Source organism: Ranitomeya imitator, chromosome 4 (genome assembly GCF_032444005.1).
Source record: "Ranitomeya imitator isolate aRanImi1 chromosome 4, aRanImi1.pri, whole genome shotgun sequence".
Taxonomy (NCBI): domain Eukaryota; kingdom Metazoa; phylum Chordata; class Amphibia; order Anura; family Dendrobatidae; genus Ranitomeya; species Ranitomeya imitator.
Window position 1 is genome coordinate 452,246,520 of NC_091285.1, and position 144,179 is coordinate 452,390,698.

General features: G+C 42.0%; 3 protein-coding genes across 3 annotated transcripts; 1 reads left to right on the forward strand and 2 right to left on the reverse strand.

Annotated features, from left to right (window-relative positions):
* Positions 1-2,951: 2,951 nt before the first annotated feature.
* On the reverse strand, positions 2,952-104,842 carry LOC138676451 (uncharacterized). The gene is made up of 20 exons (XM_069765760.1): positions 104,750-104,842; positions 60,000-60,073; positions 47,656-50,957; positions 41,313-41,374; positions 40,488-40,645; positions 37,473-37,582; positions 36,605-36,669; positions 36,297-36,442; positions 31,956-32,080; positions 30,626-30,678; positions 29,814-29,965; positions 28,552-28,655; positions 26,600-26,664; positions 22,640-22,785; positions 20,711-20,835; positions 17,472-17,527; positions 14,079-14,215; positions 12,119-12,237; positions 10,202-10,309; positions 2,952-5,844 (listed from the first exon to the last, which is right to left on the reverse strand). Exons 1-20 carry the CDS (start codon positions 104,782-104,784, stop codon positions 5,818-5,820), a joined length of 5,169 nt encoding a protein of 1,722 aa, XP_069621861.1. The 5' UTR covers positions 104,785-104,842; the 3' UTR covers positions 2,952-5,817.
* A 6,695-nt stretch (positions 104,843-111,537) lies between these two features.
* LOC138674189 (uncharacterized) lies at positions 111,538-113,278 on the forward strand. Its single transcript, XM_069762099.1, has 2 exons — positions 111,538-112,454; positions 112,741-113,278. Exons 1-2 carry the CDS (start codon positions 112,035-112,037, stop codon positions 113,260-113,262), a joined length of 942 nt encoding a protein of 313 aa, XP_069618200.1. The 5' UTR covers positions 111,538-112,034; the 3' UTR covers positions 113,263-113,278.
* A 4,790-nt stretch (positions 113,279-118,068) lies between these two features.
* Positions 118,069-119,882, reverse strand: LOC138674190 (uncharacterized). The gene is made up of 2 exons (XM_069762100.1): positions 119,464-119,882; positions 118,069-118,981 (listed from the first exon to the last, which is right to left on the reverse strand). Exons 1-2 carry the CDS (start codon positions 119,809-119,811, stop codon positions 118,181-118,183), a joined length of 1,149 nt encoding a protein of 382 aa, XP_069618201.1. The 5' UTR covers positions 119,812-119,882; the 3' UTR covers positions 118,069-118,180.
* Between the last annotated feature and the right edge of the window lie 24,297 nt (positions 119,883-144,179).

The following is a 144,179-nucleotide window of genomic DNA, read 5'->3' on the forward strand; positions in this document are numbered from 1 at the left end:
GTGTAAAAAATTAAGTGATTTATCCTTCAACTTTATTTTTACTTAAAGATATCTCCGAACACCCTGGGAGTAACTTTCTTATGCTTCTAGTTTTCTTTTTTCTTCACTTTTTTTTCTTTTAAGTTTGTTAAATGATTTATGTCAAATGTCTGAATAATTTTGTCTCCTGTCTATTAATCAAGTTTAGAGGTGTTTAATAAAAAAGTGAAATGTCTTGTGTGTTGCTTCACTGTGTGAACTGAAACTAGCATATGGCAAGTCTACTGTATAAACACAAATGTATATTCCATACGAACATGCTGTCTTGTGTCTTATTATAATTAGGTATTTCATAACTGATAACCTCAAATGTGCATGATGCAATAAACCAATCACACAGGTACTTAATTGTTAACTTTGATTAAGTAAAGTTATCCAAATGTTCTTGTTTATAAAGTAGTATTCCTCTTCCCATCAAAGTTTTTATCCTCTTAATATATTGCAGTCATCATATTATATAGCACTGTGTACTTACAATTGCTCTTTTTACATTTCTACTGAGAAAATTTGTTCTGTTTTCCATTATGTCTATGACATCAAGTGATTTAAAAGCAGTCTAGCTGGATCCTTCTTGGCTCTATGTAGAAACAGGAGGTGAATTTTCTCTGTATTAATCATGAGTCACTGCAAAAGTCCCAGGCAGGGGGGAGGGGAGCAGCTGGGTCAGGAGTTGTAGAGAGAAATGATAAATTCTGGGAATAATCTTCCTGTTTTCATCATAGAGCAGTGCAAAGAAGAATTTGCGGAGTAGAAAGGCAAAATGAGCAATTGTACTACACAGTGCTATATAACTGCAATATATTAAGAGGATGAAAACTTTGATGGAAGGAGTGGCTCTTTAAAATCTATACAACTTGCTATTTTCTACCTAATCATTGATGATTGATTAAATACACCCTCATTCAGCACCAACGTAATGAAATAGGCTAAAATAACACTTTTTTTTTTCTGTTTCATAACCTGCCCCATGTGTTTTTATGTAGAAGCAGCAAATGGCTGAAGTTGCACACAAACCTTTATGCTTTTGCAGTCTCTTTGCTGCCTTTTTTTTCTTCTTTTGTGTTTTCCTACAATTGTCATTCTCCTAGTTCAATGAAAGATTCTAATTTCTTAGCTCTAAAGCTATGGCTCCAAACCAAAGCTGTATTACAAAAAAGTGAAAGTTTTTTTTTTATACCACTAAAGAACCATTGAGATTAGACTTTAGAACCACCTACTTTGAACTTGGCCCACCAAGATAGGAATCACTGAAGTAGTGTTGGTTGTATGAAATGGAATCCTGCAATATAGTTAGCATTTACAAAACTGCAACTACTTTTCTTTCTATAGAGCCAGCACTTCTCTCCAAAAACATAATGACTTGGTTCTTCTTAGAGATGAGCATATTGATCAGCGGAGGATGGAGTCAGGGTACAATTTTCTGAAATCCGTGGTTTTGCACTAATTTAAGCAATCTGTGAGAAGATTCACATTTTGTAGTTAAAAGAATGCCCAGCACCATTTAACCCATTCTGCATATTCGGTGAGCCGGCTAGTGGCATCTGGTCAGGCAGCATGGGCTTCCTTATCATGACCTGCAGCAACCTGATCACATAGCATTTCAGATTGGCTGTGTAACTATCACAGGCAGTATAAAACATAGCAGCCAGACAAAGAACACAATTTTATGCCTGTACGGTGAAGGGATAAGTCAATTGTTGCACCCAAGTATGTGAAAATGCCACAGCATCTTCAGTTTGTACCACCTGTTTGTAAACTGAAATGCATACATCTGCCCCCCTCCAAAAAAAGGGATTATTTTTACACAGCAATATAAGACTTCTTAGGCTACCTAAATTGTATAGACTGTGTGGTATTAAATACACTCTTGGTTACCTCCTGGATATCTTATGTCTCCCCCCTGCCAGATAGGTAGAAGTTATTTGGCCATTAATAAGACTGTTTGAATGGCAAAGATCAAAATTTATGCATGGGTGAGCCCAAAATGGTAACATTTGGGGTCCTTTCTGAACTCAATCTGTTCGAGCATAGACCCCAAACACGGACTTCTCCAGGAGGTTTAGGTTACTGTTTGGGTTTGGCACTCTGAACTCTAATATTGGGTGTCTTCTACGATGTCCTCTTCATGACAGCACGAGAAACACCGGCATTTCTGATCAGTGGGAAGATCATTATCGCCAATCAGTGCTCCAGCAGCTTTGACCAGCAGTAAAAAAAAAAAAAAAAATTGCCTCTGGTCACAGTGGCATTGACTGCAGAGGCAACCCGGCTTCATGGATCATGTCGGCTGATTGACACAGCTGCAACACATGCAGCACCAATCACAGCACATGCATGGAGAGCCTGTTTGTTGGACTGTCCATGCATGTTCTGTGACTGTGACACAGCCGTGACACATGCAGCCGGGGCACTGATCAGCCCATGTGATCCAGGAAGCCAGGTTCCCTCTGCAGCTTATTCAATAACTGCAGTAGTTTGCCGAATAAGAGGGAACGCAAACAAATTCGCTCAACTCTAGCGTTGATTGAGTAGTACTACCATCAGCCTATGCCTTGTGTTGCTAATAACAGAGCAAGTGCAGCTGATAAGTAAATAAAACAAACTGCATGGGTTCCCCTTTATTTTTTAATAACCAGCATGGCAAAACTGCATGCTGTTTTATGATGTTGGTTGTGTGTAAATTAACCTGGGGATTGTCTCATGAACATACCCTTGTATGGCATTGGACAGGTTTTGTGTTCTTTTGGTAAAACCATTCTTCACAAATTGCATCGAGTAATTCTGTCTAGAGTAGACCTGTCTGCAGAGATTTTATATAATGCTACCGAGTAACTATATTGTGAACAGAAAAAATAAATTTGTGAATCTGGCACAAAAAATCCAATGTATAATGAATGAAATGACTGCTCAAGTACATTTTAAAAACTTTTATTAGAATTTTCTATGCACATTCCTGAAACACTAACAATATAACATGCTAACATAGATGTAAAGCCATGCTCACAATTGTGATGGAACTTTCTTTGCAAACCTGGTTAGATTTTTAAAGATAAAACTTTGATGAAACGTGATGGAGTTAATTTAAAGCAGATTGAATCTGTGTTATGAACTCCACACTTGGCTTCTGTAAGGCCGGAGTCGCACTACAGCAAGATACGGCCGAGTCTCGCAGGTTAAAACCCAGCTCTGGCACCAGCACTCTGGAGCGGAGCATGCGGCTCCATGTATTGCTGTGTGGCCGCACGCTCCGCTCCGGAGTGCCGGTGCCAGAGCTTGGTTTTAACCTGCGAGACTGGGCCGTATCTCGCTGTGTGTGATCCCGGCCTTATAAATGGAAGCCACAGAGCACATTTAAAAGGGCTTAAATATATACAATGTATTTAGAGATCTTGTATTTTGTGGACCAAATAGGGCAGCTGCAAACAGCCATATTATTGGTCTTGGTGGGATTTGACAAAACATGAGGTTACACCTGGACCAACGTTGGTTTATGGGCGGCTGTGTGCATATCTGATTTATCTTTTTTCCTCAAACATTCTGTCTGAGGAAAAAAAAATATCACCATCTGTCAGAGTTTGATCAAATATTTGTATCTCGCTTGGCCAGGCAGGTCTAGGGTGGTGGAGATCCTCAACCTGTACTTGGATGCCTGTGCACTGACACAATGGAAAAGATGGGGAAGTTTTGTTCATCTTCTCAGAGTGTGCTCCAATTTCCTCATCCTAGAAAATTGGATCAAACTTAAATCTGAGATCGATTATAGCGTAATTTGCATAATTGACCCGATTCTCACTCCCCAAGCCCTAAATGTTAGAATAGCTGGTCTCTTTGGGAAAAACAGTCTTAAATTGGTATCCCTGAGCATGCAAATCTAGGTTTTACCTTTTAATAGTCAATCCTATTCCATAGACTTCATGTGTAAAGCAGCGCCGTGTACATTTAGTTGGCGGTCCCTGAACGTTCATCCTGTTCTGGCCTATATTTGACATGTTGCTTATGGAGAATATTTCTGTAATACTGCAAGAGCATGCTATGATTTTTCTATCTGATTCAAAAGGTCTCTGACAAAGACTTTTGTATAAAATCTGAGGTACATTAGGCCCTATAGAAGCTGAATATAACAGAAATGCAGCATATACACTAACCCTTACCTTGTTTTACATACATAGAAAAAGATTTTAACAGGGCACATTGTTTGTATTTTATCAGTTTCTTTTATGTGTTACTTACAAAAGGAAAACTATGTATATGGCTATAGTTTGTCTATTCTTTAAATAAAGAATTTATAACAAAGAAAAATATACAATAATAAATATAAATCTTAGCTTACAGGGGCTTCTGCTATATATTTATATTGATCAGTGCCAAGCTACCCTGTAATAAAAATAAAAGAAAACATAGTCTTAGTGTAATCCCCACCTTCTGCCTCTCTGCTCCAGCGCTGCCATTTTGGCTGTCAATGCCGGACAGGAAGTGAGGACACCCTTACCACCGGTCACCTGACCCTGCAACCGGTCAGCAGCAGCAGTCAGGTTACTGGTTTTTAATGTTGGATTTTCAGAAATAATTTTTCATAATCACATCCATCTGACCTTTTAATTAGGTCATCATATAGGATGAGAAATTACAAAACAGAGTCCCTTATATTAGGACAACTTGATGCAATAATTATGCAGCATATACCTTGCTATCAAATAATTATAATGAGAAAAGCACTAATAAATACAAAATGAATTTTTCCTAAAAGGTCCCTGCTATCAAACTGAATGGGACCCTTGGAGAGGTTGCTTGCACAAGAAAGGAGGTGGTGGTGGTGAGGAGGTTGAAGAATAGAAACTCTACTGAAAAATGGATTAAAAAATTCCACACCTAGGGAATGCTGAATTAAAAAAAACACACAATGTGAAAAGGCAATAAAAACAAAACACTGTTTGTAATGCGTTTCATATTTCTCTGTTATTTGACAGCAGAGTTTTTTTTTTCGAATGAATGCTGCATTTTTGTGGCATTTTTCCTGGCATTCTAGTGATCTTTTTTTTTTCTAAGCATTGCGTGTGAAACCACTCCTCTTGCTCTACTATAAAGGTAACTGTGTCTGATAAAGCAGTGATTCGCATTTAGAATTCTTTGGAGCCTGATCAGGGCTTTTTCAGAAGACAACAGCAGATGAACTTGGATCTTCTTCCGTCCAAATAGCAAACCCAATGGCCATTTTGCTATGAGAACAGCCACATTAGCCAACCAACTACTGCCAGATTACACAACAATACTTTATCCTGTGCAATATCCTTGTTCTTTCAGGTAGGATACATAGTAGAAGTTCAAAGTGATTGAAATTCTCTTTAAAGGAGTCTATTACTGTCAAATGGATATGAATCCCTGAGATAAATAATGGTAGACACGTTGGTTAATGCCAATATTCAGTCCCAAACACTTCAGATGAAGATAATTCAATTAAAAAATTGATTGTATGCGCAGTGAATTTTTTTTGTAGATGTAGAAAATGTCCCACAATGTTGCATACACGGTACATGAGATAGATGGCATCATCTAGGCTACAAAGACTTTGCTGTATTTTTCCATGAGAATAATCTTTCATGAAAATCCATTTTTTACAAATAAATGATTGTTGTGTCCTCCAAGGAATTTATGGGAATTGGGTGAAAGTTGTAAAAAGTCCCTATGGCTGTGCATCCTACGGTTTCATTTTTGAGATGATTAATGTGGAAAATCAAAGTCCATATGGCTGTGCATCCTACGGCTTCATTTTTGAGATGATTAATGTGGAAAATCATAGGAGTGAGTCTGGAAAGAATTAAATAAAAATAAAAAAAAACATTCAGAAGCAAGAATAAAAAAATATTATCCATATCTAACTCTGCGCCTGATCTAAAATGTACTATTAATGATACAGTGTACATAGGATAAGCATTAATGATGGCAAAGGATGGGAGGGTCTGCAAGTGACACATTAAATCCACTATAGATCATATACATTACATCACTTTGCTTAAAGGGAACCTGTCACCCCGAAAATCGCGGGTGAGGTAAGCCCACCGGCATCAGGGGCTTATCTACAGCATTCTGTAATGCTGTAGATAAGCCCCCGATGTTACCTGAAAGAGGAGAAAAAGACGTTATATTATACTCACCCAGGGGCGGTCCCGCTGCTGGTCCGGTCAAACGGGTGTCTCTGGTCCGCTCCGGCGCCTCCCATCTTCATTACAAGACGTCCTCTTCTGATCTTCAGCCACGGCTCCGGCGCAGGCGTACTTTGCTCTGCCCTGTTGAGGGCAGAGGATAGTACTGCAGTGCGCAGGCGCCGAAAAGGTCAGAGAGGCCCGGCGCCTGCGCACTACAGTACTTTACTCTGCCCTCAACAGGACAGAGCAAAGTACGCCTGCACCGGAGCCGTGGCTGAAGATCAGAAGAGGACGTCTTGTAATGAAGATGGGAGGCGCCGGAGCAGACCAGAGACGCCCATCTGACCAGACCAGCAGCGGGACCGCCCCTGGGTGAGTATAATATAACGTCGTCTTCTCCTCTTTCAGGTAACATTGGGGGCTTATCTACAGCATTACAGAATGCATTACAGAATGCTGCAGATAAGCCCCTGATGCCGGTGGGCTTACCTCACCCGCGATTTTTGGGGTGACAGGTTCCCTTTAATGTTCAAATCAAACATGCCTGATCCTAGTTTCCCTCAACAGCAGATATTGGGGACAATTAGGATGTCTGATGTACTCAGTAACTCAAGATTGGCACCCAAATCACCAGAATATTCCTGATGTATACTAATCATAGTGTAAAAACAAGATGTGATATAGTATAACTAAATTTAGACTATCTAGCCAAGGTCTTGTGTTATATTACCATGATCAAAAAAGCAATTGGGCACAAGAAAATGCACTAAAATTTATAACTGTACCTCTTATTTTGTTTTCAATTTCCCCTCCCTTCCCCCCACAGAAAGGTATGTTTTATTGCTCTTCCCTATATCTAATTGCTAAAAGCAAGACATGAACTTATGTTTCTAATTATGTTTAAAGAGGTTCTCAAAGAATGTAATAAAACTTCAGGTAAGTCAAGCTGCAGTCTCTTAGTCACTTATCCAGACTGGTTGCAGTCTGAAGAAACAACTCCCGAGATACCGAATAAGCTACAGAGCCGAACAGCTGATCAGCCGTCGCGCTCTATGTATCCGGGTTCCCACTGTAGCTTATTCGGTAAGTGCTATAGCTTGCCGAATAAGCAGGGACCTGATCTAATTCGTTCCTCTCTACTCTAGAGACCTGTGCCTCCATGAGGAGCTGTATAGTAAACAAGAATACCTTTGTGAGCTAAAGTGTGACAGAGCTGACTACACTCAGAGGACCGAGGCTTAAAAAAATCTTTCATGCTCAGTCAGCTTAAAAGATTATTTATTTCTTCGCCTATCAAAGCCATTTTTTGGCAGCTCACTGGAATGTGTGTGATTATGTTTCAGCTCCTCTGTCATTGAAACACAGGTCTCAGTAGCTGCGTTTCATCAAACTGTAATGACATGTGACAAGGGTCGGCTCTCCTTTGATTTGTGCAACGGGCCATTTAATTAATTTCTTAGGCAAGCTCTTTAAGGTGGCAAGCAGCCCCCCTTTGACCTGTAAGTTTGCACACGTGGTATATTACTAGTGATGAGTAAGTGTACTCGTTGCTCGCGTTTTCCCAAGCACACTCGGGTGGTCTCCGAGTATTTGTAACTGCACGGAGATTTAGTTTTCATTGCCTCAGGTGCATGATTTACAGCTGATAGACGGCTTGATTACATGTCGGGATTCCCTAGCAACCAGGCAACCCCCACATGTACTCAGGCTGTCTAGCAGCCGTAAATCATGCAGCAGAGGCAACAAAAACTAAATCTCTAAACACTAACAAATACTCGGAGACCACCCGAGCCATGAATATACTTGCTCATCACTATATATTACCCCTGCTATAGTCTGCTTAACTTATGTAGGTTATAAGCAGGCTATTGATTATGGACAATGCAACTTACTGGCTACCATTCTTAAATTATTTGAAGGAGTGAATTGAAAAGAACTAAATCAGATCCACGAGGATTAGTTCTCAATTATCCCAACTGTCTAAATGTAAATTCCTAAAAGGGTGGAGTCACACTAGCGTATAATACTGGCGAGTGCTATGCGAGAAAACATCGCATAGCACTCAGACCACTGTTAATCTATGTGGAAGCTCACATCACCGTTTTTTTTCTCAAGCGTATTCTACGTACAAGTGAAGTCGCAGCATGCTGCGATTTTACGCGTATATCAGCCAAGTCTCGCCAATGCAAGTCTTTGGGTGCGAGAAAAAAATTGGACGCCATACGGACCATCAGTGTGACTTGCAAGAAATACGCACACATTTTCCTCATTTCAGCCCAATGAACCATTAAATTCATTGGGGAAAAGCAGTGAGAAAGGTAAAGCCATACGTGTATCATATGGATACATAGATGCGAGGAAATCTCATCTTCGCATTGCAAACGCATTACACACGGATGACCATTCGGAGAACATTTGTGTAACTCTCAGCCGAGAGAAACGGACCACTTTTTCATATGTTAAGTGTGACCCCAGCAAAATACGGACTATTGTACACTTGTGTGGACTGTAGCCATGCCTTGTCCTACTGCATTTGATGGCTAAACAAGTGTGACCAAAATATGTGCATTAGGTATACAGGTGCTACACACAAAATTAGAATATCATCAAAAAGTTAATTTATTTCAGTTCTTCAGTACAAAACGTGAATCTAATATACTATATAGAGTACTAATTACAAATAGAGTGATCTATTTCAAGTGTTTATTTCTGTTAATGTGATGATTATAGCTTACAGCCAATGAAAACCCAAAAGTCATTATCTCAGTAAGTTAGAATAATTAATAAAAAACACCTGCAAAGGCTTCATAAGCATTTAAAAAGGCCCCTAGACTATTTCAGTAGGCTCCACAATCTTGGGGAAGACTGCTGACTTGACAGATGTCCAGAAAGAAGTCTTTGGCACACTGCATATGGAGGGTAAGTCACAAAAGTTATGCTAAAGAAGCTGGCTGTTCAGAGTGCTGTATCCAAGCATATTAATGGAAAGTTGAGTGGAAAGAAAAAGGGTGGTAGAAAAAGGCCCACAAGCAACCGGAAAAACTGCAGCCTTGAAAGGATTGTTAGAAAAGGAAGGACGGTGGCTCAGTGGTTAGCACTGCAGCCTTGCAGCGCTGGAATACTGGGTTCAAGTCCCACCTAGGACAACATCTTTGTTTGTATGTTCTCATGTTTGAATGTGTTTCCTCCTAGTACTCCGGTTTCCTGACATACTGATAGGGAATTTAGATTGTGAGCCCCATCGGAGACAGCGATGATAATGTGTGCAAACTGTAAAGTGCTGCAGAATATGTTAGCGCTATATAAAAATAAAGATTATTAAAGGCCATACAAAAATTTGGGAGAGATTGACAAGGAGTGGACTTATGCTGGACTCATTGCTTCAAGAGCCACCACACACAGATATATCCAGGACATGGGCTACAAGTGTCACATTCCTTGTGTCAAGCCACTCGTGACCAATAGACAATGCCAGAAGCGTCTTACCAGGGCCAAGGAGAAAAAGAACTGGACTGTTCCTCAGTGGTCCAAAGTTTTGTTTTTAGATTAAAGTAAATTTTGCATTTAATTTGGAAATCAAAATCTCAGAGTCTGGAAGACGAGTGGAGAGGCATACAGTCCAAGCTGCTTGAGGTCTAGTGTGAAGTTTCCACTCTGCGGACAAGTTTTTTGGAGATGGAAATTTCATTCTACAGCAGGACTTGGCACCTGTCCACACTGCCAAAAGCAGCAATACCTGGTTTTGAAACAACAATATAACTGTGCTTGATCATCAACATTAACAGAAATAAACACTTGATATAGATCACTCTGTAATGACTCTATATAACGAGTTTCACTTTTAATATTGAAGAATTGAAATAAATTTACTTTTTGATGATATTCTAATTTAGTGAGAAGCACCTGTATATCACAAAGACATTTCACCATGGTGTCTATGGGTGGTGAGGCATAACCTATTGATATATGTGCAGTTAAACTTTTTTGAGATATTCACTTAAGTAGAAATATGCTCTTACCCTGTAATTAGTCAAGGCAGATGCAACATTAACACCATGATAACGCTCATAGGGAGGCTTAAGAGAGCAAGCGTTGGAAAGTCTCCGACACAAATCAGTCTTTAAGGCCTGGCAACGAGAAGAAAAATATTTGGTTAACCTTTTGACCAATATTTGAGACTGTTGTCAGAAATCACTAATATATGTGTTAATAAAACACCATTCTACAACCTCTTTCCTTAAAAAAAAATTAAAAAAATTAAAATTAAATTAAAAAGAAATAAATGGAGAGTCAAACTATGTTTTGTAAATGCTATGTAATCAGCGCATTACTGATCATTTCAAGAATAATGAAGCCAGTGCTTGATTATTCTAAGAGGGATTATCATACTCATTTCATGACAGTAAAGGCCATGTGTCCATACATGTGAACTGAATTAGCTACAGAAAATATGAAATGTGACTGCTTGGTCACAATGTAAAATCTGAACCCCTATTATAAATGTATACTATTAGTATTTTATTATATGATAACTGGGCCTTCGGGTCCAAGGATTTCAGTGTGATTGCAACCTCATCACCCTCCAAACTACGCCCTTGATCGATGTGACTAAAAATCCCCCGCCCCTACACTTTTAATGAAAATAAAATATGAGTCAATAACAATCAGATACAAAATTGCATAAGATAAAATTACAAATACAGCTACATAGGTCTCTTCATTATACATGGTGAGATTCTTCAGATGCATATGTAGATTTACATCATTATATAAAAATCATCTTTTTGGCTTCAATTATCTAATGATGAGAATTCATTCAGGTTTTTTTTTAGTTTCTGGCCTCTTTTACCTACATACTTTAAATAGTAACTACACCTTTTTTTTCATAAATCAACACAAGTGAAGATAATAAAAACATTGTAATATCTCTCATGAGAAAAAAAATGCCTTTTGCCCCACTCATAAGCCACTTCACCTGCACTGATCATTCACTCTGAAAACCTGTTTAACTGTCTTCAGTGAGAGGTCAAATTACACCTGCTGCCTATAAAGGTCTATGGAGATAGGCAAGCGGGTGGGAAACATAAAAGACACAAACAGACACTGCTTTCCTCTAATGCAGAGGAAAAAAACTGCTAAAAATACAGAAATAATGATTGTTGCCTCTCAATTTCGAAAGTCACCTGAAAGTGTAGCAACATGTTATTGATTCTTGAAAGCTTGGTTTAGTTTGCCATTGTTGCCTGAGGACAACCCATATTGACATGCCATAAAAGGGCAAATTAACAACATTAAGGGTATGTGCACACATTCAGGTTTTTCGCGATAAAAACGCTATAAAAACTCATTAAAAACGCATACATAATGCATCCTATCATTTAGAATGCATTGCACATGTTTTGTGCACATGATGCATTTTTTTCCGCGAAAAAAACGCATCATGGTTAAAAAAAGCAGCATGTTCATTAATTTTGCAGATTTTCTGCGTTTTTCCCGCTATTCTATGCATTTGGGAAAAAACGCACAAAAAACGCACCAAAAACGCGTCAAAAACGCATGAAAAAACATGAAAAAAACGCATGCGGATTTCTGGCAGAAATGTCCGTTTTTTGTCAGGAAAATTTCTGCAAGAAATCCTGACGTGTGCACATAGCCTAAGGGAATATTCTAGTCTGTAATTTTTAAGCTTTTCTAGCAAATGGTTGTAAAAATTTTTTTTACAAAATGGCAAATTTTATTTTATGCGTTTAGTCATTAATTTAGAGTTATTTACCCTCATTACAAATGTTATACTAAATAGATCATCATGTAAATATGTTGAATCTTATTTCACCACGTTTACATGGTAATATGTGAGTTATCTAAGGGCAGTGCAATATAGAAGAAAGTCACTATACCTAAATTACTTATCAGACACATCTCATATAGATACTCACCAGGACTATGACAAGAGGTATTGCCAATATGAGGAGGATGCACATGACAATAATTGCCACTCCATAACCTGGGACAGAACTTCCAGGAGGTGGATTGGTCGGTGCTACAGGACTTGTATCTGGAATAATTCAAATTATTTGAAACACATCAATCCACGTATGCCCAATTGTACATTTTTTTTTTTTAAATACAAGCTGTACAATTGTGGTTAGCAACATTGCCATTGATAGGTTCATTAAGTGAATTGTAAAAACAGATTTCAGACAGAACCTCCAATGACACCATTAAGTGCAAAGTGACAAAAGGAGATCAGATATGCTCAGTTTGTGCTTTTTCTGTGGAATCCATCTTTTCAAATTGGCACAAGAAGAACCTAGTAGACTACAACGAAGAGTCGAAACACTACATGAATGGCTACTTACTTAAAGGGAACCTGTCACCAGGAAAATGCAGCAAAATCTGCAGGCAGCATGCTATAGGTCAGGGGGAGATGAGTAGATTAAACCACAGTTTATAGTGAATATATTGTCAGAAATCCATATATTAAACATTTAAACCTCTACGCTTTCTGGGATTTTCAGTCCAGTGGACGGTCCTATCTGTGATAGACGGCTACAATTGTATGCACACATATATAAAGAAAGCTGTCAGTCACTGATGGGAGCACACCCTGGACCAAAAATCAAAAATCACAGAAAGAGCTGAGGTTTAAATGATTAAAACATAGATTATATTGAGCCTTTCTTCACAAAGCTATATATCACTCTACTTGGCTCCCCTAACATGGTGCCTTCAGATTGGGCTGCATTTTCATGGTGACAATTTCATTTTCAAGGTGTTATCTAGGACTCTTTCTTTTGTTTCACTATGGCCCTAAAAACTAACAGGCAGCTGCTAGCTACAGTACTTGCCTGTTATACCCGATGAAGGTCTAGAGCAGTCTTGACCGCTCCAGCCAGTGATTCTGCTGCTTCACATCAACCGAGCAGCTCTTCTTCTAGGCTGCTGTTTTGAGGAGGGGTGACTGCCGACATCATGATCATGATCAGCAGAAATCAGCAGTGGGCAGAACCTACCTGTTACTTCTTAGGTCCATATTAATAAAAAAAAATTAAATTGTCCTGGATAACATCTTTAATACTCCTGTCCCACTTTCTATTAAGGGAATTCTTTGAAACTCAATAACTGTATATAAAATATTTCACACTACTTTTCTAGTTTCTTTTACAACTTACATAAAAATAATGAGCTCAAAATTGTTTTAATAGTTCATATTCCTAGGATCTTAATTTCAAATATATTGATTTTTTTAAAAAAAGGAAACTTGAATATTTCAATATGATCTGTACATTAACATAACTACCTTTAAGATTTAGTGGTTACCTACGCTAAAACGCTAAAAACAAAATTTCAAATATTTTATCAGGAGAGTCTAAATAAATAAAGTGAGATTCCCCCTGTAGGATCCTACGTAAGAGCAAGCATTGACTGGCACATTTCTCTTTATTATGTTTCCAACACATCGCAACATTACACAGTCACCCATGAATTTCAATTTGTGCTAAATGACATCCCCATGTCTGCAGCGTAGAAAACTTTGTAGACATGTTAAGAGATTCTGTTGTTCTTCCGGTCACATATTCAGTGTGAAAAAATGTGGTCTAAGTCACTATAATCAAGGATTTCTGGTAAGGTCTACATGGTTTAGGTATTGGACGAGAGTTTTACAAGCAGTAATGTTAATGGTATACAAAGACTTCTGTGCAGTACAAAAATATATGGTAAATAAGGATATATTTAAAGTAAGGATTCAGGCTCTTCTCAGGACAAAAGTGGACTCTTACTCATATGACAAAGGTGTAAATTACCTTTGGGGTGTAAAATGTACATCTATGTAGACCTAAATCAGTAATACTAAAACCATTCTACAATATATCTGTGGATATGTCAGTTACTCACACAGAGACTGAGGGTCCAGATAGAGATTCAGCCCTGCGAGGTTGTCTTTTTTGTTAACTATTGCTTGAGTCACTTGAGAATAGGATGTAGCTCCAGAAGGAAACGTAGTTTCTACTGTGCTGATCACTGATCCCTGTCTGTAAAAGAGAAAATAAACATTGTACATTTTTACGCATTGCTCGGCCATGTAGAAGTGAACAAGAAAAACCTATAGAAAGATGCATTTTAAAAGTAAACCAATGACTGCGCTTAACAAAAACATGACCACATCTGCATCAAGAAGAATGGTATTAGTATGAATACAGATTGTGAGCCTTCGTGGGCAGGGTCCGCTCTCCTACTGTACCAGTCGTGACTTGTATTGTTTAAGATTATTGTACCTGTTTTTATTATGTATACCCCTCCTCACATGTAAAGCGCCATGGAATAAATGGCACAATAATAATAATAATAATAATAATAATAATAATACAGCCATTTTGGTTTATATAAGACTATAGATCTTTCTAGATGTAGAATACATAGTACAATAACGTGAAATGTGAAAAGTATTGACTGGCGAGGTCAAATTGTTCAGACTCCACCAATCGCTAAAATAGAGGGGCAGAAGACACAGACAAATGCGTACTCTTCTCTGAGACTGAAGATGGGCTCAATAGAAAGTTTATCAGTCCCTCTTCAGCTAAGAGATTGTATTCAGAGGAGCATGTCTGCCTCTTAACCCCTTGACGACCAGAGGTATTTTTATTTTTGCATTTTCATTTTTTGCTCCCCTTCTTTCCAGAGCCACAACTTTTTTTTATTTCTTGGTCAAAATGGCCATTTAAGGGCTTTTTTTAGCGGAAAGAGTTGTACTTCTGAACAACACCATTAGTTTTACCATATCGTGTACTCGAAAACGGGAAAAAAATTTGAAATGCAGTGAAATTGCAAAGAAAGTACAATCCCACAGTTGTTTTTTTTTTTCTCACCATCTTCACTAAATGCTAAATCTAACCTGCTATTATGATTCTCCAGGTCATTAGGAGTTCATAGACACCAAACCTGTCGAGGTTCTTTTTTCACTTAAGTGGTGAAAATAATTTCAAAGTTTGTTAAAAAAAAATTGCACCATTTTCCGATAACGTCTCAATTGTTCATGATCTTGGGTTGGGTGAGGGGCTTATTTCTTGGGTGCCGATCTGACGTTGTTAAAGGGACACTGTCACCTGAATTTGGAGGGAACAATCTTCAGCCATGGAGGCGGGGTTTTTGGGTTTTTGATTCACCCTTTCCTTACCCGCTGGCTGCATGCTGGCTGCAATATTGGATTGAAGTTCATTCTCTGTCCTCCGTAGTACATGCCTGCACAAGGTAATCTTGCCTTGCACAGGCGTGTACTATGGAGGACAGAGAATGAACTTCAATCTAATATTGCAGCCAGCATGCAGCCAGCGGGTAAGGAAAGGGTGAATCAAAAACCCAAAAACCCCGCCTCCATGGCTGAAGATTGTTCCCTCCAAATTCAGGTGACAGTGTCCCTTTAATGATACCATTTTGGTATAGATGCAATCTTTTGATCGCCTGTTATTGCATTTTAATGCAATGTTGCTGCGGCCAAAAAATGTAATTCTGGTGTTTTTAATTTTTTTTCATTATGCCATTTTGCGATTAGGTTAATCCTTTTTTTATTGATGGATCGGGCGATTCTGAACGAGACTATACCAAATACGTCTATGTTTTTTTTTTCATTGTTTAACTTTGATTGGGGCAAAAGGGGGGTGATTTGAACTTTTTAAATTTTTTTTTTTTTTACTTTTTGCATGCTTCAATAGTCTCAGGGAGACTAGAAGCTACACTTGTCCGATCGGCTCTGTTACATACAGGCGATGATCAGATCGCCTGTATGTAGCAGAATTGCTGACTTGATATCAGCGCTCATAGCAATCCGGCAGTGACAACCAAAGAGGTCTGCAGGAGACCTCTGGTTGTCATGCCAACCCATTAGTTACCCGTGATCACGTGACAGGCATCACCGATGGACGGATTTCCGGCGCGATTGCCGGAAGAGCATGTTAAATGATGCTGACAGTTTCACAGCGGCATTTAATGTGTTAATAACTGTGGGTGGATCGTGATTTCACCTGCGGCTGTTCCGGGCACATGTCAAATATTCAAAACAGCTGACATGTGTCAGGAAATATGTGCTCACCACCGGAGCCCACATCAAAGGGAGGGAGTCCGACATCGGGCCTACATTTAAGCCCGATGTCGGAAAGGGGTTAAGAATAAAAGTGATTGTCTTAGTCTCAGCACCAAAAACTTCTAAAGAGAAAAACTTCTCATAAGCCGTTGTAACATATGAAAAGTGATATGAAAATGTAAGCACCCCTATGATTAAATGGAGACTTTTGGAAATAAGTTTGTGATTGATTCATAACAATTAATAAATATGAAAATTGTTTATTTTATTTTTTTTGTAACATGTACATGAGTGGCAGGGGTAACGTGATTTACAACATTTCTTGTAAACATTATATTTGTACCATACTTAATGGGTTTGGGGGATTTAGGAGGAGGATAAAATATGAAATGTGGTTATTTTTATTTATTTATTTTTTTTGTACAAAATATGATATGTATAAGTGCTTGTAAAATAAACAAATTATTAGATAAAAACCCTCATGGTTACCGCCTTTCCATATCTTCTTAAACCATCAGTTCTTTTACTCTAAAATAAATCTCAAGGAGAACACTTAACTACATGTGGTAGTCTAGTTCCCTTGCACTTAGCCAGAATTTATGACATGTAGTCTCAAAATTGCTAACAATCTATGAAGAGAGATGAGCGAGTGTACTCGTTGCTCGGGTTTTCCCGAGGACGCACGGGTGACTTCCGAGTATTTGTTATTGCTCGGAGATATAGTTTTTATCCCCTCAGTTGCATGATTTACAGCTTCCAGATACACTGAATACATGTGGGAATTCCCTAACAAACAGGCATTCCTCATATGTATTCAGCGTATGTGTAAGCCGTAAATCATGTAACTGAGGTGATAAAAACTATATCTCCGAGCAATAACAAATACTCAGAGGTCACCCGAGCGTGCTCGGGAAAACCAGTACTCGCTCATCACCATCTACGAACATTTGTAGTGGTTTTCTTAGGAGCTGTCTTTTACTGACATTCAAAAAACTTTATTGATTTTAATTAGAGAGCTAAATTAAAGAAAATGCTCATTTATAACAATTGATAAACCATGTAAGAGAAATAATTCATCATAAATGTGCCCCACTGCTGACTAGCTAATACAGTAACAGGAACAACAGTAGGCAGTAACAATAAATAACAGTTGACTAAACCTATAAGTGATTGGACCAAAGTATGAATTGTTCACTGCTGCAGGTACTTACTGAAATGATTGCACAAATATCTGTTTCACGTTGAAATCCTTTAAAATACCATTGAGCTGAAACAAAATTATTAAGGTGCAAAATTAGAAGAAATATATTATTGTTTTAAAAGTCGTCTTGCTTGCCTTACAATATAGAGAAAAATAATTTTCCCAACCTTATAAATAGAACAACTTTTTGATAAAGTTCTAACTTTAATGATTTCTCTCTGCTTTTTGACAGTTATGTTCATACCTAGAGATTGTTGCCTACCACAGCATCTAATTGGTGACTGGATCCTTTAGGCTGTGTGCACACGTTGCAGATTTGTTGCGTTTTTGTTGCCTTTTTTTTCTGCTATGATTTGTGACAAAACCTAATGCCAGCAAAGTGAATGAGAAACTTGAAGTGTCATGCACACGTTGAGTATTTTTGACTTGCTTTCTAGCAAGATTGCAAATTTATACTAAATAAAAACGATTTTAAAATTTAAAGTATAAGAATGAGATTGTCTGTGTTATCTTGGTTGCTTTGATGCATAATATGTATAGTCTTGGATAATGGGTGTCTATGCTGATGGTTTGTATTACTGTTGGCATGTAGCTTATTTTTAAGAAAAAAATGATAGGTTGTGTGTACACCATGTTTTATAAAGGCTGGCGTGCCCCTAAGTTTTAACTACATTAATACTTTTCAGGAAAATGCCAGCAGTGTTGTTCCTGAAGTTTTTTCTTTGCATCCTTTTTCCTGTTTGTTGAGATAATCTTATACAGTGCCTTGCGAAAGTATTCGGCCCCCTGGAACTTTTCAACCTTTTCCCACACATCATGCTTCAAATATAAAGATACCAAATGTAAACTTTCGGTGAAGAATCAACAAAAAGTGGAACACAATTTTGAAGTTGAACAAAATTTATTGGTTATTTTAAATTTTTGGGGAAATTCAAAAACTGAAAAATGGGGTGTGCAATATTATTCGGCCCCTTTACTTTCAGTGCAGCAAACTCACTGTGGATCTTTAATGATCCAATGTTGTCCTAAATGCCTAATGATGATAAATATAATCCACCTGTGTGTAATCAAGTCTCCGTATAAATGCACCTGCTCTGTGATAGTCTCAGGGTTCTGTTTGAAGCACAAAGAGCATCATGAAGACCAAGGAACACAATAGGCAGGTCCGTGATACTGTTGTGGAGAAGTTTAAAGCCGGATTTGGATAAAAAATGATTTCCAAAACTTTAAACATCCCAAGGAGCACTGTGCAAGCGATCATATTGAAATGGAAGGAGTATTATATCACTGCAAATCTACCAAGACCTGGATGTCCCTCTAAACTTTCATCTCAAACAAGGAGAAGACTGATCAGAGATGCAGCCAAGAGGCCCATGATCACTCTGGATGAACTGCAGAGATTTACAGCTGAGGTGGGACAGTCTGTCCATAGGACAACAATCAGTCGTACACTGTACAAATCTGGCCTTTATGGAAGAGTGGCAAGAAGAAAGCCATTTCTCAAAGATATCCATAAAGAGTGTTGTTTAAAGTTTGCAACAAGCCACCTGGGAGACACACCAAACATGTGGAAGAAGGTGCTTTGGTCAGATGAAACCAAAATCAAACTTTTTGGCAACAATGCCAAACGATATGTTTGGCGTAAAGGCAACACAGCTCATCACCCTGAATCCACCATCCCCACTGTCAAACATGGTGGTGGCAGCATCATGGTTTGGGCCTGCTTTTCTTCAGCAGGGACAGGGAAAATGGTTAAAATTGATGGGAAGATGGATGGAGCCAAATACAGGGCCATTCTTGAAGAAAACCTGTTGGAGTCTGCAAAAGACCTGAGACTGGAATGGAAATTTGTTCTCCAATAAGACAATGATCCCAAACATAAAGCAAAATCTACAATGGGATGGTTCACAAATAAACGTATCCAGGTGTTAGAATGGCCAAGTCAAAGTCCAGAACTAATTACAATCGAGCATCTGTGGAAAGAGCTGAAAACTGCTGTCCAAAAACGATCTCCATCAAACCTCACTGAGCTCGAGCTGTTTGCCAAGGAAGAATGGGCAAGAATTTCAGTCTCTCGATGTACAAAACTGATAGACACATACCCCAAGTGACTTGCAGATGTAATCGCAGCAAAAGGTGGTGCAACAAAGTATTAAGTTAAAGGGGACGAATAATATTGCACGCCCCACTTTTCAGTTTTTGAATATCCACAAAAATGTAAAATAAGCAATTAATTTCATTCAACTTCACAATTGTGTTCCACTGGTTGTTGATTCTTCACCAAAAATTTACATTTGGTATCTTTATGTTGGAAGCATGATATGTGGGAAAAGGTTGAAAAGTTCCAGGGAGCTGAATAATCGAATACTTTCGCAAGGCACTGTATATATATATATATATATATATATATATATATATATATATATATATATATATATATATATATATATATATAGATAGATAGATAGATAGATATATATGTATCTATATATCTATATATATATATATTGCCTAAAATATAAAGGAAATGTGTAATATTTAACTTTAGGCCTTTGAGAGATCATTTCATCTTCAACTTGCTTAACTGTTTGCAATAACAGTACTTATGAAAACCCAAACTTTTACATGCCACTGTATTTCTTCATACTATGTGTGTTATCAAGGGACAGAGGGAATTTCCAGTTACCAAGCCTATGACATTGAATATTCATGATGCTATATCCATTGTCACTACAGTCTTAGTGAGCTATGATTATCTGTAAAATTTGTTGAGTACTGATGTACTCATTGTGATGTCAGTCACATGAGAGGGGAAGTCACATGGTCTAGGGCTCCAAGGTCAGGAGGTTGTCAGTGTATGGAGAGGAACACTCCAGAGAAGTGTTTTGTGTCTGTTTATGCCTGAACTGTGGGTCTTGCTAACCATGAGTGGGCTGATCCCCATTAATGCAAAGACTGTATCTAGTGCTACCGTTTTGCTGTTTTGCCCAGAGTGCCATGTTTATTTTGTCCGTAAACTTGGTTTATGCCATGTCTAATAAACCAAGTACATCTTTAAACCCACAGTGTTCCCGTGGCTATCTCCATGTACAGCCAAGTGAGCCAATCTACCACAAAAAAATAATAATCAAAATATATATATGCCTTTATTATATCACCTTGTAAATAGAGAAAATAATTGAACTTTAAGTTCTCCACTATTACCTCACTGTAAGAGTTTTACAACTACTAAACAATCTGTCATCTTACCCCTTGTGTAATATTGTTCGCCAGTTCTATGAATCTTTTACTATTTCTGTCTTTTAAGTCTGCACCATAATCTTGATTGATGAACCTCGGCTTTAGCGTAAATAAATCAACAACCGGTGTAATGTCTGGAAATTAAAAATAAAAACAAAACACAATTAACTCTCATGCTATCAGACACAATGTTGAAAGGAAACAAAATGAGAAGGTCAAGACACTGCTGATATTTTTGGGTTTAAATTTCATTCAATCAAACCTAAAGTACATATGGTTTAGGTAAAATAAAGACATTTGCACAGTCCTTAACAATGGACAAAATCATAGGTCGAGCAACAGATCAAACGATCATTAGTAAAAAAAAACTGTGATCAATTAAAAAAAGTAGATAAAACTGCATGTCACGATTCCTTGCATAAAAAGATCCAAATTTTATTCCGTATTGATTTGAAAAACAGCATACCGTAGTATTGTATACACTCCATAGAATGCATATGGCACGTTTCTGGAGTGTTGCCACCCTTAGTCACAGTTCACTATGACCCAATGGAATACTTCAATAACAAAGCATCAAAAAACAGTAATGAGGTTGTTCCGACCATCTTGGAGAACTAACCATAAAACGTAATCATCGAGTATTTGCACCTGAAGAAAGAGAAGTATCTGCACAAGCCAACATCAGCATAACATCTGTTAGTTCTCGAAGATATTTCAAGCCACCTCTCTGCCGAGATCCTTCAATACTGTTTGCAAGTGAACTTAGAAGAATTGATGCGGTCACACCAAATATTGATTTGATGTAGATATTTATTTTGATATACCGTGGAAATAAAAATTCTACACACCACTGTTAAACTTTGGGTAGACTTTTTTTATGTCCATAAATTATGTGATGTTAAAAATGAAAAAAAGTTCTGAAAAGTTCGGAAATAGTGCTTCTTGATATGATTTTTTTAACATAACAAAAACCTGGCATTTTAACAGGAGTATACAGACTTTTTATATTCCCTGTCTAATTCTTATACACACTACAAACATTGAAATATGCTGCCACACACACCAGACTCCATACAGACCGCATGCAGCGCTGCCACGTAAAGGACTTGCCCATTTTGTATATGTGAATGGCATCTGCCCTAACAAGAAAAGTTACATAACTTACAATAAGATGCTTGTATGTCACTGATGTGTGATGCGGGTTGGGGAACTATGCTAATAATAGTGGCACGCTGTTTAACTCGGAGGCCACATGATGCATCAGGGGAGCATTTAAACAACACCAGTGTAAGCTCAGACAAAAATTATTTGCTAGCGCAGATTCTTGACATGCCGGTGTATGTTTCAGTAGGAACTGCTGATGGACTGGTTTTATCACATTATGCTCTACCCATTCAGAAATGAAAGGCGTTGTTCAGCTCTGGGCAGCAAGTCTGTAGTCACTCTATGAGTGCGTATTCTCCGTTGCCAGTGATTTGCATACCTCTTGCCACATTATGAATAGACTTGTCCTTCCTCGCTCATTACACTTGCATTGAGCGAAGCCACATACAGCTAGTCGGCACATGGCCACATGTATTTAAAGGGACTCTGTCACCTGAATTTGGAGGGAACAATCTTCAGCCATAGGGGCGGGGTTTTTGGGTGTTTGATTCACCCTTTCCTTACCCGCTGGCTGCATGCTGGCTGCAATATTGGATTGAAGTTCATTCTCTGTCCTCCATAGTACATGCCTGGACAAGGCAATCTTGACAACCCCATTAAGTACCGTGTAGGCTAAAAAAAACTCTTTAAGGAATGACTGAAGACTTGGTTGAATGAATCTTCCTGTCGTATAAACAGCTACTGTTAGAATGTAACAGCTACTGAGCTTTCCCTGCCAACAAATTCAGGCTAAATAAGTCAGAGTGAAGACAATCATCTTTCGCATTGACCTACCATTCACAGACAAACTTGATATGCGGATAATATTGATTAGACCAGTATTATTTATAAGAGACGTTAGCAATAAAGAACTGTCCACATTCGTTGTGTAGTTAAGTATGTAGTTGATATCCATAGCTGCTAGTCCATCAGAAGAATTCCTAAAGGAAGAAATTATGGAAAATGAAAAGGAATAAGTACAGTTTTATGATGTGTGTACTCATTTGCTTGCTTAAAGGGAAGGTGTGGCAATTTTTTTTCCATTAAAAATTATTGTTATATAAACAATTATTTTTAATACAAAATTAATTTTTTTAACGTTAATATCTTTTTGATTATTAATTATTTTTTCAGCCACTGGGCGCCGCCATTTTGCTTTGCAGGAGTGTAAGAGTCCCAGCACGACACTTACACTCTGCAAATACGGCAGCCCTGGGCATAGGAGTCAGCGGTCGGCATCCGACCCTATACCTAGCATTGAGCTGCTCCCTGCTGTGATCTGGCCATGCTCCCTGAGCCGTCCACATCACAGCAGAGGCAGGAGATCGGCACCATCTTTCTGGAGTATCTGTGAGCTCCACTTGAGAGCTGCGCTGTTGGAGGGGCAGCTCCATCTGTCTCCCCCTTCACACTGTCAGCAGCGGCAATTCACTGTCCTCTTCTATGCTGCAGGTGAGCTGGCTTTAATCTCTAGCATCGCTAGAGAGGGTGAAGGAGTGCTGAGGTAACAGAGGGGGGAGGGAGAGAATCTCTGTGCTGCTCCCGCCCTGCCTCTCACTGCAGCTCCTCATCAGGACATCAGACCGTGTATCTATTACTATACTGTGTGATACTGTGCTGAGCCGTGTATCTAATCCTCTCCTATGTGATACTGACTGCTGAGCCGTGTATCTAATCCTATCCTGTGTGATACTGTGCTGAGCCATGTATCTAATCCTATACTGTGTGATACTGTCTGCAGAGCCATGTATCTAATCCTCTCCTATGCACTCCTCTCCCCCCTGCATGTCTTTCCCCATTGCACACACAGCTCAGTGCGTGCAATAACAGGAGCTGCGGGGGTTATGCTGTATTATGGCATTATGTGTGATCTATATGACGGTATTATATGTGATCTGTATGGTGGTATTATGTTTGATCAGTATTGTGGAATGACGTAAAAGCTATAAGATGGTATTATATGAGAACTATATTGTGGAATTATGTGTGATCTATGTGGCAGTATTATGTGAGAATTATATGGTGGTATTGCGTGTGATCTATATGGCGGTATTATGTGAGACGTATGTGGCGGTATTATGTGTGATCTATATGGTGGTATGTGAGTACACTATGGCGGCATTATGTGTGATCTATATGGTGGTAGTATGGGAGAACTATTTGACTGTATATTGTGTGATCTATTTGACGGTATTATGTGTGATCTATACGGCAGCATTATGTGAGAACACTATGGCGGTATTGTGTGATCTATATGTCGATATTATGTGAGAACACTATGGCGTTGTTATTTGCGATCTATATGATGGTATGTGAGAACTATAGGACAGTGTTATGTATGGCGGTATTATGTGTGATCTGTATGGCAGTATTATCTTCATAAAGGGGACCCTTTTCTAGGGTTGTTCTGGTTCAGCAGCTGTACACAGGTCTGGGGTAATAGAGGGGACAGCATGACCTCCAGTTAGCTGCAGTCAGGGGAAGGCTGGTGAGGCAGCTGAAGAGAGGGGTCTCATTTTTATCATTACAATATGGCTACATTTCCCCCCAGCCTGCTTCACAGCATCACCCCAGACTGCGCCTGTCACCTCGCTTTCATACATCGCCAGGACAGGAGGGGAATGGGGTCTTTGCATGCAAAGTCTGGATCAGAACAGACCAAATCTGCAGAAATGTTTCCTGGATTTCTGTGGAGCAGACGGTCCATCCATGTGTACAAAAAACAGCGTCCATGTCCAATCCCTGGCTACTCAGTGCACCGAACAGGGTGCCCCCCATAGACCAGCACACTGCTCTCCTGAAGTACTCTGTGCTGCTGTCACCCTTCTCCCTCCACCATATATCTCCCAGAATCCTTGCTGCCTGCCATCCTCGATGACTGTCTACTTGTCAGTATAACTTTGCAATCACCAACAAAATGGGTGCTCACTGGGTTCCTGAATATCATCCGCTCTTATCCCATAACAAACACCCAGAAGTGGAGGAGAGGAGACATCACAACCATGTCAGCAGACTCCGTCCATAATTACTGCAGTGCAGTAATGTGAGCTAGTTGTACACTAGGTTTTTGTCCAATTTCAGTAGCTGCTCCCCCTAGTGTTTAAAAGTGGAAAAGCCAAACTTTTTCAAATTATTTTTCATATTTTACTAAATTATAAACAAATGATAACATTTTTTTAAGAAAATGTAAACATTATTTACATTTTTTCAATTGCTGTAAAAAAATTTTTTTGATGGCACCTTCCCTTTAAATGAGTTGCCAAAACTCATTATTACTGTATGTGCCAAAATTCTATGGGTCATTATATGTCAAATGGAAGAAAACTTGAAAGACTTCATGGAAAAAACAAAACACAATCTAGAATATTAACAATTATTACAAACAATTATGAGAAATTTGATTAGATTAACTTAACCCCAAGGCAGCCAACTTCTGTTTTTTTTCCTCCCCTTCTTCAAAACACCATAACTTATTTTTTTAACTTTTCTGTCCACATAGACGTATGAGAGCTTTTTTTTGCAGAATAAGTTGTATTTTTGAATGACAACACTCATTTTACCACATAATGTACTGGAAAACGGGAAAAAAATTCCAAGTAGGGTGAATTGGTGAAACAGATGGAAATCGGTCTACTTTGAAGCCCGGTAACAGGCTGGGTTTCAAGGGAGCACAGATGTCTTCAACAGGCTCCTGGCTGTCATAGTAACTCATTGGTCACCAACAATCACGTCAGCGGTGCACCGATGGGCGCATAGAATAATGTACCCCAAGCCGGGGTGCTGTTAATACCCCTGATAGAGTTTGTCAGCGCCATTTAACAGGCTAACAATCACTTTTTTAAGCTTTTAGTTAAGCACAAATGGATGTTTTCATTTGGGACAAGAACTTCTTATTCCTGTTTGAGATGCTAATTAGTAACACCAACGTGGACCAAAAGTTAAAGAGCTTGTCCACTACTTTTTCATTGATGACCTATCTTTAGGACAGGTCATCAAAGTCTGATCGATCAGAGTCCGACACCCTCTCTGATCAGCTGTTCTCGGTGTCATCGGTGGAGGTTGAAGGCAGGAAGTGGTCGGTCTTCAGGTAATGGCTGTGGCAGGGTACTGAACATTCACCTCCTATTCAAATCAATAGGGGGCAAATGTGCAGCACCCAGCCGTGGCTACTACTAGAAGATGGAGCAGCTCTGCAATTGAGCACTTCCAGCCTTCAGCCATCGCCAACACCACGAACATTTGATCAGCGGTGGTGCCTGGTGTCAGACCACGACCGATCAGACATTTGATGACCTACCCAAGGATAGATCATCATTTAAAAAGTATTGGACAACGTCTTTAAGTCTTTAGGTGTCAATACCTTGATTGCTAATATCTCTGCAATGGAGAGGTGAAATAAAAAATGTTTTGTTCCGCTCCGCAGCCACTTTTATATCGTTGGTCCAGTTCAACATGAAAAATTTTGTGAAAAGTCCTCTTTAACAAAAAATTAACCTTGCTGGAACAATACCATGTCGTGGGAAAGATGAGAGGGCGAACCACTGTAGATGTTGATACTAAATTATGTATTGCCTTTGGGGATAGTCATGAACAAGGTGCTTTTCATGGATATTTTGGCAATCTTTTAATCGTAGCCCCCTGTATTTATACTGATGTAATATATGGATCACTAGTCTCTATGGCGAGTAATCTAAAATGCATTTTTAAGTCTGTTCATTAATATTTTATACAGTTTTTGCCATATGAAGGTCATACCTGAAAGACACTGATGGTGGATCTTGTAAACTGTTACCATAGAATTTTTTTAATTCTGGTGTTAGCTGAAAATAAAGTGGAAATAATATATCAGAAGCCTTTATTATAGCTTTGGTCTTCAGATAATAATAATAATAATAATCTTTATTTATATAGCGCCAACATATTCCGCAGTGCTTTACAGTTTAAGGCTATGTTCACACTTTGCAGATTCCACTGCGGATTTTTCCGCAACAGAATTCCAAAATCCGCAGTGAAAACCGCAGCGCGTTTTCACTGCGGATTTATCGCGGTTTTTACTGCGTTTTCTTCTGCGGATTTTCAACTGCAGTTTTCTATTGGAGCAGCTGAAAATCCGCAGAAAAGAAGTGACATGCTGCGGAATGTAATCCGCAGCGTTTCCGCGCGGATTTTTCTGCAGCATGTGCACAGCGTTTTTTGTTTCCCATAGGTTTACATTGAAATGTAAACTCATGGGAAACTGCTGCGGATCCGCAGCGGTCAAATCCGCTGCGGATCCGCAGCAAAATCCGCAAAGTGTGAATATAGCCTAACAGTATCAAACACAACAGACATAAGTAACAACATTAACAATACAATAATTAAAGCGAAATAAGATGACCCTGCTCGTGAGAGCTTACAATCTACAATCAGGTGGGGGAGATACAAAGCACAGGTGTGTATTTACAATGATGTATTTACAATGATGGTCCAGCCATCTTCAGAAGGTGGGAGATAGATGGGGATAGTGAATGGGCTACACACACACACAAACATAAAATGACTTTGATTAGTGACCGTGGTAGGCCGCTCTGAACAATAGTGTTTTGAACAAGCGCCTAAAACTATGCAAATTTTGGATGGTCCTAATATCTTGGGGTAGAGCATTCCAGAGGATTGGTGCAGCACGGGAGAAGTTTTGGAGTTGGGAGTGGGAGGTACGGATAAGTGCAGAGGTTAGTTGAAAGTCATTTGCAGAGTGCAGCGGTCGGTTAGGCCGATAGACCGAAATGAGGAGGAGATGTAAGGGGGTGCCGCACTGTGGAGAGCTTTGTGGGTGAGAACAAGTACTTTGAATTATATCCTGTAATGAATGGGCAGACAGTGTAATGACTGGCGAAGAGCGGAGGCGTCCGAGTAACGATTGGCCAGATGGATGACCCTGGCTGCTGCATTAAGGATGGACTGGAGAGGGGAAAGTCGCGTGAGGGGGAGGCCAATTAATAGAGCATTACAGTAGTCCAGGTGGGAGTGGATCAGGGCGACAGTGAGGGTTTTTGTTGTTTTCCATGGTGAGAAAAGGGCAGATTCTAGAGATGGTCTTTAGGTGTAAGCGGCACGAGCGGGAAAAAGATTGTATATGGGATGTGAAGGAGAGATCGGAGTCAAACATAACACCCAGACAGCGCGCCTGCTGCCGGGGTGTTATTATGGTGCCACCCACGGAGAGGGAAATGTCAGATTTAGGGAGGTTAGTAGACTGTGGGAGCAGAAGAAGTTCAGTTTTGGAGAGATAAGTAAAGTAAGCTGTAAACTAACTAAAACTGGCTGTGCATACCTACACAAAACAAATAAAAATATTTTGAAGGGTAGGCTTACACATGTATTTCTGCTATCGACGTCCCTTAGCAGAAAACTCAATGCAGATATTATTGCAAAAATGATGCAGGTAAGCCACCCTAACATCTGCAGCATAAATTGCATTGCTGCAGACTTCAATTATGCATCTCTGGTCAATTAATGCTGTAAATATATTTTACAGCTTGCATATTCTAGTACTATAAAGCCTAGAAGATATTCTGTCCCCAAAATCCAGATGTAAAATCTGCAATGTTTTCCCTATACGGGAAAATACCCTGGGAAACCCCATAAATGGCATGAATAATGAATGACACACTGTATTTTTTTTATCCTAATTAGAAACTATATATACTGTGGTGTACCGTACGTACCAAATCCAGCACTGTGTTTTGGAATCCAATGGCGTCAGAAGATGAAGCATTAGACAGATTTGAAGTATAGTCCTGCATGAGATTGGAACTCACTTGAACGCCAACTGCAAGTGTAATAAAAACAATACAATGGCATTATAGAATTCTTGATTCTAAGGCTACGTTCCCACCATGAGCTTTTGGTGCATTTTTGAAGCTACGCATTGTCGCTGCATCGAAAATGCAGCGTTTTACAGTTTTAGCAAAATGGATGGATTTATAGAAATCTCATGCACACCATGCTTTTATTTTACTTAGTATAAAATGACCAGACGTGTGTGTTTCTAATCCACAGCTTGTCAATATCTCTTGTGAGTACGCTGGGTTTTCTGTGAAATTTTTTCCCATAGACTGGTATTGGATGCAGAAAATCAACAGGTAAAAAAACGTGTGTGTGTTTTTAGCGTTTTCACAGCGGAAACGCATAAAAAATGATTGTATTCTGCACCTAAGTATAGCAATAAAATGTTGTCGAAGACCAGGAAAAATCAAAAACAAAGTAGCTTTATTTAAAACAAGACATACCAAAAAGAGACAAAAACAGCGATAAAAAAACCCGAACACATAAAAAAGCAATGAAAAACCGCAAGGAACCTAGTTTAAAAAGTAGGTGCAGAAATTCTGCAACGTCAAAACTCCATAAAAGCTCATTGCGGGAGCGTAGCATTATAGAAAGCTATATCCAATAAAATAGTATCATCTCTAAAGCAAAGTAACATAAATATAAGCATTTCTTAGCCTTGTCATTGTTGGCTGACCTACCGTATTTTGCAGATTATATGACACACATCAAATTCCGGGGATAAAAATGGGATTTTTTCTTTAATAAAATGATGGTGCGTCTAATAGTCTGCTTTTACTGTAGCTTACTAGGGGGAAGGGGTTGCCTTGGAGCGGGGTCCCAGGAGGCAGGGTTGCTGCTGCACCCCCCTCTATGGCAGCCACCTCCCCTATGTAAGCTACTTTTGGATTATAACACGCACCCCCATTTTCCCCTTACATTTTGGGGAAAAAAAGTGGGTCTTATAATCCGAAGAAAACAATACATTAATTTACAGGGGTTATCTTCTTTTTTGTGTATGGGGCTAAGAAGTAACAGGCAGGTACAGTAGTTGAATGTTCTGCATGGGGACGAGTTCTATCGGCTCGGCCACCGATTCCCCAAGAGGAATCTAAGTGATATTTGAATGCGTGCTGATTGGTTATATTCTTCCTTGTTTTACCTTTAGGATCCAGTAGAAAGAGATCCAGATTGAGGTTCCTTTTCGTGAATGTTCCTACATTAGCTTCCATCTTGTTGATCACAGTTGTTTTGTTTATCGCATCACTTGGAAAATATAGATAGACGGAGACCATACGACTCAGAGGGTCATTTCTGCGAATTATATATGTCAACGACAGATGGGTATGAGTGACAGCGTTAATAGTAGGGAAATAGAAAACATAGAAACCACTGGAAAATGAAAATGAAAGGTTGTGCCACATGGGCTGATTATGTGCCGTGGCATTTACAGCATTCAGCGTTTGTCACAAGTCTTATTATTACAGGACTAGATAGTCATGGCACTTAGCGATACACACCGTGGGTTATGGATAATATGATTCATATAATATGATCCTTCTATCCATGTTCTCCTAGCCCATATGTCTGAGTCCAGGCAAACATGACAAGCAATACCGGACCCTGCATCTGTCGTGCCATGGAGAGGGGGCACCTACAAGCCATCCTGGATTGGTCAATGTATTTCGTTATACGGCAGCTACAGTAATCATATTGTGAAGCAGCAAACTTATAGATGCAATAACCGTGATGACGATGTGGATGGCTGTGGATTCACTATCATGCGTTTCATAGCCGTTGCGTGGTCTGCCTCATTAACTCATATGCCACTTTTCCTGGGCATGATCAGACAGGTACCGCTCGTGAGTATGCACATAGCAAAAATGTGTATGAAATGAGATAGTATTCTGCGGGAAAATATTGCAGAACATCATCATTACTCTAGAAACAATATATGGAAAAACAGCTACTTACGTGAAGCCTGTTACTATTGGTTCTACCTGCTGCTCCCCAAATATGTCTTTAAACTAGAAAGAAAAGATTAAAAAACAAGATTAAACGAACAATTAAACAGTGGAATTGGGCCCATGATGTTTGGAGGATAGATGAGGGAAGTCTAGAGTTCACTTAGGGTATATTCACACCTCTTTTGGAAAAATCCCAAAGAAATAAATGGGGGTAATTGCTGTGGGGTTAATCTACCATTTTATCCATGCGGAATCCAGTAACTGACCTGCCACTTTTTTTTTGCAGCATAGATACAAAATTTGCGCTCTTTGAAGAGCAGATTTCCCATTGAAATTCATGGGAGACGCATGGTAAGTGGATTTTACACAGATTTCGGTGCAGAATACACATCAAAATCTATGTGAAAACATTGGGTGAACATGCCCCTAGGATAGATTCACACAACTCTCTTGTTGCTGAATGCTCAGTGATAATAATCACCCCAAATATAAACTAACGCGTCTATAGGCTTCAATGGACACAAAAGGTGGCATAATTTTTTCTGCACATTGCTATTTCCTAATCGTTAGCAGAGATAGGGGAGAGGAGCTCAGGATTTCCCTCTTTTATTACTTTTATAACCCATGTAAATGTATCTGTGTTACATATTCATATATATCCTTAATAAAGCAAAAGTATTCTAGCTCCACTTTACCTCTTTTAGAGGAACATGTCTTTTTCAACCAAAGCTGTCTATCATTAAAATTTCCAATAATTTATTCCTTCAGAAAAGTGCATCTGATCCCTAATAGCTAGACATAGTTATTCTGCACATTTATCATTCAAACATTGAGCATTAAATGGAATCTGTCATCATCAGGTGTTTGCTATGTAATCTGAAGACAGCAGAAGATAGAGGCTGAAATACAAATTTCGGCGATATGTTACTTATTAGGCTTTGTGCTGCTGTTACTTACAATGAAGGCTTTATCACCTGGAGATTATAACTGTCCGGACTACAGTTCAGGCTACTGCTAGACTGACCACGCCCCCCTCCTCTGATAAGCAGCTCACTGTCAATAGACAATGTACATAGAGCATTGTGGTGTGGGCGGAGTTAGCTCCATCTGAAAACTCTGATTTAGTTATAACTGCTCCACTCAGTAAACTAAGTGACACATCCTTGGAATCAGGGTCTTTGTTTCCTACATTATGCTGCTGTCAGATGAGGTAGCAAACACCTGGTGACAGATTCCCTTTAAGTAAACAAAATGTCTGCAAACCTAGATTTTTCTTGATTTTAATAATTCTATGAGATGAGAATTAAACATTTCTGCAACATATTAGCGAAACTTACAGAATCTTCGATTGCTTTGCTGTATTGTTGAAAGGTAGCACTGGATTTCGTTGATAGGTCGAGTGATTGAGGTACATCTAGTATTCTTAGAGGAGGGCTGATGGTGTTAAGTGTGGGTGATTTTCCTATAAAAGAGTATGTCAAATACAGTTTATATAGTTTATGCAAAATTACATATAAGACATGCTGCAAATTTAATAACTTAAAAAAAATGGTAAAATGATGGCAAGTATATATTCAAATGCTTGTCCAAGACTTAAGGTACCGTCACATTTAGCGACGCTGCAGCGATATAGACAACGATGCCGCAGTGGCGTAGGAAGGGGGGTGCGGGCCGCCCCGGGCGGCACAATGTGGGGGCGGTTATCAGCACGGCTGCGCGCACTCATTCTCTGCTCCTTCCTCCCAGCATTGTGAGGACTGGAGCAGAGCGCTGGCAGTGCGCGTGGCCGTGCAGAGTTGCTGGCTGCAGTGTAGCAGGGGCACACAGTCACACACGCTGTGACTCACCCCCGCACCTGCAGTCAGCAGCAGAAGCTCCGATCCAACCGCTCCAGCAGCGTCACAGCTCTCACACTGTGAAGAGCCATGGAGGGGCGGGGCTAAATGTCGGGGGCGGAGCCACGGACAAGCAGGAAGAAGAGGCAGAAGGAAATATGAAAATCAGAGCGGGAGACAGAAAAGATGTGAGAACAGAGACAGAAAACAACAGAGAGGCAAGACACAGGTGAGAAGTATATATGTATATATATATATATATATATATATTACATCATTGTCTAAGGGTCACACTTCCGTCTTTCTGTCTGTCCTTCTGTCTTTCTTTCTTTCACGGATATTCATTGGTCGCGGCCTCTGTCTGTCGTCGCTGATTGGTCTCGGCAGCTGCCTGTCATGGCTGCCGCGACCAATCAGCGACGGGCACAGTCCGATTAGTCCCTCCGCTGCAGTCAGTGCCCGGCGCCTGCTCTATACTCCCCACAATCAGCGCCCGCTCCATAATCCCCTCCAGTCACCACTCACACAGGGTTAATAGCAGCGGTAACGGGCCGCGGTGTAACGCACTCCGTTACCGCTGCTATTAACCCTGTGTGTCCCCAACTATTTACTATTGATGCTGCCTATGCAGCATCAATAGTAAAAATATGTCATGTTAAAAATAATAAAAAAATGAAAAAACCTGCTAAACTCACCCTCCATCGCCTTTCCTGCTCCTCGCAACGCTCCAGTGCCCGCTCCATGCAAGCGGCAGCTTCCGGTGCCAAGGATGGTATGTGAGAAGGACCTGCCATGACGTCACGGTCATGTGACCGCAACGTCATCACAGGTCCTGCGCTCATACCAACCCTGGGACTGGAAGCTGCCTCGTGCGATACAGGGCCAGAATTCATCGGAGGGTGAGTATATGTTTATTTTTTATTTTAAGTCTGTATACTACGTGGCTCTGTGCTGTATACTCCATCACTGAGCAATATACTACGTGGCTGGGCAATATACTACGTGACTGGGCAATATACTACGTGGCTGGGCAATATACTACGTGGCTGGGCAATATACTACGTGGCTGGGCAATATACTACGTGGCTGGGCAATATGCTACGTGGGCTGTGCAATATACTACATGGCTGTGTTATATACTACGTGGCTGTGTTATATACTACGTGGCTGTGCTATACGCTATGTGGGCTGTGCTATATACTGCGTGGGCTGTGTTATACACTACGTGGCTGTGCTATATGCTACGTGGGCTGTGTTATATGCTATGTGGCTATGCTATATTTCTCTGCTGTATCTGCATCATGAATCATGCTTTGTGTTAAAGGGGGGGCCCACTGAGACTCTTTCGCCCGGGGCCCTCTAAAACCGCGGCCGGCGCTGCAGCTGTTTAACGCTATTGACGTGCGGGCCCGCGCCCGTACGTCAATAGTTAACAACAGCCACCAGCCATTTGGAGGCTGGCAGCTGAAGTCGGCCGCAGCGCACACGTCGACGGCTTCTGACGTCATTGTCAGTCGCCGGCGAGTGCACGCTTCAGCTGCGTGGAGAGAGCAGGAGCGCGGTCAGGTAAGCAGAACTTGTTTTTTTTTTTGCAGACCCTATCATGTGTGTTGCCCTATTTTTGGTAACCTTTGTGTGTATTGAGCCGAGGGGGGGGGGGGGGAGCCAAACTCGGGAGCAGCCCCGGGCGGCAAAAGCTCTAGCTACGCCCCTGCGATGCCGATCACTGCAGCGTCACTGCTTAGGTCGTTGTGTGGTCGCTGGAGAGCTGTCACACAGACAGCTCTCCAGCGACCAACGATGCCGAAGTCCCCGGGTAACCAGGGTAAACATCGGGTTACTAAGCGCAGGGCCGCGCTTAGTAACCCGATGTTTACCCTGGTTACCATTGTAAAAGTTAAAAAAAACAAACACATACTTACATTCCGGTGTCTGTGACACCGCTGTGCTCTGCTTTATGGCCGGCCGGCGCTGACACAGTGCAGGGAAGCTGATGCCGGGGGACAGACACCGGAATGTAAGTATGTACTGTTTGTTTTTTTTAACTTTTACAATGGTAACCAGGGTAAACATCGGGTTACTAAGCGCGGCCCTGCGCTTAGTAACCCGATATTTACCCTGGTTACCAGTTAACACATCGCTGGATCGGAGTCACACACGCCGATTCAGCGATGACAGCGGGTGATCAGCGAGCAAAAAAAAAGGTCCTGATCATTCCCAGCGACCAACGATCTCCCAGCAGGGGCCTGATCGTTGGTCGCTGTCACACATAACGATTTCGTTAACGATATCGTTGCTACGTCACAAAAAGCAACGATATCGTTAACGAGATCGTTATGTGTGAATGTACCTTTACACATTGAAGACATATCTGTAGTGTAGATCATCAATCTCAAATCATTCAACCCCCACTGATCAACTGTTTGCTGAAGACGTACACAGTGTACAGAGCAGAACCCTACTGTTTAGTGGCAATTCTCAAGTACCGCAGCTCAGCTCCTTTTTAAATGAATAGGCGCTGAGCTTCAGTACTGAGAATGGCCACTAGGCAGTTTCTAGAGCCACATACTGTTATAGAGCTCATGCAAGTTGTCCTATAACAGCTCTGAATTCTCTCTATTGTTTAACATAAATCTTTTATAACTTGCTATATAACTATCTTTCAGTGTTAAAGTTAACCTACCTGTTATGACCTGGTGGTCAGGACAATAATGGACCTGGTGGTTAAGAGCACACGGAATGATCTGATAGTTACTGATAATTAAGGACGAGCTCTGGGACGTGGGAACTCTGCTAACCGCAATCCCTAATCCTATCAAACACACTAGAAATAGCCGTGGATTGCGCCTAACGCTCCCTATGCAACTCGGCACAGCCTAAGGAACTAGCTAGCCCTGAAGATAGGAAAATAAAGCCTACCTTGCCTCAGAGAAATTCCCCAAAGGAAAACGCAGCCCCCCACATATAATGACTGTGAGTAAGATGAAAATACAAACACAGAGATGAAATAGATTTAGCAAAGTGAGGCCCGACTAACTGAACAGACCGAGGATAGGAAAGGTTACTTTGCGGTCAGCACAAAAACCTACAAAAAGACCACGCAGAGGGCGCAAAAAGACCCTCCACACCGACTCACGGTGCGGAGGCGCTCCCTCTGCGTCCCAGAGCTTCCAGCAAGCAAGACAACAAAAAATAGCAAGCTGGACAAAAAAATAGCAAACCAAAGAAATACAAGCTGGAACTTAGCTTCTGCAGGGAAACAGGTCACAAGAACGATCCAGGAGTGAACTAGACCAATACTGGAACATTGACAGGTGGCTGGGAGCAAAGATCTAAGTGGAGTTAAATAGAGCAGCCCACTAACGAATTAACCTCGTCACCTGTGGAAGGAAACTCAGAAACACCCACCAGAGGAAGTCCATGGACAGAACCAGCCGAAGTACCATTCATGACCACAGGAGGGAGCCCGACAACAGAATTCACAACACCTACCCTAAAAATTATAGACTGTTCATGTCTTTGTCAGTGGGCAAACTTACAAAATCAGCAAGGGATCAAATACTTATTTCCCCCACTGTATGTACATGCACTTTATATGTAGTTTTGCTAATGTTATATAATTATGATCACTCTGCCTATATCTATATGGCACTTGCACCTTGTTATTGCTTGAGTAAGGTTCACGCATTTGAAGCGAAACGTTGCCACCATGGGTTAAATCTACCACTCTTTTTTGTCACATATCTTGGAGTGCTGTCTTCCGTTTTTGCTGCTTACAGTTTATAAAGATCTATAAAAGTTATCAGGAGCTCTATACAGTTGGCTGGGGAAAAATCATTTTACCTTGAATGGTAAGTGTACTGGGTACAATGGTGAATTCGGCATTCTTCCTGTTTGATATAAAGTTACCGAGAGCTGCATCCACATCAAATAAAAGAGGAGTAATAATAGGAAATACCACACTATAAAGAGTCCATCCGCTGTTGTTCCTGAAACGTAGATATAAAACAGGGTCCTTAAAGCCGTGAAAATGCAAGTGGAGTATCTCTAATACTTAATGATGCTGATTAATATGAATTTTTATGACTTAATTTGTCTATAAAGTTGATGACACTCAGTCCTTGAACTAAGCAATGCCTGACATTACTTACGTGAAGGTGACAGATGCATTTTCTGATGTTGTAATATTTGGTAGCAATAATAAGGTATTATTGACCTGGAAAGTAAAAAATAAAATGCAAAATAAATAGAAAGTCCTCATTAGTATGGAATTTTCTGAATAATTCACTAAGAAATATTGTGATGAACACTTGAAGAGAATCTAGCGAGGGTTGCGGCTTATAGTCTTGAAGGTAAAACATTATAGCACTTTTTAAACTTGAGCCATAGACATTGACAATGGGTGCATCTCAGGGTTAATAAGACCTACACGTTTCAACTCCATGCCTTACTCATGGTCTACTATGGTAAACGGATTTTGTTCAGATTTTTTTTCTCAAAATTGGGATGCTTCCAATTTCGCCTATTAAAAGTCTGTCAGAAGGATTTTGACCCCAAAACTGTCATCACCAGCTGCAATCTCCAAAAGGATTGATGTGTCATTTGCTAGAAATGTAGCTGAACGCCACCTGATTGTGCCACATGCTGATTAAGTCAATGCAATCAAGAATTTGGAGATGCTGCAGTTTAAAGAGAAGTTATTCACATCTTATTCCTGCCAATATGCTTGACGGCCATCTCCATGGACAGAGAATGTCATCTAAAAGTCCTATCCACGGCAACGTCAATTACACCAGAGCAGAAATACTGGTCTGACAGCATTAGTTGTCTCTATAGTGTCTCTACCTACTTGGTTGATTAGGTGTAATTCACACATGATGTGAGCAGGCATTGGGAGTACAAAACGTTTGACAGGTTCCCTTTAAACAAGGTCAGATATTCTGCATTATTAATCACAATAATGGTTATCAGTCACATGAATATAGGTAATTTAAACTTATACCAAGAAACTGAACATACCCAATTGTTTGCCTGGGTTTTCAGAATATTTTGGGATGATTGATTATATGGAATCATAATGAGGAAACTGATTGAAACATCGAGTGGCGCTAGGTTACTCAGGTTAGCGCCTGTAAAACAAAAAGAGAATTATTGTAAAGATAGAAATCTTATAAATTTCCTTCATTTTGCTAAGATTCTAGCTGTCAGTTGACAAGATCAGGTTAGAAAATTAGGATCAGATTTGAAAGCAATGACCTACAATGCTACAATGTTAAAATAAAAAATAGGCTATAGTACAGACTTTACAAAGATTCCCTCTATAATTTGTAAAGCGCTGCGGAATATGTTGGCGCTATATAAATAAAATTATTATTATTATTATTATTAAGATTCATACCTTGCTGAAGTATACATTTGGGTCCAGAGATATTCGGACAGTAAGCGAATCTTCATGATTTGAGCTCTATTTTTTATTTAAAATGAAACAACTAAGATGCAACTAGAGTGCAAATCATTTTCAGGTTTAAAGGAGTTGAACAAAAATATCCTGTGAAACATTTAGCCATTTTACTACAAAGCCTCCTCGTTTCAGGAGCTTAAAAAAATTGGGCAAATTAACTTTACCATAAAAAAAGTTCATTTTTAATACTTTGTAGAGAATCCTTTGCAGGCAGTGACTTCCTGAAGTCTGGAAACTATGGACCACCATGGTCACCTGAAGTCTGGAAACTATGGACTACCATGGTCAACAAACGCTGGGCTTCCTTCTTTGTGATGCTTTGCCAGTCCTGTATTGCAGCTGACTTAAATTGTTGCTTCTTTGTGGGTCTTTCTGCCTTAAGTTTTGTCTTAAACATGTGAAATGCATGCTCAATGGAGGATGAGATCTGGTGATTGACTTGGCAGTTTCAGAATATTCCACTTCTTTGTCTTAAAGAAAACTCCTGGGTTGCTTTGACAGTACGTTTGGGTCATTGTCCATCTGTACTGTGAAGCACCACCCAAATAATCTTGCTGCATTTGGTTGACTGTGAGAAGAAAGTATAACTCTTTACACTCCAGAATTTATCCTGCTGCATTCTTCAGTCATGTCATCAATAAACACTAATGACTCAGCACCATTGGAAGCCATGCATGTCCATGCCATCACACTGCCTCCACCATGGTTTACAGAGAATGTGTTGTGTTCCAAACCTTCTCCAGATTTTCTTCTTCCCATCATGCTGGCAAAGGTTGATCTTACTTTCATCTATTCAAATAACACTTTTCCAAAATGGGCTGACTTCTTTAGATGTTGTTTTGGCAAAATCTAATCTGGCCTTTCTATTTTTATGCTGATTAATGGTTGCACCTTGTGCATCTCTGTTGACTCCTTTTGGAGTTCCCAACCTCACCAGTGTTGATTTGGCCACTCCTAAAATTTCTGCTATCTCTATGATGTATTTCTTTTTTTCAGTCTAATAACAGTCTGATTATCTTCCATTGAGAGGTTCTTTGACCGCATATTGTGGGTTCACAGCAACAGCTCCCAAATGCAAATGCCAGATCTGGGATCAGCTTCTGGCCTTATACCTGTTTAATTGATGATGGATTAACAAGAGATAATTGTTCTATTGCTTTTGGTCCTTTTAAAAAGAGGCCGATAAATATTAAAGAGCGGTAATTCCTAAACCTTTCCTCCAATTAGGATGTGAATACCCTCAAACTAAAGCTGAGGGTCTGCACTTTAAACCAATATGGTTATAAAACTCTTCAATATCTTAAATATATTTTGGTGAACAGCTGAAATGTCAAAACTTCTGTCACTTTCCAAATATTTCTGGACCTTGCTGTATATTTCAAAGTGTAAGAACAACAAAACCACTGAATAGAACTCACTCATTCTCAGGATCAACCTAGGACATAGTTCACCGGACGGCATGCCTATTTTAAGTTATAAGAATGTAGTTGTTTTGATTTACTTGTTAAGCGGATAAACGGCATGTCAACTGCTTGATTCAGTGGCATCTTTCTGTGTTTTTTTCAGTGGCAATACTTGTTATACAGAAACTACCCCAGCACTAAATAGAGGGAGACATGACTTTGGGAGGGGTGGCCCTGTAACTCCTGCAAGATTGTTTGTATAGCTGTGTAGACTTTAAGCAAGAGTGATTCTACTTTAACAGGAAGAAGCACATTATGTTTGTGCCTGGTGTCTTACTGTGCGGAGGTGGAGTTTATATAGAGGGTGTAACTCTATCTTCTCTCTCTCTCCCCTTTCTCTCACTGGTAAAACTGGGGGAAACATCAATTTTATCATGGTTATAAAGAGTTAATGTTAGCTTTAAGTCCAAGGGAAGCACAATCCTTCCATCATGGTTTCCTAGAGGTTTTCTCCACAGGGTTTTTTGGCTCTCCTGAGCTCTATAAGATGACTCTTTGTGAGCCTGAGGTTTGCCAAGTCGGATCCCCTTAATGCTTTTACTGGGGCATTAATTTATTAGCTTAGTAAAGTGAAATAAGTGCTTAATTTATTTTAAAAAATGGCTAAAAGTGTCATATGGCTTGGAATTTATAACCCGCCCCAGCTTTGCGGTTTAGGAGTCAGGTGGAAGTTGCAGACAAGTTGAGGTGGAGTCATTTTAACTAATAGAGAATGTAAAACCTCATGGGGGTTAACAGCATCCAGGACATTGCAATTGTAACGTCAATTGGGGCAGGGCACAGAGGTTATGGCTATAGATTGAGGATAATAGGGTCATTGGTGCCCTGAAAGTTTTCCCTATTATGGCTGTCTGTCCTGGTGCTGTATGTCAGACAGCTGGAGATATCTCAGTACTTGTGAATCCCAATGTACTAGCATTACACCTGACTTCTACTGTGATTGTTTTAATACTGTGATTAAAATAAAGCTGTGGCCATTTTCACAACCAAAAAAATGTGTTTTGTGTATTTATTCCAGTGTCTAGGTTTACTGTAGTTATGGTTGTTTTTAGATGGAGTGAGGGCCCATCCCATATCCAAAAGTCATGTATATATTGCAGTTTGTCTTACCATTTGAGTTGATGCTTTCACTTTTGAGTTGTAAATCCCCGACAAAATTATCGCTCTGGAGGCTGCTGACCAGGGCCCGTACAGTATTGTCAGAAGAGGGAACAGGTACTGTAGAATTTGCAAATTCAAGCTCAGTTGTAGCAATCACAGATCCTTGACTGTAAAAGCAAGTTACCAACAATGAAGACATCTCAAAGCTATTGGTGCCAACTTTTTGCACTTTCTTTCTGCTCCATAGTGTATCTGAGCCAACCATTATTGGTGCAGATAAATGTGGCGCGGCATGTTACAATATCTTTGATTGATGAGCTCTTTTACAATAAATATCCACTATTCAAACTATAGTTGCCCAAATACATTAGATATTTTCCTAGCAAATCCCTTGAAACTATATTAAACTGTATATCCACATTTATTATTTTTTTTACATCCGCTATTTTTATTACTTATGACTGTCTCCAGAATAAAAACTATGTAACTGATTTGCGCCAAACTAAAAAAAGATTGCTTGCCTTTTAAAAAAATTTGTCACAATGGAAGTTATTTCTGTCAGAAACCAGTATCTACATCTGCTTACAGATATGTGGTGAAATGTATACCACAAAAATGTACAAGCTTTGGGGATCACCTTCAAGACCACTCATACTTTTCATGTCACTTTCCAAAATACTCAAGTGCCAAGAAAAATTGCAACATTTTTTGCATATCCATCATTTGCTACTTTTTTTGTACAGTTTATGCCAAAAACTGTACAACAGTGTAATATTAAAAAAAAAATCTATAAGATATTTTAATAAATAAAAGGGTTAAAAATGGTTTACTTACCTTAACGCTATGACAGTCACAGACTTAAAATTACTAAATTTTTCTTGGTAAACTCTTGTCAGCTGAAATAAAGATTATATAAAAAAATTATGCTATATTTTCATTCTACTATGGCAAGCAAAAGAAAGGCCAATTATATTCATTAAGTAGAGTAGTTAAGCAAATAATTAACCACTTAAAAAGATTCCCCAGCCTATAAGTTGTTGGCATTTTGCTAGACTATGATAGGTGGTGGTCTCACCTCTGGAAATACCAACAATCCAGCGAATGGAAGGGATACTGTGCTGCCTTTCCTCTGCACTTTGCCCCCTTATCACCATGAATTGGAGCTTCATTCAAGTAAATCAAGCCATCTGGAGCACCCTATACAACCAGGGGCGTAACTACGTTGGGAGAATTTTGAAAGGGAAATACTACTGCGCTATAATCCCTTTTTCCCAACATCGGTCTTTGGTCCTAGAGTTTGGACTCTCACTGAACATAAATTGATAGTAGGTCTTAGAAATATGCCATCACATAAGAAAATACTTAAATGGGGGTGTCCACCATTAGGAAAACCCTTTATTAATAGCTTTACTGAACAACATAAAGAAAAAAACATTTCATACTTACCTCCCAAACATACGCTGTTCCTGAAACGTTGGCACTGTGTCTCCCAGTGGTCACATGGCATTGGTATGTCACATGACTTCTGTAGCCATTCACTGGCACTTGATAAATTACAGCCATTGATATTCCATCAGAGTAAACTTCTACTCTGATGGAATACTGAAATACAGCAAACAGTCAACGGTCATTGATTGGCAGCAGATATCACTTCAAATGACATAACTGCTGTAAGGGACAGCGCCAACATGACAGGACCGTTCTGGGAGGTAAGTAAGTGTATATGTTTTATGTTGGGTAGAGAAGCTATTGAGGGGGTTTTCCAGTAGTTGATAACCTATTTAAATATTTTCTTGAAAACTGGGTGGGTTTAGCTTGAGGAATGTGGCCAACTGTAGCCTATTAGATTCACTATAATATACAACAACGTGGCATAATTTAGAACAGTAATTTACTCCAGCTCATAACCAGGATAGATTTCTAATTCTGGCTCCCTGACAACCTAAATGTCTGGAGGTGTGTGTAACTTAATGGATTTGGTGCATCCTAATCCATCAGGCTTTGATTAATTTTTCCATAGGAAACACCAGTCTAGATGGATACCCATTTTATCTTAAATGTGAAAAAACAATAAGTGAGTTAAAGTATATCACTTTATTCCATACATGCTAAAACCACTGAACACAGATCCTCAAAAATCTGACACGTTTCAGAAGTAAACTTTTTTATTTATATCTATGAATAAGGAAGTTTACTTGAGAAAAACGGTTTATGTTTGATGACCCATGTTCAGGTGGTGCTCATAGCAATCTGGCATTGACAGCCATAGAGGTCTCCAGGAGACCTCTGGTTGTCATGCCAACCCATCGGTGACCCGCAATCACGTGATGGGGTCACCGATGGCCGGATTTCCAGCGCGATTGCCAGAAATGCATGTTTAATGCCGCTGTCAGCGTTTGACAGCGGCATTTAACGGGTTCCGGGCACATGTCAGCTGTTTGAAACAGTTGACAAATGGCAGGAAAGATGTGGGCTCACCGCCGAACACCCAATGTCGGAAAGGGGTTAATATAGTGTAGTCATCATATTATGCTGCACTGTGTACTTACAATTGCTCATTTTGCCCTTTACCCAATTAATTCTTCTGTTTTCCATTAGGTCTATGACATCACGTGATTAAAAATAGATGAGCTGAATCCTTCTAAGCTCTCTGCAGAAACAGGAAGTCTCTTTTCCCTGAATGAATAATCACTGTAAACGTCCCCGTCAGGGGGAAGAGCGGAGCAGCTAGGTCAGGAGTTGAAGAGGAGGATGAATCAGGCAGGAAAAAGAGACCTCCTGTTTCTACATAGAGCTTAGAAGGATTCAGCTAGTCTGTTTTTAATTACATAATGTCATAGACCTAATAGAAAAATGAAGGATTAATTGGGTAAAAAAGGCAAAATGACAAATTGTCCGTACACACTGCTATATAATATGATGACTGCAACTTATTAAGAGGATAAAAGGTTTGATGGGAGGAGGAGTGCTTCTTTAACACAACCGGAAATAACAATGTGTACATGCTGCATCCCCAGATATTGGCTACCGCTTCACCACACATTCCCTTTTTTCTCAGCCTGCCCTGCAGCCAGCCTACTCATTACTTCTGCACATGGTGCTGCTGATACAGAAATCTCACTGCTCTATTTCAGGAAATGTTTTCCGCTTCCTTGTTCAAATGTAGGAGGAAATAGCTAAAATGAGCCCCCAATCTCTATAATAATTTAGCCAAGAACCCTCTAACATATTTATTTGCAGAGTGTAAGCAGTGTCAATGAAGTAAAATGTCAGCCCTTAGCTGCAAACCACTGAGTGATGTTAATGAGAGATGGCGTTATCTAGGCAATTTCTTCAATACAGCCCACTAACATGCAAACATTTTGTGTTCTATGGTGTTTAGGACTTAAAGGGAACCTGTCTCCAGTTTTGGCCGATATAAAATACGGTCACCGCCTTTCAAGGCTGATATACAGCATTCTATAATGCTGTATATCTGCCCCCATCCCAACTTTGGTCTCGTATCGACCAAAACTGCTGACAGGTACACTTTAAAGTGAACAGAGCAACTTGGAAAACACCATTTAATGGCCCACAGCAAAAAAAAAAATGAACTAGCATAGTATTTAACCCCTTTAACCCCCAAGGCTGTTTGAACCTTCATGACCAGGCCAAATTTTACAATTCTGACCACTGTCACTTTATGTGGTAATAACTCTGGAACGCTTCAATGGATCCCACTGATTCTGAGATTGTTCATATTGTAATTTATGACAGTGGTGAAATTTATTTGATATGTCTTACATTTATTTTTGGGACAAAAATGAAAATTTCACAAAAATTTTGCAATTTTCCAACTTTTCATTTTTATGCCCTTAAAGTGAACCTGTCAGCAGGATTGTGCTCAGTAACCTACAAACAATGTCAGGTTGGCTGACAAAATCCGTCTTGTGATTATTATTTACTCTATACTGTATTTGCAGTTTTCAGTTAATGATATGCTCGTGTTTTAGAGCCGGTCTGTGGGGAGGTCTTTTTGTGGTGTTCTGCTTAAATATTGATTCTTGTGGCTTATGATGACAGGTCCTTGATCTTTCAGTGACCTGTCCTCATTTTAAATACTACATATCTTATTGTTAAATTAAAAAAAATTACAAAACATATTATATGACAAAAACAAATTAAAATATGGGTATTGTAGATCGTATATGCTGCTGCGCAGGCACGGCCGCCGGTGCCATTTTGATTAAGGTTTTTTTCCCCTCAAGAAATGTGTATGACAAAAGTTGATGAAAATATGGATATGATAGATTGTATCATACTACAGCGCAGGTGCCACCCCCGGCGCCTACATGACCAATGTATTTTTTTTTCAAACAATAAGATATGCAGTGTGTAAAATAGGGGGCAGGTCACTAAGGGAGCTGTGACCTGTCATAAACCATAAGGACAAATATCTAAACAGAGCACAACGTAAAGCCCCCCACAGGCCCTCCCAGGAGCAATAGATTCTCATTAACTGAAAACTGCAAACAACAATTAAACAACAACCACAAGATGGATTTCATCAACCAAGATATCATTTTAATCAGTATAACAGCACCAATCAGACACTGTCTGTAGGTTACTAAGCACAATCATGCTGACAGGTTCACTTTAAATCAGAGAGTTATATCAGATAAAATAGTTAATAAATAACATTTCCCACATGCCAACTTTACATCAGCACAATTTCTCAAGCATATTTTTTTTACAAAACTATTTTTTTAGGGACCATATCGCATTTGAAGTGACTTTGAGCTTATATGACAGAAAATACCCAAGTGTGATACCATTCTAAAAACTGCACCCTTCAAGGTGCTCAAACCACATTCAAGAAATGCATTGATCCTTCAGGTGCTTCACAGGAATTTTTGGAATGAACATTTAATTTTTTGTCACAAAAATGCTACTTTAGACCCAATTTTTTATTTTTGCAAGGGTAACAGGAAAAAAAATAGACCCAAAAATTTGCTGTGCAATTTCTCATGAGCATGTCCATACTCCGTTTGTGGGGGAAAACCACTGTTTGGGTGCACAGCAGGTCTCAGAAGGGAAGGAGTGCCATTTGACTTTTTGAATGCAAAAATTGCTGAAATAATTAGCGGACGCCATGTCCATGTTTTGAGAGCCCCTGATGTGCCTAAACAGTGGAAAATTCCCACAAGTGACACCATTTTGGAAACTAGACCCCACAGGGAACTTATGTAGATTTGTGTTGAGCACTTTAGAAACTTCTATGAAGCACCTTGGAGTTTAAAGTTGAGCCGTGAAACTAAAAAAAATCACATTTTTCCCACAAAATGTTTTTTAGCCCCAAATTTTGCATTCTAACAAGGGTAACAGGAGAAATTGCACCATACAATTTGCTGTGTAATTTCTCCTGAGCATGCCGATACCCCATATGTGGGGGACATCTACTGTTTGGGCAACAGCAGGGATTGGAAGGGAAGGAGCACCATTTAACTTTTTGAATGCAAAATATGCTGGAATAATTAGGAGATGCTATGTTTTTTTTGGAAAGCGCCTGATATCCCTAAATAGTGGAAACCCCCCACAAGTGGCAACAATTTCGAAACTAGACCCCAGATGTGTGGTGAGCACTTTGAACCCCCAGATGCTTCACAGAAGTTTATAATATTGAGCTGCGAAAATAAAAAAAAATCACAAAAAAAGTTTTTTAGCCACAAATTTTGTATTTTCACAAGGGTAACAGGAGAAATTGCACCATAAAACTTGTTGTGCAATTTCTCCTGAGCACGTTGATACTTTATACGTGGGGGAACTACTGTATAAGCACACAGCAGGACTTGAAAAAGAAGGAGCAGCATTTGACTTTTTGAATCCAAAATTAGCTGGAATATTTAATAATACCATGTCGCATTTGGAGAGCCCCTGATGTGCCTAAACAGTGGAAACCCTCCACAAGTGACACCATTTTGGAAACTAGACACCCTCTATGAACTTATTTAGATGTGTGGTGAGCTGTCTAGTGCCCGGTGACCCGGATGTCGTCATGATGACATTGTGTCACTATGGTAGCAATAGCCCACGATGACATCGATGCAAGAAAAGAGGGGCTTTCTTCCCACTGCCTGCTCACTAAATAATGCAATCACAGAGATTGCAGCATTTAGGGGGTTAAAGTGCTGGAAGTGGTGTGGACACTGCTCCTAGCACTGAGAGAATCAGCTGACACCCAGCGGCATTCACGTGCGCACAGCCTTTGTGCACGCAAAATCGCAAGTATGTATATATATGTCCAAGGTCATTAAGTACCAGGTGCCCTGGATGTATGGATACACCAAAGGTCATAAATTGGAGGACTTTATTAGTGGGGATGAGCAAATATACACCTCTGGAAAAATAAAAGTGAAATATAAATTGTTGAAAAAAGGTCAATTTTTTTTTAAAAAAACAGTGCTTTTAGACCTCAAATAATGCAAAGAAAACAAGTTCATAATCATATGGAAACAACAATACTAATGTTTTAACTCAAGAAGAGTTCAGAAATCAATATTTTGTGGAATAACCGTGATTTTTAATCACAGCTTTCACGTATCTTGGCATGCTTTCCACCAGTCTCTCACATTGCTTCTGGGGCAAAAATTTAAGCAGTTCTTCTTTGTTTGGTGGCTTGTGACTATCCATCATCCTCTTGTTTACATTCCAGAGGTTTTCAATGGGGTTGAGGTCTGGAGATTGGACTACCCATGACAAGGTTTTGATGTGGTGGTCTCTTAATTTTTTCCGGAGTTGTATTTGCGTGGAATTGAATTCTATTTGAATAATGCAAAAAAATCTGCATTTGCCAAAATACATGTTTTTTTTTAATTTGCTTCAGAGTGAATTAAGCAAAATGACGGCTGGCAGGCATTTTTCTAAACCATAAAGTGCCATCAAAGGTAAAAAAAAATGCTTATAATCACCTTACTGCTCACTCTCCAGCCCCATTCCCAATCTGTTCCTCCGCACATCCTCTTATCAATGCAGCAGAGCGCTGAATCTCTGGGACGCATTTGAATTATTCTATTTCTTTTCAAAGTCATGTAAAGCTCATTGGAAGTGGTATTATTTGACTTTAGTGTTATTTGTGGGGAAAAATTTTACTAGAAATCTTGTGTCTAAAATGGTTAACAAATTATTTAAGCGTTCTTACCTGATTCTCAATATTAGACGTGAAATTAATATATACTTCTGATGATTTGTTCTTTAAATCTTCAGTAAAGTTTTTATTAACAATCTTAAACTCAAGTGGAACAACAGCAGTAGGTATGGCGGTGGTTGCTTGTGAGATTGCTTTGCTGGTTGAGCTGGATATAGTTGTTAAATTGTTGTCTTCTTTTGTACCTTGTGATGAAATACTAGTAACTAACGATGTCATTGTGGTAGTGGATGGTAATATAATCATTCCTGAAGTTGTGTTGGTGGATGTTAATGTAACTGGCGATGATGTTGATGAGGAGTTAACTGTTGAATCTGACATGTTACTAGTAGTTGGATGAGATGTTGTAATGTTGGATGTTGCTGCTGATGTAATTTGAGGTGAAGATGTGTTGGTGGATGTTAATGTAACTGGTGATGATGTTGATGAGGAGTTAACTGTTGAATATGAAATGTTACTAGTAGTTGGATGAGATGTTGTAATGTTGGATGTTGCTGCTGATGTAATTTGAGGTGAAGATGTGTTGGTGGATGTTAATGTAACTGGTGATGATGTTGATGTGGAGTTAACTGTTGAATATGAAATGTTACTAGTAGTTGGATGAGATGTTGTAATGTTGGATGTTGCTGCTGATGTAATTTGAGGTGAAGATGTGTTGGTGGATGTTAATGTAACTGGTGATGATGTTGATGAGGAGTTAACTGTTGAATCTGAAATGTTACTAGTAGTTGGATGAGATGTTGTAATGTTGGATGCTGCTGCTGATGTAACTTGAAGTGAAGTTGTGTTGGTGGATGTTAATGTACCTGGTGATGATGTTGATGAGGAGTTAACTGTTGAATATGAAATGTTACTAGTAGTTGGATGAGATGTTGTAATGTTGGATGCTGCTGCTGATGTAACTTGAAGTGAACTTGTGTTGGTGGATGTTAATGTAACTGGTGATGATGTTGATGAGGAGTTAACTGTTGAATCTGACATGTTACTAGTAGTTGGATGAGATGTAATGTTGGATGTTGCTGCTGATGTAATTTGAGGTGAGGATGTGTTGGTGGATGTTAATGTAACTGGTGATGATGTTGATGAGGAGTTAACTGTTGAATATGAAATGTTACTGGTAGTTGGATGAGATGTTGTAATGTTGGATGCCGCTGCTGATGTAACTTGAAGTGAAGTTGTGTTGGTGGATGTTAATGTACCTGGTGATGATGTTGATGAGGAGTTAACTGTTGAATATGAAATGTTACTAGTAGTTGGATGAGATGTTGTAATGTTGGATGCTGCTGCTGATGTAACTTGAAGTGAACTTGTGTTGGTGGATGTTAATGTAACTGGTGATGATGTTGATGAGGAGTTAACTGTTGAATATGACATGTTACTAGTAGTTGGATGAGATGTAATGTTGGATGTTGCTGCTGATGTAATTTGAGGTGAGGATGTGTTGGTGGATGTTAATGTAACTGGTGATGATGTTGTTGAGGAGTTAACTGTTGAATATGAAATGTTACTAGTAGTTGAATGAGATGTTGTAATGTTGGATGCCGCTGCTGATGTAACTTGAAGTGAAGTTGTGTTGGTGGATGTTATTGTACCTGGTGATGATGTTGATGAGGAGTTAACTGTTGAATATGAAATGTTACTAGTAGTTGGATGAGATGTTGTAATGTTGGATGCTGCTGCTGATGTAACTTGAAGTGAAGTTGTGTTGGTGGATGTTAATGTAACTGGTGATGATGTTGATGAGGAGTTAACTGTTGAATCTGAAATGTTACTAGCTGCTGATGTAACTTGAGGTGATGCTGATGAGTTGGTAGATTGTGTTGCTTGTGAAGTGAATAATGTTGAACTTGATAATGTTGAAGTATTGGAGGATAATGAAGTTGACAGAGATGTTGTAATGTTAGATGTTGTTGCTGATGTAATGTCGGATGATGCTGACGTGTTGGAAGACTGCATGTCTTTTGTAGTTAAATGAGTTGAACTTGTTGATAATGATGCATTAGAGGGTGATGACGTTTGCAGAGATGTGATATTTGATGTTGTTGATGTCATTTGTGATGATGTTGACATGTTTGTAGATTGCAGGGCTTGTGTTGTTAATAGAGAATTAATTGATAATGTTGAAGTGTTGGAGGGTGTTGAAGTTGGCAGAAATGTTGTAATGTTGGATGTTGTTACTGATGTAACTTGGGATGATGTTGATGAGTTGGCAGATTGTGTTGCTTGTGAAGTGAATAACGTTGAACCTGATGATGCTGAAGCATTGGAGGGTGTTGAAGTTAACTGAGAGGTTGTAATGTTAGATGTTGGTGCTGAGGTAAAATGGGATGATGTTGACATGTTGGAAGACTGCATTGCTTGTGGTGTTATTGGAGTTGAATTTGTTGATAACGTTGAAGTATTAGAGGATAATAAAGTTGATAGAGATGTTGTAATGTTTGATGTTGTTTGTGATGTATCTTGAGATGATGCTGATATGTTGGGAGATTGCATTGTTTGTGATGTTAATGGAGTAGAACTTGATGATAATGTTGAAGTATTTAAGGGTGATATAGCTGGTAGAATGGTTGTACTGTTGGATGTTATTGCTAATGTACTTTGGGATGATGCTGATGTGTTGGATGTTTGCATAGTATGTGATGTTGATAATGTTGAACTTTCTGATAATGTTGAAGTGTTGGAGGTTGACAGATATGTTGTAATATTGGATGTTTGTGATGTTACCTGGGATGATGTAGATGTATTGGAAGTGTGCATTGTTTGTGTTGTTGATAGTGCTAAACTTGTTGATAATGTTGAAGTATTTGATGATGATGAAGTTGGCATAAGTGTTGTGATATTGGAGGATGTTGCTGTAGCTTGAGACAGTGATGACTCATTGGAAGGTTGTGTTGCTTTTGATGTAGATATAGCTGAACTTGTTGATAGAGTTAAATTATTGGAGGGTAATGAGGCTGGCGGTGGTGTTGTAATATTGGATGTTGTTAATAAACCTGGTGATGATGTTGAGGAAATTGAGAGTTCAACTGCGTGTGATGAAGTTGATGTTACTGTTAATGAAGTTTCATTTGTTGAAGGAATTGCATATAGCATTGCTGTTGTTTTATCTAGAGCTGTTGTATTATTGAGAACTATGGTTGAAGTAGAAGTGTTATAGGAATTTGAGGTTGATAGTGAAGTATTGTTGCCAGAAGCTGTTATGGCTGACGTTGAAGTATTCATAATAGTAGAGGTTCTTGAAGTCACATCAATTCCGGATAGTGTTGTGGTGCTAGTAATTTGTTGAGTTGTTTCTACTGTAAGTGTAATAAATATAAAAGTTATAGCATTACATTTAAAAAACATACAAAGCATTAACAATGGTTGACTAAATAATTACTTCAAAATGTACACGGTTTTAAGGCAATTGAAAAATGTGTTATGTAACATAGCCCAGGGTAAACTGAATGGACTTTGTTAAAACGTAAAATATAGCTATCATTCAAAGTGAGTTGGCAGAAGGGCATTTTGTAATATAGTAGTATGTCATAATGGCATTGTAAAAAAATAAATAAAATGCTCATTAACAAACTGAATTCAGCAGTAGTGAAAACCTGGAAATGCCTGTCTAAAGCTATGTAGGATCTATGCTGCTCTATGTTAATCTAAACAGTTTTGAAAAAAAAAATATGAATCTTGGCCTGCGTCTTTCCTTTAACCCCTTAACGCCGCAGCCCTTTTTAGTTTTTTCGTTTTTGTTTTTTGCTCCCTTTCTTCCCAGAGCAATAACTTTTTTATTTTTCCCTCAGTATGGCCATGAGAGGGCTTGTTTTTTGTGGGATCAGTTGTATTCTTGAACGATACAATTGGTTTTACCATATTCTGTACTTGAAAATGGGAAGAAAATTCCAAGTGCGGTGAAATTTCAAAATAAGTGCAATTCCACAACAGTTTTTTGGATTTTAATTTTAACATGTTCACCAAATACTAAAACTGACATGCCATTATAATTCTTCAGGTCATTATGAGTTCGTAGACATCAAACATGTCTAGATTGTTTTTTATTTAAATGGTGAAAAAAAAATCCAAAGATTGTTTAAAAAAAAATTGCGTAATTTTCAGAGACTCCTGGTGTCTCCAATTATCATGATCTGGGGCTGGGTGAGGGCTTATTTTTTGTGTGCCGAGCTAATGATACCATTTTGGTGTGGATATGATATTTTGATTGCCCGTTATTGCATTTTAATGCAATGTTGTGGCAACCAAAAAAACGTAATTCTGGCACTTTGACATTTGTTTTCATTACGCCGTTTACCAATCAGTTTAATTCTTTTTATAGCTTGATAGATCTGGCAATTCGGAACGCGGCAATACCAAATATATGCATATATGTTTTTAATTGTTTTATTTTGAATGGAGCGAATGGGTGGTGATTTGAACTTTTATATATTTTTTATTTTTTTTATATTTTTAAAAACATTTGTTTTTGACTTTTTGCATGTTAACGGGTTAACATCCACTGGTGGGGCTGTTAGGGGCACGTGTCAGCTGTTCAAAACAGCTGACATGTGCCCGGAAAGATGTGGGCTCATTACCAGAGTCCAAATCAAAGTACGGCACATGTCGTCAAGGGTTAATCACTAACTGAAATGAAAGGAAATGTGTCATCAGAAGATTATCTACTGTTTAACTAAGTTTCCTTGTGTTTAATATATGTTATTAAAAAATGTTGGTAATCATTTTTTCATATCGAGATCTATATTAAAAAATAGAAATTGTGCAATTTTTACACTGCACTACCATAATCGCCACAGAGGCTAACGAATTCCACCCGGAACATCATTCCAATGAGAATCTCCAATCCGGTCCACAGACAATCCCGGATCCTCCATACCACCAGAAAACCCACAAGCCACTTAAAGTGCAAGGTAAGTACAGATCTAAAAAGATATAATATGTATTAAAATTCAGACCTCTGTGGCAATTATGTGTGGACTGGATATGGCAAAGATGGAAAATAATGTATTTTTTAGTAACTTTTATATTAAGATTATTATAGTTTGTATGATTTATACCCACATATAATATATTTTTTTATATATATAGATTTTTTTATTCTGTATTTATGCCCACATATGTATTTTCTCACATATGCATATATGTATGCATATATATATATGCATGTGTGTGTATGTGTATATATGTATGTATGTATTTTCAGAAGAGTTTTTTCATTTTATACTGACCCATCTAGTTTATTATTGTTGAAGGAATGATGTATTGATGGATTAATTTGATGGATTTATAAATATGTATAGTATATTTTTTTATTTACATGCACATATGTATTTTGTATATATTTATAATTAACATCATGTGGATTATATATTGTCATTGCATTAATTTAAAGTATATATTATATTATATTCAAGTGAGGTATGAGTTAATGTTGGGATATATTAGCATAAATGCAATTATTATATCGGTGAGATCTCCAGAAACATATGCAGTATAAAATATTATGTTTCGCCATGTAGCATAGTGACCCACAATGTCATGGATTTTTTCTATGTAGTATAGTTACCCATATCTTCATGCATGCCTCCTATACTGCACTCCGGGTGGTGCGCATGCTCGGTCTGTGATCCGGAGTCTGTGCAGACCACGTCCCCGTGTCCTTGGAAATGTTGGGTACTTGGCCCCGTACATCCGGTCACGTGGGGCGGGTGCTCAGACTTCCGGGTCGTCCTGACCGCACATGCGCCGGCAATACTGGGGGCGACAGAGATAGGAGGATGCACAGTATAAAAATATCCTTCGGACCTACATAATTACCCCCTGATGAAGGAAATTGTCCGAAACGTGTGTCGGGGTGCGTTATCACAGGACAAGGCGACCCGTAAAGGTATATACATATAATCATCTTGAGTCCTTTTTAGCACTTATCAAATTTTGTTTGATTCAAGCACATGGTTTGCGTGTTCAAAGCTCTCTCAGCACATTTGCACTTTAACCCCTTCACCCCAAAGCCTGTTTTCACCTAAGTGACAGGGCCAATTTTTACAATTCTGACCATTGTCACTTTATGAGGTTATAACTCTGAAACGCTTCAACGGATCCTGGTGATTCTGACACTGTTTTCTCGTGACATATTGTACTTCATGATAGTGGTAAAACTTCTTCGATATGACTTGCATTTATTTGTGAAAAAAACAAAAATTTGTCGGAAATTATGAAAATTTAGCAATTTTCAAACTCTTAGTTTTTATGCCCTTAAATTAGAGAGTTATATCACATAATATAGTTAATAAACAACATTTCCCACATGTCTGCTTTACATCAGCACAATTTTGGAAACATAATTTTTTTTTGTTAGGACGTTATAAGGGTTAAAAGTTGACCAGCGATTTCTCATTTTTGCAACAAAATTTGCAAAACCATTTTTTTACGGACCACCTCACACTTGAAGTGACTTTGAGGGGTCTATATGACAGAAAATGCCCAAAAGTGACACCATTCTAAAAACTGCACCCCTCAAGGTACTCAAAACCACATTCAAAAAGTTTATTAACCCTTCAGGTGCTTCACAGGAATTTCTTGAATGTTTAAAAAAATTGAACATTTAACTTTTTTTTCACAAAATTTTTACTTCAGGTCCAATTTGTTTCATTTTACCAAGGGTAACAGGAGAAATTGGACCACAAAAGTCGTTGTACAATTTGTCCTGAGTACGCCGATACCCCATATGTGGGGGTAAACCACTGTTTGGCCACATGGCAGAGCTCGGAAGGGAAGGAGCGCTATTTGACTTTTCAATGCAAGATTTGCTGGAATTGAGATCGGAGCCCATGTCACGATTGGAGAGCCCCTGATGTGCCTAAACAGTGGAAACCCCCACAGGTGACACCATTTTGGAAAGTAGACCCCCTAAGGAACTAATCTAGATGTGTGGTGAGCACTTTGAACCTCCAAGTGCTTCACAGAAGTTTATAATGTAGAGCCATAAAAAAATTTTTTTATTAATTTTCACAAAAAATGATCTTTTTGCCCCAAATTTTTTATTTTCCCAAGGGTAAAACGATAAATTGGACCGCAAAAGTTGTTGTGCAATTTGTCCTGAGTACGTTGATACTTCATATATGGGGATAAACCACTGTTTGAGCGCATGGCAGAGCTCGGAAGGGAAGGAGTGCCATTTGACTTTTCAATGCAAAATTGGCTGGAATTGAGATCGGACACCATGTCGCATTTGGAGAGCCCCTGACGTGCCTTAACAGTGGAAACCCCCCACAAGTGACCCCATTTTGGAAAGAAGACGCCCTAAGGAACTTATCTAGATGTGTGGTGAGCACTTTTAACCCCCAATTGTTTCACTAAAGTTTAGAATGTAGCATTGTGAAAATTAAAAAATAATTTTTTCTTTCCACAAAATGATGTTTTAGCCCGCAATTTTTTTTTTCCCAAGGGTAACAGGAGAAATTGGACCACAAATGTTATTGTCCAATTTGTCCTGAGTACGCTGATACCCCACATGTGGGGGGGGAACCACCGTTTGAGTGCATGGCAGAGCTCGGAAGGGAAGGAGCACCGTTTGAAATGCAGACTTAGATGGAATGGACTGCAGGTGTCATGTTGCATTTGCAGAGCCCCTGATGTACCTAAACAGTAGAAACCCACCACAAGTGACCCCATATTGGAAACTAGACCCCCCAAGGAACTTATCTAGATGTGTTGTGAGAGCTTTGAACCAACAAGTGTTTCACTACAGTTTATAACGCAGAGCCGTGAAAATAAAAAATATTTTTTTTTCCACGAAAATGATATTTTATCCCCTATGTTTTTATTTTCCCAAGGGTAACAGGACAAATTGGACCCCAAAAGTTGTTGTCCAACTTGTCCTGAGAACGCTGATACCCCATATGTTGGGGGGAACCACTGTTTGGGTGCACGGCAGAGCTCGGAAGGGAAGGAGTGCCATTTGAAATGCAGACTTAGATGGATTGGTCTGCAGGCGTCATGTTGCATTTGCAGAGCCCCTGATGTACCTAAACAGTAGAACCCCCCCACAAGTGACCCCATATTGGAAACTAGACCCCCAAAGGAACTTATCTAGATGTGCTGTGAGAGCTTTGAACCAACAAGTGTTTCACTACAGTTTATAACGCAGAGCCGTGAAAATAAAAAATATTTTTTTTTCGACGAAAATGATATTTTATCCCCTATGTTTTTATTTTCCCAAGGGTAACAGGACAAATTGGACCCCAAAAGTTGTTGTCCAACTTGTCCTGAGAACGCTGATACCCCATATGTTGGGGGGAACCACTGTTTGGGCACACAGGAGAACTCGGAAGGGAAGGAGCCCTGTTTTACTTTTTCAAAGCAGAATTGGCTGGAATTGAGATCGGACGCCATGTCGCGTTTGGAGAGCCCCTGATGTGCCTAAACAGTGGAAACCCCCAATTATAACTGAAACCCTAACCCCAACCCTAACCCTAACCCTAACCCTAACCCTAGCCCTAACCCTAGCCCTAACCCTAGCCCTAACCATAGCCCTAGCCCTAACCCTAACCCTAGCCCTAATTCTAGCCCTAGCCCTAACCCTAGCCCTAACCCTAGCACTAATGGGAAAATGGAAATAAATACATTTTTTTACATTTTATTATTTTTCCCTAACTAAGGGGGTGATGAAGGGGGGGTTTGATTTACTTTTATAGCGCTTTTTTGGCGGATTTTTATGATTGGCAGCTGTCACACACTAAAAGACGCTTTTTATTGCAAAAAATAGTTTTTGCATCACCACATTTTGAGAGCTATAATTTATCCATATTTTGGCCCACAGAGTCATATGAGGTCTTGTTTTTTGCGGGACGAGTTGACGTTTTTATTGGTAACATTGTCGGGCAGATGACATTTTTTGATCGCTTTTTATTCCGATTTTTGGGAGGCAGAATGAACAAAAACCAGCTATTCATGAATTTCTTTTGGGGGAGGCGTTTATACCGTTCCACGTGTGGTAAAATGGATTAAGCAGTTTTATTCTTCGGGTCAGTACGATTACAGCGATACCTCATTTATGTAATTTTTTTATGTTTTGGCGCTTTTACACAATAAAAACTATTTTATATAAAAAAATAATTGTTTTTGCATCGCATTATTCTGAGAGCTATAACTTTTTTATTTTTCTGCTGATGATGCTGTATGGCAGCTTTTTTTTTGCGGGACAAGATGACGTTTTCAGCGGTACCATGGTTATTTATATCCGTCGTTTTGATCGCGTGTTATTCCACTTTTGTTCGCCTGTATGATAATAAAGCGTTGTTTTTTTGCCTTGTTTTTTTTTTTTTTTTTTTGCGGTGTTCACTGAAGGGGTTAACTAGTGGGATAGTTTTATAGAGCGGGTCGTTACGGACGCGGCGATACCAAATATGTGTACATTTATTGTTTTTTTTTTTTTTACATAAATAAATGGATTTATTGGGAAATGTTTTTTTTTTTTTATTTGGGGATTTTTTTTTATTTTTTTTTACACATTCTATTTTTTTTTTTTTTTTACTTTCTAACATTGTCCCAGGGTGGGACATCCCTGTATTAGATCAGATCGTTGATCTGACACTGTGCATAGCACACTGTCAGATCAACGATCTGACAGGCAGCTTAGCTGGCTTTCCAGCGCCTGCTCTCAGCAGGCGCCGGCTAGCCAGGTCACTTCATGACCCGGAAGGAGTCCGGCGGCCATCTTGGATCCGGGGACTCCTTCCGGGTCACCGGAGCAACGCGATCTCATTGCGTTGCTCCGGTGGGAGAGCGCAGGGAGCCCCCGTCCCTGCGCGATCCCTCTCTATGCCGCTGTCTCTACTGACAGCGGCATCAGAGGGGTTAAATGCCCGCGATCGGCGATAGCGCCGATCGTGGGCATTGCTGCGGGGTGTCAGCTGTCGTATACAGCTGACACCCGCACCCGATCACCGCGGCGCTCAGCGCGAGACCGCGGTGATCGGTGCGCCGTACTAGTACTGCTGCTGGCACTAATGCAGTGCCGGCAGCGCAGTACTAGTACGGCGCGTGTCGCGAAGGGGTTAATAATTCTGGAGTGGATATATGCAATTTGATTTTTTTAGTACATTGCATCTTATATGATTAACTTTGGAGTGGATAAATGCAAAGTTTATGCACTGCACACTTTAGCCTTTGACATTTTTTATACAAGGGTTATATTGATTTACACCTTGTTTTTTATCTAGTAAGGGACTTATTATTTGGTATTGGGTCCGCCAGTATAATGTTATGATATGTCCTGTGATGCATACTGAGTTATTTGTTTTATATGATATTGTTTTATTGTTTTTAATTGTTGCCACAAGGATCACACAATAAAGGCATATTTTGATATAAATCCTGGACTGGGTTGTTTCCTGGCTGTCCATAGATTGGTTGATTGGGTTCTTTACTCTCCCATTGATGCGGTGAAGTAGTCCTGTGCCCTTAATAGAGAAACACCCCCAAAACATACTGTTTCCACCTCCTTGCTAGACAGTGGGAGCGGTGTTCTTTGGGTCATAGGCAGCATTTCTCTTCCTCCAAACACGGCAAGTTGAGTTAATGCCAAAGAGCTCAATTTTTGTCTCATCTGACCACAACACCTTCTCCCAATCACTCACAGAATTGTCCAGGTGTTCATTGGCAAACTTCAGATGGACCTGCACTTGAGCAGGGGGACCTTTACGGCATAATGTGCTACCAATGGTTTTCTTGGTGACTGTGGTCCCAGCTGCCTTGAGATCATTAACAAGTTCCCTCCGTGTAGTTTTAGGCTGATCTCTCACGTTCCTCATGATCAAGGACACCCCATGAGGTGAGATTTTGCATGGTGCCTCAGATCAATGTCGATTGACAGTCATTTTGTATTTCTTCCATTTTCTTACTATTGCACCAACAGTTGTCTCCTTCTCACCCAGCATCTTACTTATGGTTTTGTAGCCCATTCCAGCTTTGTGCAGGTCTATGGTCTTGTCCCTGACATCCTTATAAAGCTCTTTTGTCTTGCCCGTGTTCTAGAGGTTAGAGCCTGACTGATTAATTGAGTCTGTGGACAGGTGTCTTTTATAAAGGTGACTATGTAAGACAGCTGTCTTTAATGCAGGTAATAAGTTGATTAGGATCATCTAACTGGTCTGTAGGAGCCAGAACTCTTAATGGTTGGTAGGGGATCAAATACTTATTTCTCACTGCAAAATGCAAATACATTTATATAATTTATACGATGCGATTTTCTGGATTTTTATTTTGATATTCTACCTCTCAATGTTAAAATAAATCTACCCTTAAAATTATAGACTGTTCATTATGGTAAATGTAATAGGGTTAATACAGTATATTATGGCACAGCAATACAACTAAATACAATATCATGGGAATCACTCTCAGTACTAAGCCCGTCCCCTTGGTAAGCTCTATAAACACCTCTGGCGGGGGTCACCAATATTTTCCACTAGGCCACATGTCCTAAATATGCCCATCTCTGTTCCCTGAAGCACGGCCCCAGCCCACACCCTGTACTGTATGTCTATACTGTAATAACGGCACACAGGAACAGTTTTCTGCATCTGCCAGATTGTCTTCGAAACCTGGTTTGGATCTAGTCATGAACTTCTACTGGCTCCACTTACGGATCTTCTACTGGCACTAATCACAGACTTCTACTGGCACTGGTCACAAGCTTCTATTGGGGCTGGTCATGGACTTCTACTGGCGCTGGTTACAGACTTCTACTGGCATGGGGCGTGGATCTGACCAGTGTCTGACCGCTCTCGGCTGATTCTGTGACGATGGTGGCTGTAAGCCCACCTAGCAGACACACAACCTGTCCTGGAGCCAACTCCCTCTTCTCGGCCCAGCCAGGCCTTTTATATTTAGCAATTGTGACACAAGGTGTAACATGAACTGGTGTCATCTTCAAACTCTTCCTCTGTCAACATAGGTTACCAATATTAGATTCCAACTACTGTAATTCTTTATTTTCACTTTCCCCTTTGACCAGCAGTTGGTGGTGTTCGCTTGCAATTACTCAGCTAGGCATCAACTTCAATTGTACTTTTTTTCTATTGTCCACTTCCTTATAATAGCACCAACGTATTCTGCAGCACTTTACAATTAAATGGGGACATGCACATGCAGCAAAGACATTGCAGAGTAACAGATAGTGCATCAGTTACAGCACGAGTGAGGGCCTTGCTCACAAGCTTACACTCTATAGTGAAATGGGGGTGGGGGGAAATTTTCTTGCCGATTGTATTGAATACTTTAGGTAAACAGCATTTTTCAGATTCTAGCTTTTGATGTTTGGGCTAGATTTAACTCACCAGTCATGAACAGGAGCAGAAGATATATTCTCCACAAATTCATTGCTGAAGATATAATGTTACCTTGGAAGTGCCTAGAAAGAAACAAAAAACACATGGCAGGTGTCAGCTTTGTTATACATTTCGCATCTTCCTCTATCAACATCGAGATGAGATAGAACTGATTGCTTCTGATCAACCCATTAGAAGCTGCTGTCAATGGCTTACAAGAGCACATGAGTGGTCACATCCTGAGGGTTAATTTACATGCTCATCATCCCTTTTTCATGGTTTTGCGGTTTTGCGGCAAACCCCTATCAGCCCTGTAGCTGGGCTTCATGGGAGATTGTTCATTTCATAATATACTGCAATGCATAAGTGTTATAGATTATATAGTACAAGCAAAAATGTAGCAATCTTAAATATTGAAATCACCCCTCTTTTCCCATTATAAAAAATAAAGGATTTTTGGGATTTCTGTGTCGGCAAAAGTATGATATGCCAAAATATAAAATTATTTCACCCATAAAGTAAAGCCATAGAAAAGCAATGTCAGATAACAAATAAATCAAACCAATAGATACTAAAACTTGCCCTGCGGAAAACAAGCAGCTACATTGGAGGACAACCATACGTTAAAAACGTTTTGAAATTTTGAATTTTTTTTAAAGAAATACAATTTTTACAAAGCAGTATACTTTTTGTATACTAGATTATTTTTACTGCAGTGACCTCTGTGAAAATAAAAACCCTAAAAATAATGGCGGAATTGCACATTTTTTTACCATTTTACCCCACATAGAATTTTTTCACTGTATTTCAGTACTTTGTATGGTAAAAAGAAGTTATAGCTCTTTGAAGAAGGGGAGTTAAAAATGGAAGCACAAATAGAAAAATTGGTTGTGACAGGCATAAATTAAAGGGGCTGTCCAAGATCAAAATAATGGTTTTCTTTTCTTAGGAACAGCTAAACTTTTGTCCATAGGATATGTCTAGACTTATAAGTTAGCAACATACTTTAAAAAGAATGAGCCGAAATACCAGTCAGTCATAGCTGATTTTTAAAAAAATTTTTTTAAATAACTTTGCTACTTTTATATTTTATTTCCTGTTTTTTTATAATATGCTAAATATGTTGCTGTCTTGTACAGAGATCATCAAAACTGACAGCCTTTGTCTCCATGTGGGTTCACAATCTCAATCACGTACACATTCAGGGCTGGACTGAGACTGAGAATCAGCAATGGCATTTGAGAGCCCACTGCTTGTGCAGCTAAAGCACAATTCCACCATTTTTCTTTCAGCGCTGGAGTGGTGCTACTAATCTAAGGTCTCATACCATAGTATTATACTTAACTATTATAAGCAAACTTGTGTGTTTGTGAAACGTACGTTGGGGTTGACCGGTGCTCCCGTGTTGCTACAACAATGGGTAAATGTTAATTTGATATTATTGTGAAATTGCATTCATGTATCTTGCATCAGTGCCCCCTCCAGCGGTTCTTTTTGATCGCTGTCATTGTCTGCAGAGTGTGCATTGTGCAAACACATGCAGGTTATACTTTATTAGCAACTTACCACTGAACCGCTCTCTGCTGCTTCTCAGTGGGGGATTGCCATCCTCTGTGTCCCATAGTGGATTAATGATAAAGCAGTCAGTGACTGTTTGTGTGGCTTGTTTACCCTTGTCCTTTTACATTTGGTTCTGCACTGGTCTCTATCACGTCTGGGTGATGGTCATTTTTTTCTCCTCATCATTCAACATCTATTTTGTAATTACTCCAAACAGGTTTTAAGTAGTGGACTGTCTCTCCTCCTTTTTTCTCTTCACTATTATATAATTAGTAACTGCGACGCAGGTGTCACCTGACCTTGTGTCGTCGTGAAACTCTTGCTCTAGGAACATAGGATACCACTATTAGATTCCTACTACTGTAATTCTTTCTTTACTGTCACTTTCACCTTTGACTAGCAGATGGCAGTGTTTGCTTGCAATTACTCACCTAGGCATCAACTTCAATTGATGCTCTTCTTCTTTCCTGTCCATTTCCTTACATTTGCACCCAGAGAGCACACAGACCATTATTGTGCCAGTGCACATGGCTGATTTTCCACACAAACCTGTATGAAAAATCCTAACTTGCATTATTCTGTTCCGATCTACAGATCAAAACACACATTGGTTAGAACTGCATTTTGTGGATGAGACTGCTGTCTGAACCAATGCGCTGTCTAATGCATATGGAGGCATTTTGAAAGCAGGACTCTAGATCAGAGTGATCAGAATTAATTTGCATTTACACTGAAAGATTTTTGTGACCAAGCTCATTTCACAATGATCTTTCAGTGTAAACTTGCTGCCGAATGTGGATCACTTATTGAAGAGCAAGATGCCCATTCAAAATTAACTTTTTTTGCAGCTCAAAAGATCATCATTCTCTACCGGAACTCTACCGCCAAGAACAATGGCCACCTATGTATATTGATCAATCTATTACAGATCACTCGGTTCGCATTGTTTACCATGGTTGGCCGACTGATAGTCAGGGGAGAGGTCGATCTTGCTTGTCTAGATTTGGACTGTCAATCGCATTGTCCACAATAAGGAGGCAATAAAGGGGTTAACCTCCCCTGTCTTGAGCAATTATATTTTATTATCACAGAACTGTAGGGACAGCCTTTGATTGTCTCACTTCAAGTGTGAAGTATGTCCCGACAAAAAATGCCCTCTACTCACCCACAAGAATGTGGGAGGGCTGGGAGTCCATATTCCTTGTAGACAAAAAGCAAACGTTCACTCTGTCAGCACCATTATCATGGCCCCGTCGGCGCATAAGCCTGAATCCCGTTTTGCAGGATGGGTTCAGAAGTAATCCCCGACAGGACCAAGGAACAGGTGACAAGACGTAATATCAAAGCACCCTTACATTGGTTTGGTGGAAACATTGCTACGGATATTTCTCTACAGTGTCCCATGAGCCAGTTTTCACTTGATGCAACTCTACGTGTTGGTTGTGCTACTGTAACCAGTTTGTGTGACCTAAACGTGCTACCATGACCTGCGGCATCTCTGGACTTGTCTCCTATCAAGCACATCTGGTCACTGCCAGCAGATCTTGATGATTTGTGTACACAACTGCATTCAGCTTGGCAGAACATTCCTAAAGGTACCGTCACACTTAGCGACGCTGCAGCGATACCGACAACGATCCGGATCGCTGCAGCGTCGCTGTTTGGTCGCTGGAGAGCTGTCACACAGACAGCTCTCCAGCGACCAACAATCCCGAGGTCCCCGGTAACCAGGGTAAACATCGGGTAACTAAGCGCAGGGCCGCGCTTAGTAACCCGATGTTTACCCTGGTTACCAGCGTAAAAAAACAAACAGTACATACTTACATTCAGCTGTCTGTCCCTTGCCGTCTGGTTCCTGCACTGACTGCTGGCCGTAAAGTGAAAGTGAAAGCACAGCACAGCGGTGAGTCACACAGCGGTGACTCACCGCTGTGGCTGTGCTCTGCTTTCACTTTACGGCCAGCAGTCAGTGCAGGAACCAGACGGCAAGGGACAGACAGCTGAATGTAAGTATGTACTGTTTGTTTTTTTACGCTGGTAACCAGGGTAAACATCGGCTTACTAAGCGCGGCCCTGCGCTTAGTTACCCGATGTTTACCCTGGTTACCAGTGAAGACATCGCTGAATCGGTGTCACACACGCCGATTCAGCGATGTCTACGGGGAGTCCAGCGACGAAATAAAGTTCTGGACTTTCTTCCCCGACCAGCGATCTCCCAGCAGGGGCCTGATCGCTGCTGCCTGTCACACTGGACGATATCGCTAGCGAGGACGCTGCAACGTCACGGATCGCTAGCGATATCGTCTAGTGTGACAGTACCTTAAGACAACCATTAATAACCTCACTGATAAAAGCCAAGGTATGCAAGTGTGTATATAGGTGCACGTGGCGCTCATACCTGATTCTGAATAAATCAATATGTTTTGAAAATGTTTTTTCTATTTTCCTTCCTTTCCCTGTTTGTGTTGAAATTTCAGTGTTGTGAAGTGTATGGAATCCAAGAAGTATCGTTTCTCCTTGTGGAGAGTGACATGTTAAGCACGTCGAGATGAGGAGACTTAAAGCCGCAATGCTCCTCTGGGAAATATGCAAATTGTCTCTTCAGAGAGGAAGAGGACTAGAACTCTACTGCCACCTATATATAAATACGGGACAATTACTTTAAGTTCTGCTAACAATATAAAATGTATGAGGGAATCCTGTCATAAGGGACAATCAGAATACTTCCAATCATCTATACCATAAGGAGTAAGCTGCCATCTTAAGTGTCTGGCACTAACTTGGCTGATTCTCCTCTGCTGAATGTTTATGGAGAGGGCTGGTAAAAAGCCATCTTTTCTGTATGGTCTGGTCTATAGACCTGATTTATCTTTAGTCATGGGTGCAGCCTCCATTTTCTAATTAGTAAGTGGTGGGTGCAACCTCTATTTGCTAATATTAACAAGCCCCTAACCCTTACTAGACAACTAAGGGTAAGTAGTTGGCATCACTTCCTTTTCCTTATAGTTTGGTGCTGTGTGATGACTTCATTCACCTTTTTTTTTAACCTTTTTCTTCACAGTTTATTTACTTTGGATTATATCTATGTTTGACTTTTGTAACAATTATTATTGGGTAATTATTAATAAGCTTTGGCATCTTACTATTTTAATTGTTGACTTTGCTTGTGATCTACTAATAGGTAAATCTAATACTTACAATTCTTTTCTTATTCTTCTGGCTATCTCTGCAGCATTTGACATTTGGCATCACTAACTCCTCACTGTACTCTGCTTTATTGGTGTAAAAAAAGATAATATTAGCGTCAGTCTAGTATCTACATGGTTAACGTTGTGCAAAAAGTACATTGTATCTCTTCCTGGTTTGAGCTGGATTTTAATTTGTGGACAAGGAAGTTGTAAAACCTATCTTCAGAAGAGTGCTAGACCTCCCTTTCTTGTTCTACATGCTGTATGGAAAGCTGCACCTTATCCGTGCACTTACTCCATGGGTGAGCTGGTTTTTCTCCCTGATTAAGTAACTTTGCACAAATGACTGTAAAATCTTTGAACTTGTATTGCAGGAATGGCAGGAACAAATGTCAAAGGGCCCAGGGGGTTCATGGAGTACAGAGAGTGTCATTCCTGACACCTAGGCCTGTTTAGTACAAGCATAGATTTAGTTACCAATTTGGGTAGTCCCCATTTCCTGTAATAAGTGAGGTGCAAGAAAATGAACTATTTATTATTGAATGTGTTTGCACCCTTATTAGCTTACTGTCCAGTTACATCGATTTACCTATTGAAAATGTAAACCATCCTAGAAACTTGAGCCTGGGACAAGGATTATAAAAAGACTAAACAACTGAAAGGCAGTCACATGTTGTTATTATTATTATTATTATTATTATCATTATTATTACTATTATTATTATTTATTATTATAGCACCATTTATTCCATGGCCCTTTACATGTGAGGAGGGGTATACATAATAAAAACAAGTACAATAATCTTAAACAATACAAGTCACAACTGGTTCAGGAGGAGAGAGGACCCTGCCCGCGAGGGCTCACAATCTACAAGGGATGGGTGAGGATACAGTAGGTGAGGGTAGAGCTGGGCGTGCACCGGTTTGGTGGATCTGTGGTTACGGCAGGTTATAGGCTTGCCGGAAGAGGTGGGTCTTCAGGTTCTTTTTGAAGGTTTCGATGTTAGGCGAGAGTCTGATATGTTGAGTCTCAGCCAGGTCTGAGTGTGTCCCATCATTCTCCTACCCTCAGGGAACAGAAGAGTTGCTATAAGTTAGGGCTCATGCAGACGTCTGTGGAATTCGGTCTCATCTCAGACCGCAATGCATGGACTGGCCATGTTTCTACTGACCCAAGCATGACAGCTTCATATATTTCAATGAAATATAAAAATATACTTCATAGACTACTACTACTACTGCAAAATACCAATTATTATTCACTGTCTCTAAAATCATGTTATCTCTTATACCTAAACTTCTTGTTTCAACCCTCCTCTACTCAACTTAATTCCGATATTTCCATTTCTCCTAGGCAGTATGCCCACTGTCTTGGGATTATATTTGACTCAAGACCGTCCTTTACTCCCTATATCCAATCACTCACTCATTCATGTCTCTTACACGTCAAAAAATATATCCAGAATCTGACCTTTTCTTATCTTTGAAACAACAAAAACATTTTAATGTTGCTCTGTTTCTCCTAGCCTTGACTACATGTCACTAATCAGTCTACCTTTCACCAAACTCTCCCCTCTCCAATGTATCCAAAATGCAGAAGCCAGTCTCTTTATTCTCTCCATGTATTACAATGATGCCTCCACCTTGTTCCAGTCATTGCAGTGGTTGCCTATCCACTACAGAATGCAACATAAACTTATCACACCAACCCACAAAGCTTTCCACAGTTCTGCACCTTCTCACAGTTGTGTTTACCATGCTATTCATGGTCTCCTTTCTGAGAATGTTCTAAGATTAATATTTTTCATAGTGTGAACCTACCACTACCATCTCCAAGACTTATCATGCTGCACCAGTTCTCTGGAATGCACTATCCCAAACAGTCCGCATAATTCTGAGTGTGCAGAATTATAAACATGCATTTAAAACACATTATTTTAAGCTGGTGTGGCACCCCTAGGGGTATTTGCCACAAAAATAGTTACTGACAGTAAGTACAAATACTAAAATAGCAAGACTGCACTACCACCTCCGGCCAGAAGGGGGAGCTCCAGAGACTCCCCTTGATCCATTCTGGTCTGAGAGAAGAAATGGCAGTTGGGCCAAGGAGCTGATAGTGAGAGGTCATACAATTGAATCTCTAACAGCCCTGTGACTGTTACCAGGCCTAAATCACCGGCCTGAGGAGAAGAGGGATAGAGAAAAAAGGACATTGTGAGAACCGGGTAGCATTAATCACTACCCAGAACAGGCACAAAGACGGATACCGGATCCGTGGCTGTATTCATTATATATAATACAGCAACCGGAAAAACGTGAGGTGATATCAGCTTCACTAGGGCCGGACGCAGCAACAGACACAGAGTTCAGCGGTACTCCCGGAGGGGGTAAGCCGATAAAAGGACTCGGGTTGCCCGTCGAACCAGGACCCGGAGGGGACAGATTGGGCCGGCAGCCAGTTCACATACAGCAGCAGGGCCACACAGAAATTGCGCACAATAAGAGGCGAAGACCCCGGCAGGGTCAAAGTAACTCAGAGTTCCCATACAGACTCCGGTGACAGGACTGGTTGTAAAACCTTTTATGTTAAAGTAAACTGGTTAAACGTTTCAGTGCCTCAGTCTTTCATTTGGACAATAGCCATCTATCCAGGATCGGGATCGTCACCGCTGGGAGAACCTGCTGCTGATCAAGTAAGTGCCTGTCCCCACATGATACCCCTTACACTGTGCATTGCCTGAGGCCACAGCACCGGGTCAAGCCACCCGTGACATCCCCCTCAAGAGACAGACTCCATTGGTCCGGTGCTGGGTATCCCGGTCTCCTGGGCGTCACACTGGCATGTCACACCACCACACTAATCTAACATTTCTCAGTTTACTATTCTCCAGTAACGTAACTACGAGAATGGGGGACAGAGGGGGCCCCACTGGGAGCCCCTGCCACTTTTTTGATGAGGCATAACCCAGCACAGGAGGAGAGCATGCAAAATGCCTGCTCCCTGCCTGCTGAAGATACTGCACTCTGGAAGCACAGTGACCAGTTGCAGAGTCTCCCTCCTGCAGTGTAAAGTGCAGGCTTTACTGACCTGAGGAGCTTATGCCAGGTTGCAGTTTTGTGCATGCTGGGATTGGCTCAGGCACGCTGGGTCCTAGTTCCCACCTTGCATTTCACTCAGACACTTCCTGGTCCTGCCTCACTGCCTGCAAACTTCATTGGTAAGTGGGAATGAAATTTATTAGATTCATTCAATTTAGGCATGTCATGGTCACAGCGGGGTGAATGTGAGAGGATGGGGTATTGTGGGGGAGGGGGGCAGGCCACTGAGGGGTGAATATGAGAATGGGGTATTGTGGGGGATGAGGGACAGGGCACAGAGGGGTGAATGTATGAGGATGGAGTTTTGTGAGGGCTGAGATGGGTGAGGGGCAACAATGCACTGGGGGCTGATAATTATACTGTTCTGTTATAGCCACTCTATTACATGTAATTGTTGCTGTCTGAGGGGATTAAAATGGGGAGATCGGGGGCTTTTGATACTTACCAGCTGGGTCTTTTATGAGTATCAGTATAACAAGCCCCAATAAAGTAACCATGAGCTTTATCACATTTAAAGGGAATCTCTCCCCCGGTACGTATATGACCTATTAATATGGGTATACAGGTAATAGAAATGTTACAGTAGTCCTACTTGTCTGCCACATACAGGTCCTTCTCAAAAAATTAGCATATAGTGTTAAATTTCATTATTTACCATAATGTAATGATTACAATTAAACTTTCATATATTATAGATTCATTATCCACCAACTGAAATTTGTCAGGTCTTTTATTGTTTTAATACTGATGATTTTGGCATACAACTCCTGATAACCCAAAAAACCTGTCTCAATAAATTAGCATATCAAGAAAAGGTTCTCTAAACGACCTATTACCCTAATCTTCTGAATCAACTAATTAACTCTAAACACATGCAAAAGATACCTGAGGCTTTTATAAACTCCCTGCCTGGTTCATTACTCAAAACCCCCATCATGGGTAAGACTAGCGACCTGACAGATGTCAAGAAGGCCATCATTGACACCCTCAAGCAAGAGGGTAAGAAAGAAATTTCTCAACAAATAGGCTGTTCCCAGAGTGCTGTATCAAGGCACCTCAATGGTAAGTCTGTTGGAAGGAAACAATGTGGCAGAAAACGCTGTACAACGAGAAGAGGAGACCGGACCCTGAGGAAGATTGTGGAGAAGGACCGATTCCAGACCTTGGGGAACCTGAGGAAGCAGTGGACTGAGTCTGGTGTGGAAACATCCAGAGCCACCGTGCACAGGCGTGTGCAGGAAATGGGCTACAGGTGCCGCATTCCCCAGGTAAAGCCACTTTTGAACCATAAACAGCGGCAGAGGCGCCTGACCTGGGCTACAGATAAGCAGCACTGGACTGTTGCTAAGTGGTCCCAAGTACTTTTTTCTGATGAAAGCAAATTTTGCATGTCATTCGGAAATCAAGGTGCCAGAGTCTGGAGGAAGACTGGGGAGAAGGAAATGCCAAAATGCCTGAAGTCCAGTGTCAAGTACCCACAGTCAGTGATGGTGTGGGGTGCCATGTCAGCTGCTGGTGTTGGTCCACTGTGTTTCATCAAGGGCAGGGTCAATGCAGCTAGCTATCAGGAGATTTTGGAGCACTTCATGCTTCCATCGGCTGAAATGCTTTATGGAGATGAAGATTTCATTTTTCAGCACGACCTGGCACCTGCTCACAGTGCCAAAACCACTGGTAAAAGGTTTACTGACCATGGTATTACTGTGCTCAATTGGCCTGCCAACTCTCCTGACCTGAACCCCATAGAGAATCTGTGGGATATTGTGAAGAGAAAGTTGAGAGACGCAAGACCCAACACTCTGGATGAGCTTAAGGCCGCTATTGAAGCATCCTGGGCCTCCATAACATCTCAGCAGTGTCACAGGCTGATTGCCTCCATGCCACGCCGCATTGAAGCAGTCATTTCTGCCAAAGGATTCCCGACCAAGTATTGAGTGCATAACTGAACATTATTATTTGTTGGTTTTTTTGTTTGTTATTAAAAAACACTTTTATTTGATTGGATGGGTGAAATATGCTAATTTATTGAGACAGGTTTTTTGGGTTATCAGGAGTTGTATGCCAAAATCATCAGTATTGAAACAATAAAAGACCTGACAAATTTCAGGTGGTGGATAATGTATCTATAATATATGAAAGTTTAATTGTAATCATTACATTATGGTAAATAATGAAATTTAACACTATATGCTAATTTTTTGAGAAGGACCTGTATTAATGGTCTTGTTGCTGAGAAATGTTATATTCTGTCTTTATGTTAATGATTTCTTCCAGGCTTCAGTTGTGCAGTGCGTGGAAGAAATCCCTGCCTCCTCTCCTTATTGTAATACTTACTCCCTCCTATCAGCCTCAGTTATGGCCCCGAAATCCGGCGCCTGCACCCTGCACTACCTCAGGAATACATACCTCATTCTCCCTTCTATGGACACTAAGTCCCGAGTATGAAAGGTGTAAATTATTTTGTTTTATTAGTGTACCAGGCTAAAATGATTGCCTTCGTCAATTTACGCGTCCACCGCGTTTTGGCGATGCTTTCATCAGGGACGTGCCAAAGTCAAAAGTGAGGAGGTTAAAAAGAAAACTGGGACCAATAGGATGAGAGAAGAGATAAAGCCCGGCTAGTAATGTGTGAAAGACCTGTGGCAAAGGATGTGGAAATTACCTAAGTAAAACATATACAGCGTGGGACCGGAAACTGACGGCCCATGCTAATAGTAAAGCAAACATCCCCACGTTTTTTGAGCGCATGATGAAGACAGGAGGCAGGGATTTCTTACAGCACCACAAGCTCCGAAGCCTGGAAGAAATCATTAGCATAAGGAAAGAATATAACATTTCTCAGCAACAAGAACGTTAATATAAGGCAGACAGGTAGGACCAGTATAACATTTTTAGCACGTGTATGCCCATAATAATAGGTCATATACTTACGGGGGTGACTGATTCCCTTTAAAGCACCACTCCAGCATTTTTTTATTTCACCGCTAGAGCAGCGCCTTAAAATCCAATACCTCTACTGACTGTCTGATACTCACCTTCTGGAGTTTTCATCTGTTTTCGCCTCCGATAGGCTCCATCTCCTGCAAATTGTGACCTGTCCTCTGCTCCAGTGTTTCATGGAGCGGCACAGAGGTCTCTAATCAATGTAAGTCTATGAGAGCCTCTTTCTGGCTTCGTTCTCACCTCTTTCTGTTTTTCCTAGGCTTACATGGAGCGCTTGTGACGTAGCTTCTAACTTCTGGCCAGGCAGAAACTGTGCTCACAAGTTTGAGCCGTGGAACTGAGCAGTGCCAAAAAGCGGTGAATACACCGAAGGATGAGTATATGACTGGGGCAGGGGACTTGCGCTTAAAGCACCACTCAGTCAGTGAGAAACACCCCCCCACCGCTGGAGTGGTGCTTTAATAATAAGCAATTTATTAAGTGTAAAGTTAATTATGGCTTGGAATCAATGCCTGCAGTCACTTTATGTGACTGCAGACTGCCAATTCATTACAGGGAGTGCCTGCTGCATGAACACCCAATATCACTGGCATTATCAGGCTGTCATGGACCCCATGTTTGCTATGTGCATGTGTTCACTAGAAAGGCTTGGTTTCTCTCAATAGAAGAGAATCCAAAAGAGTCGTCACATGACTGCCTGCTTGAATCTGTGATACTCGGGCCATTGTTATTGTGCACTGGGGGGGGGGACTCAGGGGACATTATTAAATGTTAAGTGGGCACTTAAGCATTATTGTTATAGTTTCACTCATAGTATTGTGACCATCAAAACTGCATATGGGGTATTATTACTTTTTAGGGACAAAATGTGGAGGGCACTAGCACAGGAGGGCATTAATATTTTTTTTTTGGGGGGGAATTTTACTATCTAGAGAGCACAGTGGTTGCATTATAACTATGTAAGGGGCACAGTGGTGGCATTACTTTGTGGGGTAGTAAGAGGAGCAGAATGAGTAGTTTGCACAGGTTGGGAATAGATGGGGATGATGCAGGAAATGTGAGAAGTCAGATGTGTCTTTGTTGTAATCTCTGCAGACGAGACCTGGCTGAAGAAGTTGTCATGTCGGTCTGGGCCAGATGGAAAAGACGGGAAAAGTGAATGACTCCATAAGAAAGAACATCAGCTGCAAGTCACCATCTATAACTGTACTGTGATCTCTTATATAGTCTGCAGGACTGTTCTCCATATAGTAATATCAGTGTGCGTTTTTGTATATAGATTTATTTCCAATCACAGAGCGGTCATCTGCTGATATTCCCCTACGCTCACAATTAGGGTGCACAATGTAGCTGTACTCAGGATTACCTGGTTAGGGGCTCACTCAGGTTTTTCGCCCCCCCCCCCCCCAAGCTGAAACCCCTAGCAACACCTCCGCCCCTCCCACCATTTTTTTATAATCTGTCTTTTCTGTCTGTATGCAGAAGCATCTGAACAAATGCAAATAACAGCTGGTAACTAGTGATGAGCAAGTATGCTCACCACTACTCGGTACTCACCCGAGCATCTCACTGCTCGAGATGCTTGGAGCTTGCCGAGTATTTCCGGGGTTGCTTGGGTCCCCGCAATGCATTTTTGGCACTCTTTGGAGAGCCATTGAACATGCAGGGATTGTCTGCCATACACTGTAATGCCGCAGCCATGTTGGTTGCGACATTACAGTGATTGGCTGGCCGCAGAGCATCATCAGGTCTATATCAGACCTGGAACCGCCATGCTCTTCACAGTCTACTCCGGAATCAGGCAGTGTAGGGAGAGTTGCTGCTCCACTAGGGATAGATTTGCTTGTGTCTAGTTAGTGTAGGTATACCACAATATATTAGACACATATCTATCTCAACGAACAGTCCTTCTGAGGACTAATCCAGCTGCATAGATATCAGTGCTAGGCAGGCAGGCAGTGTATGTGGCAGACTGCAGTGCATATAGCAAGAGGGTCCATTTAAGTTCTGTCTGCTGCTGCTTTGACAGGTATTTCTAGGCATAGCCCAGAAAGAGGGTCCATTCCAGTTCTGTCTGCTGCTTTGACAGATATTTCTAGACATAGCCCCAGGTATCAGGGGCAAGAAATATTTTTTGGGGGATCTTAATCCTGATTATTTGCTTAAAAAGCAATCCAGAGAACACAGTTTTTCTGCTCCATTTGCCTGTTGGCACTGCAGAATACAGCCAGATCCTTTCCATATTACAGCGCTAAAAATCCATCTATTTAAAACTGTGGTTTGTCAGTCACACGGATCGCATATAATTGCGCTCAAAATTCTGCCATTTCTGGCCTCCATTTAAATTTTGTTGCAGTGAGTTAGCGAAGTTATTGACACCAGTTTGCTGGTAAAAATAGTTACCTGTAGGTCAGCTATTTAAATCTATGGTTTGTCCGTCACATGGATCACATTATGTGATCCATGTGACGGACAAATGACAGTTTTAAATCGCTGGCCTGTAGGTAACTATTTTTACCAACAAACTGGTGTCAGTAACTTTGCTAACATACTGCAACAAAATTTAAATGGAGGCCAGAAATGGCAGACTTTTGAGCACAATTATATGTGATTCACATATAATTGTGCTTAAAAGTCTGCCATTTCTGGCCTCCATTTAAATTTTGTTGCAGTATGTTAGCAAAGTTATTGACACCAGTTTGTTGGTAAAAAGAGTTACCTGCAGGCCAGCGATTTAAAACTGTGGTTTGTCCATCACATGCATCACATATAAGTTCACTCCAAATTCAGCCATTTGTAGTGAAAGTGGAAAATATTGTTCTCCATTTAAAATGGGCAAGGCATGTGGCAATGGATGGGAAAGTGGACATGATGGTGATGGTGCATGCAGAGACCATGGGCAAGCTGAAATTGTGCCACAATAGTGTCAAAAGGTTGTTGGTTGGATAGCGGATAATGATTCCAGTCACTTTGTCGCCACCACCCTATCTTCCACACTGTCAAGTCTCAGTAGCCATGAGTCTGGACCGCATATTCCACACCCTGATCCTCCTTTCTCGTACAATGCTGATCCCACACTTGGACTCTCTGAAGAGCTGTTCACTTTTCCATTCATAGATTCGGGCCTCATGCCCGATCCACTTGATGCGGGGCAAGAGGAGATCGCATGTAGCGATACCCAAATATTTGAGCAGCCATGGTCACACGAAAATGACGGTGGGAAAGTGTCACAAGAGGTGGATGATGATGAGACACAATTGCCAAAAGTGAGGAGGACCAGGATGTAGAATTGAAAGACAAGGTGGTGGATGATATAATAACTGACCCAACCTGGCAGGAGGACATCCAGAGCGAGAACAGCAGCACACAGGGGAAGGGAGGCGCAGCACCCAAAAAGGCAAGAAGAAAAAGTGTGGTCACCGCAGACAGAAGGCTGGCAACCATTTCAGGTAACACTAACATGACGGAAGATGCCAGTATAACTGTTAGGTCTTCCCGAGTCTGGTTGTTTTTTAAAGAATCTGCCGATAAGCCCATGAGCCCAAAAAGACCATTTGCACCACCTGCCAGGGCAGCGTCAGCAGGGGAAGCAAAACTACCAGCCTGACCACCACCAGCATGATCAGGCACATGGCAGCAAAGCACTCGACTTTGTGGGCCGAATCCCAGGGTCCAGGAACAGTGTCTGCGAGTAACACCATTGCTTCTTCCGCTGTTGTGCGTGCAAGGCAATCCCCTGTCCATGGTGCATACGAAGATGCCCCCTGCCCTGCACCTCTCAACTAGCACCATAAGCAAGCACATCCACGTCCTTGTCCCAGCGCAGTGTTCAGTTGTCCATACACCAGTCCTTGGAACACAAGCACAAATATGCAGCCAATGCCCCACAAGCCACACTACTAAATTCACACATTTCGCGACTGCTTGCATTCGAAATGTTGCCTTTTAGGCTCATGGAGATGGAAGTTTTCCACAACCTGATGCTGGTGGCTGTACCTCGGTACTCGGTCTCCAGCTGTCACTATTTTTCCCGGTATGCCGTCCCCGCATTACACAAGCACATATCTCACAACATTAGCCATGCCCTCAACAATGCAGTTACTGGGAAATTCCACCTAACCACCGACATGTGGACCAGTGCTTGTGGGCAGGGACGGTGTTGTGAATTCTGTGGCAGAGCTCCCTCCTGTGGTCACAAGTGGTACTTCGGCTGATTCTCTCTGTGAGCTTCCGTTGGTGGAGGAAAGTGGTACTGCGGCTTCTGAGTTTCCTTCCTCAGGTGATGTGGTGAAGTCGTTAGGTGCTGCTCTATTTAACTCCACCTAGTGCTTTGATCCTGGCCTCCAGTCAATGTTCTAGTATTGGACCTGTTTCCTCCTGGATCGTTCCTGTGGCCTGCTGCTCTGCATAGCTAAGTTCCGCTTTGCTATTTTGTTTGCTGCTTTTTTCTGTCCAGCTTGTCTATTTGTTTTTTCCTGCTTGCTGGAAGCTCTGGGACGCAGAGGGTGTACCTCCGTGCCGTTAGTTCGGTACGGAGGGTCTTTTTGCCCCCTTTGCGTGGTTTTTGTAGGGTTTTGTGTTGACCGCAAAGTTACCTTTCCTATCCTCGCTCTGTTCAGAAAGTCGGCCTCACTTTGCTAAATCTATTTCATCTCTACGTTTGTCTTTTCATCTTAACTCACAGTCATTATATGTGGGGGCTGCCTTTTCCTTTGGGGTACTTCTCTGAGGCAAGGTAGGCTTATTTTCTATCTTCAGGCTAGCTAGTTTCTCAGGCTGTGCCGAGTTGCATAGGGAGCGTTAGGCGCAATCCACGGCTGCCTCTAGTGTGGTTGGTGAGGATTATGGATTGCGGTCAGCAGAGTTCCCACATCTCAGAGCTCATTCTATGTTTTTGGGTTATTGTCAGGTCACTGTCTGTGCTCTGACCTCTATGTCCATTGTGGTACTGAATTACCTTATCATAACAGTGTGTTTTGCCTTTTTTTTTCCCCTAGACATTTGGGTGGTTCAGGACACAGGTGTAGCGATGGACATTAAAGGTCTGTCTTCATGTGTGGATCAGCTCACGGCAAGAGTACAAAATATTCAAGACTTTGTGGTTCAGAATTCTATGTTAGAACCAAGAATTCCTATTCCTGATTTGTTTTTTGGAGATAGAACTAAATTTCTGAGTTTCAAAAATAATTGTAAACTATTTCTGGCCTTGAAACCTCGCTCCTCTGGTGACCCAGTTCAACAAGTTAGGATCATTATTTCTTTTTTACGTGGCGACCCTCAGGACTGGGCATTTTCTCTTGCGTCAGGAGATCCTGCATTAAGTAATATCGATGCGTTTTTCCTGGCGCTCGGATTGTTGTACGATGAGCCTAATTCAGTGGATCAGGCAGAGAAGAATTTGCTGGCTCTGTGTCAGGGTCAGGATGAGATAGAGGTATATTGTCAGAAATTTAGAAAGTGGTCCGTACGCACTCAGTGGAATGAAGGTGCGCTCGCAGCTATTTTCAGAAAAGGTCTCTCTGAAGCCCTTAAGGATGTCATGGTGGGATTTCCTATGCCTGCTGGTCTGAATGAGTCTATGTCTTTGGCTATTCAGATCGGTCGACGCTTGCGTGAGCGTAAATCTGTGCACCATTTGGCGGTATTACCTGAGCCTAAACCTGAGCCTATGCAGTGCGATAGGACTTTGACCAGAGTTGAACGGCAAGAACACAGACGTCTGAATGGGCTGTGTTTCTACTGTGGTGATTCCACTCATGTTATCTCTGATTGTCCTAAGCGCACTATGCGGTTCGCTAGGTCTGCCACCATTGGTACGGTACAGTCAAAATTTCTTTGATCTGCTCTTTGTCATCGTATTCTGTCATGGCATTTGTGGATTCAGGCGCTGCCCTAAATTTGATGGACTTGGAGTATGCTAGGCGTTGTGGGTTTTTCTTGGAGCCTTTGCAGTGTCCTATTCCATTGAGAGGAATTGATGCTACACCTTTGGCCAAGAATAAGCCTCAGTACTGGACCCAGCTGACCATGTGCATGGCTCCTGCACATCAGGAGGTTATTCGCTTTCTGGTGTTGCATAATCTGCATGATGTGGTCGTGTTGGGGTTGCCATGGCTACAAGTCCATAATCCAGTATTGGATTGGAAATCCATGTCTGTGTCTAGCTGGGGTTGTCAGGGGGTACATGGTGATGTCCCATTTCTGACTATTTCGTCATCCACCCCTTCTGAGGTTCCAGAGTTCTTGTCTGATTACCGGGATGTATTTGATGAGCCCAAGTCCGATACCCTACCTCCGCATAGGGATTGTGATTGTGCTATCGATTTGATTCCTGGTAGTAAATTCCCAAAAGGTCGACTGTTTAATTTATCTGTGCCTGAGCACGCCGCTATGCGGAGTTATGTGAAGGAGTCCTTGGAGAAGGGGCATATTCGCCCGTCATCGTCGCCATTAGGAGCAGGGTTCTTTTTTGTAGCCAAGAAGGATGGTTCACTGAGACCTTGTATAGATTACCGCCTTCTTAATAAGATCACGGTTAAATTTCAGTACCCCTTTCCTTTGTTTGCTCGGATTAAGGGGGCTAGTTGGTTCACCAAGATAAATCTTCGTGGTGCGTATAATCTTGTGCGTATTAAGCGAGGCGATGAATGGAAAACTGCATTTAATACGCCCGAGGGCCATTTTGAGTATCTAGTAATGCCATTCGGACTTGCCAATGCTCCATCAGTGTTTCAGTCCGTTATGCATGACATCTTCCGAGAGTACCTGGATAAATTCCTGATTGTGTACTTGGATGACATTTTGATCTTCTCGGATGATTGGGAGTCTCATGTGAAGCAGGTCAGAACGGTGTTTCAGGTCCTGCGTGCTAATTCTTTGTTTGTGAAGGGATCAAAGTGTCTCTTTGGTGTTCAGAAGGTTTTATTTTTGGGGTTCATCTTTTCCCCTTCTACTATCGAGATGGACCCTGTTAAGGTCCAAGCCATCCATGATTGGACTCAGCCGACATCTCTGAAAAGTCTGCAAAAGTTCCTGGGCTTTGCTAATTTTTATCGTCGCTTCATCTGCAATTTTTCTAGTATTGCTAAACCATTGACCGATTTGACCAAGAAGGGTGCTGATGTGGTCAATTGGTCTTCTGCTGCTGTGGAAGCTTTTCAAGAGTTGAAGCGTCATTTTTCTTCTGCCCCTGTGTTGTGTCAACCAGATGTTTCGCTTCCGTTCCAGGTCGAGGTTGATGCTTCTGAGATTGGAGCAGGGGCTGTTTTGTCGCAGAGAAGTTCTGATTGCTCGGTGATGAAACCATGCGCCTTCTTTTCCAGGAAGTTTTCGCCTGCTGAGCGAAATTATGATGTGGGCAATCGAGAGTTGCTGGCCATGAAGTGGGCATTCGAGGAGTGGCGTCATTGGCTTGAAGGAGCTAAGCATCGCGTGGTGGTCTTGACTGATCATAAGAACTTGACTTATCTCGAGTCCGCCAAGCGGTTGAATCCTAGACAGGCTTGTTGGTCGTTGTTTTTTGCCCGTTTTGACTTTGTGATTTCGTACCTTCCGGGCTCTAAAAATGTGAAGGCGGATGCTCTGTCTAGGAGTTTTGTGCCCGACTCTCCGGGTTTATCTGAGCCGGCAGGTATCCTCAAAGAGGGAGTAATTGTGTCTACCATCTCCCCTGATTTGCGGCGGGTGCTGCAAAAATTTCAGGCTAATAAACCTGATCGTTGCCCAGCGGAGAAACGGTTTGTCCCTGATAGGTGGACGAATAAAGTTATCTCTGAGGTTCATTGTTCGGTGTTGGCTGGTCATCCTGGAATCTTTGGTACCAGAGAGTTAGTGGCTAGATCCTTTTGGTGGCCATCTCTGTCGCGGGATGTGCGTACTTTTGTGCAGTCCTGTGGGATTTGTGCTCGGGCTAAGCCCTGCTGTTCTCGTGCCAGTGGGTTGCATTTGCCCTTGCCGGTCCCGAAGAGGCCTTGGACACATATCTCTATGGATTTTATTTCAGATCTTCCCATCTCTCAAAAGATGTCAGTCATTTGGGTGGTCTGTGATCGCTTCTCTAAGATGGTCCATTTGGTACCCTTGTCTAAATTACCTTCCTCCTCTGATTTGGTGCCATTGCTCTTCCAGCATGTGGTTCGTTTACATGGCATTCCAGAGAATATCGTTTCTGACAGAGGTTCCCAGTTTGTTTCGAGGTTTTGGCGAGCCTTTTGTGGTAGGATGGGCATTGACTTGTCTTTTTCCTCGGCTTTCCATCCTCAGACTAATGGCCAGACCGAACGAACCAATCAGACCTTGGAAACATATCTGAGATGCTTTGTTTCTGCTGATCAGGATGACTGGGTGTCCTTTTTGCCTTTGGCTGAGTTCGCCCTTAATAATCGGGCCAGCTCGGCTACCTTGGTTTCGCCGTTTTTCTGCAACTCTGGGTTCCATCCTCGTTTCTCTTCAGGACAGGTTGAGTCTTCGGACTGTCCTGGTGTGGATACTGTGGTGGACAGGTTGCAGCAGATTTGGACTCATGTAGTGGACAATTTGACCTTGTCCCAGGAGAAGGCTCAACGTTTCGCTAATCGCAGACGCTGTGTGGGTCCCCGACTTCGTGTTGGGGATCTGGTTTGGTTATCTTCTCGTCATATTCCTATGAAGGTTTCCTCTCCTAAGTTTAAACCTCGTTTCATTGGTCCGTATAGGATTTCTGAGGTTCTTAATCCTGTGTCTTTTCGTCTGACCCTTCCAGATTCTTTTTCCATACATAACGTATTCCATAGGTCATTGTTGCGGAGATACGTGGCACCTATGGTTCCATCTGTTGACCCTCCTGCCCCGGTTTTGGTGGAGGGGGAGTTGGAGTATATTGTGGAGAAGATTTTGGATTCTCGTGTTTCAAGACGGAAACTCCAGTATCTGGTTAAGTGGAAGGGTTATGCTCAGGAAGATAATTCCTGGGTCTTTGCCTCTGATGTCCATGCTCCCGATCTTGTTCGTGCCTTTCATATGGCTCATCCTGGTCGGCCTGGGGGCTCTGGTGAGGGTTCGGTGACCCCTCCTCAAGGGGGGGTACTGTTGTGAATTCTGTGGCAGAGCTCCCTCCTGTGGTCACAAGTGGTACTTCGGCTGATTCTCTCTGTGAGCTTCCGTTGGTGGAGGAAAGTGGTACTGCGGCTTCTGAGTTTCCTTCCTCAGGTGATGTGGTGAAGTCGTTAGGTGCTGCTCTATTTAACTCCACCTAGTGCTTTGATCCTGGCCTCCAGTCAATGTTCTAGTATTGGACCTGTTTCCTCCTGGATCATTCCTGTGGCCTGCTGCTCTGCATAGCTAAGTTCCGCTTTGCTATTTTGTTTGCTGCTTTTTTCTGTCCAGCTTGTCTATTTGTTTTTTTCTGCTTGCTGGAAGCTCTGGGACGCAGAGGGTGTACCTCCGTGCCGTTAGTTCGGTACGGAGGGTCTTTTTGCCCCCTTTGCGTGGTTTTTGTAGGGTTTTGTGTTGACCGCAAAGTTACCTTTCCTATCCTCGCTCTGTTCAGAAAGTCGGGCCTCACTTTGCTAAATCTATTTCATCTCTACGTTTGTCTTTTCATCTTAACTCACAGTCATTATATGTGGGGGCTGCCTTTTCCTTTGGGGTACTTCTCTGAGGCAAGGTAGGCTTATTTTCTATCTTCAGGCTAGCTAGTTTCTCAGGCTGTGCCGAGTTGCATAGGGAGCGTTAGGCGCAATCCACGGCTGCCTCTAGTGTGGTTGGTGAGGATTAGGGATTGCGGTCAGCAGAGTTCCCACGTCTCAGAGCTCGTTCTATGTTTTTGGGTTATTGTCAGGTCACTGTATGTGGTCTGACCTCTATGTCCATTGTGGTACTGAATTACCTTATCATAACAGGACGGCATATCTTGCTGACGGCACTCTTGGTTAACATAGTGGAAGCCGGGACCCAGTCGGACCTTGGGATGGAACACGCCAAGGATTGCGGACCCTAGGTCAATCAGGGTTGCCCCCACAGTCTACAGCTCCTGCACCTCCTCCTCTTCAGGCTCAATCTCCGAAATGACCACATCAGTTGGAAGCTGGAAGCACTGCAGTACTGCCTCAGCCAAGTGGCAACAGGCTGTGCTAAAGCTAATATGCTTAGATGACAAACCGCACAATGCTGAAGAGTTGTGGACAGCTCTGAAAGAGCAGGCAGATCTGAGGCTGACACCGCTGAACCTACAGCTAGGCATGGTTGTGTGTGACAATGGCTGGAACCTGGTGATGGCTCTGAGGAGACCTCACACATGCACCATGCCTGGCCCATGTGCTTTATCTCATGGTTCTGTGGTTTCTCAAAACCTATCCAGAGCTGCGCGTTCTGCTTGTCAAAGTACGACGCCTGTATGCCAATTTTATAAAGTCAGCTACAGCTTCCGCCGCCCTTGCCATGCTTCAGCAGCGTTTGCAGCTTCCAGCTCACCGACTGGTGTGTGATGTCCCCACGCATTGGAACTCTACACTGCAAATGTTGGAAAGGATTTGTGAGCCGAAGAGGGCAGTTGTTGACTGCCAGCATCAACAAAGCCTTCTGTATTCAGTTCAGACTCCACACACAAGACCTCAGGAGTGGACATGGATGTCAGAGATATGTACCATCCTCCAAACCTTTGAGATGTCCACCAAGATTGTGATTGGCGATGATGCCATAATTAGCGTCATCATCCCGCTTCTCTGTGGTCTCTGTTGGTGGGGACTGAAATTCACAAACCGAGGTCATCCTGCATTTCCACTTATGAATTGATAGCATGAGCTTTACCGGTTGGACCCACAGGCTTTTACTTATGTTTTAATTGTTGTAATTGTGTGCCAATAAAGTTTTTTTTCTACATTATCTATTGAATTTTAGTGTGCATATCATACAGTAGTGCGTTCTCTTTCTGGTCCATGCATCCTATTTTTTGACTACTGGATATAGCAAGAAGGAACATAAACCAGCTCACCCGTGATTCAGCAACCAAACCTCGGGAGCACGGACCCGCTGTGTCCAGGCGTGCAAGATCCAAAAAAAGAAAGAAATGTCCAGCTTCACCGAGTCCGTAAAAAAGCGATTTCTTTATTAACAAACTTTAAACATGGAGGATACAGACTTCAGCACAACCATATGGTTATAGCACCTAACAAAATATGTCATACTGTTGTAGTCATGTACAGCGCCATGGAATCAATGGTGCTATATAAATAAATAATAATAATAATAGTGTACTCTATTCCTAAAATTGTCAAAGAATTAAAGTAATCAGAAAGGTTCCATTTCTTAACCAAATGTTTGTATATGGATTATATAATTACCGATGAATTTGAACTAAGCAAACTAGTGGTATGGGCTCAACCTAGACATAAGGAGCTTTGTGACTGTTCTTTATTATTATTATTAATATTTATTTATCTATCACCATTAATTCCATGGCATTTTACATGTGAAAAGAGGTTACATACAGGGTTATAGATATCCTTAACAGTAAACAAATTTACAATGACAGACTGGTACAGAGCGGAGAGTTCTCTTTTGTATTGTGTAATAAAGATTACTTGTTTTATTTAATTGTATCCTTAGACATAACTTAGTGTCCTGACAATGGTTTGTGCTCATTTATTCCTCCTTGGTAGTGCTGATGTGACTATATGACTCATGGCTCTATTACAATGAGTGATATTACTGTTTACACTACTCTACAAATATTATTAGACATTATAGATTTTGTTTCCATGTCTTTTGTTCTGTTACAGCTTGTGTAGTGAGATTACCATTTACCAGAAGCTATGCTAAGCTTCTATTACAATATACACAAGAGACAGATACAATAGATTTGTACAGAAGGAAGCAATACAAAAATATATCATGAATACCACCTACCCTCTACACACATGAATTTGGTGGGATTGTAAAGGGGCACTCCGCTACTGACATTCGCTCGTCTATTGACCTATCACAATAGCCTGACAATGAGCTAAGCGCACCTCACAGCCAGTTCACACATCCACATCACACTTCTTGCTGCCACCACTCTCTGTTTTGTGGGGGCAGCGAGATGTCTGGCCTGGGAAACCAGTCTACATTAGGGCAATTATCTTTTCTATTTTTAGCACTGCTTTGCTAGTGAAGAAAATGAACAGATAAAGTTTGCTCTTCCTGAAACCACTGTCTCCCTGGTAATTTAATTTTCTACTCACAAAAAAAAACCTGAAAGGTCTCCAGAGATATAGGATTTTTATTGACCTAATCCATAATACCAAGATCCATGAAATATAACCACCATGTTTAATGCAATTTAAGGCATCATGAGATGCACAGATTAGTAAATCTGAAAGTACTAGTAATGCGTTTTTAAGTTCTGTACATTAAAGAAGCACTTCCATTAATATTTTTTTTCATTAAATTTGTGTATATGTGTATGTTGTATAGCGGGAATGTGTTAATACTCACCTACCGCTCGCTGCTTTATCAGGGTTCCAGGACCATGTTACTCCTCTTCTCAGTGACATCACAGCAATTCAGACGCACCGGCCTTCTCAAGTCTACTGTACTCTCTATGTGTGATCTGGAAGTCTATTTACAAATGTAAAGGGAACCTGTCACCCCCTAAATCGAGGGTGAGCAAAGCCCACCAGCATCAGGGGCTTATCTACAGCATTCTGGAATGCTGTAGATAAGCCCCCGATGTATCCTAAAAGATAAGAAAAATAGGTTACATTATACTCACCCCGGGGCGGTCCCGGTCCTGTCTGATGGGTGTCGCGGTCCGGTCTAGCGCCTCCCATCTTCATGAGATGATGTCCTCTTCTGGTCTTCACGCTGCGGCTGCGGCGCAGGTGTACTTTGTCTGCCCTGTTGAGGGCAGAGCAAAGTACTGTAGTGCGCAGGCTCCGGGCCTCTCTGACCTTTCCCGGCATGGTGGCTCAGTGGTTGCAGCGCTGGAGTCCTGGGTTCATATCCAACCAAGTACAACATCTGCAAAGAGTTTGTGTGTTCTCTCCGTGTTTGCGTGGGTTTCCTCTAGGTTCTCTGGTTTCCTCCCACATTCCAAAGACATACTGATAGGGAATTTAGATTGTGAGCCCCACCGGGGATGGCGATGATAATGTGTGCAAACTGTAAAGCGCTGCGGATGATGTTAGCGCTTTATAAAAATAAAAATTATTATTATTATCTTTTGTTTTGTTTAAAATACCTTTGTTCTCGGGAGTCACGTAAATTCCAGTTAATATTCGACATTGACGTGTTTCAGTTGAATGCGCACCCTTAACCAAGATCATGATTAAGGGTGAGTAGTCACCTGAAACGCGCTGATGTTGCATATCATGTAACTTGCATCTCTGATTCTGTTTCATCCTCTACTGAGCACTTTTGGTGAATTAACCCCTTAGTGACAGAGCCAATTTGGTACTTAATGACCGAGCCAATTTTTGCAATTCTGACCACTGTCACTTTATGAGGTTATAACTCTGGAACGCTTCAACGGATCCCGCTGATTCTGAGATTGTTTTTTCATGACATATTGTACTTCATGTTAGTGGTAACATTTCTTCGATATTACTTGCGATTATTTATGAAAAAAACGGAAATATGGCGAAAATTTTTAAAATTTTGCAATTTTCAAACTTTGTATTTTTATGCCCTTAAATCAGAGAGATATGTCACGAAAAATAGTTAATAAATAACATTTCCCACATGTCTACTTTACATCAGCACAATTTTGGAAACAAAATTTTTTTTTGTTAGGGAGTTATAAGGGTTAAATATTGACCAGCAATTTCTCATTTTTACAACACCATTTTTTTTAGGGACCACATCACATTTGAAGTCATTTTGAGGGGTCTATATGATAGAAAATACCCAAGTGTGACACCATTCTAAAAACTACACCCCTCAAAGTTCTCAAAACCACATTCAAGAAGTTTATTAACCCTTTACGTGCTTCACAGGAACTGAAACAATGTGGAAGGAAAAAATGAACATTTAACTTTTTTTTGCAAACATCTTAATTCAGAACCATTTTTTTTATTTTCACATGTGTAAAAACAGAAATGTAACCATAAATTTTGTTATGCAATTTCTCCTGAATACGCCAATACCCCATATGTGGGGGTAAACCACTTTTTGGACGCACCGCAGAACTTAGAAGTGAAGGAGCGCCGTTTGACTTTTTCAATGCAGAATTGGCTGGAATTGAGATGGGACGCCATGTCACGTTTAGAGAGCCCCTGATGTGCCTAAACAGTGCAAACCCCTCAAGTGACACCATTTTGGAAACTAGACCCCTTAAGGAACTTATCTAGATGTGTGGTGAGCACTTTGAACCCCCAAGTGCTTCACAGAAGTTTATAACGTAGAGCCGTGAAAATAAAAAATCGCTTTTGTTTACACAAAAATGATCTTTTCGCCCACAAATTCTTATTTTCACAAGGGTAACAGGAGAAATTAGACCACTAAAGTTGTTGTGCAATTTCTCCTGAGTACGTCGATACCCCATATGTGAGGGTAAACCACTGTTTGGGTGCACCGCAGAGCTTGGAAGTGAAGGAGCGCCGTTTTACTTTTTCAATGTAGAATTGGCTGGAATTGAGATTGGACGCCATGTCGTGTTTGGAGAGCCCCTGATGTGCCTAAACAGTGGAAACCCCCCACAAGTGACACCATTTTGGAAACTAGACCCCTTAAGGAACTTATCTAGATGTGTAGCGAGCACTTTGAACCCCCATGTGCTTCACAGAAGTTTATAACGTAGAGCCGTGAAAAAAAAAATCGCATTTTTTCTACAAATATGATCTTTTTGCCCACAAATTTTTATTTTCACAAGGGTAACAGGAGAAATTAGACCACTAAAGTTGTTGTGCAATTTCTCATGAGTACGTCGATACCCAATATGTGGGGGTAAACCACTGTTTGGGTGCACCGCAGAGCTTGGAAGAGAAAGAGTGCCGTTTTACTATTTCAATGTAGAATTGGCTGGAATTAAGATCGGACACCATGTTGCCTTTGGAGAGCCCCTGATGTGCCTAAACAGTAGAAATCCCCCACAAGTGACCCCATTTTGGAAACTAGACCCCCCATGGAACTTATCTAGATGTGTGGTGAGAACTTTGAATGCCCAAGTGCTTCACAGAAGTTTATAATGCAGAGTCGTGAAAATAAAAAATATTTTTTTTTTCCACAAAAAAGATTTTTTAGCCCCCAAGTTTTTATTTTCACAAGGGTAACAAGAAAAATTAGACCCCAAAAGTTGTTGTCCAATTTGTCCTGAGTATGCTGGTACCCCATATGTGGGGGTAAACCACTGTTTAGGCGCACGGCAGAGCTCGGAAGGGAAGGAGCGCCGTTTTGGAATGCAGACTTTGATAGAATGGTCTGTGGGCGTTATGTTGCGTTTGCAGAGCCCCTGATGTACCTAAACAGTAGTAACCCCCCACAAGTGACCCTGTTTTGGAAACTAGACCCCCCAAGGAACTTATATAGATGTGTGGTGAGAACTTTGAATGCCCAAGTGCTTCACAGAAGTTTATAATGCAGAGTCATAAAAAAATATATATATATATTTTTCCACAAAAAAGATTTTGTAGCCCCCAAGTTTTTATTTTCACAAGGGTAACAAGAGAAATTGGACCCCAGAAGTTGTTGTCCAATTTATCCCGAGTACGCTGATGCCCCATATGTGGGGGTAACCCACTGTTTGGGCGCACGGCAGAGCTCAGAAGGGAGGGAGCACCATTTAACTTTTTGAGCGCAAAATTGGCTGTCGTGTTTGGAGACCCCCTGATGTACCTAAACAGTGGAAACCCCCCAATTCTAGCTCCAACCCAACTCCAACACACCCCTAACCCTAATCCCAACCTGATCCATAATCCTAATCACTAACCCTAACGATAATCACAACCCTTACCCCAAAACAACCCTAATGTCAACCCTAACCATAACCCTAATCAAAACCCTAAATCCAACACACCCCTAATCCTAATCTCAACCCTAACCTCAAACCTAAGGCTAATCCCAATACACCCCTAATCACAACCCTAACCTTAACCCTAATCCCAAACCTAACCCTAATCCCAAACGTAACCCTAATGCCAACCCTAACCCTAATACCAACCCTAATCCAAACCCTAACCCTAATCCCAACTCTAACCCTAACTTTAGCCACAACCCTAGCCCTAACTTTAGCCCCAACCCTAACCCTAGCCCTAAAGCTACTTTCACACTTGCGTCGTTTGGCATCCGTCGCAATCCGTAGTTTTGGACAAGAAATGGATCCTGCAAATGTACCCGCAGGATGCGTTTTTTGCCCATAGACTTGTATTGCCGACGGATCGTGACGGATGGCCACACGTCGCGTCCGTCGTGCACTGGATCAGTTGTGTTTTGGCGGACCGTCGGCACAAAAAAAGTCCAATGAAACGTTTTTTTTGTACGTCGCATCCGCCATTTCTGACCGTGCATGCGTTGCTGTAACTCCGCCCCCTCCTCCCCAGGACATAGATTGGGCAGCGGCTGCGTTGAAAAACTACATCCGCTGCCCACGTTGTGCACAATTTTCACAACGTGCGTCGGTATTTCGGGCCGACGCATTGCGACGGCCCCGTACCGACGTAAGTGGGAAAGAAGCCTAACCCTAAATTTAGCCCCAACCCTAACCCTAAATTTAGCCCTAGCCCTAACCTTAGCCCTAACCCTAGCCCTAACCCTACCCCTAACCCTAGCCCTAGCCCTACCCCTAACCCTACCCCTAACCCTACCCCTAGCCCTAACCCTACTCCTAACTCTAGCCCTAACCCTAGCCCTAATCCTAGCCCTACCCCTACCCCTAACCCTAGCCCTAACCCTACCCCTACCCCTAACCCTAACCCTACCCCTAATTTTAGCCCCAACTGCTGTTCTCCTGCCGGCCAGCAGATGGAGACATTTTCTTTTCCCCGGCAGCCAGGAGGAGCAGCAGGAGGACCCAGGGACACAGGTGAGTATGCTAGGGTCCCCGAATCCCCCTATTTCTCTGTCCTCTGATGTGCGATCACATCAGAGGACAGAGAATTACACTTTACTTTTTTTTTTTTTTTTTTGCGGTGGCCGGTAAACAGTTAATTACCGGCGATCGCAAAACAGGGGTCGGTAAAACCGACCCCGATCATTTTCTTTGGGGTCTCGGCTTCCCCCGGCAGCCGAGACCCCAAAGATTCTCCCGGTGCTGGCCGGCGGGCGCACTGCGCATGCGCCCGCCATTTTGAAGATGGCGGCGCCCACCGGGAGGCACGAGGAGCATCGGGGGAGATAGGTGAGTATTGGGGGGCCACCTGGGACCCCTTTTCTCTGTCCTCTGATGTGCGATCACATCGGAGGACAGAGAAATTAAAAAGAGATCGCGTTTTTTTTTTTTTTGCGAACGCCGGTAAACAGTTAATTACAGGCGATCGCAAATGCGGGGTCGGTTAAAAACCCCCCGAATCATGTTCTCTGGGGTCTCGGCTACCCCCGGCAGCCGAGACCCCGGAGAAAATCCGACTCTGGGGGGCGCTATTCACTTTTTCCACAGCGCCGTTAATTAACGGCGCTGTGGATTAAGTACCCTTAGCGGCCGCCGTTAAAAGGCGTATCGGCGGTCGCTAAGGGGTTAAATAAAAAAGTTTGTTTACAAGTCCATTGAGCTTGATGTTCTTCTGTATATGGGATTGCCCTATGCTCTGGTGCAGCATTATCTGTGCTCTGAACACCAAAGGATGTCTTCTACGGTGAGATGGACTTATATTTCTTCATGGCAGTGCATTGTCCTGTATAAACAGGACCTGTGCTGCTGAGAAAAATGGCAGCCTACTTGCACAGAATGATCTATTACTGATCGCTCTTCGCGCACCTGAAGCTGGGTCTGTCTGTGTAAATAGGACAGTGCAAATTGCACTGTTCAATTTCTCGACCTTAGTACCCCAAGAATGGCTTATAGAAATGTCATGCTGCTATATAAGACCAGAAGGTCTCAATCACTTCCTCATGGATTTCAACTATCTCCTGTGGCAGTCACTGAGCAGGGGAGCAGATCGTCCATTTAAAATAGGTTCCATTTCCATGACAATATGTAAGGCCTTGTACACAGAGCATGTTTGGGGGTTTGACGTTTTTTTTAAGCCTAAACTTTAACAAAGAATGTTGGGCTACTTTCGAAACGCGTCGCTTTTTTTTATCACTATTTTGAATGAACTTTTACCATTCAATACAGAATAAGTGATGCTTTTACCAGGAGATGGAATACCATCTTCAATATTTTTTCTCCATATAGAAAAAACTTTTACTTTTCTGTTACGTTTCAAACCAAGTTCATTGTTTAACAAATGCAAAAGTTGGCTGAAACCATGCTTTGTTCATTCAGTATAATTTTACTGCAATATTTGCATGTGTTTCAAGGCAGATGTAAACTAGGAATCACTCATGTCTCCTCGCTTTTTCTGGCATTTTTTTATTAGCTTGTGAAAAGTGTGTTTTTTTTTCCTTTAAATTTAGAAATTTAAAATTGATGTACAGTACAGACCAAAAGTTTGGACACACCTTCTCATTTAAAATTTTTTCTGTATTTTCATGACTATGAAAATTGTAAATTCACACTGAAGGCATCAAAACTATGAATTAACACATGTGGAATTATATACTTAACAAAAAAGTGTGAAACAACTGAAAATGTCTTATATTCCAGGTTCTTCGAAGTAGCCACCTCTTGCTTTGATGACTGCTTTGCACACTCTTGGCATTCTCTTGATGAACTTCAAGAGGTAGTCACCGGAAATGGTCCTCCAACATTCTTGAAGGAGTTCCCAGAGATGCTTAGCACTTGTTGGCCCTTTTGCCTTCACTCTGCGGTCCAGCTCACACCAAACCATCAGGTCAACTGGCGTAGCACCCCATCACGCTCCTTCTTGGTCAAATAGCCCTTACACAGCCTGGAGGTGTGTTTGGGGTCATTGTCCTGTTGAAAAATAAATGATGGTCCAACTAAACGTAAACCGGATGGAATAGCATGCGGCTGCAAGATGCTGTGGTAGCGATGCTGGTTCAGTATGCCTTCAATTTTGAATAAATCCCCAACAGTCTCACCAGCAAAACACCCCCACACCATCACACCTCCTCCTCCATGCTTCACGGTGGGAACCAGGCATGTAGAGTCCATCCGTTCACCTTTCTGCATCGCACAAAGACACGGTGGTTGGAACCAAAAATCTCAAATTTGGACTCATCAGACCAAAGCACAGATTTCCACTGGTCTATCGTCCATTCCTTGTGTTCTTTAGCCCAAACAAGTCTCTTCTGCTTGTTGCCTGTCCTTAGCAGTGGTTTCCTAACAGCTATTTTACCATGAAGGCCTGCTGCACAAAGTCTCCTCTTAACAGTTGTTGTAGAGATGTGTCTGCTGCTAGAACTCTGTGTGGCATTGACCTGGTCTCTAATCTGAGCTGCTGTTAACCTGCGATTTCTGAGGCTGGTGAATCGGATGAACTTTTCCTCAGAAGCAGAGGTGACTCTTGGTCTTCCTTTCCTGGGGCGGTCCTCACGTGAGCCAGGTTCTTTGTAGCGCTTGATGGTTTTTGCAGCTGAACTTGGGGACACTTTCAAAGTTTTCCCAATTTTTTGGACAGACTGACCTTCATTTCTTAAAGTAATGATGGCCACTCGTTTTTCTTTACTTAGCTGCTTTTTTCTTGCCATAATACAAATTCTAACAGTCTATTCAGAAGGACTATCAGCTGTGTATCCACCAGACTTCTGCTCAACACAACTGATGGTCCCAACACCATTTATAAGGCAAGAAATCCCACTTATTAAACCTGACAGCACACCTGTGAAGTGAAAACCATTCCCGGTGACTACCTCTTAAAGCTCATCAAGAAAATGCCAAGAGTGTGCAAAGCAGTCATCAAAGCAAAAGCTGGCTACTTTGAAGAACCTAAAAATAAGACATATTTTCAGTTGTTTCACACTTTTTTGTTGAGTATATAGTTCCACATGTGCTAATTCATAGTTTTGATGCCTTCAGTGTGAATTTACAATTTTCATAGTCATGAAAATACAGAAAATCTTTAAATGAGAAGGTGTGTCCAAACTTTTGGTCTGTACTGTATGTTTTGTATGCTTCTTTATTAACTTATAGCAAGAATTTTGTCTCTCCAGAAAAAGTACAGTTTTTCTTAAAAATGCTATGTGTAAAACGACCCTAAGGCTAGGGTCACACCACTGTACTTCTCTATTCTGAGAGAATTGGGTCAATTGAGCTAATTACACACTGATTAAACTTTGATCAGATTGTGATCAGAGTGTGAGCCGATTTTCTCAGATGAGGAAAAATGGAAAAATTATTTCTCCATCTTTTGCATTGTGTCATTTGGTGAAAATCAGACTGTACTCAGATGTCATCTGAATGCAGTCTGATTTTTTTCCATGGACTCATTGACTTGCATGGCTGAGTGTGATCAAAATATCAGATGCAAATTGAGTGATGCTTTTCCTTAGACCATGTCCGACGAAAAAAATCGGACATGTGCACGTCCCCATATGACATTGGTCCAAGTGCAGTTCAATGTTTTTCGGATTGCACTAAGGCCAAAAATACGGTTATCTTCCTGAGTCCCAAAAGGTATGTGTATATGTTTGTATTACAAACTATGAAATCCACACTTACAGTTATAGCACAACTTGATTTGCTGCAGAATAATAAAAAATCATTCACTGCTTCCCTGCTGTAAGGTTAAATTCCCACAATGAGTTCTTGATGCTGCGTATGTTCAAAATCAAAATGCATAATCTCACTGTTCCAACAAAGTGGATGGGATTTATAGAAATCTCATGCCCACTGTGATTTTTTTTTTTTTTAAATCTGCAGATTTTATCCATAGAATTATATTAGATGCGGAGAATCGCCAGGTAAAACACTGTATAGGATAAAAAATAAAGTAGCTTAGTTTCAACCACGACTTACCAAATAGAGACAAAAAATGCAACATTTACAACCCATGTACAAAAACATACTCAAAAACAAAATGGAAGAAAACCTCAGTAACATATTTTACAAAACAGATGCAGAAATGCTGGAAATAATGTGCAGCATCAACAACTCAGCAATTAATCACCAGAGGAATTTCTCCTGTATATGTCTGTCCATGCTCTTATTGTCCACTAGATGGTGGCCCGATTCTAATGCATCGGGTATTCTAGAATATGTATTTATGTATGTATATAGCGGCCACATAGTATATAGCACAGGCCACGTAGTATATAGGAGCCATGTAGTATATAGCAGACAAATACTATGTGGCCTGTGCTATATACTATGTGGCTGCTATATACATACATACATATTGTAGAATACCCGATGCGTTAATACAGGCCACGCAATATATAACAGTGGTCACGCAGTATATAACACAGCCACGTACTATATAACAGCCCACGCAGTATATAACACAGGTGACGTAGTATATAACACAGGCCACGCAGTATATAACATTGGCCACATAATATACAGCACAGCCCACGCAGTATATAGCAGCCACGCAGTATATAACACTGACCACGCAGTATATAGCAGCCACGTAGTATATAACACTGCCCATGCAGTATATAACAGTGGCTACGTAATATATAGCACAGCCCACGCAGTATAGAACACAGCCCACATAGTATATAACACTGCCTATGTAGTATATAGCAGCCACGCGGTATCTAACACAGCCCACGTAGTATACAGCAGTGTGGGCACCATATCCCTGTTAAAAAAAATACTTAAAATAAAAAATAGTTATATACTCACCCCCTGGGATCCACCGAAGCTCCGGCGATACGCGCGCGGCTGCCGCCATCTTCCGTTCCCAGGATGCATTGCAGTTTCATGGCAGAGTAATGCAGGTTTTCCAGGACATAAGCTTCACCATTCATGACCATTTGCGAGACCGCTAAGTCTTCTGGTTAATTTCGCAATGCATCGCCGGGAACGGAAGATGGCGGCCGGCGCGAGTGCATCGTCGGACGATGGAGGGTGAGAATAGCAGGTTTTTTTGTTTTTTTATTATTTTTAACATTAGATCTTTTTACTATTGATGCCGCATACGGAGCATCAATAGTAAAAAGTTGGGGACACACAGGGTTAATAGCAGCGGTTACGGAGTGCGTTACCAGTCGCATAACGCGGTCCGTTACCGCCGGCATTAACCCTGTGTGAGCGGTGACTGGAGGGGAGTATGCGGGCGCCTGGCACTGACTGCGGGGAGTAAGGAGCGGCCATTTTCTTCTGGACTGTGTCCGTCGCTGATTAGTCGTGGCTGTTTTGCCGCGACCAATCAGCGACTTGGATTTCCATGACAGACAGAGGCCGCGACCAATGAATATCCGTGACAGAAAGAAGGAAAGACAGAAAGATGGAAGTGACCCTTAGACAATTATATAGTAGATAGACATTTCCTTTTTACAGCCTAGTATAAAAAACACATAATAGAGCCACTATATAGGTGTGAGCTCTGTATTGCATCTATGTAACCTATGTATACTGTATATACAGAGACATACAGGCCCTGATTATTTAAAGCGATTACTAGTGTAAATAGCTTTGAAAAGTCACAGAACTTTTGGGCTGTTTTGTGTTTTCACCCAGCTCCACCAAAATGTGTAGAATGAATGAGCGACAAGGGCTTACCCAAGTCTTTGAAGGGAGTTAGTTTTGTGGTGTGGCGCACAGGAGGCTTACGCCACTTGTCAGACGCTCCTGATTAATCAAAAGGCATGAACCTCTTTATGAATCAGTAGCATTTGACTTCGGTACACCCCCTCATCAGGGCTGACGTGTGTAACGTGGCACAGAATGGTAGCCGCAGGAGAGGAACTTGCCCTGACACGTTACATGAAAGTGTGTGTCCTGGCTGGGTGTGTGGATTTGTGCTGTGAGGGCATTACGCCCCTGCAGGCTGCTTGTAGCCAGAGTTGTGGGCTCACCAGGACCAGATGTTTCATGGTTCAATGAGGGAGACCACCATCTATATATATAATTGTCTAAGGGGTACTTCCGTCTGTCTGTCTGTTTGTCTGTCTGTAACAGAAATCCCGCGTCGCAGATCGGTTGCGGCCGCCAGGCCAGGCGAGACCGCTAAGTCACCTGGGTAATTTCGCAATGCATCGCTGGAAATGGAAGCTGGCAGCAGCCGCGTGCGCATCGGGGCAGCTTCGCTGGACTCCAGAGGGTGAGCATATAACTATTTTCTATTTTAATTATTTTTTTAACAGGGATATGGTGCCCACACTGCTATATACTGTGTGGGCTGTGTTATATACTGTGTGGGCTGTATTATATATTGTGTGGGCTGGGTTATATACTGCATGGGCTGTGCTATATATTACATGGGCTGTGTTATATACTGCGTGGCTGCTATATACTACGTGGGCAGTGTTATATACTACGTGGGCAGTGTTATATACTGCGTTGGCAGGGTTATATATATTGCGTGGGCTGTTATATACTGCGTGGCCACTGTTATATACTGCGTGGCCTGTATTATATACTGCGTGGCCTGTGTTCTATACTGCGTGGCCTGTGTTATATACTGCCTGGGCTGTGTTATATACTGCGTGCCCACTGTTAAATACTGCATGGCCTGTATTATATACTGCGTGGCCTGTGTTATATATTGCGTGGCCTGTATTATATACTGCGTGGCCTGTGTTATATATTGTGTGGCCTGTGTTATATACTGCATGGGCTGTGTTATATACTGCATGGGCTGTTATATACTGCGTGGGCTGTGCTATATATTACGTGGGCTGTGTTATATACTACGTGGCTGTGTTATATACTGCGTGTCTGCTATATACTACATGGCTCCTATATACTACGTGGCCTGTGCTATATACTATGTGGCTGCTATATACATACATACATACATATTCTAGAATACCCAATGCATTAGAATCGGGCCACCCTCTAGTTCACAAATAAACACTTTACTGAATAGTAACTTAGTATGGGTTATATACAATATGAAGCATTTTTCCACATAGTATTCTTCATCTGTAATATATTCCATATTTGCCACCACCCAGCTTTAAAGCTGCAGCCTGAATTCACAAGTCTCCTTTACTTGCTCAACGGGTCCGCTTCCTATTTCTTCCACTATTGGCGCCCTGGATCTCCGGCTCGGGACCCTTCACTAGTCCCAGTCTCTCAGTCCTGCTAGGGCCCATTACCTTTTGCGTTGCAAACGCAAAGTCTCGTGGTTGGTGTCCTCTCCTAGGACCCGTATATGGAAGGCTACTCTGTCTTGTTTGTCACTTTTTCTAAGAATCACTCTATCCCTCCTTCTTCGGTTGCCTCTCACTCAGGATCATCCTTTAATACAGCACTGCTCACTTCACACTCCAAAACCTATCTCCCTTCCCAGCAGGAAACAGTCACTCGCCCTACTCACCAGCCCTTCACACTATGGGCTAGTCCCAAACATTAACTCTAGACTTACCCTACAGTCAACTATCTACATTCTACACTATGCCTTACAGTACATATCTTATAACACTATACCTTACACTATGTATTACATTACGACACACTTTACAGGAACACATACTTCATATGATACAATATATATAAAATGTGCAAGTCATTATTCACATTACAATACAACACATAATGTGATTGGTGTCTTCAGGGGTAGAAAAACAACACCACAGTCCATCACCTTTACACGTGAACCACGCCAGTCATGATGAATTGGGACCAAAATTTGTTTTTGCAGGATTTCAAGCATATCCAAAGTTAAGTGTTGTATTCTTAATTGGACTTATGGTTTGTATTGCTTCTAAAGGTGCAGCAGTGATTGGAAGTTTCAAATTATCAACTAATTCTAAAGGTTCCCATACTTTTGCCATTCATAGATATGGGATATTGGATTGTTTTCCTCATTTAAAAAAATATTATTATATTTGACTCCTTTGTTTGATATGGCTTTCTTTATCTACTTTTAGGACTGGTGTGAAAATCTGATGTAGTTTACTATCAAACATCTCTGTATGTCTCAGGACATACAGATTCTGTTTTTCAACAAACAAAGGTTGCAGATTTTACAGAGGATCTGCATTTAATCAGCACCAAAACGTGTGCCAAAATCCTAGTGTTATATGTAGATTTGACACAGATTTCAACCTAAGCTTTGCAAAGAGTGGCATTCAGGGCTCACTCATGAGAGCATATAACACGTCCGAATGCTATTCAATGTTTTGTCAGATAGTACTCAACCCAATATTATACCATGGGGCAGTGCAGCTCTGCATTTTTTTCCGTCATGCCGATTTGGCATGAGAAAACAATTGCAGCATGCTGCGAGTGGCTCCACAAATCGCATCACGAGCACCGGTATAAGTCTATGGGTGCATGTAAATTATCCGACTGCACTTGGATGTCACCCAAGTGCAGTCCAATTTATGTGGACTGACGAAGCTGTCTTGAACAGCGATACGCGTTGGGCTCTCCCTCCGTTGCCCTTCACTTGCTGGCTGCCCAGTTCTTGCTATATTGTCTCTATATTTTGTGAGCCTTCTGTCTGGATCACCTTCTAGCTGCCGCAGCATGTTCCCCTCTTTTGTTCAGGACGGGTGACAGCCGTGCTCCTTCTTCCTATTTGGGGTAATTATTTGGCCGTATTTGCTTGTGCCCTACTCATTACATACCAGGAGGACTATTTGCTGTGGGTAAGCTGCAGCATGACAGGGTTTTGCTATTGACAGATATATCTTTTGCTGATCAGGACAGGGCGGCTTTGCCAGTAATTATTTATATGTGTATACTATTTGATTATCTGCCATATTTGATGCATGTTTTCCACTACTATATGGAAGTATTGTGTATTGGGCAGTGTTGGGCACACGTACATGGAGGGAGTTTTGTGTGTATGGTTTTAATTGTTTTTATATGTTACCAATAAAGCTTGTTTGACTTATTATAACTTTTGGTGGTGTGCATACATTATAGTGGCTTTTCTATTCTTGTTTATTATCTGCTCTGCATATTAGCCATTGTTTTGCACCCCCAATATATAATAATAATAATAATAATAATAATAATTTTATTTATATAGCGCCAACATATTCCGCAGCGCTTTACAAATTATAGAGGGGACTTGTACAGACAATAGACATTACAGCATAACAGAAATACAGTTCAAAACAGATACCAGGAGGAGTGAGGGCCCTGCTCGCAAGCTTACAAACTATGGGGAAAAGGGGAGACACGAGAGGTGGATGGTAACAATTGCTTTAGTTATTCGGACCAGCTATAGTGTAAGGCTCAGGTGTTCATGTAAAGCTGCATGAACCAGTTACCTGCCTAAGTATGTAGCAGTACAGACACAGAGGGCTAATACTGCATAAAGTGTATGAGAACATGATGCGAGGAACCTTTTTTTTTTTTTTTTTTATTATAAATAGGCCACACAGGGATCGTTAGGTTAATGCATTGAGGCGGTAGGCCAGTCTGAACAAATGAGTTTTTAGGGCACGCTTAAAACTGTGGGGATTGGGGATTAATCGTATTAACCTAGGTAGTGCATTCCAAAGAATCGGCGCAGCACGTGTAAAGTCTTGGAGACGGGAGTGGGAGGTTCTGATTATTGAGGATGCTAACCTGAGGTCATTAGCGGAGCGGAGGGCACGGGTAGGGTGGTAGACTGATACCAGGGAGGAGATGTAGGGTGGTGCTGAGCCATGGAGTGCTTTGTGGATGAGGGTAGTAGTTTTGTACTGGATTCTGGAGTGGATGGGTAGCCAGTGTAATGACTGGCACAGGGTAGAGGCATCGGTGTAACGGTTGGTGAGGAATATGATCCTGGCTGCAGCATTCAGGACAGATTGGAGCGGGGAGAGTTTTGCAAGAGGGAGACCGATTAGTAGAGAGTTACAATAGTCCAGACGAGAATGAATAAGTGAAACAATATATATATTTATTTATTTGATATCATTGTGGTGCGCCAACTAATTTTTCTATGATGCCCAATTTATGTGGATGCAGACAATGGAGAAGATGAAGAAATTAAACTCTCTGCCTTCCTTACACCCATGATATGATTCTCTCAGCCAATAGAATTGGATCACAGTGAACTGACACTCCGATCAGAATTTGAGCTGAGTGTCATTAGCATTCTCAATCCGATTCTCTTGGAACTCGTGTGAACAAGCTCTTAAGGTGACAATTCACAGCATGAATTGAATTAAATTTCCACATTCTCTCCCCCCCCCCCAGTTTAAAGATGAGTTAATGCCATCTCTTCAACTTTCCTTCTATGTGATATGGTGCAGATTTTTTGAACTTGCAAATCTAAACTGAAAATCAAATTTATAGCCTACATGCATGCTTTGTTGTGCATGAGCCCCCAGACAAGGTTCACACTGAGCATAGGCAAAGGAGCAATCAGACGTTGCGGTCTTCTGGCTCCACACTGTTGCGGTATCTCCCCGACAGTGTATTTAACAGTTTAAGGAGTGTATATCCTCAGAATAAATTGACATGCTGTCCATGTTCGAGTGCATCTTAAAGATTTGCACTACTCTGGTCCAGCATCCAATCCAGTGATCAATGACAATGACAATACGATCTCCTTCCCTGAAGAAGGAGATCGTATCTCCGAAACGCGTAGGACTAGATTTGGCCCTAAGCTCTTCCTGTAGCCGGTCACGTGATCCCTCACGTGACTGTGACGTCACACTAGGTCCTGCTACTCAGTTGACCTAACGGCTTAGTCAAGCAGCGTGGACAAAGTCCAGTATATGCAGGCAGATTCTGCCACCGGCCGGGGCAGTGCCTGCAGTCCGGACTACTAGGATAACTCGTGGATTAGACCTCACTTCATCCTTTTTCCTGACGCCGCAAGTGGAAGGACTATATTGGAAGACGTCGCATGACTCTGGGAAGCAGTGTATGCGCAGCTATCATCGGACATCGGCTGTACCTTATTTCCTCTGGGTGACTGGAGCTCCATACACTGAAGATAGCTATATTCCCTTTGGACTGCCCCCTAAGGTAGTTATATTTCATCTTCCTACTCTCTTTACTTGTTTTTCAGTAGCAGGTAAATCGGTTTTTTGTACCGATAAGGCATAACTTGTTATCCTGTATTTATTTTAGTATTACTGTTAGTTTTTAATGGCTCTCTAAGTGGATTTTTCCAGCGCAAACAGTGCCTTTTTTACTAGATTATTTATTTAGTTTACGGAGGGGTGGTACCGTTTTTCTGTTTGCTGCAGGTGCATTTTAGTGGGAGCGCTACAGGTTTTTCCTTTGTGTATTAAGGTTAATAATATTTCAAAATTTTCAGTTTTACTCAGTTGATCCATGAACACATCGAACATCAAAAGATACTATTTTGTATGACTTCCATGATTTTTTAGAACAGCACCAAGTCTTCTATTCATGGAATGAACAAGTTGGTGACATATTGCAACATCTTTTTCCATTCTTCAAGAACAACCTTTTCTAGATCCTGAAAGCTGGATGGAGAATACTTCTCACCTTTTCTCTTCAGAATACCACATAGGCGTTCGATTGGGCTCAGATGAGGAGACATACTTGGCCACTGAATCACTTTCAACCTGTTCTTCTGCAGAAATGCAACAGGGGCCTTAGATGTTTGTTTTGGATTATTGTCATGTTGGAAAGGTGCATGTCTACCATGTGCATGAAGTCATGATAGCGTCTTCTCTTTGAATATAGAGCAGTACATCTGTGAATTCATGATACCCTCAATAAAATGTAGCTCCCCTAAACCAACAGCGCTCATGCAGCCCCACATAAGCATACTTCCACCACCATGTTTTGCTGTAGGCACCATACATTTTTCCAAATTATTTTTTCTAATATATATATATATATATACTCAAATTCCGCATTTGCTTGACAGTTTTTTACCTGGGGCAAAGGTTCAGATTAGTACTCTAGCCTTGTATTAAAATACCTTTCATAAATAATTCTAGTCACACATATAAACAGGTTTTTTAACTTTGTCGCAACATTTCTGCAATGAATCTGCTACATCTAAAAATACTGTAACTCCATCCAGTGCAGAGTGCTATAAGAGGATTGTTTTTCCACTTTAAAGGGTATCTTCTTTTCCTTGTGTGTTTTGTACTGGATAAATGAAAAATGACTTTCCTGTCCCAAAAGATTCTGGAAGTGTTTTCCATTAGAGGCTATGAAAAGTTCTGCCCATACTATGTTCAGTAACAATTCCTGGAATACCATAGCTTTGATATTCCAAACATTGGGGCAGATTTACTAAACTTGTCTTATGTCTAGGCATTGTTATATCGGACTAGACAGTCTAGGTGTGTGTCAATTTTATCACAGTGGTTAGTGCTGTAAGGTACACTTTGCAAACATTTTGACTGTCTAATCGAAGTTTCAACATCTATTAGTTTGGCCAGAAAATTGTGGCAATATTTTGGCACATTGTTTTTTGCACTCAGTGTAAGTTTCTAAAATACCTAATAAATTTGCAAGGCATGTCAGCATTTTGGTGAACTTAGCAGAGCATCTCTCCCCCATTCATTTTCTATATTTTTTGAGGGGAGATGATAGTTCCTGTGTTACATCACTTGTACACCAAAGCATGTACACTGATTTTGCTGGAAAGCGAAGGTCTTTAAATTAATCAGCAAAATAGTCATATGTTTCTGTGAATAAGGATATGCGCACACAACCTCTTTTTCAAGCAGACTTCTCCTGGAACACAACTCAAAGAAAGCTAAAAAAAACACCATTACGAATGGACATACGCATTGTTATGTCAAACTGACTTGCTTTGCATATGTTCTGTCTTTTTTAACTGCTTCAGACTTCGAAAGCCGTTTAGCAGTTAAAAGAAGTGACCTGACCATTCAAGCTGACTTTGTATGAAATAAATAGCTAAAACATACACAAAAAGCAACATCAAAGAAGACTCCACATTTTCCTGAACCATTTTCTTCAAAAACATTGTAGGTACGCTGTTTCAGTACAGTGCAAGGAATTAAGAACTGTCTTGCTAAATTTTGGACACATATCTGGAACATGGTTTGGTAGCTGATAGTTGTATGTTGTCAAGGAGCTACTGATAAACTCCTTTTAGGATAGAGACTTCACACTCAGTAGGTCTTATTAAGGGAGAATGAAAGACTATTGGGTATGTTTAGTGGCAACTGATCAAACTGCAAACCCTTTTCCCTTTGGGGCTCACAATATGGATTCCCTATCAGTATGTCTTTGGAATGTGGAGGAAACCGGAGAACTCGGAGGAAACCCTCGCAAACACGGGGAGAACTTGGATGTTTGTTGTTTAAAATGGTTTTCTGGTGTAAAACACCTTGAAATTATGTAAACAATTGTTTGGAAGTTTCCAAAAATGTTCCCAAACATTTTGCAACTTTTGGCATATTTTTGTTCGACAATCCCAACCAGCTAAATCAAAGTTGACAAAGCTTAGACGCAGCAAAATCCAGCCCAAAATTTCTTTAAAAGGTTTGCCAATAATTACACAAATTAATTTGTCAATTACACAAGAAATGTACATGAGCCTCTGAGTGGAGTAACATTTCTGCCAGAGGCGCACAACGCCAGATGAGAGATGCGCCTAACTCCTTAAAAGACATGCGTTTCCCAATGAATTAGTCTCCTCTTATTGCAGAAGTGCCTACTTTGAGACTAACAAACAAAATGCCACTCTTAATGAATGATGTCCTCTGAGTAGTAGCGTATTGGAAGAAAAGACTTACAATAAGCAGAAGATTCCTGTGTAATGACCAAGCACAAATGACAGCAATAATCGCAAAACACAAAAATCCCATCTATCTAATCCTGTCTGATTTTTTGTATTTGTTTAAGGCTTTTCCGCTTTCATGCACCATTAACAAGAGACTTTCTGTCGTGAAGAAGTTCTATAAGCAGAACTACTAGGATCTGTTCTAAAAGGAAGGTATATTTCTATTGTACAGCAATTAAACCTTCTTTCTTGAAGAGCTTGAAAGCAATGGTGATTACCAGCCTAGATTATAGATGTAATGAGGTTTATCTTCCAGTAAGGTCCTGGGATCGCCATTAATATTTAACAAATTGGAGAATATTATTGATAACTTTATGTAAAGAAGCTGTATAATTAAATGCTGCGCATTTCCTCCTATTTTAATTGTTACACATGGGGGAGTATTTACCAAGATTAAGGCTTTATTCTACTCTGTTTCACCACTGAAAAAAAGACACGTTTTACATTTGAGTGTAAATAGTTTTGTGTTTAAGTTCTATTTTTTTCCTGATACTAGGTCCTGGAATAAACTTGCTTGAGACCAAAGTAATGTATGCTGGAATTTTCATATTTTTCACCTATGTACTAGCTCGTTGACTTTAATGTGTAATTGTTCAGTGGGACCACTGTCCGATCTATGCTTGGACAACACTCTCATGTGAGAATTGTTCCTCTAAATATTTAAGTCGTAATTCAAAGCGATGCGCTTGGTATTTCTGAAAACTTGAGCATGTTCCAAAATTTCTCTCCTTGCTTGAGACACAATGTGATTTGTATTTTATTCCAAAATAACCACAGAAGAACAGATCTCAAGAAGGTGATGAGATGGGGTATTGTTCTCCCTAATGTTTTGACATTTATAATAAACGTATAAAAGGAAAGACTTTTTTAAGACTAGACATCATCTCAATTCTTCACATTTAATATGTCTCGCAAGTTTCTAGCTACTTGGACCTACACTGATGCCTGAAATGTTGTTACTGATGACCCAGCCCTGAGTCATGAAACCTCATTTACTTGGATAGTTTGGGAGCAGTAAAAAGGGTCCTTCATTCCAAGCTGAGATTGGGTCCCAGCAATCAGACCTTTACATTCACACACTGATGGCACATTTTAAAACTCCATTTATTATTTTCTTAAGAAACACTATTTTTTTTAGCTGTGTGAAGGAACATAACACTCGTGAGTTTTCTTTTCATATTGGAAAGCAACTAGTAATAGTCACTGGTTCATACTAATAGATTCTTTCACTACTTTTCAACAACTATTTTATAGCCAGAATCCAACCAAATGTATAGCTCTGACATTGTGGAACTAATACCACTCCTCAGTTTAGGAGTCTTCATCCATGGACATATTAGCAATTAATTAAAATCTGGCAACAGACATTATCATTTCTGCACCCTCATCTGTTCATACCAGCAAGTCATTAGATATCTTACAATTTGCTTACATTTAAAAAAAAATTAAATTAGAATTACCACATGACACAGATTTCCATCTGCTGTGTATATAAAATAAAATACAACCAGCATCTTTCACGTACAAATTGGAAGCAAAGCGACTAAAAACCTTCCATTACAGGGTAATACAATATTTCCTGTGTCACCCAGACCCTTAATTATGAAAAGAGAGCCCTAAACATATAGATAACTCTTTGCGAAAAATATTCCTTAGGGCACATTCAATTGTTCATTTTTGTGTACGAATAATATCCATGCTCTTCACAGATAGAACTCGTACCTAGTATAGTCTGTGGAGCTAGCCACATTTCTGATTTTTATGTGGACTGAGTAGTTTGTGCAAAATTGTGGAGACATGCCTGATATTGATCCCAAATTCAACAATGCAAGACATGAAAAAGAATTAGACAGCATTCTAATGCCATCCGTGGGCTGTTCGTTGTTCGTGGACTGCTAAATAGGAGTAAATAGATAAACTTTTTTTCTCATTTAATACAACTCATTGGCTTACATTCAGTTGAAAATATGACAGAAAAATATTAAGAGTCTTCAGTGGTTGATACCTTTTAATGGCTAACTGAAAAGATGGTGACAAATTGTGAGCTTTCTAGACTACACAGGTCTCTTCATCAGGCAAAGACTAATGCAAAATCTGAAGTCACATATTTACACACAACAGAGCACAGGAATAATGAAAGAGACAAGATAAGTGACGTGAAGCAGATTGTTACCACCTTTTCAGTCAGCCATTAAAAGGTATAAAGGCACTGCTCCTAATAGCCAGATTCCTACTCCACACTGATGAGGGGCAAAAACCCTGAAACAGCTGTCTGTGGATGGATACCATGCTTGGCATAGGTGGCTTTCCTTCATAAGATGCTGCCCTTCCCGTGGTTGTTCCTTCCCGGGGAAAGGCCTGGCTATTCACTGCTTGCGTCGAGAAACACGTGATGGTGTCTCCGCAGCTTCTTTACTTGCATTAAAAGGTATAAACCACTGAGGACTCTCAATTCTAAATATTTTTCTATCTGCTGGCTAACACGGTACATATCTATCTTTCCTGTAGGAAAAAATGATGAAACTCTGAACAAATTCACTAGAACTAGTGCCGTTTTTCTCAGCTGTGAAAAAACGGATTTCTGAATGAGCCCTTACTCTTATTTTTGCAGTTATCCTTATGAAAATGTGTGAGATACCATAAGTTACTTTACAGAACCATCAGCCACTTAAAACCACTTGTAGTGTTCATTCCAAAAACATAAACTAATCTGAAATCTCAACTTATAACATGAGAACCAAGAATTCAAACAGAAGCCGTCATGGTCTAATCTATAATGAAGCATGTCTTGAACATTTAAATATACATTACATATAATGGCCTCTAACAGAACAGGTCTAATATAGTTTAACACTACTGTAATGTACTAATTGAAAGACTGTGGTATTAAGAAAATAAATATATCACAAAGTACATATCGTACTTATGGACATAAATATACCATTACCTACAGTCATAAATGTAAAAAAAAGAAGAAAAAAACTAAATTCTAAAAAACAAAAATGGGTAATAATAAATTATAATATTATAGTATATTATGTTATTTTTTACAAACTTATGCTTTAAGTTCCACATTCTGCATCATTATGTTTTTTTTATATTTCAAGGGTTTACACATTACAGATTCATAAAATACTGTTAATTAATATCTTACCTTTGATTTTGGCTGATAGCCTCTCTGTCTACCATGTCCCTCTCTGTAGTCCACTGAAATGTGTTCCTGTGTGTAGAAGGCTCTTGTACTGTAAGACCGCAAGTTTCCAAATGTATACTAAACAGGTGTATCAAGTATCTGAAATGGCTCAAAGCAGGTGTGGCTCAGTGATAACTAATCCCACTCCTAAAGTCTACATAACTGTCTGCTGAGAAAAGTTTCTTGGTGTCACTGATTCTCTTTGTGTTTGTTCTGTAGGGAGAATAGTTTATTGAAATCAATCCAAAGTAAACTTTGTGTAAAGTTGTAAATGTATCTGGAGTGAAATGTCTATACATATAAATTACTTTTCCTTCTATTAACTTAATCTTGTATTACATCAAAACGTATTAGTAATGACTTGCAATAAGTGGGGCTGGATTATCTTTACCAATTAATTATTTATGGTTATTATCTTTACCAATCTTTTTAAAAGTAAGGTTGCTTAAGAGCAAGGATTACTATATTTCGATATACCTTTATAGAGTCTTGGTGCCCTACCTTGTACTGACAATGGCTAGTAACGCATTTAAAGACGTTGGAATAAACTGTTCTGTTCTGTACTATAGACTAATCACTCAGGATGTTCCTATGACTAAGGGCGCCGTGGTGCGCCAGAAACGCGTCAGGCAGAGAGGGTCTCTCTCTCTCTCTTTTTTTAAAACTGTTTTTTTAATATGTTCTAATAATTTTTGGATATTTTACTTACACTGGATGGACGTGCTGGAAATTCCCTTTCTTTTCTTCTACTCAGGATGTATAGTTCACCATTAGAGGTAGAAAGCAACAATTTGAATTGATTAAAAATGGCGACCAATTTCTCTGTTGTTTGATTATGTGATGTTTTCTTTATATCAATTTGGTGATAAAGGTCTGCTTTTTACAGTCTCCTTTGCACAGTTGATGTTGAGATTTGTCTGCTAATTAATAATTGTACATAATTTATGAGGGCACTAATCTGAAGTGCTGTCAATTTGGATTTTCTGGGGCTAATAACTCTGATGAACTTATACTCTGCAGCAAAGCTAATTCTTGGGCTTCCTTTCCTAAGACAGTCTTCATAAGAGACAGTCGGGCTTCCTTTCCTAAGACAGACTTCATAAGAGCCAGTTTCATCATTGTGATTGATGGTTTTCATGAGTACTAGTGATGAGAGAACATGCTCGGAGAACATCTTATCCAAGCACACTCAGGTGTTATCTGAGCATCTGGGAGTGCTTGTATATTATGGTTGAGTCCCTGTGGCTGCATAATTTGCAGCTGTTGGACAGCCTGAACACATGTGGGGATTGCTTCTTTGTTAGAGAATCCCCACATGTGTTCAGACTGTCTATCAGTCACAAATTATGCAGCTGTGGAGACTCGAACATAATATGTGAGCACTCTCATATGCTCAGATAAGACATTATCTGAGCACGTTTGCTCATTACTAATGATTACACTTGAGAATACTTTCAAGGTTCTAGCAAATTTCCAGATTATGTGACCTTCATGTCTTAAAGTAATGGTGGACTGTCATTTCCTTTTACTCAGTTGGTTGGTTCTTGCCATATTCTGGCTTAGAACAGTTGTTGAATAGGGCTCAGCACTCTATGGAACTGTATAACTCACCTGATGGTCCCAATCATTTTCTGAAAGTTTGTGATTCAATAAATTATATCTTGACAAGGCTTACTTGTTCATTGAAAGTCATTTCAGGTGACTAACTAACGAAGCTGAATTAGAGAATGCCAAGCATGTAAAAAGCTGTTATCAGAGTAAAAGGGGGGTACTTTGAGGGTGTTACGTGTTACGGAACCACTCAGCACCCAGAATATGTTGTGCAGTTATATGCATGTATAATAGGTTCCATGTGAGATGCATGTCTCTAATGCATCAGCCCACGGGCTGCGCCCCTGGGCAGAGGGGGCACGATATTCCCCTTTTGTCCGCCCCCACCTTTGTAATTCCCACAGTAAATATCGGCAGGCTCCGGCCACCTGCGGCTATTGTACTGTATGTCTGGCCTCCCGCTTTTCTATTGGCCTGCCCTCTGTATCTGTGTGATATATTCTGTGTCCTGTGAGTAAAGTGTTGTCAGACTGGAAATACGTGGAGAAGCAGTGATCTTTTATATACGCCCATGTAACCAGGCAATTCCAGCCAGCGTCCTTCATTCAGACTCCAGCCAAAGCAGAGTGGACCTCCTGAAACACGGGGTGGTACTGAAAGAGGTACCCCAGCTTGGTAGACCCTGTTACAGGGGGAATCTAAGGTTTAACACGTATTCTGGTTTGTTTCACAAGAGTTTTGTAACTCCTTGCTTCCATATGTGTTCATTTGTGGTTTTGTTGCCTTCAGTCTGAATTTACAATGTGCACATTCCAATAAGAACAAGGAAAATCATTCCATAAAAAGGCTTGTCCAGACTTTCAATCAGTAAAGTACGTCAATGAATGTACAAAATAAAGGGATGCTACACAGATATCATATATGTGGCATCTATTTATAACAGATCCAGTGCAGTTATTAACATAGGGAACTGTATTTAGCCTTGTATATATTTTTTAAATTATTTCTATATAAAAATGGATGTTAAAAACAAACATTTCATTGCCACACAATTACAGACAAAAAACCCATCTACCTATGGCCAAACATTTCTGTTGTCCAGGACATAACATACAATAAGAAAATTGTCATATTAAAAGGCAACTTCAAATCACAAAAACACTGAATGGTCTGAAAATACAAATTTAAGACAGTCTTCGATATGTTCCATACAGGACTAAATCTGTCACAAAGATTTATGATACTACAAAATCTGAGACAATGAGGGCATCAGATTACTGATCTTACATGGATATTGGGACAATAAAACTTATCACTAATCTAAGATACCGTAATTAAGGATTCACTCTCAGAGCTCAGTTTGTTTGTTTTTTTAAATGTCCATTTATTATGTAAACCCTGCCTCTCTTTATGTGTATGTATTTGTGTTTCTTCAGAAACTTTGTCATACAATGTCTGATGAAGAGTCCTATGTAGTCTCGCTCGAAACCTTGCTTTGTAACATCACTTATTGCATTGTTATTAGCCATTAAAAGATATCGTTAATGCAAGATCATTATTTTGTATGGCCCAGCAGTTCAGTGTACTTTTTCACATAGTTATTTTTCAATATTTATAAAACCATATATCATTTCCTTTACACTTTACGAATACCTGCAACATTGTGTTGGTATACCACTTAAAATCCCACCACAATATATTTAAGTTTGTGAGTGTAACATGAAAAAATGTGGAAAAGTTCACTGGTTATAAATACTTTTTCAAGGCACTGTAGTATCTGTAGTTCTATGTTACTTCATGGAGGAAATGATAGCCGGATACAGTAGAAGTTCTAAGAAATAACCTGTCTAACATGTCCTATATAAATAACATTGTACTTGGGGCCTGTAAAGAAGGTGAGGCAAAGACTTCATCAAAATTTTCTTAAAAACAATAAAAAAAATTTCTAGATCGTGGGGAACAGAAACTTGGTAGTTTCATTTTAATAATAAATCAGATAAGCTAGGTAGCTTTTGTAGCTGATGTACTCCTATACTCATAAAGGCTTTTCGCAAAGTACAAAGCCAGAAAAAATTATAATGAAGGTAATACAGCAATCCTCTTCAGGTGTTCGCTTCCTCTTCTCCTTCCTTAGGAGGCTGAGGGGACTGCCTCCATGCTTCCCGGAGCCTGATTCCCAGTAAGTGACCCAGCTTCAGGTAGTGTCGAAGACCCCAACATGTAGAAATGGGCGACACCCCCCTCTATCACCTGCACCATCGGCTGCTCCTGCATAGGAGGTGGGGAACCCCAAGGACAGTATGATCTCTTGGGGGTGGTAGAACCAGTCTCGAGCCCCCTCAAGGAGCCTCTCCCAGGCCCATTCATTTAGCAAGAAGGGTTCATCCTACTCCTTTGCTTCTTTGATCAGACCCACCGCATACGAGTGATGTTGCCCCTACACTTTGAGGTTCTAGCTGTCTGATTTTGCATTCTTCGAGGCAAGTGATCCATCTCTACTGCCCACTGATTGAACAAGATGTGTTGACAAGTCCCAAAAAGAGATGAGCGAACCTTTTAAGGTTCAGTTCGATTTACCTAATGTCTAGATGTTCGCTGAACATGTTGATGGTCTACACTTTCAGGGGACAATTGGATGCACTTATCTGTGAGAACACCACTGGCAGCATTGAAGATACATTCTGAGAGAATGCTGGCTGCCGGGCATGACAAAACTTCCAAAAACGTGACAGGCAAGCTCAGGCCACTCTTCCATTATTGAAGACCAAAATGTAAAAGAGTACAAATTCCCCTCATGGCATTGATATTGAGCTCCAGATACTCCTGCACAACATGTCAGACTTGTATTCTTATGCTGGTGCACGGGCTGGTCTAAAAAATGTGTAAAATGACTCACAGAAATTGGTTACGCCACTTACACTGCTGCTCTAATGTTTTTGCGATGACACCTTGATGTTTCCGGGGTTGGTCATCAAAAACTACAAAGCACACTGTGTGCCGCACTGCTGTCTTGTGGAAAACCACTCTTAACCCCATTAATGACCAGAGGTATTTTTGGTTTTGCATTTTCATTTTCTGCTCCCCTTCTTCCCAGAGCCATAACTTTTTAATTTTTTAATCAAAATGGCTTGTTTTGAGGGCTTGTTTTTTGCGGGATGAGTTGTACTTTTTAACGACACCATTGGTTTTACCATGTCATGTACTCAAAAACAGGAAAAAAATTTCCAAGTGCGGGAAAAGTGCAGCCCCACAGTTGTTGTTTTTTTTTACCATGTTCTGTAAATGCTAAAACTGACCTTCCATTATGATTCTCCAGGTCATTACGAGTTCACAGATATCAAACATATATAGGTTCTTTTTCAATCAAGTGGTGAAAAAAATGCTAAATTTTGTCAAAAAACAAACAAAAAAAGTGCCATTTTCCGGTACCTGTAGCATCTCCATTTTTCATGATCTTATTTTATATTGATAGATCGGGCGATTCTGAATGCGGCGATACCAAATATGTGCATGATTGCTTTTTTTTATTGTTTTATTTTGAATGGTGCAAAAAGGGGGTAATTTGAACTTTTATATATATTGGAATCACTGATGGGCAGGATTTCTGGAAGAGCAAGTTAAATGCCACTGTCAGAGTTTTACTGCAGCATTTAATAGGTTAACAGTCGCGGGTGGAGCGCGATTCCACCCACGGCAGTTAGAGGCACATGTCAGCTGTTCAAAAGCGATTTTGAAACTATACAGAAGGCTGCAGGGGTCCTTCATTTGTGCCAACTCCAAAAGTGTGATTTGCACCACGTCTGTACTGTGTTGGCCCAGGCTATGCAAAATGACATATTGCACCAGAGCTCGTCGCTACTGCCACAGTCACTGCAACATGTGCAAAATGGAACACTGCAAATCAAACGGATAACTGGTAGGCCGAAAGACCTCTGTAGTGATGCAAGTTGATTACCTACCAGGTGCGATTGTCAGAAGTGAGCACACAGCAACCGTGCTTTCTGCAGCAGTGCATCCAGGCCGAGATAGTGGCAGAGAACTTGCTGTACCATTAAGTTGAGGATGTGAGCCATGCAAGGCATGTGAGTGAGGTTGCCCCAGCATAGGGCCGCCACCAGGTTTTCACCTGGATGGCTGTCCACAACTCTTGAGCTGTGTGACTGCAATGTCCAAGGCATATTAATTTTAACACTGCCCAATTGCAGTGAGTCATGGCTGCGCAGTACAGAGATCAGGGAGATTCTATCTGCACTGATAGAATGCGTGTCTGATTAAGGAAAAGTTGAGGGCACAGGTGTAGGCCCTAAAAGAGGTGGAAGAGCCAGAAGCAGTGGAGAAAGTGTTAGGGTACCGTCACACAGTGCAATTTTGATCGCTACGACGGCACGATTTGTGACGTTACATCGTCGCTTAATTATCGCTCCAACATCGTAGACTGCGGTCACACTTCACTATGCACGGCGCTGGAGCGATAATTTCATGACGTATTTGCGATGTAGAAGTCGTATGGGACAGTCGTACGGTCGTGTCACACAAGACGATTCAGAGCAAATTTTGCATAATCTATGCGTGACGTTGTTCACTAGGGGCGTGTTGTGCTGCTAGCTAGTGTGCTGATAGGCCAAAGGTTCTGTGCACACAATTGGTTGGAAAATTTGTCACCTGAGCGCTATTGTTCCCAATGCCACCTCACTGCTTTCAAAATTTCCTTTCTTCACTTCGTACTTGGACACTTGGTGGACCTGGACATCGGATTTTTGTACTTCTCAGAATATACCACGCTTTGCACCGCAGCTTCGAGGTATGTAAACCGCTTGGGCGTGGTGGATGTAACGCTGTATGGTCGGCATGAGTGCTTCGTTCCGCCGCTGAAGCGTAGCGGATGGTACGCTGTTGTGACTGGAGGGCTACAGCGTGGCAGATGGTACGCTGTATGGTCGGCAGGAGCACTTCGTTCCGCCGCTGAAGCGAAGCGGATGGTACGCTGTTGTGACTGGAGGGCTACAGCGTGGCAGATGGTACGCTGTATGGTCGGCAGGAGCACTTCATAGTACGCTGTTGTGACTGGTGGGCTAGAGCATGGCAAATGGAACAATGTGTGGTCAGCATGAGCGCTTTGTGCGGCTGCTTGTATGTATGTGGTGGTTCCCTGATTTGGGTTATGGTGGGCTAGAGTATGGCAAATGGAACAATGTGTGGTCAGCATGAGCGCTTTGTGCAGCTGCTTGTATGTATGTGGTGGTTCGCTGTTGTGGGTTATGGTGGGCTAGAGCATGGCAAATGGAACAATGTGTGGTCAGCAAGAGCGCTTTGTGCGGCTGCTTGTATGTATGTGGTGGTTCGCTGTTTTGGGTTATGGTGGCCTAGGGCGTGGCAGGTGGAACAATGTATGTTCGGCATGAGTGCTTTGTGCAACTGCTGTAGTGAAGCGGGTGGTACGCTGTTGTGGGTTATGGTGGCCTAGGGCGTGGCAGATGGAACAATGTATGGTCGGCATGAGTGCTTTGTGTGACTGCTGTAGTGAAGCGGGTGGTGGCATAGGGCGTGGCATATGGGAAAATGAATGCTGTTTTTCAAAGTGGCGTTTGCACCTCTGTGACTTTTTTTTTTTTTTATGTTTTGTCCACCTTTCACTGTAGCTGTTTTAATGTACTATTTGTCAAACGCCTAACTTTTTTTGTTTTTATTTTTACAGATGTCAAATCGTGTAGAATTTATACGCGAGTTCCTGGAGATCTACCAGTCTTTCCCATGCCTTTGGAAAATAAAATCGCCTGAGTATTCTAACAGGGAAAAGCGTAAGGCCGGATATTCCAAGCTGATCGAATTATACAATCTCCATGCACCGGAAGAGCAAGCCACAGAAACTGTAGTAAAGAAGAAAATTCAGGCGCTGCGCACGGTCTGGAGGAAGGAGCTCAATAAGGTCCTTCACAGTTCCAAGTCTGGGTCTTCAACAGAAGAGGTTTATGTCCCAAAGCTATGGTATTTTGATTACCTGAATTTTCTTCGGGACCAAGAGGTGCCACGGTCATCAACGTGTTTGCGGTTGTTGGCACCCGTGGAACCGACAGTACCTCAGAACCACGTCGAGCTGGACTCACAAGGGCAACCAGTAAGTACATCTTTGCAGCACTGTTTCACCAATGTGGCCTATAATTCGATATTATTTTTCAGCTTTGTCTCCATCTGATTATACCATGAATTCGAAGTTTTATCATTTTTCTGTACAGACCATAACCCTGTCGCAGAAAAGTATTACATGGCGACATTCTTAACCCAGACCATCTATATATAGCAACTTTTCACATGTATACGAATATATATTTTTTATGCGGTTAGGCTGGTGTACCTCGTTTCTTTTTTGTTTTTAATAATTTCCTTTTTTATTTTCTCCCTAGGAGGAGAGTGCACAGGACAGTGCACAGGACAATGCACAGGACTGCTCCACAAGTGAAATAGTGGAGGCTGCACCTGCACGGAGTCAATGGAGGCAGGGTTCAAGGAAGCGGAAAGCCACCTCGGACGTCTCCCATGAACTGTTGAGCATGGCCAAAAAGGTGTTGACGCGCAAAACCAGCCCTGCTTTGGAGGGTTTTGGACTGTACATCGCTGATAAACTTTCTACAATGGAAGCAAGGCAGCGAACTTTAACCGAGCGTCTTATTTTTGAGGCTGTTAGTAAGGGATTGGATGGCAGTTTAGATGAAAACACACGGTTGGTTTCTTCACGTCCAATTGAGCGGCCAGAGTCCGCATATTGTCCACCCTATTGGCCACAAACTCCAGGACGGCCCAATTTCCCCGTGTCCCACTTTGGCCCGTCGCACCAAAACTCATACCCGACAATGCCGTCTCACATTTCTTCGCCCATCAGGCACCTTCATGTTCGGAACGAAGATTCGGTGTATCACGATTTGTGATTTTATTTTTTTTGTTTTCTTACGGATTTTTAAATTGTAATGTTGTTAAGAATTGGTTAATAATAAAAACTTTTCATTTAACTTCACTCTCAACAGCTTGATTGGTGGGATATATATATTGTTAAATTAACAAACTTTTTTTAGCTGTACAACACACAACAAAAAAAGTTCAGACACTTGGTTTCTATTTTGGCCCCGCCGCCAACTGTTGGCACATGTCCCGAAGCTTCTGCAGCTCCCCCATTGCCACATTCTGCTGCTCCTGAATCCGCGCCATAGTGTGGATAAGCCTTTCTATACCGGCTTCCAGATCCTCCTTGCTCACACCGACGTCAGCTGTGGGTCAACAAACATAACATTAATAACACAGTAGTCTCCCAATGTGTCTTTGCTTCTGTGAAGGAAAAAAACAAAACTGTCAGCATATATGGCAATACTGACTGCGGGGGGGGGGGGGGGTGTTGGGGGTGAAAGAGGGGGCCTGCAACCAAATCAAAATCACTTTATTGTGGGAACCTACTAGGATGTTGAGGCACGGAGGGCACTTCGGGATCAGAGTCCGTGTCGAATGCTTCGTGCTGTCGGCGGCGGCGCTGTTTCTTTGCCTCTGTGAAGGTTAAAAAAAAAAGGTCTGTCAGCATATATGGCAACACTGGCTGCCGGGAGAGGGGGGGGTGGTGGAAGGGGACCTGCAACCAAATCCAAATCACATTATTGTGGGAACCTACTAGGATCTTGAGGAGTTGACCCGGAGGGCTCTGGGACATCAGAGGCGGTGTGTGATGCCTCGTGGCGGCGGCGCTGTGTCTTTGCCTCTGTGAAGGAAAAAAAAAAAAAAAAGGTCTGTTAGCATATATGGCAACACTGGCTGCCGGGGGAGGGGGGGGTGGAAGGGGACCTGCAACCAAATCCAAATCACATTATTGTGGGAACCTACTAGGATCTTGAGGAGTTGACACGGAGGGCTCTGGGACATCAGAGGCGGTGTGTGATGCCTTGTGGCGGCGGCGCTGTGTCTTGGCCTCTGTGAAGGAAAAAAAAAAAAAAAAAGGTCTGTTAGCATATATGGCAACACTGGCTGCCGGGGGAGGGGGGGAAGGGGACCTGCAACCAAATCCAAATCACATTATTGTGGGAACCTACTAGGATCTGGAGGAGTTGACACGGAGGGCTCTGGGACATCAGAGGCGGTGTGTGATGCCTCGTGGCGGCGGCGCTGTGTCTTGGCCTCTGTGAAGGGAAAAAAAAAAAAAAAAAGGTCTGTTAGCATATATGGCAACACTGGCTGCCGGGGGAGGGGGGACCTGCAACCAAATCCAAATCACATTATTGTGGGAACCTACTAGGATAAGTTGTCGGTGACCCTGAGGGCACTGGGACAGTTGACCCGGAGGGCACAGATCGAGAAGAGGCTGTGCGGGATGCCTCGTGGCGGCGGCGCTGTCTCTTTGCCTCTGTGAAGGAAAAAAAAAAGTTTGGTCAGCAGTTAGCTGTGCCACATAGTACTTTTCACCGTTCATACTGCCCCATAGCTGTGGCACATAGTGGCTCTGCAACGTTTAAACTTCCCCAAAGCTGTGGCACATAGTGGCTCTGCAACGTTCAAACTGTCGCATAGCTGTGGCACATAGTGGCTCTGCAACGTTCAAACTGCCCCATAGCTGTGCCACATAGTGGCTCTGCAACTTTCAAACTGCCCCAAAGCTGTGGCACATAGTGGCTCTGCAACGTTCAAAGTGTCCCATAGCTGTGGCACATAGTGGCTCTGCATCGTTCAAACTGCCCCATAGCTGTGCCACATAGTGGCTCAGCAACTTTCAAACTGCCCCATAGCTGTGCCACATAGTGGCTCTGCAACTTTCAAACTGCCCCATAGCTGTGCCACATAGTGGCTCTGCAACGTTTAAACTGCCCCATAGCTGTGCCACATACTTTTGGGTACCTGCGTACTGACCTCTGCGAATCTCCTGGCAAAGCTCCTGCAGGCGCTCGGGGCTTTTGGACTTGAGATCGCCCCATTTTTTAACAATCTGGGCCTTACTGCGAGTTATCCCAAACCGCTTCCTGAGGCCCTCAGACACCACACTGACAACTTCCTCCTTGTGCTGGTTGCGGTGCAGCACCAGCCCTGTGGTTTCGTACTGCATCCGATCCATTGTTCCAATAAGGAACTTGAGCTCTGGGATGCCCATAGGAGGATCACGGCGACTGGCAGCCATTATCAGGATTTCAGGGAACCATAACAAGCTAGCGAAGGCACGCCGGAATGCTGTAACGTCATCACGCCGTCATAGACCACGAGCGTACATTACGTGCCGCTCCGGCGTTATATAACGATCCTTCGAACGGCATTTACTATGTGCGTTCCTTTCGTAACGCTCAGCCATCACAAATGTGACGCTGTCCATAAACGGCAACGCTATTGCGATGCCGATCGCGCGGCACGACGGCGGAGTCAAGCTCCTCCTCTGGGCGTTGCCGTTCAGGGTCATTCAATCTAAAATGGCGGCGAGATTGCGTTCTGCTCCTCTGGGGCAGCCAGAGCTCCTTTTTTTTGTTACCAAGATGGATGCCCTGGATTATGAGGGTCTGGAGAGTCGCCCTGCCCACCCAAACATCCACAAGCGGGAAGTGCTTGGCCGCATTAGCAGAATGATGAAGAGGAGGTTTGGGGTCCGCCGCAGTCAGCTTCAACTGCGGAAAAAGTGGGATGACCTCCGCTACAAAACGCCACTAATTTTTGAGGAGTTGCGTGCGGAGGCCAAGTGAGGCAAGTACTAGTATGGGGGGATTGGGAGATGCACGCTGTCAGGAGGGGGGGGATTGGGAGGGAGTCTAGCGCTCATGGTTGCCAACGTGACCTCAATTGAATTTAAAAACATGCCCCGTTTTTGTAAAATTTAGTTATTTTCCAAGCAGAATATGCGTTGTCCGTGAGAAACCTTGTCGGGTTCCCTAATCTCAACCACCATCTTGCAATTATTAAGATGTCCGTAATTTTTAGTTTCTCAATTTACCAAAAAGATTATCGGAGGAGGTTGGCCTACTGATGAAATAATACGTTTTTCAAAGACAGGCAGACCATTGAACCCCAGAGCCCACAGACATGTCAGAGTATCGCACCCCTGTAAAGTGTGATCTCTATTTTATGTTTCAGTATATTGTAAGCTTTGATCTGCAGCACTCAACATTTGTGTGTAAACATTGTGATTCTTTACTTTAGGTGTAGAGAGACAGCGGCGGCAAGTTATACCATCCATTGCCACCAGTACCCCATCTTCATACACCAGTGGGAGCCCACAGTCCGGGACATCACGTAAGTTCACAATCATTGATTGCATTTTTTTTTTACATCATACGGGACATAACAGGGTAGCTGAAATATTTGAAGACATTACCGGCGCAGTAATGACCAGGCGGCCTACCACACCTCCACCATCTGTTGCGACCATGCACCCTCGCACCCCTGTGAAGTGTGATATAAATTTTCAGTTTCAGTATATTGTTAGCTTTGATCTGCAGCACTCTACATGTGTTTTTAAAGATTGCGTTTGTTTACTTTATGTGTAGAGAGACAGCGGCGGCAACGTATAGCAGCCATAGCCAGCAGTCCAACACCTTCCGCCACCAGTGGGAGCCCAGAGCCCGGGACGTCACGTAAGTTAACAATCATTGATTGCAATTTTTTTGTACCTGCATACGTGTCATAAGAGGGTTGCGGAAATATTTGAATACATTACAGACGCAGTAAGGACCCAGCGGCCTACCACGCCTCCACCATCATTAGACAGCAGACGGCCTCGCACCCCTACACCACCCTCAACACCTCCCTTCCGCCACTCCTCTTCCTCCCCCGGGTCGTCGGCATTCTCCCCAGAAGCTAACATACGTAAGTGACCAAAACAGCGAGCGCTTCCCAACGGCGTGTTCCATAGTTAACCAGATCTGTTATTATTTCCTTTTCGGTGCTGCAGCAGTGGCCAGATCTCTGGGATGGGAAATTAGCAGCTCTGGTTCTGGCAATGAGGAACCGGCGTCCCTTCTCCGTAAGTATCAAGATAATACGAGTGGTTATCTGCGGGATGTCACAAAAGATAAAACTGTAAAATTTAATAAAATAAACATCGCCCTGTGGTACCAGACCAAATTGAAATTTACAACACCCTAAATTTGGTCCTGCCCCAGAGGTCGAGATGTATTTTCAGCGGAATCAACGTTAGTTCTCCAACCTCTTCTATCCACAGAACCGCCCACTGTGAGAGAGCTCATGGCGAGACAATTGCGCCTGGAGCGGACAGCAGCGCTCCTGCAGCAGACAGCAGCGCTCCTCCAGGCTCAAGTAGAGCAGCAGGGCGTGACGCTGCGACACCTGTTGGGCCGTGGAAGGAGATAATTTTTTTTTTTTTTTTTGGTTATGTAATATTTTGTTGTTAAATAGTTAAATACCAAGAAATTGTTACAAAAAAACAAAAAATCTTCGCATTCTTTCTTTAATGTTTACCGAGCTATAAGGGTTAACAGCACCATTTTATAGGCATCTCATTTAAAGTAATTTAGAGAGGTTTATATGATTTAAAATACGATTATGTGTGGGTAAACCATTGATTGGGTGCATGCATGGCAGAGCTTGAAATGGAAGGAAGTCGCCATTTGACTTTGGAATGCAATCTAGACCGATCGCTGTAACGTACTATCCCGTCAATGGGGATTATCGAGTCACAGGACACCTTGACGGCATAGGACGTCATATGAGTTGCCCACTTTATCTAAACTGAACAACCAAGAATTACGGGAGTAATAAATACAATTTAATTTTATTACACAAAAGACAGTGACCTACTCGCCATATTAAATTGTGGACACGAAAGCATAACCTACATATTGTTGAGTAAACAGCAAAGCAAAAAGACATATTTTTCTATACGGCGCGATCCTGCCAGGGTACAGCTCCAGAACCATTAAAGTACTGACAGTATTTTTCGCGACAGTCCCTTGCATCGTCTGCCTGTCTGCCAGATCCAAGTGCTTGAAGAGCTGTTAAATTATCAGGTTGTGTACGCCATTCCCCGGGCACAATATCTCCGGTTCTTGCGTCCACTGCATCAATAAACGAAGGAGGAGAATAGGAGCTCGTATCATGACGTCTCAGGAAATTATGGAGCACACAGCATGCCAAAACCACAAAGTCTATAGACGGCAGCTTCAAGTTGATAGCTGTGTGGAACACTCTAAACCGATTTGCCATAATCCCAAAGGCATTTTCAACCACACGACGGGCCCTCGACAACCGGTAATTAAAGATTCTGCGCTCCGGTGTGAGTGTTCTCTGTGCAAATGGCTTTATCAAATGTGGATGAAGAGGGAAAGCTTCGTCTGCGATGAAAACAAAATTGAGGTTTGCTTTTGTGTCTTCATTTAGTGGCAACTGCAGTTGATTGTTCCTCAAGCTTTCCCCAAATGAAGTGTGTTCAAAAACTCCACCGTCGGAGACTCGACCATTCATGCCAACATCCACATCGACGAACTCATAGTTCGCATTGACAAGGGCCATGAGGATCACACTGAAATATCCTTTGTAGTTGAAAAAAAAGGATCCAGAGTTGGCTGGTTGCGTGATGCGCACATGCTTTCCATCTAATGCACCACCGCAGTTTGGAAACTGCCACAGCTCATCAAAATCGGAAGCAATCCTCTTCCAGTCATCCGCCGTCTTGGGAAACTGCAAGATGAGAAGAAACATGTACAAATTAGGTCAAATATATTGTTGTGCACATACACTATCATGTGGACATCCTAGAGTGATTGAGGCGCAGTATGGATTAGTATAACAAAGTCAACAACCCTGAGTATGCAGGCAGCCATTTTATCAGATGGCTTCGGTGACTGAGAGGGGGTGCTAAACAATATATCGAAATTATATAATCAATAAAATAACGTTGGGAGCAGCAAATAAAAGAAGGGTGGCGCAGGGTTGGAGCAGCACATATCAGAATGGAGCCGCAAAATGGTTGCATCACATGTCAGAATGGAGGCGCAGGATCACAGCAGCACATGTCAGAATGGGGGCGCAGGATGGGAGCAGCACATGATAGGATGTAGAACATATACCAATAGAAATGCGCGCAACCAGGGCGTAGAACGGGTTAAATAGCTAGTATAATATATCGACATAACACAGCAGCCATAAAAATATAGTAGTACCTCCATATAATGCCTTAAGCTCTGCACAATGGCCTCGCATGTCTCCGGAATCACAACGCTCAGGAAAGGTCTGGAAACAGCTGCGGAAAACTGCAAATCCTGAAGAGACCTTCCTGTTGCCAGGAACCGCAGTGTCACCGCCAACCTTTCATCCACGGGCACGGCTGCACGCATCGGCGTATCACGCCTTTGTATGAGTGGCGTAACAGCAGACAGTATTATTTTGAAGGATTCCTCTGACATCCGAAGGTAGTTTCGGAAATCATGAGGGTTATTGTCACGTAACTCTCTTATGAGACCCATGTGTGACAATGTGGATCTTTTCTGCAGCCAGCTCCGGGTCCACATGCGACGTTTTCGTTTAGGACGTCTCTCCTCTTGGAGACGTGCTGCCTCAAACACCAGGGCAGCAGCAACAACAGAACTCTCATTGGAAGTGAGCATAGTTCCTAAAAAGAAAACAAACGTAGAATAAATACACGTGCTTACAAAACAATGTTTTGACCATTGATCTAATAACTATATATGTTACTACTGGCATTAAATGGGGCAATCAACCATCTCGATCTGTAAAAGGATTAAATAATTGGGCCACGCTACAGCTGTGTACCTGAGGTTCTCTGGCCTACCCTACTCTCCATAAAGGAACAATCGACCACGCTCCAGTGTTTATCCCCGTTGAAGCGCAACATCTGCTACGCTGTAGCGTTATACATACCTTTTGCGGTAAAAGTCTGTAGTTATAGTAGTTATAAAAGTCCAGGGAATCCAGCGAATTTAGGAGTTCTGTTTCCAGCACGTGCTACAGAGAGAAATGAATAGAGCGCTCGACAGCTCCGGTTTTATCCGCTGGGAACAATAGTCCTTTGTTTGTCGAATGAGCGCACAGTATTGTACCGCCCAATCAGCACACGGGAGGTGGAGAATTTAGCGCTCCTACGTAGCCAGCTCCTCCGCCCTTTACATCGTATACAATGTCGTGCACACCTCTGTTACACCATGCGATCATGCCGCCACAGTGGGACACTAGACGATGAAAGAAAGTTTCAAACGATGTGCTACGACGTACGATTCACAGCGGGGTCCCTGATCGCAGGATCGTGTCACACACTGCGATATCGTACCTATATCGCTCGAACGTCACAAATCGTGCCGTCGTAGCGATCAAAATTGCACTGTGTGACGGTACCCTTAGATACAGAGGTTTGCGCCTTGGGGATTCAAAGACTTGTGGAGCAGCCCCTTAATCACCTGCCCCTACATCAATCAGAGTCATCTAGTACCCAGTCAGCAAGCTGTAACGACCCTGCCCATGTTTGCTCGCCCAGGTGTTGGTGGTGAAATTAACCCAGACTTAGTTTTTTTCATGGAACGGGTAATGTTGTCTGCAACATGCTGGTGTAGCACAGGGACAGCTTTCTTACAGAAGTAATGGTGACTGGGCAACTGGTACTGGGTGCCTGCAACAGCCATCAACTTTCAGAAATCATCTGTATCTGCCAGGCGGAAAGGCAGCATTTCTGGGACCAACAGATTGGAGATAGTAGAGTTAAAACTCTTAGCTTTGGCATGTGTAGAAAGAAACATCCTTTTACGTGACAACAACTGTCGGACCGTGTACTGGCTGCTGTTCTGAGAGAGGGTGGAGTATGGTGAATAGGGCAAACTGCTGGACTGTGAGTGAGGTGCAGGCGGAGATCTTATGGTGGATTGAGAACGCTGTTTTGTGCTAGGTGACACAAAAACAGCAAGCATGTCTACTGTCAAAACAGCTGACGGGCTTTCACTCACCCCAACTGTAGGGGGTAAACAAGTGGAGTTAGCACTCTGACAGAGGATAAAGAAGTAGTAGATGTGTTTAATGGGATAGCTGGTGGTTGGTGAGGCCTGCTGATCGCATGTGTGCCGGTTCATGTATGTAATTGTCAAATTATTGCAACTTTTACCTCTGCTGATTTTTTTTGTAAATTTGGAAGATAACGTGAGTTAGGACATCCTTTGTGCTCTCAAAAAAGGCCCAGGCTAGGCAAATGCCAACCCTGCTAACTGCACACTCGAGACCGGTGGTGGCCACAGCCAGAGTTTAGGCTGAATATGCAGTGCTTGTCATGGTTGCATCACTTCATGTCTGTGTGGGAAGCTGCAACATATCCTCCTCCCTCCTTTTCTACCTCCTCTGCTGAGCTACTCAGCTGCTTACCTCTGGATTCACACCAAGTGGGATCGACAACCTCATCTTCATCCTCTCTGTTCTCACACTCCTATCCTACTCCTCTTCTTCCTGACCTGATACCTCAGTACAGTCCACGTGTACCTTTGGTATCTGAGTCTCATCAGGATCACCTCTCCCCCTGATGGTTAATGTTTGGTGACAAGGGTGTAGATTCTTCTTGGACCCTACTTCATCCGGCCTCAGACCCAACATAAAAAAATTGGGGCATCGGTGCAGATGCTTTCCTCTGCCGGATTCTTTGAATCTTTGGAGTAGACCTCTGATGCCCATGGAATAGAATAAGTGAGCAAAATGACCCATTTGTGGTTCCCCACAGTCAGTTGGGTGTTTGGAAATTTGTGATGTGGGGGGAAACAAGGGTGATTAGGGTGCCATCTCTGAGGATTGTATTGTATTGTGTGTGATGTTAAGCTGGAGAAAGAGCAGGAGAGGCCACTTGATGCAGCACTTGCATTAACTGGAGCACATGCTGTTTCTTACCCTCATCTACAAGGCATACTGCTGTGTGGCTGCCAAAGAAAGGGAGTCGAGCAGCCCAACCAGTAACATATGTTGTCAGTAGTGTTGAACATTCCGATACCGCAAGTATCGGGTATTGGCCGATACTTGCGGTATCGGAATTCCGATACCGAGATCCGATACTTTTGTGGTATCGGGTATCGGTATCGGATCCATAGGGATGTGTAAAATAAAGAATTAAAATAAAAAATATTGATATATTCACCTCTCCGGCGGCCCCTGGACATCACGCTGGTAACCGGCAGGCTTCTTTGTTTAAAATGAGCGCCTTTAGGACCTGCGAATGACGTCGCGGCTTCTGATTGGTCGCGTGTCGCTCATGTGACCGCCACGCGACCAATCAGAAGCCGCGACGTCATTCTCATTCACTAAACTCCTAATTCTAGGAATTAAGGACCTGTGAATGACGTCGCGGCTTCTGATTGGTCGCGTGGCGGTCACATGAGCGGCACGCGACGAATCAGAAGCCGCGACGTCATTCGCAGGTCCTAAAGGCGCTCATTTTAAACAAAGAAGCCTGCCGTTTACCATCGTGATGTCCAGGGGCCGCCGGAGAGGTGAATATATTAATATTTTTTATTTTAATTCTTTATTTTACACATTAATATGGATCCCAGGGCCTGAAGGAGAGTTTCCTCTCCTTCAGACCCTGGGAACCATGAGGATACCTTCCGATATTTGGTGTCCCATTGACTTGTATTGGTATCGGATATCGGTATCGGCGATATCCGATATTTTTCGGGTATCGGCCGATACTGTCCGATACCGATACTTTCAAGTATCGGACGGTATCGCTCAACACTAGTTGTCAGTGGTCTTTGGATTGGACGAGACTGAGTTTGTTCAGGTGAGCTTCCAGTAACATTAACACCTAACCCATATACACGTTGAACACCAATCCTATTCCCCCTTCCACCACAACCTTGCTTTTCCCCTCTTTTGTTGTATTTAGCCTTCCCCTATTGTAACCTGCTGCTTCACAACCCTAGGTCCACACCTCTCAGTCACCTGTCATTAAATGAACAATCACTATTTATTTTCTTAAATAGTGTGCCTGTACAACACTCTTATATCTAATGATTTTGATGAGCAAATGTGGATTCCTGATTCTTCACTGCAACACAATTTTATCCCAAATGATTTGGCAAACAGGGCCTTCTGACTGAATCCCTCTATTAGGCTTATGATTTTTAAGTGAAAATCTGGCTTTCTGATTTCGCACCGAAACACAGTTTTATCACAAACGATTTGGATTAGCAAATGAGGTCTCCTGAGATAGCAACACAGTTTTAGCACAATCTAGTTAGATGCTTGAAGTCCGATTTCACATAAGACAGGATCCTACCTAGCTATCTGACAAGTTCACTTTCAGCAGCAGCACTAGTAGGATCTGGCCTCTCTGCACTGTGACACTGAGAAAATGGCGCTATGAATACAAGATGTCTGCTTTTTATATGGACAGTGACAAGTGATTTCTGCAGCCTATCACAGAAGACCTTGTGTCATGATTAGTAATGAGTGAATTTGTTCGGAAAACGATCACCAAACATAAATTCGGCACGAATATGGCAAATTCGGATTCGAGATCGGAAACAGGAGCAAAATTTTATAAAATCGGTAAAAATCAGTAACATTCAGTGCGATAAAATATTTGTGTTGCCGTAAAAGTATTTTCAGCACTTTAGGAACAATAATGGTGGTGTATCATGAGAATTTGGCACGTGTTTGATGAGAGGAGGGGGTTTGCAGAGCTCGGAGGCGTGGTGTTCTTATAAACAGTAATTTTTTTCCCCCCTAACTGTGTGCACATTGCAGCTAGACAATCAGCGTGCAGGAAAACCCACAATGTCCTGACACAACGGCTTGTGTCATTGGCTGCTGAAATCATGTCCCTCTCCATATAAATAGCGGACATCTTGTTTTAGTGCCATTTTGACACTGTAACAGCGCAGAGAGGCTACTCCTGACACCACCACTGTGAGCAGCACGATTTTAGCTAGTTAGTTAGGCAGTTGTATATCAGTCAGATAGCATAGCTAGCTACTGTCCAGTGTGGCTGTTAAATTTACCTTAGACCACTTTTTTTTGGGACATTGAGGTCTACAAAGAAGGCCAGCAGGGCAAGTGTTGTGCGCTGCTTCTATTGTGCTCCATGCACTAGTATAGCATTCTAATTAATATTTTTTCACAAGCTAAATATGAAAAAGCCTGCTGTATCCCACATTTTAGCTAGTTAGCTAGGGGGTTGTATATCAGTCAGATAGTGTAGCTAGATAGTGTCCAGGGTGGCTGTTAAATTTACCTTCCAGCATTTTTTTTTGTCATTACTGAGGTCCACAGATAAAGCAATCAGGGCACATGTCCTACAAGTGCACTGTTTCTATTGTGCTCCATGCATGAGTATAGCTTTCTAATTAATATTTTTTCACAAGCTAAAATGTGAAACAGCTTGCTGTATCCCAACTTGTCATTTTCTGGCGGTGATATGAACCTGTCTGAAGACCTAAGGCACATTAAAAAATATATAATTTTTCAGTTGCAAAAAGTTAGACAACCCGCCTGTGAGATATAGGAAAATGAAATTTAATTAATATAATTTTGATATCTGATGGAATTGTCTATCAGATGCAGTTTGACCCAGAAATACTTGCTCCAAACTCATTCCTCCAGACCAATGTTTTCTTTTAATTAGCTGGAGCAAATAGGCCTTTGAAGCTGTCTCCAGGGGGAGCCAAAAGATATAGACCCTGTGTCCCCAGAAATTATCACTGGGGTGTGAACTCTTGTGCAGTTGGCTATGTCCACACGTTCAGGTTTATTCGCTTTTCTTGCGCTAAAAACGCTATAAAAACTCATTAAAAACGCATGCATTTTGCATTCTATCATTTAGAATGCATTCTGCATGTTTTGTGCACATGGATGCGTTTTTTTCCGCGAAAAAAACGCATTGCGGTAAAAAAAATGAGCATGTTCATTATTTTTGCGGATTTTCTGTGTTTTTCCCGCAATTCTATGCATTTGGGAAAAAACGCACAAAAAACGCACAAAAATGCGTCAAAAACACGTGAAAAATGCGGCAAAATCGCGGTAAAAACGCATGCGGATTTCTGGCAGAAATGTCCGGTTTTTGTCAGGAAAATTTCTGCAAGAAATCCTGACGTGTGCACATACCCTTACCAGCCAACTGGCTTCCTTTGTTTGCCTCAGGCTGCCATGCAAACATTGTGTTACCACAGATCAAAGGACAAGCTCTGAGATATTGAATCTAGAAAATGACCTACAATAAAAGAAGGTAATATCTCTGAACCTAGCCGAGCACATAAACGGAATCTGCATTACTTCACCCACAAGCCCATACCATACAGCCACTGCTGGAACTCTGCATTATTGAGTTATAAAGCATAGTTACCAGGAATTAAATATGGTGGCCATAATTGGTCTCCCTTGAAGACACAAAAGAGCACAGTGAGGTCAAAAATAATCTGTTGCAAAAAAAATCACAGTAATAAGCAAGTGCTAGTCAAAAGATGGAAAAAACAGGGTATTTAGTTGATACGATTTTTTGCAAAAAAATGTATACTAAGCTGCTCCACCAATTGTCAAGGTATACCCATATAGAGCAGTCCTAACTCATGTATATAATCCCTATCTGATGAATTTAAAAACCTGATCATCTGTATAGTACCTGTATAAGCAGGGTTCAGAGAGGGAATATCCGTGTAGACATGCTGGATGGAACAGCTTTGATGCAAATGACCCATAAGGAGTGGTGGACTCCCTAGTCTTGTAGAAACAAGAGAACAATTATAGAACCAGAAACACATGGGCTACCTGCACATTGAACAAGTCTGTAGGAACCTGTTCACACACCACCAAGAAACTTGAATAATTGGTCTCCCTGCACAGATAAAATCCAACAGAATCCAGTGGCGCCACCACCGTCTTATTTAGAGCTTCGGGTGAAAAGTTTTGGGCATCCTCGGTTCTGGACAGAAAACCATACTCAGAAATGGGAGGAGAGAGGCTGCACAAGCCCAGGGGTGGGCACAGTGTGTGGGAGGGAGCAGCCTAGGGGATAATAGACAGCTCCTCACTTTGGACTCAGTTCTTCTAGTGGCAGGAGGCCTGTTAGCGGATGTGGCCAGAGAATTATGTAACAAAGATTTGGACCTGTGATTCATCAGCACCTCCCTGTGGTCACATGCTACGTAACCTATCTGTACCCTACCCTTGTATTACACTCCTGACTGTATACTTGTATAATAATAATCTTTATTTTTATATAATGTAAATATATTCCACAGCGCTTTACAGTTTGCACACATTTTCATCGCTGTTCCTGATTGGGCTCACAATCTAAATTCCCTATCAGTCTGTCTTTGGAATGTGGGAGGAAACCGGAGACCCCAGAGGAAACCCACACAAACATGGGGAGAACATACAAACTCCTTGCAGATATTTGTTCTTATGTACAGTACATACCCCATTTATAAGGCAAGAAATCCCAATTATTAAACCTGACAGGGCACACCTGTGAAGTGAAAACCATTTCCGGTGACTACCTCTTGAAGCTCATCAAGAGAATGCCAAGAGTGTGCAAAGCAGTCATCAAAGCAAAAGGTGGCTACTTTGAAGAACCTAGAATATAAGACATATTTTCTGTTGTTTCACACCTTTTTGTTAAGTATATAATTCCACATGTGTTAATTCATAGTTTTGATGCCTTCTGTGTGAATTTATAATTTTCATAGTCATGAAAATACAGAAAAATCTTTAAATGAGAAGGTGTGTCCAAAATTTTGGTCTGTACTGTATATATACTGTATATCCCTGTATCCTTCTAGTGCGCCTTTTTAAATATAAAATGAATCTTGGGCTGTTCTTTTATCTTGATTCACGATTCCCCATGTCCGCATGCTCAGCTAGTTATTTAAGGCTACCCGGGTTGCTTTCTGACCCGATATAAGCCTATTGTCGGACGGGCTTATATCTAATGAGGAACTGGTAGCAGCATACCATACTGTGTTAGTGAGGAACTCTGACAGTGATGGCTAGGCTGTTTACATATATATCCCCAGTGTGGACTGGTGATAGATATATCCCCCCTCATGGGATCTCCTCAATAACTCATACCTAGCCTCTCTGGCGACTATTTACACTCGGTGCAGTTCCCTGACTGACCTGTGGTAAGCGGTGGCACCAAAGAGCTATTCCCTGCTGGGTCATTCTCTCCCCTTTCCAGAGGTGAGTGAAGTCAACACCCCTCTTCCCCTGTATGATCCGTCACACCACCGTATCACACTTTGTCATTTGTTTGGTTTGACATTGAGCTGTAGAGGCCTGATCCAGAGGCCACAAAAAAATCTTCTGTTATTAACATTATACAGTAAAAGACCTGACTTTAAAATAGTTTGTAGCATCTAGTGTGTTATAGAGACCTGATCCAGAGGCCACAAAAATTCTTCTGCTATTAACGTCATACGGTAGGGGACCTGACTTTCAAATTGTTTGTAGCATAACTTATTTGTCATACAGGCCTCATCCACACTCAAACAATTTTTTTTTCTGTGACAAACATAAAGCAACATGCCATATTTAAACTTGGAATTTACTGTCACTGAAATTCCGCCGTTTGCAAAGGTGGTGCAGAGTTTAAAATCTAATTTTTTGTTGCCAATACTGTGCTCCTACCACACTATCTGAGCAACATGACTGGGAAAAAGTGAGGCTGTGGTGGAACGGGAGATAGTCTTGGTATTCAAGGTGTACTTGGGGTAGGTGGTAGTGTTGGTGAATGCACTAGTGAAGCAATGTCACATCCTATGCAAAGACAATTGACAACTTCTATTACTGGACAGGCTACACAACTACATTTCTTTGGCAGACACACAGTGGTATGCCTTGTCGATGATGCCCAGAAAGAGCATGTACTCGAGTGGATGGCAAGCGCAGCTTCAAGTGGTCTCTCCTCCTCTTCCTCCACCTCAACATCCCATCAAGTTTAGTCCACACAGGTGGCACCAAAATTCCCCTTGCTTCCCTCCACGTTCCAACTATCCAACCATTCTATGCCATTTTCATCAAAAGTGTACTCAAAATCTTCACAGAGTCAAGAGGAGGAAATCTGCCCCGATGCCCAAATTTGTTTTAGCTTGGATCTGGGGCAGGGCGAAGTAGGGTCCGAACAGCATCGTGACCCTCATCACCAGATGGTAATCCCTGGGGGAAGGTGATCCTGATGAGACTCAGATATCTGAGGCTAAAGGACTGTACTGTGCAGTCAGGGCAAGTAAAGGAGGAGGGTGACTCCAAGGGTGAGAAGTGTGAAAACACAGAGGATGATGATGATGAGGTGTTAGGTCCCAGGTGGCATGAACATAGAGGCACACAGCTGAGTAGGCTATCTGAGGAGGACAACAAGGAGGTTACGTTGTGCCATATGTCACAGACACCTAGTGATGCAGTCACGATGAGCAATGCATCCTCAGCCACAACTGTGCCTTTGACAGCAGCGTACGTGGGTCTGCAGCTTGCAGAGGTGGGAAGAATTGTCTAGCCTGGTCCTTTTTTGACCCTGGAAAGGATGAGCCATCTCATGTAATCTGCCAAAAAAACTGAGTTGAGGTAAAAAGTGCAATAATTTGACAACTACATGTATGAACCTTCACATGCGCAATCAACATGCTTTACTGTGGGAATCCCACTGCACAAAAATGCGGACCAGTGGACCTCAACAACCATTAGCCACCTCATCAATCGTATCTGCTGCTTCTTCCTCCTCCTCTGTTACCGTGCCAACTATTGAGATGCACGTCTTCAAACGGTAGAACCTCGGGTTCTTTACCCGCTCCAGTCATGCTGACTAAGATCCCTCCTTCAACTGTAACAAAAGCAGACATGCCTGCTGTTTTAGACAGATCTCAGAGAACGAGCACACCATAAGTTTTTCGTTCCACTGTAACATCTCCGCCTGCACCTCTCTCATGGTCCAGCAATTTGTATGGTTCATCGTACTCTTCCCTCTCTCAGCACTGCAGCCAGCCCACGGTTCCGCAGTTATGGTCACATGAAAGATTGTTTCCTCCTATGCATGACATAGCTAAGAGGTTGAACTCTACCATCTCCAATCTGTTGACCATGGAAAAGCTGCCTTTCTGCCTGGTAGATACAGACGGTTTCCAAAAGCTGATGGCCATCACAGTCCCTCAGTAATAATTACCCAGTTGCCATTACTTTTATAAGAAAGCTGAGCCTGTGAATTCCACTCTGCACATGTTGCAGCAACTGTGGCAGGAGCAATGAGCCCTTACTCAGTATATCATGTCATATAACCTGGGCCAACGCAGTACGGACATGGTGCATATCACGTTTACAGAGTGGGCACAGATTAAGGATCTTTGCGCCCTTCTGCACAGTTTTGAAATAGCTGCTAAGATGGTTAGCGCTGACGATACCATCATCAGCATCACTATTCTGATCATCTATATGCTGGAGCAGACTTTGAATAGCCTGCGGGAGGAGATGGTGGTCCCAGAAGAAAAAAGAGGAAGCAGAGGAGGATGCAGAAGGGATAACATTGCTTCTAAATTGAAGACTGTCGTCACACAGGTGGGTACCAAGGGAGGGTGGATTACTGCGATCGAAGAGGGCTGGTGATAACAGACAAACTGTTATCAAAGGTGCAAGATCCAAGGAACAAACGGAGGAGGAAGAGGTGATTGGCAAACAACTGTCAGATGAAGAGGATAATTCGCCCCTCTCTGTTGTTCGTGGTTGGCGGGAGGGCATGGAGGAAATGAGCCTCAATGTTACCCAGCCACAAACACAACATGGGCTCGGACCCCATGGTAGAGCCCAACATATGAGTACCTTCTTGCTGCACTATCTGCAACATTATCCCCGTATAATTATGATTAGGAATAATGCTCACTACTGGGTTGCCATTCTGCTAGATCCATGTCATAAAACTAAAGTTTGCCAGATGATTCCCACCTTAGAAAGGGACCCTGAATGCAGGAGTATTGAAAAATGCTTTTACACAACCTTAAGAAAGCTTTTCCCCAAGACAGCAGTGAAGCACCCAGTTCTAATCGCAGCTCTACATTTCCAACCTCCATCACATCAATTCGTCAATGCCAAAACATTAGCAGCAGCAGTGGTGGAAGTGGAAGAAGCCATTTCTGTGAGTCCTTTGACGGGTTTTTTAGTCCAACTCGTGCACCAGCACGACAGAGTCCAAGTCTTAAGGTACCGTCACACTAAGCGACGCTGCAGCGATACAGACAACGATCCGGATCGCTGCAGCGTCGCTGTTTGGTCGCTGGAGAGCTGTCACACAGACCGCTCTCCAGCGACCAACGATCCCGAGGTCCCCGGTAACCAGGGTAAACATCAGGTTACTAAGCGCAGGGCCGCGCTTAGTAACCCGATGTTTACCCTGGTTACCATCCTAAAAGTAAAAAAACAACCGCTACATACTTACCTACCGCTGTCTGTCCCTCGGCGCTTTGCTTCTCTGCTCTGGCTGTGAGCGCCGGGCAGCCGGAAAGCAGAGCGGTGACGTCACCGCTCTGCTTTCCGGCCGCTGTGCTCACAGCCAGACCAGAGAAGCAGAGCGCCGAGGACAGACAGCGGTAGGTAAGTATGTAGCGGTTGTTTTTTTACTTTTAGGATGGTAACCAGGGTAAACATCGGGTTACTAAGCGCGGCCCTGCGCTTAGTAACCCGATGTTTACCCTGGTTACCAGTGAAGACATCGCTGAATCGGTGTCACACACGCCGATTCAGCGATGTCTACGGGGAGTCCAGCGACGAAATAAAGTTCTGGACTTTCTTCCCCGACCAGCGACAGCAAAGCAGGGGCCTGATCGCTGCTGCCTGTCACACTGGACGATATCGCTAGCGAGGACGCTGCAACGTCACGGATCGCTAGCGATATCGTCTAGTGTGACGGTACCTTTACACACAGTAACCAAATGGAGAGGATGGGCAGGAGTATCTAGAACTGAATATAAATATCATCAGGGAGGGTTTGGACCCTTTAACATTTTGGTCTTCCAAAATTGATGAGTGGCACAAGTAAGCCTTACATGACTTGGCGGTTTTATCGTGCCCGGCAGTCAGCATTCTCACAGAACGTGTCTTCAATGCTGATGTTGGTGTCCTGATGGATAAGTGCAGATGGCTGCCCCCTGAAAGTGTAGACCACCTAACTTTCATCAAGAAGAATAGTCATGGATCTCCTCGGACTTCTGCACCCCAATCGCAGACTGTACAGTGTAGGTGATATTGCATTTTTTACTGTGATGCATTGTCATGTAACTGCACTCTGTGATCTCTTTAGGGTGTCTCCTGTGCCTGTTGTGGCTGCTGCTGCTGACGTTAACACAAATTTGTGGAAATGTGAACAGTCATGGTTGGTCTACATCTGCTGGGTTAGCAGTAGTGGAAGATGTCTCAGTCCCAATTATACTATTTCTATTCTCATGACAGTGATTCCACTTAGGTGTTGTCAGGCCCTCATTTTTTAAAATGTGAAAACTACTGTGTGTGTGTCCATCTGCTGGATTGAGTGTAGTGGAAGACCTGTCAGTGCCTAATATACTATTGCTACTGTGGTGAAATTGATACCACTTTTGTGGTGTCTGCGAGTAATTTTTGGAAATATGAACACTCCTGGTTGGATTTCTATGTGTTGGATTGGGTGTAGTGGAAGACCTTTTAGTCCCTATTATACGATTTCTACTGTGGTGGAATTGATGCCACTTTGGTGGTGTCAATAATTTTTGTAAATGTGAACAACAGGTTGTTGCCTGTGAGATAACTCTGCATCCGGAGTTTTTTTTTTCAAATAAAAGGGGGAGTTACCAGTGTGAGACTAGTAACTAACAAAGAACTGTAGAAATTAAATTTGTCTTTTTGCGAGCACATTTTTGTAGCTCTTGAGCTCTGCTGTTGGGCAACAATATTGCCACCCTATCTGCATGTGAGATGGAAGCTGAAGCCGAGATATACCTGCAAATCTGTCAAGTTAAGTATAATCAGACACAGCTCTGCAGTGAGATTAGGAGAACAGAGAGTCCCCATTACACATCACACTGGTAACTCCCCTTCATATAGAATAATCTTTGGAAGCAGAGTTATCTTCCAGGCAACATCCTCTCAAGAGCCTGGAAGAACTCATTTAGATAAAGTGATGAAAGATGATTGATCAACAACAAAATATCTGATATGAGGCATACAGGTATCATTCTATTCAGAAGTCTATAACCCGTGTGCCCATATTAATAGTTTAGATACGTCAAATATGATGACAGATTCTCTTTAATGTCATAATCTAAATTATTTTCCAATATACTTTAATTAACAATTTACTATCCTTTCCTAGCCACACTATCTAACTACTTTCCTTTTTTACGACTTCCTTTTTTTAACGTTTTGTTTGAGAATCCCAGTGCATGATGGGAAACTCAAACAAAGCATCTTCTGGGACCAGAGGCTTCAGACACTGCCACAGCCTCTGCCCCATACCTGAAACAAAGCATCATCAGTGACACCCATTTCAGGGGCTTGGCTAATCCCTTCGTGATGTGAACTGTACGGTCATGTGCACAATGACAGTGTCCACTTTTGCCAAGCTAAGATCAACAATGGCAAGCTGGCAACAGAGTACACTGGCATTGCAAGTTGTCAGAATATCCAGTGTGCAGGGACCAGCTCACTCATGATGCTTTGTTTCAGGGAGAGGGAAGGAGCTGCAGCAGTGATCACAACCTCTGCCACCCTGATGACACTTTATATGCCAGTATTCTCAAACAAAACATCATCAAAAAAGGAAGTTGGAAATTAAAAAAAAAACAGATAGTGTAGTTAGGGAAGTATAAGGGATATTTCATCCAAGTATTATAGAAAAAAGTTTACCGTATATACTAGAGTATAAGCCAACCCGAGTATAAGCCGAGATCCCTAATTTTGCCACAAAAAACTGGGAAAACTTAATGACTCGAATATAAGCATAGGGTGGGAAATGCAGCAGCTACTGGTAAATTTCAATAATAAAAATAGATACCTATAAAAGTAAAATTAATTGAGACATCAGTAGGTAAAGTGTTTTTGAATATCCATATTGAATCAGGAGCCCCATATAATGCTCCATAAAGTACATATTGGGCCCCATAAGATGTTCCATACAAAATGTGCCCCATACAATGCTCCATAAAGTTCATGATGGGTCCCATAAGATGCTCCATATTAAAATATGCCCCATATAATGCTGCATAAAAGGTTAATGATGCCCCATAAGATGCCCCTTAGAATATTATGCCCCATATAATGCTGCACAAAGGTTGATGGCCCCATAAGATGCTCCATAGAATATTATGCCCCATATAATGCTGCACAAAGGTTGATGGCCCCATAAGATGCTCCATTGAATATTATGCCCCATATAATGCTGCACAAAGGTTGATGGCCCCATAAGATGCTCAATAGCATATTATGCCCCATATGCTGCTCCATAAAGGTTGATGGCACCATAAGATGCTCCATAGAATAATATGGCTCGTATGCTGCTGCGATAAAAAAAAATGACATACTCACCTCTCATCACTGGGCGCCGAGTGCCGGGGGCCTGAGCAGGGGGGGACACCGATGCGCTATGGGGGCGAGGTGCCAGTTGTCACTTGCAATATTCACCTGTTCCCGTTCCACCGCCACGTGCCGCTGTGTCTTGCAGGTCTCTGCATTGACTGTTCAGGCAGAGGGCACGCACTAACCACCTCATCGCACCCTCTAACCTGAACGTCACAGCCAGAGGATGCGAAAGACAGAGCCCGGCAGTGAAAAGCGGACATGTGAATATCGCATGTGTGGCACCCCTAGGGGTATTTGCCACAAAAATAGTTACTGACAGTAAGTACAAATACTAAAATAGCAAGACTGCACTACCACCTCCGGCCAGAAGGGGGAGCTCCAGAGACTCCCCTTGATCCATTCTGGTCTGAGAGAAGAAATGGCAGTTGGGCTAAGGAGCTGATAGTGAGAGGTCATACAGTTGAATCTCTAACAGCCCTGTGACTGTTACCAGGCCTAAATCACCGGCCTGAGGAGAAGAGGGATAGAGAAAAAGGACATTGTGAGAACCGGGTAGCATTAATCACTACCCAGAACAGGCGCAAAGACGGATACCGGATCCGTGGCAGTATTCATTATATATAATACAGCAACCGGAAAAACGTGAGGTGATATCAGCTTCACTAGGGCCGGACGCAGCAACAGACACAGAGTTCAGCGGTACTCCTGGAGGGGGTAAGCCGAGAAAAGGACTCGGGTTGCCCGTCTAACCAGGACCCGGAGGGGACAGATTGTGCCGGCAGCCAGTTCACATACAGCAGCAGGGCCACACAGAAATTGCGCACAATAAGAGGCGAAGACCCCGGCAGGGTCAAAGTAACTCAGAGTTCCCATACAGACTCCGGTGACAGGACTGGTTGTAAATCCTTTTATGTTAAAGTAAACTGGTTAAACGTTTCAGTGCCTCAGTCTTTCATTTGGACAATAGCCATCTATCCAGGATCGGGATCGTCACCGCTGGGAGAATCTGCTGCTGATCAAGTAAGTGCCTGTCCCCTCATGATACCCCTTACACTGTGCATTGCCTGAGGCCACAGCACCGGGTCAAGCCACCCGTGACATCCCCCTCAAGAGACAGACTCCATTGGTCCGGTGCTGGGTATCCCGGTCTCCTGGGCGTCACAATTGGCGTCCCCGAACAGGATCTAGCCAGCCCGTATACCGGGTATTGTGTGCCGTGATTGGAGCCCAAAACTGTGAAAACTGGGATGAAAAATCTTGAAAATTGACTTTATTAAAGAAAAATCCATTCCCCATTGAAAACTATTGAAAGTGACTTTTCCCCATTGGTTATAATGGAGTAAAGATGGCCGCCATCCCCTGAGGTAATCACTTCATAACCGTTAGGCACGAGACTGTTAATTGAGCTACGCCATCACCTGAGCCCCAGTCTAACTGAAAAACTTCAGAATCCGCCATTACAGAGCGCGGTGGGTGGGAGCAGCAGGGGGCGTGTCATTGTGGGCGGCACCAAGCTGAGCGCTCTGACATCAGAGCAAGGGGAAAATCGATCCTGCTGCACAGCGGAACGAATCTACACTATCCCGACGGAAGCGGAGGACCGGAAGGGTCCGGATTAACTAAGGGGGCACAGTATGTCGCAGCACGGAGACGCCGCAGCACCCGGCAACGCTAATGCAGCTAAAAGACAGAGTGTCAATAGAGAGTCCGGCAGCGCAGCGGTGCAAGGAGTGGCGCCCATCATGCCGGTGCTGATGCCATATACCCCAGGTGGCCCGTGGCTTCCAATGTATGAAGGTGAGCCTAATACCCTTGACGATTTCAGAGAAAAGATGCTGGCCCATTTTGACATGTTCCCTGTGGGTGAAGTTCAGCGTGTTAGTCTCCTGATGATGCAGTTAAGTGGCCATGCTAAGCGAGAAGTCACAGCATGGGCAGCTGATCTAAAAGGCACTGTTGAACGCATATTTGCTGGATTAAAAGCTACATTTGAAACCACGGCCAGCAGCAAAGCTAAAATACAATTCTTTAATTGCAAACAAAAAGCTAATGAGGGCGTGAGAGACTTTGCCTTAAACCTGCAGGAAGCCCTTAAATCACTTACACTGGCTGAACCCATTTTTAACACCGGAGCGGATAAACTGCTAAGAGATCAATTTATTGAGGGACTCTACACCCCTTCTCACCGGGGGCATGTGAGCATGCTTGTTTTTAAGAACCCTGAATTGACATTTGCCCAGTTAAAGGAGAGCGCTATACGTCTCCAGCTGGCAGAGGCACCTCGGGATCAGGATCCTGCGCAACTCATGGCAGAGGCTCCTCAACAACATGGAGTACCAGTGACATCAGCTATGTCCGGGGCCATTGCTAAGCCCCTGGGGCCCAGTACTAATGAGGCTCTTCAACAAAAGCTTGACTCTTTAGCTGATGTTGTTGCTTCAATGGCTAAAACCATGCAGGAGATGAGAGGACACAAGATGGAGTTGGCAAACTGTAGAGAGGATGTTCCATGGATGAGACCCCGGAGATACCCGACATGGAGAGGACGACCCCGCGACCGCTACCAACCGGATGGACAGCCCATTTGCCGCCGTTGCCAGCAGCCGGGCCACTTTGCACGAGATTGTGATTTAAACGGGAATCCCCTGGGAATGCGGGCCGCTTCGCAGGAATGAACTTTCAAGGCCCAACACCCTGGCACGACAGGTACATCGGAGGACGACCCATTATCCCTATCGTGCTGGACGGAATTCCCCTCAACGCTTTGCTGGACACAGGTTCCCAGATTTCATCTATACCGTATATCCTTTATAAGAGGTACTGGGCTGATGCAGATATTGATAAAGGGCCCTCTGATGTTGAACTAGATATATGGGCCAGTAATGGTAAGTTGGTACCGAAACTAGGATTCAGGGAGATGACCATAAAGATTGGTAAAGTAGAACTGAAGAAACAGGGTATAATTGTTGTTGATGTTGACCGGCGGAACTGTGAACCAACTGTATTGATAGGAATGAATGTGTTAGAGAACTGCTTTTCCGAAGTCATTTCTGTCTTACAGCAAATTGCTGAAACTGCCCAATCCTGCCAGCAGAGAGTTCTCCGGAGGGAAATAAAAGTATTGATGTTAAGGCAACAGGTAGAAGATGCAGGTGGAGAAATCGGCAGTGTGAGGGTAAGTGATCCAACGTCTATTGTAATCCCACCAAAAACAGAAATGCTGGTATGGTGTAGAGCAGCCATTGGTACTAAGGGACGAGATTATCAAGCCTTAATAGAACCAGTGTACACCGACAGCAGGCCCACTATAGTCACAGCACGAGGGATAGTCGAGGTACACCGGGGACGAGTGCCGGTACGACTTTTGAACTGTGGAGAGGAAGAGGTCACTTTGCCAAGGTATGCTACAATGGCAAAGCTATATACTGTTGACAACAATGCCATCACAACCATTGAGCCCTTAGAACCAACCTGTCAGGTGGAAGGCAATGGCTCAGATGGAGAAATGGAGGATTGGTGCCAACAGCTACACGTGGGCATAAATTCAACACCTACCCATCAAAAACAAGGGGTGTATAGGCTAGTGACGGAATATGAACAAGTCTTCAGTAAACACCCATTGGACTTCGGACGGATAGAAGGGGTAGAACACACAATCCCCACAGGTGACCATCCCCCAATAAAAGAAAGATATAGACCCATACCGCCCGCTCACTATCAATGTGCAAAAGATATGCTGAGGGAAATGAAACAGGCCGGGGTAATAAGAGACAGCTGTAGCCCCTGGGCGGCCCCTCTAGTGATTGTCAAAAAAAAGGACGGAACCATGAGAATGTGCGTAGACTACCGGAAGATTAATAACATCACCCATAAAGATGCCTACCCCTTGCCTAGGATAGAAGAGTCCTTAACTGCTTTGAAATCTGCTAATTATTTTTCCACCTTAGACTTAACAAGCGGGTATTGGCAAGTCCCTGTGGCTGAGAGAGATAAGGAAAAGACGGCATTCACCACACCAATGGGTCTATGTGAATTTAATCGCATGCCGTTCGGACTCTGCAACGCATCCGGTACCTTCCAGCGGCTGATGGAATGCTGCCTCGGACACAAGAACTTCGAGACCGTCCTCCTGTACCTAGATGATGTGATCGTCTACTCAAAGACTTACGAACAACACTTAATAGACCTGGCAGAAGTGTTCGAAGCCTTATCCAGGTATGGCATGAAAGTCAAGCCATCCAAATGTCACCTTCTCAAGCCAAAGATACAGTACCTGGGACACATCGTGAGTTCGGAGGGAGTAGCACCAGATCCCGAGAAAATAAGCGCCATAAGGGATTGGCCAAGACCTACCAGCGCAAAAGAAGTGAGACAATTCCTGGGATTGGTGGGTTACTATCGCAGATTTATAAAAGGATTTACCAAGTTGGCAGCACCCTTGCAAGACACCTTGGTAGGGCAGACGAAGAAACCTTCAAACCGAAACCCTCCTTTTCAGTGGAACGACGAAAGGGAAGACTCCTTTGAACAACTAAAGAAGGCACTAACTGGAGAAGAGGTTCTGGCATACCCAGATTACCATCAACCTTTCATCCTCTACACCGATGCCAGTAATGTGGGACTAGGAGCGGTGCTGTCACAAAAGCAAGAAGGTCGGGAGAAAGTCATCGCCTTTGCAAGTAGAAAGCTCCGGCCTACTGAAAGAAATTCAGAAAATTACAGCTCCTTCAAATTGGAACTACTGGCAGTAGTTTGGGCTGTGACGGAGCGTTTCAAACACTATCTGGCCGCTGCAGAATTTATTGTCTATACTGACAACAATCCGTTGACCCACCTGGACACAGCCAAATTAGGTGCGTTAGAACAGCGATGGATAGCCCGGTTATCTAATTACAACTTCATAATCAAGTATCGAGCAGGTCGCAAGAATGGAAATGCCGATGCCCTATCCCGGATGCCACACTTGAGAGATGTAGAAGAGGAAACGGGGGAGCTTGAAGAAATTGAACTACCAGCCTTCCATCGTCCCAAGGCAAAACATCATCAGTCAAGTACCTATCAGAAACAACAAGAGGTGAATTTTAATCCGTTAGCACACCATAGATGGGCTGACACCCAAGACAGCAATCCGGCTGTGAAGTTGGTGAAGGAACTGTTGACTGAGCAAAGTGCATATCCCGATGAGGATGCCCCAGAAGAGACGCATCAACTCTGGAAAGAGAGAGGCAAAATGTTCCTGTATCAAGGGAAGCTCTGTAGAAGATACACCAATCCGAAAACACATGAATTGGTTTGGCAGATTATTGTGCCTAAACAAGATGTGAAGATGGTCCTCGAAGCTTACCATAATGGTGCTGGTCACTTCGGTTGGAAAAAGTTAGAAGTACTTCTAAGAGAAAGATTTTATTGGGTCGGGGTGAGAAAATCAATCGAACAGTGGTGCAGAAATTGTGGCCCGTGCAACCTCAGAAGAAACGATCAAAAGAACCAAAGAGCACCACTGCAGCCCATAATCACCAAACAACCACTTGAACTTGTAGCCATGGACCACGTGAAGTTGACACCAAGCCGGTCCGGCTATGTCTATGCCTTGACCATCGTGGACCATTATTCACGTTTCTTGGTAGTAGTACCCGTAAAAGATCTGACAGCAAAAACAGCAGCCAAAGCGTTCCAAACGTACTTTTGTAGACCCCATGGATATCCGGAACAGGTTCTCACCGACCAAGGTACAGCCTTTGAATCAGAGATCTTCAGAGAATTCTGTAATATGTATGGTTGCAAAAAGATCCGGACGACGGCCTATCATCCACAAACAAACGGCTTATGCGAGAAGATGAACCATATTGTAATAGACCTACTAAAGACTTTACCTGAGACAGAAAGGAATCAATGGCCAGAGAAATTGCCTGACTTGGTGGATCTGTATAATCATGTCCCGGTGAGCTCCACCAACTGCACCCCAGCTTACCTTATGCGTGCAAGACCCGGCCAATTACCAATCGATCTAGAAATGGGAATTCTGAAACCAGACGCAGAAGTTCAAGACTCCAATTGGGATATCACACGGCAAAAGCAGTATCGCCAAGTGCAAGAGAGTGTGGAAAGAAGCCTTCAGCAAACTAGAGAAAGACAAGAGCGAACTTTCAACCAGAATGCTCTAGCGACCCCATTAAGACCGGGTGACCAAGTGCTCAAGAGAAATCGTCGAACCAATAAACTGGACAATCAGTGGGAAGCCGTACCCTACACAGTTTTACCAACAAGAGTGGATAATCCTAAAATGTGTCTCATTAGCAAAAACGGAGGCTTAACATCTGTACTAGTGTCAAGAGACAATCTTAAATTGTGTCCGGAAGCATTGAAAGAGCCAGACGTTGTCCAGCCAGAACCAGAAGTTATTCAACCCATACAGGTTCAACCAGTAAAGGAAAAAGAAGAGGAAGTGTATCACACCTGTATAGGAGACTTTCCCAAAACCCTACTAACATACCATGGTGCAGTAGTGGTTCCCATGGTGGCCTTTTACCCAACACCGAACCCAATACCAGAAGTCCCAAGACAGGAAGAGGCTGACCCCGTACTACAGGAGGTTCCAGGCCAGGAAGAACAGATTCCTGATCAGAGTAATCCCATTCACGGTGGACTTGCCAACTCCATAGTTGTGGAATTATCTTTAGCAGAGCGGGCAGATACTACATCCGCAGTAGACAGTAGTACACCACATGAAGAGACACCGCTATTACGTAGATCACAGCGTAGTACCCAGGGTCAATTACCGGCCAGGTATGCAGATTACCAACTATAAAGCTCATAATGTGAATTGTATATATGTTATGCCGTATATAGTTAAACAGAAAATGTAGTATAGTCATTGTTATCAGTCTGCAACGTTTAAGCCCAGTGCCTACAGAGACTTGTCTGTATGAACTTATTGCATATTCTTGAACTTTTTATCAGCCCGGAGGCACTAAATCAAAGCTCCGGAAAGACTGCTTTTTGAACTTTGCTTTTTGCTCTTTTTGAACTTTCTTTAGACTTTATATTGATAACTCCGTTGGAAAAATGGAACTAAATTCCTGGACACTAAGTACAGTGCCTTTCTTAATACCTTCAAGGATAGAACTGTATTAATGGACGCTATTTGAAGTGACTTTTTTACAGAACTCTATTTTTGTTTCCTTGAGTGGTTTTTGTAACTTTTCATTTTTAAGACTCTGTACATATTAATTGTTATTTCAAAATGTTATTGTCCCACAGTCCCGGAGTACTGTTCTTAACTAAGGGGGAATGTGGCACCCCTAGGGGTATTTGCCACAAAAATAGTTACTGACAGTAAGTACAAATACTAAAATAGCAAGACTGCACTACCACCTCCGGCCAGAAGGGGGAGCTCCAGAGACTCCCCTTGATCCATTCTGGTCTGAGAGAAGAAATGGCAGTTGGGCTAAGGAGCTGATAGTGAGAGGTCATACAGCTGAATTTCTAACAGCCCTGTGACTGTTACCAGGCCTAAATCACCGGCCTGAGGAGAAGAGGGATAGAGAAAAAGGACATTGTGAGAACCGGGTAGCATTAATCACTACCCAGAACAGGCGCAAAGACGGATACCGGATCCGTGGCAGTATTCATTATATATAATACAGCAACCGGAAAAACGTGAGGTGATATCAGCTTCACTAGGGCCGGACGCAGCAACAGACACAGAGTTCAGCGGTACTCCTGGAGGGGGTAAGCCGATAAAAGGACTCGGGTTGCCCGTCTAACCAGGACCCGGAGGGGACAGATTGGGCCGGCAGCCAGTTCACATACAGCAGCAGGGCCACACAGAAATTGCGCACAATAAGAGGCGAAGACCCCGGCAGGGTCAAAGTAACTCAGAGTTCCCATACAGACTCCGGTGACAGGACTGGTTGTAAATCCTTTTATGTTAAAGTAAACTGGTTAAACGTTTCAGTGCCTCAGTCTTTCATTTGGACAATAGCCATCTATCCAGGATCGGGATCGTCACCGCTGGGAGAATCTGCTGCTGATCAAGTAAGTGCCTGTCCCCTCATGATACCCCTCACACTGTGCATTGCCTGAGGCCACAGCACCGGGTCAAGCCACCCGTGACATCCCCCTCAAGAGACAGACTCCATTGGTCCGGTGCTGGGTATCCCGGTCTCCTGGGCGTCACACATGGCTCACCCTCCCCGTCATACTCACCCCTTCTCTGTATGTCCCTGCTTCTCTGATGGTCTCCGGTGCGCGCCGGCAGCTTGTTCCTGTGTTCAGCAGTCACATGGTACCGCTCATTAAAGTAATTAATATGCATACCACACCTATGGGAGTGGAGTTGCGTCCATATTCATTGCTTTAATGAGCGGTACCATGTGACTACTGAACACAGGAAGAGCTGCAGGCGCCGAGGCCATCGGAGAAACAGGGAAGTGCAGAGACTGCAACTGGAGCTGGTGAGTATGATGTGACAGCCGCCACTAATGCCGTTCCCCCTCCCCCACCGTCCCCCTGGGACAATGACTCAAGTATAAGCCAAGAGGGGCACTTTTAACCCAAAAAAAGGCTGAAAATCTCAGCTTATACTAGAGTATATACGGTATATTATGGCACTAAATATATAGGGATGAAAGTTGTATTTCGGACCACCGATTAATTTAAATTCTTTTACAATAAGTTATAGATTTATTCACTTGCAGCTCAACGAATATAGCCAATATACTGTATATAATATAGTATTACTAAGATGCAAAAAATCTAATTACTTTTTATGTTTTTAATGATTGAAAAATATAGTCTTTTAAATACAGGAACATTTTGTGTCCAACTGTATATCTGCCATGGACTGTAATTTGTGAGATATGCGTCTTGTATCTACACTAACTTCTTTACGGTCATGAAGAAGGGAATATACAGGGTGGGCCATGTATATGGATAGACCTAAATGAAATGGGAATGGTTGGTGACATCAACTTCCTGTTTGTGGCACATTAGTATATGGGAGGGGGATAACTTTTCAAGATGGGTGGAAACCATGGCGGCCATTTTGAAGTTGGCCATTTTGGATCCAACTTTATTTTTTCCAATGGGAAGAGGGTCATGTGACACATCATACTTATTGACAATTTCACAAGAAAAACAACGGTTTTCTTGGTTTTAACGTAACTTTATTCTTTCATGAGTTATTTACATGTTTCTCTGTTTACAGCTATTGACATGTCACAGAGGTTAACACATGGGGAGCAGATAGAAATTGTATTGATGTCTGGTAAGTGCAGTACCCGAGTCATTGCAGCAGTTTCCAATGCAAGACACCCTACGCAAGAAAACTGTCACCATTCCCATGTTATTTAGGTGTACCCATCTAAATGGCCCACCCAAAAAAGTTTGCCTCATCACTGAACTTAATGTTCTGTGTAAACTGAGGGTCCTGTTCCAATTTTTGTTTTGCCCTTTCTGCAAATTCAGCACTCCGATCTGGCATCAGTACAACATACCTTCAGCCGATATTAGCTACTCACATATGGCACCCTTACAAAATCCAGCTGTTGCAGCATCTCAACGAGGATGACCCAGATCTGCGCGCTTTAGATTTGTTGTACAGTTGCAAATTTCTGCAGTTTTATATGTTTCTAAATTCAGCTGCCCATAAAATAAAAAGAAGTAATGTGCAACAATAAATGTAGAGTAAAGAACCTTCCAGCAATGGTATACAGCAGGGTTGTTATAAGCGGTCTAACGTTAAGTTTGTGGGCCCCAGTGCAAATTCTCCAAAAGGGCCCCAAATTATCCCAAATCCATAATAATACAGGACTTCTTATATGGCCCAAATGGACTTTTTCAACTCCCTGGGCTCTGAGCACCAAGTGCATCTGCAGCTCCTGCACCTACTATAGTTAGGCCCATTTGTTACAAAGGTTCTTAGTGCTACCTGTTCAAAAATACCTAACAATAGTCTGTTTACATAAGAAAGTTGCAGTGTGGTTAAAGGATAGGTAAAGTTTGTGCTTTTTTATTTAACGGTTATTAAAGGTTCCAGTTCTATTTGTGCCTTTTTTTACATCTTAGCTGTCATTTTCTTATTCAACTAGCCTAAAGAAAAATATGTAATTTGTAATATTTTAAAGAGACAAATGTGTATAAGCACAATGTAAGGGAGTACTCATTCCCTGCTAACCATAAGCTTCCCTGTGCCATTGTAGCTGTCATGACTTCTAAGAATTCTTAGAATTCTTTAGTAACCTGTCATTCTGAAACTTTTCTCTTTCACATGTTCTCTTTGCCAATTCTACCTCTTTGTTTTACAAACTACACAACCAGTATCTCCATTTTACTACTGAAAACTTGAAACTCCGGTTTCGGGTACATGTTC

Excerpts from the sequence above, each read along its gene's own strand:
- LOC138676451 (XM_069765760.1), bottom strand. The coding sequence starts at position 104,784 with ATGGTAGACAGAGAGGCTATCAGCCAAAATCAAAG. Across the intron at positions 30,679-31,955 it reads GCAAAGCAATCGAAGATTCT|TTTAAAGACATATTTGGGGA; the intron begins GTAAGTTTCGCT and ends TTTTCTTTCTAG. Across the intron at positions 5,845-10,201 it reads CTGCCTTGACTAATTACAGG|ACTCACTCCTATGATTTTCC; the intron begins GTAAGAGCATAT and ends AATTCTTTCCAG.
- LOC138674190 (XM_069762100.1), bottom strand. The coding sequence starts at position 119,811 with ATGTGGACCCGGAGCTGGCTGCAGAAAAGATCCACATTGTCACACATG. Across the intron at positions 118,982-119,463 it reads GCTTAAGGCATTATATGGAG|TTTCCCAAGACGGCGGATGA; the intron begins GTACTACTATAT and ends CTCATCTTGCAG.
- LOC138674189 (XM_069762099.1), top strand. The coding sequence starts at position 112,035 with ATGTCAAATCGTGTAGAATTTATACGCGAGTTCCTGGAGATCTACCAG. Across the intron at positions 112,455-112,740 it reads TGGACTCACAAGGGCAACCA|GAGGAGAGTGCACAGGACAG; the intron begins GTAAGTACATCT and ends TTTTCTCCCTAG.